Raw genomic sequence first — 104,058 nt, forward strand, 5'->3', positions numbered from 1 at the left:
GGCTGGAAATGAATCCATTGTTGCAAATCAGAAGACAAATTCAGTTGGAAGACAGTAAAAATCTTTAAAATAGCTATTTCATAGTTGTTGAGTTAAAATTCATTATCCCAGCTTCTTCCCAAATCGTCCAATAGAATTATTATCAATTTTAAAGGAGATTTTATCCCAAAAAATTAGGTATTCATGATTCTCATTATCAAAACTCAATTAACATCCTATTATGGCCCAATGCTTTCTCATTGCTCATACTGACAGAAATTAAACACATTTTCTGCTATACATTGTTCCAAAGCACTTTCCATGCTTGCAAAAGAACTACATAATAACTTTCCAAATTAGCCCAGAATGGATGATATTCAATTACCTATTTTCACTCCACCAGCGGATGGCTGATAAAATATTGGCTCAATTATATGTTTGCAAGTTTGATCTGTTAAAGACAATTTCCTCAAATAATAATCTTAATTTAGCCAAAGAAAACTTTGGTGATCCTAATCCCAAATAAATGTCCTCAATAATTTTAGGAAATATTCAGTATTAACATAGAATAATTCCATAAACAAAGGACAATGTTCATTTTAATAACATTAATTTTGCCTTAAATGTTGGTCTATCGCCTTCTGTTTCATCTGCCTATTTGTTTCCAGGCCCAAAAGAGAAGGCTTTTAGTCATTAGATTGAGGGCTAAATTCTGTATTGCAAACTGATAGGCAATTGCCAAATGCAAGACTAATTGGTTGTTTGAAGATCCAGAGACAATAAATACACCAATAAATCAAGCAATTTTAAGTTTTATTATTAATTTTATCGGACAGATTTAACAGGAACACAAAAGCATAACACACCAAACAAGACAATAACAAAACTCTGCTCAGATGTTAGGATTCCCAGTGGAACAATATTGGAGAGAGGTCAAAAGAGTTGAAGTTAAATAGCACTCAGCACTAAGTTTATGTAGAAGATCCCAAAACAAAGGGCAATATTATGGTTTTATCAAAACTTGCTACCAAAACCTCATGATCTTCTTTCTGAGAAAGACTGAGATATAAGACTTCTCAATAGTGACTCCAGTAGATAAAGTTTTCATCACTGCTGATTTATGTTCAAAATCCCCAAAGACATGTTCATTTATGTCTTTAAATGGTGCTTTTAAAATGCAATGCATTATGGATTGTGAGATACACAAATGTATGGTAAGTAAAAATTAGTTCATAAAGTGCCACAAGATAGCTGTTTTTTGCCATGACAGTAAAGAGCAATGACTTATAGATTTGGCTGATTGGGTTGGGTTTTTTAAAAAGAAACACAAGTGCCTCTTTGTAACATATCTTACACATAAATCTAACTTGGATGAGAGAAAGCTAGTAGTTAAAGTGATGAAGAATGCCTTTGGGGTTCATTGAGTGGCCAGCGAGCGGACTTCACAAAGCTGTGGGGATAAAATGAGAACTTTATTACTACTATGAATTGCAAGGGTACAAGTGAGACATGAATGTGATCGTCAAGTTTATTTGGGCACACAGGAATTTGGTGGGGAAATGGCATATAAATCTTAATTACAAGATAAGAGGAAAACTATTACACCAACAGAGGAAAGGATATGGATAATGCCATCTAGTATTAAAAAACTGCAGCTAAATCTCCAATAAAGGGTAAACAATCTAATGGAAGAAAGTCATTAACTGGTTGCTTTCAGAATGGGGACACTTTGAATTCCTGTATGACTTTCTTTTTATGATGTTCCCTGAGTATCTTTAAATATTAACTCGTCTTACAGTAAAGTGTTTGATTTGAGAATTCTGATCTGAAATTACTTCTTTGCCTATTTGTACAGTGATCCCCCGGTTATTGCGTCCCCGACCATTGCAAACAGGGTAATTTGCGATTTTTGAACCCGGAAGTCAAAACACCATCTGCGCATGCGTGCCCTTTTTTTCTATGGGCACGCATGCGTAGATGGCGCCGGGCAGATCAGCTGCTGGGCGGCTTCCCTGGGTCTTCCCCCTCTTGCTGGCGGGAGGGCGAAGCCCCCCCCAGCACCCGCTCGCCCGCCCTTCGCCCTTCGCCCGGGAGGTTCGCCAGGAGTCAGCGGAGAACGGCGTGCCTGTTTTAAAACGATCGGAGCCGGCTGGCTCCGATTGTTTTAAAACAGGCGCGCCGTTCTCCGCTGACTCCTGGCGAACTTCCCCGCTTTAGGAGTCAGCGGAGAACGGCGCGCCTGTTTTAAAACGATCGGAGCCGGCCTGGGGGATCGGAGCTGGCCTGGGGGGATCAGAGCCGGCCTGGGGGGGCTTTCCCTTTCAGGGCGGTTGAGCGGCGGGCGCGGCAGCAGCGAGAAGTTTGCGTGGGCGGCGGGGAAACCCCAATCTTCGGCTCCTCGCTGCTGGGAAGTAAAAACACCATCTGCGCATGCGCAGATGGTGTTTTTACTTCCGCAGCGCTACTTCGCGAAAACCCGCTCGTTGCGGGGGGTCCTGGAACGGAACCCTCGCAATGATCGGGGGATCACTGTATTAACCTTTTTCATTTCTTAGAGATTCTTGCATTCGTGCACAAACTTCTCCGTACTGAAGGAGTGGGTCCAGCAGTCACACGGGTTGCTCCTGTCCAATCCGTTGGAACTGAGCCTAGTATTAAAAAAGACTGCTGGATCCGCCCCTTCCCCAGAATTCGCTCAGTTCGCATATCCTGCGGTTGTATTGTGAATGCTCGTTCAACATTCTAACACCTTCCCTTCGATCTTTCCTTCAAAAAGTAGTAAGATTTATTGTCTTTATTTAATTACTTGCACTAATTGCGCCAGCCGTTTAAAAGAAAAAAGAAAAAAACGCGGCTTGGCTTTATTTCCTTGGGAGAAGTTGCGGTTTCGTTTTCCCCCGGCGGTTTTGCCGGTTACGATTCCTGCGGCCGCTTGTGGATTCTTCTAATCCCTTGGCCTGGAGGTCCTAGTGCAAGTATTTATCCATTTAAATATTGATTATTTATTGTATATAAATATTTAAGGGCTTATAAAATACCTCCTGCGGAGTGAGACGCCTTCTAGTCTCCTGGACTTAGTCGATCGCTTTTCCCTTAAGAAATTCTCAGCAGCGATCTTTTCGGCGCGAAGGCCTTCGCGCCCTTTTTTTAAAAATCTAGGCCTCTCGTGTTGGCCTTCTGCCAGCCGCGTAGGCCTCAGTCCACCGCGTGGATCCGGGAGCGGGCCTTGGGGGTCCCAGGCTAAATTCTCCACCGGCTAAGCCTCCAACCAGAGTGCCTTGGTTTACTTAATTACAAAGTTTAGGGAGGCTGGCCCCGCTGGATTTGGGGGCACGAACTCTGGGTTTGCCCAGATTGTCCTCACGTTTCAGCAGCTTCGAGGCCTCGAAGCAGGATCCATTCCTCTTGGGAAGTCCTTGAAATCTTCTCCTTATAATTCAGTTATTGGCTCAGCCTTGTCTTCTGTTAATTGTCAGACTATGGCTACTTTTCCCAAGAGAGGCACAACTAAAGGTCCCAAAGAGGTTAGGCCTACTGGTAATTCTACTGAAGTTCCCCAGGCCTCTTCCTCCTCTTCCTCAGGCTCCCATTCCTTAGCCAAGCCCACCAGGGCTGAGAAGAGAAGGGACCCAGCCCTACAAAAAATACATGATAAATCAGCCAAATTTTTTAAGGTGCAGGCCCAAGTGCATATCAATCCAACCCCCCCGGAGGCCTCTAACCTGCCTCTTTCTGGGGTTCCTGTGCTATCCCTGGATGAGCCAAACCTAAATCCACCCCAACCTAACCTATGGGGTTTAGGTCCAGAGGAGCCAGATATTACCGAGGATTCCTCCCAGCCAGAACCTGCTCAGGCCCTCAGGGATCCTCCGGCTTTTCCGGCTGATATTTCTTCCTTGCCTCCGGAGTTTCAGTCTATCTTGACTATTCTGACTAACACCATTGACGCTAAACTCTCATCTTTCAATGTGCCTTCTCTATCTCATCCCCGCTCCTCCCGTCCCGTGAGTTCTTCTCCTTCCTACAGAGCCCCAGCCATGGAGGTCTCTGACTCCTCTCAGGAAGAGGATGAGGATGGGGACGCAGAAGAGGATGATGACCCATTTCAGCGTCTGTCGGAAGATGAGGAATCTCAGATCAAGATTCCAGCCCCAGCTGCTATCTTTCCTTCGCAGCTTTTCAAATCTCTCCTGTTTAAAGCTAGAGTATCCACGGGGCTAGCCGGGCAAGAAAAACAGGCTACTTCTTCCTCAGACCCTCCGGAGGAAAATCTTCCTTTTTCATGGAAGAACAGGAAGACAATGAGGTAATACCTATGCCCAAGTTGTTTAAGGACGCTTTGCTTAAACAGTGGGACCACCCAACCGTTGGCCTTACTCCCACTCCCAAGGACAAGAAACTCTACAAGCTCTTCTCCTCCTATGAGGAACTCCTAACATGTCCCAAGCCAGATGAACCAGTGAAGACACTCCACTCGACTTCTGCCATACCGGGCGAAGCAAAGGAGGTCCTCCGGCCAGAGGACAAACGACTTGAGCAAATGCTCAAAAGGAGTCTCCTTGCAGACTCATGGGCCATTAAGAGTGCTGCAGCGGCATCCTTCTTTTCCAGAGCTGTGCTCTTGTGGCTTCGTCAGCTCCAACCACACCTGCCGCCAGATGACTTACGGGGTCAACAGGATTTCAACAATATCTTCGCAGCTCCCCGATATGTAGCAGATGCTTCCCTCCAATCTTCCAGATTTGCAGCCAGGTCAGTAGCAGCCTCCACAACGGCCAGAAGACTTCTATGGCTCCGCCCTTGGCAGGCGGGAGTAAGACAGAAGTGGCAGTTAGCCAGGGGTCCGCTGAAAAGTAACCTCCTCTTCGGAGACCTTCTGGACCCTCTCCTTACGGAGACCACAGACAAGAAAAAGGTCTTCGGACCTACCACCAAGAAGGCCCCTAAACCGCAGCCTTTTCGGCGCACAGGGCGTCAACAGGATCAGGGCTTCGCATTTCAAAGGACTCCAGGTCAGTATTTCCCTCGGTTTCGATCCCAATCTAGAACCACCAGGGGCGGAGGTTCCCATTATCAGAGAGGATCCTCTTCTACCAGGGCTTCCAAAAGAGCCAGATGGTAAGTTTTCCTCCTTTCCCTTAGGCGGTCGCCTAGCCTGGTTCTCTTCCGACTGGCACCGTTCTTGTAAGGACCCCTGGGTCATTGACACTGTGGAAAGGGGCCTAAGGTCAGAGTTCATTTCACCTCCTCCTAACCGTTTTTATTTCTTGTCCTTCTCCCAGTTCCACTCCATCTCGTATCCGAATGGAGGAGGCTATTTCTCATTGTTGACTATTAGAGCTTTCAACCGGTCCCCTCTCTCCAGAGAGGTTTAGGCTTCTATTCCATCCTCTTCATGGTCCCTAAGACCTCTGGAGGCTGGAGAGCCACCTTAGATCTAAAGAATTTGAACCGGTTCATAAAATATAGGAAATTCAAAATGCATTCCTTATCTTCCATTTTAGCAGCTCTACATCAGGGAGACTTTATGGGGTCTCTGGATCTCTCGGAGGCCTACCTCCATATTCCCATTGCCAAGGTCCATAGGAATTTTCTGCGCTTTGCCCTTCAAGGCAGGCTTTTTCAGTATAGGGCTATGCCATTTGGGCTCTCCTCAGCTCCCAGAGTCTTCACTAAACTCTTGGGATCCTTGGCAGCTCATATCCGGGCCTCTCCCATTCATATTTTATGTTATTTAGATGACATTTTAATTCATGGAAATTCCAGATCTGGTGGGGCTGCAGACCTCTGTTTTACCATGTCGGTTCTACAGAATCATGGTTCTCCATAAATCTTAAAAAGAGCCACCTTGATCCATCCACTTCCATTCTGCATCTGGGAACTATCATTAATTCCGAGATATCCCAGGTTTTCCTCTCCACTGAGAGAAAACGCAGCTTTTTGGATCTCATTACTCGCATCCTGCCCCAGCAATCTACCTCCATTGCCACCCTATCTTCCCTTTGGGTAAAATGGTGTCAGGTATTGGTATTGTTCCCTGGGTCCGTCTTCACGCCAGGGAACTACAGTGGCTCCCATTACCCTTCCAGAGATCGGGCCACAGCAACTCGAATCGTCGCATCACCATCCCACCGACGGTTCGCAGATCCCTCAAGTGGTGGACTTCTCCAGCCCTAGACAAGGGATCTCCCTCCCGGTGCCCCGACCAGTTTGTAGTCACCACAGATGCCAGCCTCTCGGGCTGGGGAGCCCACGCCCAGGGTCTTTTAGCTCAGGGCACATGGGCACCGGAGGAGGCTTCCAGGCCCATCAATTGGCTAGAATTAAGAGCCGTGTCTCTAGCTCTAAAACAATTCCACTCTCACATCTCCAACCAACATGTGCTGATTCTCACCGACAATATAGTCACCAAAGGCCATATTTGCAGACAGGGAGGCACAAGATCCAAGGCCCTCATGAGGGAGGCCCGAAGTTAGGCCTTTGGGCAGTGAAAACTCTCCAGTCGCTTCTAGCCGACCACATCTCGGGGAGCCTCAATGTCCAAGCGGACTGGCTCTCGCGAGTGACCTTAGATCCAGGCGAGTGGAATCTCCATCAGTCACTGTTCCACCAGATCTGCCTCAGGTTCGGCCATCCAGTGTTGGATCTATTTGCGACCAAAGCCAATGCCCAGCTCCCTCGCTTCAGCTCCAGGTTCCCGTCCCCGGGAGCAGAGGCTATCAATGCTCTCAGGAGCCCTTGGCCTCCAGGTCTATTGTATGCCTCCCCTCCAATTCCAATTCTGCCAGACGTGATCAACAAAATCCTCCTGGAGAAGGCCCGAGTAATTCTGATTGCCCCTCACTGGCCTCGCAGGCCCTGGTTCGCGGACCTCCAACAACTGTCCGTCCAGGACCCCTGGCGACTCACCGTTTCGGAGGATAAGTTGCGACAGGGGGCCTCCTTCCACCCGGACCCAGAGTGGTTCCACCTCACCGCCTGGCTATTATCCAGAGGGACTTAGACCTGCGAGGGTATGACCCGGACACAGTGGAAATCATCCTGAAGTCTAGAAGAGGGTCTACCAACCGGATCTACGACCATACTTGGTCCAAATTCCATCAGTGGTGCTCGCAGGGGGGTTTTTCAGCACCATCCGCCGACACCTGGCCGCCACTTCTTCCGTCTTGGCGGGGCCTCGCAGGCAGCCCTCCGCTCTTTTCCAGAAATCCAAGAATTTCTAAGAGGAGTGGCCATCCTCAGGCCTTCTAAAATCCACAGATATCCTACCTGGGGCTTGCCACGGGTTCTCCACTCTCTTACTCAGGCACCTTACGAACCCTGAATTCTGCGTTCCTCAGGTACCTATCCTTTAAGGTAGCATTCCTGGTGGCGATTACATCCGCCCGACGCATATCTGAGTTGGCAGCCCTTTCTATCACACAGGACCTTTGCCAGGTTTCACCAGGATAAAGTGGTTCTGCGACTGGACCACACCTTTCTACCAAAGGTTAGTTCCATGTTTCACAGATCTCAGGATATCATATTACCTTCCTTCTGTCTCCAACGAGAGCATCCCCTGGCAACTAGATGGCACACTCTGGATCTCACTAGAGCGCTAAAGGTTTATATCCAACGCACAAGATCCATCCGGAGATCTGAAGCACTCTTCATAGCCTACCATCCCAGATCCTTGGGATCCAGAGTGTCTCCTACAGTAATAGGTCGTTGGATCAGAGGGACCATCTCTAAGGCCTACGAGACAGCTCCCCTTTCCATTCCAAGGAATATTACAGCGCATTCCACCAGAAGTGCTGCCACATCTGCCACTTGGGCGACTCAGGCTCCGTTGGAAGAAGTCTGCAAAGCAGCCACTTGGGCCTCGCCAAATTTCTTCATAAGGCACTACAAAATCGATTCGTACGCATCAGCGGACGCTGCCTTCGGCAGAAGAGTACTCCAATCCGTTATCTCTCACGATAGCAATGTACTCCCACCCTAGGGACCTATCTCTTGGGTATGTCCCATGTGACTGCTGGACCCACTCCTTCAGTACGGAGAATAGGCGTTGATTGCTTACCTGAACGCCTCTTCTCGTACGGTGAGTGGGTACAGCAGTCACTTCCCTCCCTATGTGTGGTCTTCTTTACCTTCTATTCTATTTTCTTATAACACATGAGAGTTGAACATTAAAGAGCTTCACTACTGAGCCTAGTCTATGGATTCGCGAATTCTGGGGAAGGGGCGGATCCAGCAGTCTTTTTTAATACTAGGCTCAGTTCGAACGGATTGGACAGGAGCAACCCGTGTGACTGCTGTACCCACTCACCGTACGAGAAGAGGCGTTCAGGTAAGCAATCAACGCCTATTTTCAGGCTATGAGAATTAAAATGGGTCACACAAGCACTGATCAAAATGAGGTCTTACTAAAAAATAAATCAGTATGAAATATTGAATATTTCACAAAGTGAAAGTGAAAGTGAAATAATTTCACTAAATGAAATAATTTCAGAAAAAATTATTGGAAGCTACATCTTACAAACACACTTACAAAAAATTGAACCTTATTTCCAGTTAGGCTATGCATCTCAATGTAAAAGGCACAACAGTTTTTTAAAGAAACAAATTATATCCGTCAAGCCAGACAAGGCTACATTAGAAGTTTAATTGTTCTGTTACTATATAAAGCAGCTGCTCTGCATCAAAATGATGGCATATCTTTCCCAACTCTAGGAGATTTTACTTGCTGATTGAGACAGACCTGGATGTTTGATTGTTAACCTGACCTTTCAGGTGTAATGGGCTGTAAAAGTAACCTTGAGGAACAAGAGGAAGAGCTGAAACCAAAACAATAGTCAAAAATAGGAAATTTGTGTCCAAGACAGAAATGTACTTTGACAAAGTAACTCAGATAAGGCTGTCCCTAGTTTTTTTAAAGGGAGAGAGGGAGGAACCACATTAACACCTAAAAGATTTTGTTATTGTAACTTATAGTAAAATAATATTAGCATTCATAACTTTGCTTCCCTAATACGATCTATCTTAAAGGGCTGACAACCCATCACTGTCATAGGGACCATCTACCTTGCTCCTAGTCGTCATCTTCTCCATCTCTTCCAGCATTATAGATTTCTCAAGGGATCCTGGGGGGATTTATCATCATTAATGACAGATCTCATACAAAAGGCATATAGACATTCTGACATGGCGGTTTGTGTGTCATAATTGCACTTCATAATTAAAGTCATTTCATAAACACACCACACAATTTTTCAAAGTCTATTCACTTGATTTTCATAATAACAACTGCAAACATACTTTGCAGGACAGAGCATCTGAGCAACTTGAATCCCATCTCAACCATAGATCCAACTTCTTTATATCTACAAGTGAATCTATGGATCAATACCAATGCTGAATACATATGTGTATGGTTGACACCTGGTAACAAGAAAAGCATTAGTGGCAGAACATGAAGTGCTTTCCTGATATCCACTTTGTACAATAATCAGTTCTAAAAATAACAAACCCTAGCACTGGCAGTTTAACAGAGAGAAATGACAGCCGAAATATCAAAAGATCTCACTTTATTGTCACTTTCTAAGTACCATCAGCAATTTAAAACATTCTGCGCAAATGGTAAGAAAACAGGTTACTGGGTAATTTGAAATGACAGGGAAGTCCTATAGGTTACTTCCCATATATTTTCTTTTGATAACTAATCGTATTGATGCCTGAGGTGTCAACTGAAGTCCCCAGGCTATATCCAGCCCTCCTGGGTTTCTTTATGTGACCATTGTACCCTAGTTCATTCCTCACCTTTCTACTCTTACCATGGCCACAAAATTAATGCTCCAACAGAGCAAAAGATTGCTACAATGCTTTGTCCTTTCTTGTTAAATGTACACTGGGGCTTGAAGGTGGAAGCACAAGTATATTACAGTGTAGTGTGGGTATGTTTCATATTTCACCTAAAATGTCCATTCATACCAGACATGCTAACTTTATTTTGTTGTTATTTTTACTTTTGTTTATTCACTTTTTTAGTACATTCATCTGCTATTTTTTTGTATATTTGTTTTATTGGGTTCTCAGGGTGGTATACATGGGGTCAGGTTGCACAAGGCAGTCAGCTGATAGGAGAGAAGAGCACTCCATTTCTACTAATTGCCGTGTATTTATTTATATACAATACACAATATCTTAATCCAGTTTTCCACAAGCCTCTGTAAACAAAATTTTAATCCCAAAATTGGATTAAGATATTGTGTATTGTATATTTTACATGTTGTGAGCTGTCCCGAGTCCTCGGAGAGAGGTGGCATAGAAATCCAATTAATAAATAATAAATAAATAAATAAATAAAACATTAAGAACACTAGCTGATCAGATTATGAAGCCAAATACCCCATTTCACTGGCCATTATTTTGGGAGATTTAAACAAGGCAAACTTAAGGAAAGACCTACCTAAATACTTTCAGCATATCAATTGTTTCACTAGAGGCAAGAATACTTTAGACCAGCGGTCTCCAACTGGTGGTCTGTGGACCACTGATGGTCCACGAGAAAATTTTGGTGGTCCACAGAAAACTTATTTGCATTTTTTTGTACTGTGCTAAATCAGGGGTCCTCAAACTATGGCCCCCGGGTCAGATACATGTAATGAATGCTTGTGTTGCTGCAGAGAGTCTCCCTCTTTGGGGTCTTTTCATGTGGTTTGGAGAGGGGCAGAAATTCCGACTTGGGATCTGCTTCAGCTTCCTGGTACAGGGCTTTGGCCAAAGGCTGGAGGGAAGTACCACTGGTGGCAAAGAGCCAGAGAGTCTTGTTCTAGGACTGCAACATGGTCTGGAACTGGCTGACCATCTCAGCCCAGTGTGCCTGGCCTTACATTACCATAGGTCTTCCCTCTGCTTGGAAAGCCTATGCTCATAGTCCTCAGTGAGGTGCTTCTGCTGAGTCTCCTTCTCGTTCAAATCCAATTTGAACAGAGCCAGCTGTTTTGCCAACTCTTTCTCATGGTGGCTGCTTAGCTCAAACAACTGCTTGTTGTGGCCCTAAGGAGCCTGGGCGGAGAAGCGAGAAGTGGCTAAGAGAGGAGAGGTGAGTAGAAGCCAGCGAGGCACCCGATGTGAGTGACATCGAGTTGGCCAACAACAGACAAGCTTCCTACAACTGACCCCCGTATCATTGCATTCACAACCCCTAGTAATAACAGAAAAGGAAATGCAAGACCTATTTCACAGACAAAAGCCAGGAAAAGCTCCAGAGCCAGACAAATAACTCCTTGTTTAAAAGTATGTGCTGACCAATTGGCCCCCATCTTCACTCGAATCTTCAATAAATCACTACAGATGTGCTATGTTCCTTCTTGCTTCAAATGCTCTACTATCACGCCAGTGCTGAAGAAGCCCATCATCAAAGAACTGAATGACTACAGACCAGTTGCTCTAACATCTGTAGTTATGAAAACCTTTGAAAGGCTAGTACTGCCCCACTTGAAAACCATCGTGGATGCACTGTTAGAACCCCTGCAATTTGCATACCAAGCAAATAGACCAACAGATGATGCTGTTAATATGGCTCTGCACTACATCCTACAACATCTTGAATCTCCAATGACCTATGCAAGGGTCCTCCTTGTAGACTTTAGTTCCGCATTCAATACCATCATTCCAGACACTCTTCTAACTAAGCTGAACCAGTTAGCGGTACCTGGACATACTTGTAAGTGGATCATAAGCTTCCTAACAAACAAGAAGCAGCAGGTGAAGCTAAGCAGAATCATATCAGATGCCTGTACAATTAGCAGAGGGGGCCTTCAAGGCTGTGTGCTCTCTCCATTTCTCTTCTCTCTCTATGCCAATGACTGGGGGTTCTTGCCTTCCTAAATACTCTAGCCAGGAGAAGGTTGTGCAAGCCACCTCAATGACAAGAGATGAAGGGTAATACTCAGGACACAAGAGTGACACTTGAGAATATGAAGGGCAATGCCAGGATCCATCACAATGCCTTCCGGACAAATAAGATGTCCCCAAAACCCGATGGTCATCTGATAAAACTGATATTTTTCCAACTTGCCATAAAGGTGACTTTCTCTCAGATGTTGCAGGACTTGATGGAGATGCTGAATGTGACTCGTGCGCGATGGGGAGTAGATTGGGATGTCATAAAGGCAAACCAAAATAAATTGGTCCAATAGATCTCAGAAGATGTCATTCATGAAGTGTTGGAAGACAGCCGGAGCATTCATGAGTCCAAAGGGCATGAATATTTATTTATTTATTTATTAGATTTGTATGCCGCCCCTCTCCGCAGACTCGGGGTGGCTAACAGCAGTAAAAAAGACAAATATCACAAATCTAATATAAAAAGTAATTTTAAAAACCCCAATTTAAGAGACTAATCATACAAACAGACATACCATGCATAAATTTTATAAGCCTAGGGGGAAGGGAATATTTCAATTCCCCCATGCCTGACAACAGAGGTGGGTTTTAAGGAGCTTACGAAAGGCTAGGAGGGTGGGGGCAACTCTGATATCTTGGGGGAGTTGGTTCCAAAGGGTCGGGGCCACCACAGAGAAGGCTCTTCCCCTGGGTCCCGCCAAACGACATTGTTTAGTTGACGGGACCCGGAGAAGGCCAACTCTGTGGGACCTAACTGGTCACTGGGATTCGTGCGGCAGAAGACGGTCCCGGAGATATTCTGGTCCGATGCCCTGAAGGGCTTTATAGGTCATAACCAACACTTTGAATTGTGACCGGAAACCGATCGGAGTGTTGGTGTGATATGGGCATATTTATGAAAGCTCAAAATGGCTGTACTGTACTGTAATGTACTGTGCTGTACTGAGTCCCAAACGCTGTCTTCCACTCATCTCTCTCTCGCATGCGCACTAGGTTGAAGGCGCACCACAGATCCAGCTCCATGACCAGCTGAGCCAGACGTGGACCACCCACAACAGTTTTGTTTGTGAAACTAGCATTTTTTTCTAACAAAATGCATTAAGTTGCTGAAAGCTTCATTGCAAGATATCAAATCTTTGTAGACAAGAATACAAGTCCACCTTATATGGATGATTCAAGCAGGGCACAGGTGATGAAGGAAAGTTGGAATGAAGTAGCAAGTATGTCAAAAAATGGAACAAAATGTAGGAAGGGCTGGAGAGAAAAAACCAACACTGAAGGACAAATTGGCTGACTGGGAAAAAAGAGAGAAAATGGCTGAGAAACCTATCAGAAGAGATAGATAATTCACAGCCATTTCTCCAGGGAGTCTTGGTAAAGGTTAAGGCATGAAACTTTTTTTACCTTGAAAGAGATTTTGTTTTTAATCCTTTAGGCAAGAGAAATGTCCAGGAATCTTGTTTGGGGCAAGAGTCACTTCACATTGTATTAATGTGAAGAAAGTTATCTCCCAAAAAAGACTCCTCTGAGGACTTTCTCATTTATAGAAGTTCAGTGGTGGCAAAAATCTTCTCAGGGAAGCCCCCAACACTGCCTCTGATAGATTTATCTAGGCAGATTTTATTAAAAAAACCTGCATCCTTTAAATTCTTTGAAGTGCAATGTTTAACCTCTGCTGACATTTGCTCTGCTTGAATGCCTGGCTTTTGCCTGCACAATTGTGCAGCACATACTTTTCATGCAGAAATTTACAGCTATCCTTGGGAGAGAGGGCAAGATTCCTTTCCATGAATTCTGTAGAATTGCTGCTAACAATATTGGGTTAAATAAACCAGTGATCAGATTCAGTGGAAAGCAATTGTAAATGTTCCCAACTATTTTAACCTGCTCCCTTTTTAAAAATCATCTCTGAAAATTTATTTCTTAAGGGGCCCTTGGAAAATACAAGTACCAAGAATAAAATATAAAACATGCAATTGATTTGAAAGAGTAGGTGAAATATAATTCCAAACATTAAAGCTATAAATATAATTACTTATTTATTTTATTTATTTAATTTGTATGCCGCCCCTCTCCGGGGCGGCTCACAACAGTAATAGAAAAAACAATGTAGAATACAAATCTAATAATTAAAACTAAAAACCCATAATTAAAAAAAACATGCACACAACATACCATACATAAACAATATAGGCCTGGGGAAGTTATATCAGTTCACCCATGCCTGACAACAGAGGTGGGTTTTAAGGAGTTTCCGAAAGGCAAGGAGGGTGGGGGCAGTTCTAATCTCAGGGGGGAGCTGGTTCCAGAGGGCTGGGGCCGCCACAGAGAAGGCTCTTCCCCTGGGACCCGCCAAGTGACGGGACCCAGAGAAGGCCAACTCTGTGGGACCTAATCAGTCACTGGGATTCGTGCGGCAGAAGGCGGTTCCGGAGATATTCTGGTCTGATGCCATGAAGGGCTTTATAGGTCATAACCAACACTTTGAAATGTGACTGGAAATTGATCGACAACCAGTGCAGACTGCGGAGTGTTAGTGTAACATGGGCATACCTTGGGAAGCCCATGATTGCTCTCGCAGCTGCATTCTGCACGATCTGAAGTTTTTTTAGGCAAAAAGTCTGTCAGAATCCACTCACAGAACCTAAGGTATAACAATGATTTGTCTTATGGACACGTCTTAGTTTTCTCAATTTTGTGATTAAAGTAGACTGTGACCAGTAGAGTCAGAATAGTCAGCATAGTACAATTTCTGCTGGGTTCATGCTATATCTTTGGAAACTGAAAGCAGGAAATTCTGGGGAGGTATGGCAAATTAAAGATGTCTTCGCAAAAATGAACAACTACAGCAAAGACCTAGGAAGTAATGAGTAGACCATTTTTTTGGAACCTCTCTGGATAACAAAAGGATAAAAGATTGCCTACATATATTCCAGAGGGCTGCTTCTCACGAGGAGACAGTAAGATACATTGTAAATATTGTTATAAAAGCAAATCCAGGAATTAATTTTAATAGTGTCTGCCACAACAAAATGGAAGAGGAACAGGTTCCGCTTGATGAAATTGAGACTGAATTGAAAGTAGATTTTAAATGATTACAAAAATGATGTGAAAAAATACAGAAGATATACAGATATACAGAAGAAACTGGCTGATGTCTGCATAATTTAAAAAATCAAGATATAATTTCCCTATAATTGATTTATGAAAGAAGCTTGCTAAACCGTTGAAGAATTTTGTGAGAAGGGAAAAAGAAAAAAATGAAGGGGGAAAAAAGCCCCAAGTTCTATAACATTATTTCAAGTTTGTTAGATGTAAAAGGAAGGAATGTAAAGTTTATTTATTTGATCAAGGTTAAAATAGACATATTGTTATCTCTAGCAATGCTTAAAGGATTTTTGCTGACAACAGGATTGAAATTATAAGGTCATGGATTTGTTTTTAAATAAGAGAGAAATCATTTTTTGTATTTTAAGAGAAATTTATGGGTTATTAAAATAGTTTGTGACTAGAGTAGGAAGTCACTTCTATTTTTTATTATTTTTTTCCTTTCTACATTTTTTCTATCTTTCACTTTTCTTTCATTTCTGTACTTTTTTAATCAATATTTTCAATAATTATGTCTGATTCTATGGATAGACCATGTATATAGATAATGGTGTGGAATAAATTTTATCTGTCAGGACAAAGAAAGTGCTGAAAATTAAAGTACAAATGATAACCCAAGAAAATGATTTGGGAAAGGACATTTTAGGGCATACAAAAGAAACTGGCACCTAAATGTTAAAAAGGAAAATGCAAATGCAAATGATAAACCAAGACAATGACCTAAAATGATTTCTTCTTTCATCTGTAAAAGAGGCTTAAAACATAAAATATTAAAAATCTGTGCAATTGAATAAAAAAGAATTGAAGAGAAATCAAATCATATGAAGATATTTGATTGAATTAAAGGTTGTTAGAAGTACGAGAAAGGAGTATAAAGTTGGTTTATTTGATCAGTTAAAATAAGGATTCCCCTCACATAGTCGGAGGAATTCTTTGAGGACTTTTTGTTGACACCAAGACTGAAAAGTTGATGTCTTATAGATAAGATATAGGATATGGGATGAACAGATTGTTTATAATCTTACAAAATATGAAGAGTTGCTAAATTTATTCATACTTGTTGTAGTGAAGATTGTAAGTCACTTCTTTATGTATACAGTGTGTGTGTGTGTGTGTGTGTGTGTGTGTGTGTGTTCTTTTTTGTCTTCGCCTTCTTTAAAAAAGGAATTGGGGATTGAGTGGGAAATTTAAAACAAAAGACAACTAAGAAAAGGAAACCACACCTCTAAATACCGGTACTTTTTTCCCCCTCCTTCTGTGAAAAAATATATACTATTCTTGCTATTTTATTTTTGGGAGGTGAAGTTTTCCGTCAATGTCTGTCAGTTTTATAGTTGAGGGATACATGCTATTCAGGGTTCAGACATGAACTGTTCCTGCCTATATTTCTTCCACTATAGTCCTGAAACAATATGTACATCTACACTGATTATATAATAAAATAGGTTAAGTATTCACATCAGAAGCAGTATTCTCCCATTTCAAATCACAAAGAATTCCTGGTCCAAATTGCCTCAGGAAAATAACTTCTTTCTGACTTTGCTAAATCCCTTCCAAAATATATTCCCCAAAACGTGCATGTTCCTGCATTGTTTGGAACCTCTATATATTTTTAGAGTATTTGATTTAAGAAGAAAATGGCTTCAGTTGTGATTCTCAGTTCACATGTCATGTCCTTCAGAGAATATGCCAAGTAAAATAAGCGCTCAGCAAGTAAACAACAATTCTTTCCACCTAAATTGGCCCTGTCAAAATACATGATGCTATTATTTAGGACATCCTTCTATCTAGACTTTTTCAGCAACTGTGATCTCCAAAAGCTTTTTGAGATGATTACTGCCTGTAAAGAAACAGTGAACAGCATCCTAGACACTTCGGGGAAACAATAACTTAAATGAAAAGGAAATGTCAGGGCCAGCTAACCTAGAGAGAAATATTGTGTTCCACCAAGTGAGAAATACACTTCCATATTCCTTTTGTTTTGCGATCTGCAATATATTTGAAATACAACTGGAAAAAAATAGTTTACGTTATAGTTCTGGAAAAGTTGGATTCAGCAACGATACTCTTAAAACACATTTAAAGAAATCTGGATTAGTGCTCCTGCCCTTAAATATTGGGATATCCAATATTTGGGGCCAAATGAGGAAAAGTGTACTAAGGGGGATCCTTGTAATTCAGAAAGAATTCCAAGATAGGGAAGGATATCCTGGGGTTTATTTAAGGACAGAATACCCACTTGTTTCTTCAAGGAAATATTGGCAGGAAAGCGTTGTAGATGCAAACATTCCCATACTTAACTTGGGAATGAGGCTTTTGTTGGATCCTAAAGAAGGAGTTAAGTACAAAATATTTGCTGGACTTTAAGGGAAGGACAGGTAGTTGGGGTTTTTTTCCTTTTTGTTTTTTTAATTTTATAATACAAAAGTTTCATTTTCAATTTAAACAATGTATTGTCAGAGTGCTTATACATACATATATCAATGTTATACTTTCAAATTTAACTATATTTATTTAATAATATTTTTAATCTTCCATTTTAATAGAAACATAGAAGTCTGACGGCAGAAAAAGACCTCATGGTCCATCTAGTCTGCCCTTATACTATTTTCTGTATTTTATCTTAGGATGGATATATGTTTATCCCAGGCATGTTTAAATTCAGTTACTGTGGATTTATCTACCACGTCTGCTGGAAGTTTGTTCCAAGGATCTACTACTCTTTCAGTAAAATAATATTTTCTCATGTTGCTTTTCATCTTTCCCCCAACTAACTTCAGATTGTGTCCCCTTGTTCTTGTGTTCACTTTCCTATTAAAAACACTTCCCTCCTGGATCTTATTTAACCCTTTAACATATTTAAATGTTTCGATCATGTCCCCCCTTTTCCTTCTGTCCTCCAGACTATACAGATTGAGTTCATTAAGTCTTTCCTGATACGTTTTATGCTTAAGACCTTCCACCATTCTTGTAGCCCGTCTTTGGACCCGTTCAATTTTGTCAATATCTTTTTGTAGGTGAGGTCTCCAGAACTGAACACAGTATTCCAAATGTGGTCCCACCAGCGCTCTATATAGTGGGATCATAATCTCCCTCTTCCTACTTGTTATACCTCTAGCTATGCAGCCAAGCATCCTACTTGCTTTCCCTACCGCCTGACTGCACTGCTCACCCATTTTGAGACTGTCAGAAATCACTACCCCTAAATCCTTCTCTTCTGAAGTTTCTGCTAACACAGAACTGCCAATGCAATACTCAGATTGAGGATTCCTTTTCCCCAAGTGCATTATTTTACATTTGGAAACATTAAACTGCAGTTTCCATTGCTTTGACCATTTATCTAGTAAAGCTACATCATTTACCATATTACAGACGCCTCCAGGAATATCAACCCTATTGCACACTTTAGAGTCATCGGCAAATAGGCAAACCTTCCCTACCAAACCTTAATCATACAGCCATCAAATCAACCAAAAAAGAATTATTTTTTTAAATTTCTCATTTATCATATTTTTCCCAGGTTTACAATCAAAACTAATCTTCCTTTTTTCCTCTTTCCTCTCCTCCTCTCCCTTCCTACTTCCCTCTTCTCCTCTCCTTCTCCTTTCTCTCATTCACCATTTCCCTCTGTTCCCTTTCTTTCCCTCTCTTCTTTTCCCTCTCTACCTCCTTCTTCCTTCATCCCCTTTTCTTTTTCCGCCCTTTCTCCTCTCCCCTATTTCCTTCCAATTTCCTCCATTTTTCCCACTGTTACTTTCAGTTATTTACCATCTACAATTTATTTCTCAATATAACACCAAAAACAAACAGTTTTAATATAAATTGCATCGGTGGTATTAATCATAATAAATTCTTTCAGTTTTATTTAATTTTTACTTCTGTTTTCCAATGTTTATCTTCTTTCTCCTCTTCTTCAAGATGTTGCCCCGGTATCTTCTGTTAATTTCAACCACAATTTTTATTTTCCTTAATTTTCAACTTTACTCATCTTATTTTTATACAAACAATATCACTACTGTTCTGGTTTCTGGTAGAACTTTAGCAATTACAAACAACTCTTATTAAATGCATCATTTCATGAATAAAGAAACTCCATTTATTTCTCCGCTGTCCTTTAATTCAAACACATTCCATACATACACTCGGTCCCTTATCTCTCTTAGTTGCATTCCTCACATTCCTCCTGCTGCTCCACTTAACAAGATTTATTTTCCTAACAGCATAACTTTGAAAAACAGCAGAACTGACAGTTAACAACACAGAACTACTTTTGCTTACTTTAGCCGACAAAAACATATCCATTTTCCCTTCGGCAAGGTTGAAACTCCACCCTTCTTCTCCACTGACCCCCTGACGTGCCAAATACATCACTGCAGTATTTAACCCATTCCTCTCCTTAATATCTTCTTCCAGACTTCTGTTCTCTACGTTTTTGAACCCTTCTGAATTTAGGGTTAACCCAGCGAGCATCTGATTCTCCCTCGCTAGATCCTGAACTCATAGCCCCATCCTGTGGCTGGCCTCCCACCTGTTCTACTACCTGTAACCCCGGTCCCTCCACTAATTCATAAACGCTATCTGAATCCGAGTCCTCAATATCTTCATCATCCTCCAACTGATCAGGAGTACGTACAACAACTACAAGCCCTTAAATTCTCATCTCTTACTATGTTAAGCACGGATAGAAACCTTATACATTTGTATTTCTAATTTAACATAAACTATATAGTTTATATAAAAATCATTTAAAATAATTATTTAAACACAATAACATTAATACATTTAGTTTTTTCTAATATCTATGTTCTACATTACATCCTAAACATCATTAAAAAGTAAGCCATATTACTAGTTTTCATCTTTCACATTTATATCTTTTTCTTCTTAATATGAATATAATTCATTTTACTTCAAAGCATTATGACTTTATATGCCAATCTTATCTGAAAACGACTTAAAATAATCGAACACAGTTAATTGCATTAATACAGTTCAGTCAACCAAAATGTCTATTAAAACTTTGTCTTTGGTCTCTCAAGAATTCCATCTCTCATAACTCCCCCCCCCATTCTGTTGGTTTCTTTTTTCTTTTCTTTCTGTTATTGCTATATCTATATAGTGATCCCCCGAGTTTCGCGATCCCGATCATTGCGAATCGCTATATCGCGATTTTTCCACCCGATGACGTCACTCCCTTCCTTTCTCATCTTTCTTTCTCTCTCTCTTTCTCTATCTTGCTTCTTCCTCTCTCACACTCTCTTCCTCCCTCTCTCATCTCTTTCTTTCCTTCTCTCTCTTTCTCTATCTCTCCCCCTCTTGCTCTCGAGCGGCGGGCGGCACCCAGGGCGGGCGAACGGGCAAGCGGCAAGCGATCTTGGGGTTTCCCCTTTGCCTGGGCGGCGGGGAAACCCCATCTTCGGCTCCTCGCTGCTGCCGCGCTGCGGAGCAGATCAGCTGTTGGGCGGCCGAAGGGGTCTTCCCTTGGTCTTCCCCGCCGCCCACACGCAAACTCCACCATCTGCGCATGTGCGGCCATGGAAACAGGGGCGCGCATGCGCAGATGGTGTTTTTACTTCCGTGCCGCTACATCGCAAGTTATCGATTATTGCGAGGGGTCTTGGAACGGAACCCTTGTGATAATCGGGGGATCACTGTACTTTCTTTTCTTTTTTCCTCCAACCTCTTAAGATCTTTCCACTGTTACACCCTTTACTTCTTAGTTGATTTGTTTGCAATATGTTTTCCCTTGCCTATTTCTTCTATACCACTGTGAATCCCAGTGAAATCATTTATCTGGTTTTTGCTTTCTATTTTTTGTTCTTCTATGTTTTTTCTTGGTTCTCCAGCACTATATTTCCCACATATTTTGTATCATGCAATGTCACTTCTAGTTTCTCATCACCTTTTACCAATTTTAAGACTTAATGTATAGTTTTTGAGATCTCCGTCAATTCTTCATATATCCACAGTTCCATTTTATCCATCTTACTCTCTTTAGGATTTTACTATTATAAATGTCTTGATTCAAACTTAATGTCCATGTAGTCTCTTTAAATTTTCTTTTTCTAGTATCCAAATATCCAGTTTTATTCTGCTCCTTTCCAGGTTGAAGCTTTGTTATCTTCCAGCAAGGTTAAATCAAGACCAAATTCTATAGTTCAAAGCATTCACTCCTTGAAGATCTTCACAGTTTTCAAAATATTTTTCTGTAAGCAAGGTCAATCCACAGCTGCACATCATTTCCCTTTTTTTTCTTTCTCCTTGTCTCCCACCAAATTATTATAATGTTCTCTTTCCACCACTAGATGGCGCCCTCAAATTTCCCATATAAAAAGATCCGCTTTCTGTTAAAACTTCTCAAAATACTTTAAATCCAAATAAAAAATGTTTTCTTCTTACTTTTTGTTCTCTTTATTTTTACCAAATCCAATTGTATTTATTTATTTATTTATTTATTTGTTTGTTTGTTTTTACCAAATCTGATTTCTCCCCCCCCCCCATTCTTTGCCAATTGGCTTCTAATTTTTAATATGATTTATTGAATGGATGTTAATGGAAGTTTTTAAAGTTAGAATGTTTAAATATTATTTTTATATATATTAATTGGATGAGTTGTACTATTGTGTCTTTGTATATGCTGTGAGCTGCCCCGAGTCCTATAAAGTACTTCCACTCTCTTCTCTCTTATAGTCTATTTTAAAGTTTTCTTTTATCTGTAAATTGGCCAATCACTCACCTGGTGTCACCACCTTGTTCACTTGCCATTCCTGCACAGTACTTAGATCAAAGAAATCTTCATACCCTGACACACCACTTTTTCCTCTTCCTGCTTCTATCAGTGTGTGGCCGTCCTGGCTTTGTAGCAGCTTACAATGGCTACTTTCTGAAGCTTCAGTTGCCTCTCCAGGCAATTTACTTTTTCTCTATTCATGTTGGCTCATGTCTCTTTATCCACTGTTCTTCCAAAATAGTTTAGGTCAGTGATGGCAAATTTTTCCCCCCTCGGGTGCTGAAAAAGTGCATGCGTGAGTGCCCACACTCATAATTCAATGCCTTGGGAGAGCAAAAAGAGCTTCCCCTGTCCCCGGAAGCCCTCTGGAGGCCTGTTTCCCAACTTCTGTTGGGCCTAGTAGGCTCGTGTTTTGCCCTCCCCAGGAGCCAAAGTCTTTCCTGGATCTGGGAGAGGGTAAAAACTCCCTCCCCCATCCCCCTGGAGGCTCTCTGGAAGCCAAAAATGCCTTCCCAGAGTATCTATGTGAGCCAAAAATCAGCGGATCAGCACACATATGCATGTTGGAGCTAATCTAGGGCACCAGCTTGTGTCCCAGCAGATATGGCTTTGCGTGCCCCCTCTTGCACCCATGCCATATGTGCGCCATCATTGGTTTAGGTCAATAAAGACCCCTAGTCAGCTGGGATTCAATGTTTCTTTGGGAGCTCTGAAGAATCTGTTGTGTTGCCCCGGCATTGGCCACACCTCTCCTCAGACAGTACTTGTACTAGGAAATATGCACTCTCTCATGCAGAGGTGCAAAACCTACACCGTCACAGTGGCATCATATGACATATCATGACTTTTTCCCCCTCCACTAAACTGGGCAGAGGCAGCCAATGACACATCCAGCCCATGGGCTGCGGGTTTGACACCCCTGCTCTAGTGTGTATTCTTCAAATTCAATACTGCTCTACAGAATGGTCTAAAACCTGGCAACTTCAAATCTCCACCACTAAATGCTCTGTCTTACACATTGGTAAAAAGAATCAGAATACTAAATATAAACTTGGAGGAATTGAACTTATTGATAACCCTCAATCTGTCAAATACGTTGGAGTACTCATATTCAATGACCTAAGTCCTAGAGCCCACTGCAACAACATTTCCAAAAAGGATTTAAGAGTTGTTAACCTAATCCTTCGCAGCTTCTTCTCTGGTAATTTTGAACTGCTAACAAGAGCTTACAAAACATTTGTCAGACCAATCCTAGAATACAGCTCGCCTGTATGGAACCCACATTGCATATCTGACATCAACACAATTGAGAGAGTCCAGAAATATTTCACAATAAGAGTCCTTCACTCCTCTTCTCACAACAAAATACCTTACTCCGCTAGACTTGAAATTCATGGTTTAGACAACTTACAACTCCGTCGTCTCCATTTCGACTTAATTATCGTTCATAAAATCATATACCAAAATGTCCTACCTGTTAACGACTACTTCACCTTCAACCGCAACAACACATGAGCACAAAATCGATTTAAACTAAATGTCAACTGCTCCAAACTTGACTGCAAAAAATACGACTTCAGCAACAGAGTAATCAACACCTGGAATGCTCTACCTGATTCTGTGGTTTCTACTCCTAACCCCAAAACCTTTAACCTTAGACTATCTACAATTGATCTCTCCTCCTTTCTAAGAGTAAGGGGCGTGCATAAGCGCACCATTGTGCCTACCATCCCTGTCCTATTGTCTACTTTTTATCATTACTTATCTAATGTTTTATATGTACAAATTATCACCCTATAATTGTTTGACAAATAAATATTTTTTTAAAAAAAAAGATATTTTAAATCAGAGCAGGGATGGGTTCTAACTTACCAAACTATTGGTTCACTTCCTCCTGCACTGCGTGGTCTAGCAGTATCAAAAAATAAAAATAAAAAATTTCCCCCCAAAAGCCAAAGGCAGGATGGCGTTGTATGCGCATTGCTGAAAACTTGGCTTCTGCGCATGCCCAGAAGGGGGAAAAAATATTTTTTTAAAAAATGTTTTAAAAAAAATTTAAATAGAAAGACGGCGGTCTCCATGGATTGGCACCGACAGAATCGGTTCCATGACATCATCGTGACATCACCAATGGATTGCTGCCAGTTCAGATGAACTGGTCCAAAGTGGGAGGAACCCAGCTCCGAATCAGGGTTATATAATATTTTCCAGACTTAGAGATGTATAGAGTCCTTAAGCAGCATGACTAGAATGGGAACAATTGGCTGCCGATCAATTTCCGGTCACAATTCAAAGTGTTGGTTATGACCTATAAAGCCCTTCATGGCATCGGACCAGAATACCTCCGGGACCGCCTTCTGCCGCACGAATCCCAGCGACCAGTTAGGTCCCACAGAGTTGGCCTTCTCCGGGTCCCGTCGACTAAACAATGTTGTTTGGCGGGACCCAGGAGAAGAGCCTTCTCTGTGTTGGCCCCGACCCTCTGGAACCAGCTCCCCCCAGAGATTAGAACTGCCCCCACCCTCCTTGCCTTTCGTAAAGTTCTTAAGACCCTCTCTGCCGTCAGGCATGGGGGAACTGACACATCTCCCCCGGGCCTATACAGTTTATACATGGTATGTTTGTGTGCATGTTTGTTTTTAATAATGGGGTTTTTAGCGTTTTTTACATTATTAGATTTGTTCTTACATTGTTCTGGCTGCATCCTGGAGCCAAATATGCAAATAGTTCAGCTATGCTATGGGATATTTGAAATCTCTTTTCATCCTCTGATTCATATGAAGATGCAGGAGTAATGCTGGACTCCCCTGCAGTAGAGGAAGAAAATGGATTAGAAATATCCAAACAATGGATTAAGAATTGCCCTTAAATCAATTTAAATATTTAGAGGAATAGCAAATTCAGCTGACCGACTTAACATTTGCCTGACATAGTTAGGAAACGTTTACGTTTATTTCTTGATAAAATGCAAATCTCGCCTGCATATTTTCTCTTAGACTTTGAAATTTCAGTCCATAACCTTATTCCAGCCATAGTCTTTTTCCTGACCAAAGAATAAGGAAGAAGGAAGAGAACTGGAAAGAAGGAAATTAAATCAAGATAGATAGGTGATAGATAGATAGATAGATAGATAGATAGATAGATAGATAGATAGATAGATAGATAGATAGATAGATAGATAGATTCAAATCCTCAAAGATAAAACTCTGATAGATTAGAATAGATTTGAGAATTAATATATTTCTTTTCTGTGCTGAATCTTCTATGTTTCAGTAGTCAACAAAATGAGCCACTTTCTGAGCTTATCCAAGCAGAAGAAACCAAAAATATTACTGACAATATGAGGAATGGTAAAATGCTAGTCCAAGTGGTTTTCCTTTAGAATGATACAAAGTTCAAACAAATTTGTATGCCGCCCAAGTCTACGGAGAGGGGCGGCATACAAATCTAATCAATCAATCAATCAATCAATCTTTTGGCTTTTAATTGTTTACATAGTTATCTGAATGTGATATTTTGTTACTTTGGAATAAAATGTGTTATTTTGGAATAAAATAAAATAAGAAATTGGCTGGAAGAAATTACACAAAGAGCAAAGCCGCCCCGAGTCTATGGAGAGGGGTGGCATACAAATCTAATAAATAAATAAAATAAATAAATAAATAATAAAATAAATTGATTTGAATCCAGAATTGCTCTTGTTGGGAATTTTGGGAATGTTTTAAAAAGAGGACTGTTACATAATACTTCATATAACCACTGGTGCTAGGATTGTTTATGTGCAGAGTTGGAAAAATGGTACCAGCCTCACATCCTCAATGGTCATTAGAAAAATATTAGAAAGCTGCAAGATATGCAAACTAACAATGGAGATACATGAGAAGAAAGAGACAGAATTCTATAATGCTTGGAATAAACAGTATTAAATGGTTAAATCGCAACAAAAAACTTCAAATGTGGTCGTAAAAGGTGAACTATAAATAAACTGTAAATGTTCTCACATCTTTTATAAACAATTATAAAACTAAAATAGAAGAAACAGGTGTTGAATATAGAGTAGGAGATTCAATCCATTGAATATAGAACTAGATAAACAATAGCAATTGTTTAAATTAAAAAAGTAACACTAAAGTATAAATATATTTAGAAATGAAATAGCTTTAAAAGTGGTTAGTTTTTACTTTGTTTGTATTTTATGTATTTTTGTCTTGTTTATATGTTGTTTCTTTTTACTAAAAATTCAATAAAGATTTTTTTAAAAAAGTAATTATTTGGAGTGGAAAATATCATCTGAGATGTATATTTACACAAAACTGATTTTAAACGTAGTACTATCAGAATTAGTAACAGATTCGGATAATGAACCTCATTTAAAATGAACATTTGGGATAACATTAATACTTTACAAATGAAAGCTTTCCCAAAGTAATTTATACCATATGTTGTATTCCTTTATGTACTCCTAAACTGTATTTTCAAAAACTTGAATGTATTGTATTGTGTATGCATTATTTAGGATGTTTATTTAAGAAAAAGTCTCCCTTGCTTTTCACTTAGAAAAGTTCAGCCGTTAACTTGGACAGCAAAATGGATCTTCTCTTATTAATAAAGACATTTTTCCTTATTGAAAGCTGCCCTTATAGGCGAACATATAATAAGTATATTATACCCAGGGAGGAGGTTCTAAACTACCTTGGAAAGTATACATTTTCCCTCCTTCTGTATAAAGACAGTATGATATATAACATCACAGCTTCATATTCATTCTTATGATCATGCTAAATGAATATTATGAAGGATCCAACTATAAGTAAATATATTGAAAAACCTGACGAGAATCAAATCTCTTTTGATGCTCACATGTGGACTGCCTCTCTTAGCTGTTTTACAGCCTTTTTCACAATTAGAAGATTTAACTTGTCCTTGATAAAGTGGCCCCCTCATCAGTATGAACATAGGTAATCCATCTCAAACCACTTTTTCACTAGGGATCCTAAAAGCTGCAGATTGGTAGTCCTCAGCTTTCGGTGAAAAGTTGAAAGGCAGTAAGCTGTGCTGAAATCAGATTGGGGTTCAGATTCCACCAAGTGTTCTGTCAGGCTCTCTGGTAGACTCCTCCAAAAGATTCACAGGTACAAATTTCAGACACACACACGTTTGAAAATTCAAAACAATGTTCTTTATCATGAAAATTCACTTAACCCAAGCCCTCTTTTGGTATAGCAAAGAGCACTCGTCTCCAAACAAACTGGTAATTTGTACAAGTCCCTTATCAGTTTTGTGATACTTAGCTTGCAGCTGTGAGGCATTTCAAAGTCCTTCTTTCACAAAGTGAAACACACTTTGCCCTGGTTTAGTTTCAAAGCGGGGAAAAATCAGCACACAAAAGGTCAAAGTCAGTAAAGCAGTCACGAAACAAGGATCAGATAATCCTCCACAATGGCCAAACCCACAGGCTGCTATTTATAGCAGCCTCACTAATTACCACAGCCCCACCCAACCACAGGTGGCCTCATTTTCTTTGATAATAATCTCTCAGTTGTTGTTGCCTATGCATCGCTCTCCGCATGTGTGGCTGTATCATTAATGCTTGTTCTGAATCCAAGGAGGAGCTAGATAATTGATCTCATTCTGAGCTGTCTGACCCACTCTCCTCCTCCCTGTCACTCATGTCTTCTTGGTCAGAGGAGCCTTCATCATCAGATCCCACCAGGGGCAAAACAGGCCTGCAGCATGTGGATGTCTCCCCCACATCCACAGTCCTTGGGGCAGGAGCTGGGCCAGAGCTAACCACAACACCAAGCAATCCACATCCAGCATTGAGATTCAAAGGATCAGTCCAGAGGTTGTGTAGCCAGGAACAAGATATACACCTATAGGATTAAGCTATCACTTGGGATCTCCTTCTGCAAAGTTTAATGCTTGGCTGCCTGCCACTACTTTGCCCCCTAAGCACCCGGAGGCGTGGGGGGACGGGACTTGTTCTTGGTCAATAAGGTGGGAGTAATAGAGTCTATATCTGGTCAGTGGGACTTAGTTTCTCAGAATTTAAAGTACCAGACTGGTTGATTACGGTAATTTATATTCCTCAGTTTGGTCTGCTTTCTGAGGAAGATAACATATTTAGATGAGCACTAACAATGTTCCTTTGTTCCTTTTCCTTTTGTAAAACATTTTAAACAATTAGAAAGGGAGAAGGGAAAGAAAGCAAATATGAACAAAAAATGGCGCCAGAAGAAGAAAATGAGAAATAAAGAACAGGGGGAGAAGGAAAACAAGCGGAGATATCTTTTAAACCGTTGCGGAGTAAACAGAGGCTCTAGTATCAACATAAGATTACAGCAAGAAAAACAGTTCCCTTTTAATTTTCATCCTTTTTATTCTTCACTCTTTCATGTTGAAAAAGAACCGAGTTCCTTTGTGAATTGTATCTGCCCAGCTGCACAGAACTGAACTTCCTTCTGCACATTTTCCCTCTCCAAAAAAAAAAAAGGGGGGGGGGTCCAGCTGCACATTAGAATAAACTCCAATCTGCTTTCAGTGGAATGAATGCTTAGTAAATTCATCTCAAGGCCAGGGGGAAAAAAGAGTCAGACGGTATCAGAGTAAGGGAACGTCTTCTTGGCATCTTGCTCCCCAGAGTGGCCAATCAGATGTTAATGGAAAACCCCAAGCCGGACAGGAGAGTGAAACCATCCACAGCATGTTTTCTTTGGAAAGCAGCGCAGTTCACATTGATCACATCGATGCTCATCGTATGCGCTCCTGGATAGAGTTCTCATTTAGCCTGGCAATCTCCGATTCACCTAAATTAGCATGAAAGCTGCCTTCTGCTCTGGGTTGAATATGTTTACAGCTCTTTATAAAACAAAACAAAAATAACCACCCCGCAAAGCTTCTCATTAGAAAGAAAAATGGTAGGTCAGTGTATTCCTGTGATTGTTAATGTCATATTTCATAGCGTATTAAACTTATTTGTAGTGATGGGCGAACCGAACCCGCACAATTCGGGTCCATACTGAATTTTGCGGTGTTCGGTATGCCGAACACGAACCCGAAATTTTTTCAAACTTTGGGCAAAGTTCGGGGTCGTGTTCGGCATTCGGAGTTTTGATGTCACCGGCAGGTTGCTAAGGACGCCAAGGTGATCACTTCCTGGATTCCATGGAATCCAGGAAGTGATCACCTTGGCGTCCTTAGCAACCTGCCGGTGACGTCAAAGCTCTGCCCCCGGAATCTCTTTGTGGGAGGGATTACCCGTTCGGGTTCGAGTTTGTGTTTGGTTCAGGTTTGGCAGAATTTTGCGTAAAGTTCCTCCAAACTTGCCGAACCCGAACACCATTGGGTTCGCCCATCACTACTTATTTATACCTGTTTTCATGTGCTTTTACTGTAAATATATGTTTTATCAAAATTACTTTGGTTTCAGCCTTTGTTCTAGATCTTCCAAACCAGGGGTGTCAAATTCAAGCCTGGGCGCCAGGTCCTACCTATAGTGTGCTTAGATCTGGCTAATAGGGCCACCCTGAAAACAGCAAGGGACTGGCCGACAATGCCCTTCCCAGCAAAAACAGAAGTCAAGAGGCCATTTTCACTGGAAGAGTGCTCAGTCCACCACAGGTGCCCCCAAATGTGAGTGACATCGAGCTGACTATGCCCATCCTTCCCCCCCCCCCCAAGATCAAACACAACCCTGATGCGGCTCTCAATGAAATTGAGTTTGACACCCCTGTTCCAAACCCTCTGCTTACCAATTATATTACTTGCACTACATAATATGTGTGTATGTGCAAACACCACTACAGTTTGGCAAAGGTTTGCCCATAAATGTTTTCGTTTTATTTTCATGCATGTTAAGGTTGAGATCCTAAAACAAAAAATTTAGTGTATTTAGTATGTCATGCAGGTTTCTTTACTTATCTGTCATTATCCACTGATCATCTGCAAAGCATAGTCAATTTACTTCCTTCCTATTTTATTGATTTCATTCTCTATAAATATGTTAAATGATGCAGGGAACAGCAAGCACCCTTGACAGACCTTTCTCCTAATTTTGGCTCTTTGTTCAATATAATTTACTCTAATAATAGCTTCCTATTATTAGATTCTTCTGTCCCAGTAATCTGTTTCCATTTCTCCAACATGCTAAATATTTTGTTCCATCTAAGTTTACCAATGCATAACATCTGGGCATAAAATGTCAAAAATTATCAATAGGCCAGAGCTACTAATTAAGAGGTAATGTATCCTTACTTTTGGGGGAGTAAGTCCCATTGAACTCTGTAGGTCTTGTTTCTAATTAAGCAAGTTTTCAATCACGCTGCTCATTTAGGTATCTTTTCTGAGTAAATTTGCACAGCTTTGAAATTCTGTCATAATCATAATGCAAATGACTCCCATAACTATGTTAGGTCCAGGTAAAACACACATTCCATCAAGATCTTTTAGGACCAGAAACTAAAATTAGCCTGTTGTATTATTGTCTCAGTACATCAACTAGGACTTATAACTCATATCCAATGACCTAAGTCCTAGAGCCCACTGCAACAACATTGCCAAAAAGGCTTTAAGAGTTGTTAACCTAATCCTTCGCAGCTTCTTCTCTGGTAATTTTGAACTGCTAACAAGAGCTTACAAAACATTTGTCAGACCAATCCTAGAATACAGCTCGCCTGTATGGAACCCACATTGCATATCTGACATCAACACAATTGAGAGAGTCCAGAAATATTTCATAAGAAGAGTCCTTCATTCCTCTTCTCACAACAAAATACCTTACTCCGCCAGACTTGAAATTCTTGGTTTAGACAACTTACAACTCCATCATCTCCGTTCCAACTTAATTATAGTTCATAAAATCATTTACCAAAATGTCCTACCTGTTAACGACTACTTCGCCTTCAACCGCAACAACACACGAGCATGAAATCGATTTAAACTAAATGTCAACCGTTCCAAACTTGACTGCAAAAAATACGACTTCAGCAACAGAGTAATCAATGCCTGGAATGCACTACCTGATTCTGTGGTTTCTACTCCTAATCCCAAAATCTTTAGCCTTAGACTATCTACAATTGATCTCTCCTCCTTTCTAAGAGGTCTGTAAGGGGCGTGCATAAGCGCACCATCGTGCCTACCGTCCCTGTCCTATTGTCTACTTTTTATCATTATTTATCTAATGTTTTATATGTACAAATTATCACCCTATAATTGTTTGACAAATAAATAAATAAATATAAAAATAAAATAAATCAACTAAGACTTATAACTTACTGTGGGAAGGGGAGTTGCATAGTTACTACAGTATTCTGTATCTCCATTAATAGGCAGGCAGTCACATACATAATATAAGAGGAATGTACCGGTATATGTTTAACTGGTAGCAGCTAGCAGATTGATAGGGGTGTTAATATGCACCAAATTATTATTGGGTTCTTAGAGTTTCGCCATTTGAGGAACCAAAACATACATGGCACTATTATCATGCAGAGCAATAATATATGAGCTACACAAAACCCAGTTGTTTACTTTTGCTAAGATCATGGAGATTAATCTCATTTCTTTCTTTTTTAATCATTTTAAAATGAATTTAATATGCTTGCCCTTTTTTATTCACCCTTCAAAAAGAAAAAAGAAAGAAAATTGCAATTTAGCATAGCCATTGTAAACCATGTGCCTTTTAAACTATAAATACTGTCATCGTCCTTCCAGTATACCTGATTATGCTTTTACCAATTATGACAGAATTATAGAATTGAAAGAGGCTATTTCAGCCAATGAGTCCAACCTCTTGCTCAGTATAGGAATTCAAATTAAGACAGCAGATAGCTGTCTAGTCTCTGAACACATTGAATAAAAGAGAGTACACCACCTCTCTGAATAATTGATCTGGTAGTCAAACTGTTCTTCCTATTACAAAGTTTTTTCTAACATTCAGATGGAGTCTACTTTGCTGTAACTTAAAACCATGATTTGGTGTCCTAGACCAGTGTTTTTCAACCAGTGTGCCGTGGCAAACTAGTGTGCCGCGAGACATGGTCAGGTGTGCCGCGAGACATGGTCAGGTGTGCCGCGAGACATGGTCAGGTGTGCCGCAAAGAAGGAAGCTCAGGTTCCGGTCTTGCAACTTTTTGTTGAGAGAGTGAGAGTGAGAAAGAGAGAGAGAAAGAAAGAGAGAAAAAGAGAGAAAGAAAGCAGGAGAGAGGGAAATAGAGAGAGTGAGAGAGAGAGAGAAAGAAAAGAGAAAGAGAGAGAAAGAAGGCAAGAGAGAGAAAGAGAGAGAAAGAAAGCAAGAGAGAGAGAGGAAAGGAGAGGAAGGGAGAGAGAGAGAGGAAAAAAATGAGCAAAAAGGGGAGGAAAAAAGAGAAATGAGAAAATGATTGAGACAGAGAATGAGAGGAAAGAGAGAGAAACAAAAGAGAGAAGTGATAAAAAGCACCCTAAGAATAAGAGAAACCCCCCCCCCAGCCCTCACCTGTTTTTGGAAATGGTTCAAAGGTGTATATATACACACACACACACACACATGCACACACACAAGGGTGGCGAGGAGACAGGGATGGAAAAAGAGAGGAGAGTGTCTTAGGGTGTCATTTTGTGTCATTTGGTGGTGTGCCCCAGGATTTTGTAAATGTAAAAAATGTGCCACGGCTCAAAAAAGATTGAAAATCACTGTCCTAGACTATGGGATGAAAGAATCAGATTTGGATCTTCTGTGTGACGTCCTTTACTTATTTGAACACTGTTCTCAAATTCTATCACTGTTGTTGGGTTTTTCCCCAATGACTTTTTCAATCTTAAGGACTTTGTTTCTAGTCTTCTGATCATCCTTGTTGCCTTTCTCTGAAGTGGTTTTAATTTCTCAGAATTATTCTTGGAATGCAGTACTTTAAATTTAACACAGCACTCAAAATGGAGCCTGATCAAAACAGAATAAACTAGAGTGATTGCTTCCTGTGATTTGGAAAAAAAATTATCTGTTGATGCAGACCCATTTACTTAACTTGCATCTATTTCACACTAGGATAGAATAGAATAGAATTATTTATTGGCCAAGTGTGATTGGACACACAAGGAATTTGTCATTGGTGCATATGCTCTCAGTGTACATAAAAGAAAAGATACATTTGTCAAGAATCATGAGGTACAACACTTAATGGTTGTCATACACTACAAATAACCAATCAGGAGCTACAGGTTCGTATTCAGTTTACAGACAAATAAAATTTCCTGATTTTTCAATGTAATGAATAGGAATTTGGTTAGACTATCAGTTAATTCCTTGAATATCTTAGAATACAATGAATCCCAACTTACAGAATTAAAGAGGCATACCACTGCTTCTTTTCTATTAGTCTCAAGCTTCAATTCTATTTTCAACATGTTTCATCTGTATCTAATACTTCAAAGTAGGATTAATTTCAGATTAAATGCTGGTAGATCTGTAGGCTTTTTATACTAAATAAAACAAACTCCGTCTCCAGGTTTCATACCTGTGGGTAATGTATTTTCTAGGTGTATTCTATCTTTGACGACTGCACCGACAATTTTCTTGACAATTCTATTTCATATCTATAAAGTAGGCCATACTCCAAGAATAGGGTTGTTTTTTTTTTAAAAAAAAATGTGTCCCTCAATTTTCTTAGCAGGCAAACAGTTCAAAAATACCCAAACCTACATTTTTTTTCCTGAAACATAGAAACAAACAAATAAACCTATAGCTAGCTGTACTGGTCCGTGCAGAGCACATCAGAAGACAAATCACAGTTGGGAAACACTGTTATTAGAACCTATCAAAGTATCATTAAAGAATGTGTGAGTTTTCTGATACTCTGCCACTCTTAATTGGGCTAGGTACTGCAAAAGTCAAGGAAAGACAGAAGAAATCAGAAAGACCAAACTTTCAGGTCAGTGGCTCAGCGGTTAAGATGTCGGGCTTGTCAGCTGGAAAGCTAGCAGTCTAGGTTGGAGACCTGATCACCACACGAGCCCCTGTGGGTTTTACTCTGCTGTTTGCCAACTATAGGGAGGTGGTGCCCATCTCCATTTCAAGGTCATTGAGCCAGTGTTGTCCAAAGACATTTTCACAGTCATGTTGGCCACAATGATGTTCAGAGAGTTGCTACCTTTCCACTGAAGTGGTACCTATTTATCTACTTGCATTTGTATGCTTTCGAACTGTTAAGTGGGTAGGAGCAGGGAAAGGGACAGGAGCTAACCCTGCTGCATGGCGCTCGGGTCTCAAACATGGGTTGCCAGATTTCCAGCTGACAAGCCCAATATCTTAACTGCTGAGCCACTGACCTGAAAGTTTGGTCATTCTGATTTCTTCTGTTTTTCCTTGACTTTTGCATTACTTAGAACAGCGTTTCCCAACCAGTGTGCCGGGGCACACTAGTGTGCCGGGAGACATGGTCAGGTGTGCCGCGAAACTCCTAGGGAAGCTCCAGCTGGGTGGGGCGCTGCCGGTGCCTCCTACCTGGAGCTCCCACTCGCAGCTGCCCCCCGGCTACTGCCTTATGCTGCTGTTGCCGGCGCTCTCCTGCTGGGCCCCAAAGAAGGAAGGCGGGAAAAAAGGAGAGCTTCATTCTTCGCACCGGCAGCAAGAGGAGGAGGGCGCCATTAGTAGCGGCACCAGGTAGTAGACGGGGGTTGGCGGTGGCAAGAGCTCCAGGGCGGAGGCACCAGCAGCGCCCTGCCCAGCTGGAGCTTCCCTGGCGGGGGTGGCAACCAATGTCCTTTGGGGACCGGAGGGAGGGCACTGGCGGTGGGAGCAGGAGGGTGCCGGGCCGCGCACGCCTGCGCCAGCGCACCCCAAAACGCCCCCCGTGCACCCTTTTCCAAGGGCGCACCCGAAGCCGCGGCCGCCCCCCCGCGCTTCTAGCCCCCTCGCGCCCCTGGCTACTCGCCGCTGCCTTCGCCGAAAGCGCTTTTGTCCGGGGCTCTTAGTGAGGGGGCTGCAGGAGAGGCGGCGAAGGCGATCTCTCTCGTTCTCCGGAGGCCGACAAAAGTGATTTTCAATGTTGGGCGCGTGGGCTGGCGTGCGCTCTCCCCCCACCTGCCACATTCAAAGTAAGCCGGTGAAGGTTTTTCTTACTTTGAATGTTCCGGGCTGGCTGGCAGGGGGATGGGGAGAGAGCGCGCGCCCAACATTGAAAATCACTTTCGCCAGCCTCCGGAGAACGAGAGCGAGCAAGCGACAGAGCAAGATAGAAAGTGAGAAAGAGAGAGAGACAAAGAGGGGGTAGAGAAAGAGATAGCAAGAGAGAGAGAATGAGAGAGGGTGTGTGAGAGTGAAAATGAGAAAGTGAGAGAGAGAAAGGGGGAGAGAAAGAGATAGCAAGAGAGAGAATGAGAGAAAGAAAACAAGAGAGAAAGAGTGTGAGAGAAAGCAAGAGAGAGAGAAAGAAAACAAGAGAGGGAAAATGAGAAAAAGAGAGAGCGAGCAAGAGGGGGAGAGATAGAGAAAGAGGGGGAGAGATAAAGAGAGAGAAAGAAAGAAAGAAAGAAAGAGAGATGAGAGATGAGAGAGGAAGGAAGAGAGTGAGAGAGGAAGAAAGCAAGAGAGAGATAGCAAGAGAGACAGAGAGAGAGAGAGCAAGGGAGAGAGAAAGACAGAGGGAGGGAAGGAGGGAGAGAGAGAGCAAAAAAGAGAGGAAGAAAGAAAGAGGGATGGAGAGAGAGAGAAAGAAGGGAAGGAAGAGAATGAGGGAGGGAGAAATAGAGCGAAAGGGAGGAAGAGAGATTTTTTTTTTGTCCAAACTTTTCTTTAGCCGCCCCCCCTCTCCCCCCCAGTTCAATGTTCCCCAGGATTTTGAAAATATGAATAATGTGCCGCAGCTCAAAAAAGGTTGGGAAACACTGGCTTAGAATGTGTTATAAGCCTTCCATTGAAGACCTGTACAACTGCACGAGTCAAAAAGAGGGCTGTGAAAATATTTACTGACCCCTCGCATCCTGGACATAAATTGTTTCAACTTCTATCCTCAAAATGTCGATATAGAGCACCGCACTGGATGACATATTATTCTATTCAATTCAATTCAATTTATTAGATTTGTATGCTGCCCCTCTCCGAAGACTCAGATTAATTCATGGTTCCTCTAAAGAGGACACCTGTTCAGACCTCAATATTGCCATGTCTATCCTACAGGATCATGGTTTTTCCATTAATCTCAAGAAAAGTCAGCTCCATCCGTCGACTTCCATTCAACATCTGGGGGCTATCATAAATTCAGATCTCTCCCAGGGTTTTCTCTCTATTGAACCACCACACTTGAGCCTAAATCTACGGATTCACGAATTCTGGGGAAGGGGTGGATCCAGCAGGCTTTTTAAAGACTAGGCTCAGTCCTCAATGGATTGGACAGCGAGCAACCCACGTGTCTGCTGGACCCGCTCATCGTACGAGAAGAGGCGTTCAGGTAAGCAATCAATGCCTAATCTTTTGTATTCTACTCTATTCTATTATATTCCATCTCCCAATACCCATCAATATCACAGTGCCTTTCTGTGCCCGCACCCTACTTTCACCAAACAACCTCACTTCTTTGCCTTCCTCCTCCCACCAGACAAAGGAATCCTTCTTAACAGCCACTCACAGATAGAGAAACATAGACCTGTCAGATGATCTCCCCATCACCCAATCCACCCTTGCCTTCCTAAGTCACTCCCATCTCCAAGCACCTTGCTCTCATCCGGTGATTAGGGGAGGCTCACCTCTTGTGAGTTTTGAAGGTAACCCACCCACCCAAAAAAATGGCAGGAAGGCCCATCCTGTTTAGCTCATTCCTCCAAACATCCATCTATAAATTAGCCCTAACTATTGTACATGTTTTCTCACTGGGAACCAGTAACCCTAACGCTGTCCAATCTGACAGCCTTGGGATCTCCATTCCACCGCAAAGCCTAGCAGCCACAGTAAGGCTCAAAGACTGTTGTACAGCATAAACCTGACAGTGCAAGCCGCTCTTACCTTTTCTTTAACATACTTTTGATTTCCAAGGGATTCTCAGAGGAATGGTATTATATAGGATCTATGATGGTGGCTACAGCCATGCCTTCAATACTCTGCACACAATACTTTGAATTCACATCCAAAAAGGTGTTTCGCTCCTGCCCTCTTAAGCACATTTTTTCAGAATTGAATCTGATGTCAGGGTTCCAAGTAGCACCCTCAAAAAAATAAAACTCTGAGACTTGAAGTTCCTCAAAGTTCCAGCACTACATGGTCTCAGTGTACAGTACAAAGCACTGTATCTAAATAAAATCTAGAAATGGAAATGTTCAACTTGTTGTGGAAGGTAAGGAAATGCTATTGGGGCTCAAGAGAATGATCTGAAGGCCAATATCAGTCTCCAGAGTAGCAAGAGAGACAAAGCTTACTCTGGACACATGCTGAGGTCACTGGGTTTTTTTAGCAATTCCATTTCTATTTAAAACGATGTTTTAGGCAACAGGGCATTACTGTATCATCAAGAACAACAAAACCTTGCAGGTTATGTCACCAACACAATTTGTGCTTTCTTTTATACAGAAGTCACTGTTTCGGATAACGGTGAAATAAATTTACTGTGGGTTTTGTTTTGTTTTTTGAAGATTTACAAGACCAGGTCCCCAGGGTGACCAATATTATAGCCAGCTGGGAGACATAAGGCAAGAAGGAAAGGTGACCTTTTATTAGATGGTAGCTGCATAATAATATAAACTAGAGTTAGAATTCTATACTCATAGTGTTTTGACTTTTTCCCCCTTTACTATTTTTTATAAATAACTCATGTCAGCAAACATACCTGATGTTCCTTCCACCCGACTACCATTTTCCCCACAACAACCATTCTGTGAAGTTGGCTGGGCTGAGATAGAGTTACTGGCCCAGAGTCACCCAGCAGGCCTTTCTGCTTAAGGCAGGATTAGAACTCACAGTCTTCTGGCTTATAGCTTGGAACCTTAACCACTAGGGGAAAAAATGTCTCTCTACCATATCTGTATCTCTATCTCCCAATTCATAGTCTTTAAACAGATCTAGAATCCAGGTATAAGGCCAACAGTTGTACTAAACCAAACAAATAAATTTCACAGTGACGTATGCCATGTGAGAACTCAGTGAGTAAAGGATGCCCCTTTAGGACCCAGCAATTAGATTGTTCTCAAATCCCCAACAAAGCATAGACTTGGAGATCCAGGAGTGTAGGACAAGATATAAGATAGGGATTCTTGTCTTTCAACATCTGGAGAATATCAAAGATCCATATGTTCACTAAAGTGTGAAGGGACCAAGAGAAAAACAGGCTGAGAGTAGAGCAACTAAATTCTGATTGAATGCTAAGATGCTCCCATTCCAGTAATTTTCATTAACTGGTTGACTTCACCCATCACATTGAGCCATAATTTGAGTTGCCTGCATTTTGATTAGCATAGTACGTGAGTTAACAAAATAATCAAGTAGAATGAACACCAGTTCTCAATGATCAAGTTTATAGCTTAACATGTTGTGTGAATCTAACCAGTGTAGTTATTGTTTACCATCAGGTCTTATGGCCCAACAACTCTTTCTACTTTTAATTTTTAAAAAAAATACTATACTGTATTTAGTTATATACATTCTTAAAAGGACAAACAAGCACTATACAAAACAAGATAATACATTTACATTTTTACATATGTTACATCTTCTAGGGGTATCTTACAGTAAGTTCTCTCAACAATAAATTTTTGCTTATATATAGTTTATATTATATTTATTTATTTATTTATATTATATTATATTTTCATCACTATTAATATTTAAATATGCTTATTTATACTACGTAAAATTATTAAATTATTATTATCTTTTTTCTAATATATAAATTATTTATACATAGGTAGGTTGCCTGCATTTTGATTAGCATTGTACGCGAGTTAACAAAATAAGTAAGTAGAATGAACACCAGTTCTCAATTATCAGGTTTGTGTGAATTTTGCCAGTGTAGTATCTTCAATAAACTATTGTTTACCATCAGGTCTTATGGCCCAACAACTTTTTCTACTTTTAATATTTCAGCCATTTATTTCACTTTCTGAATAAATCCGTGCAATATTTTATCAAGCTTGTTAACCAATAGACTATTGCATTAGTACCTTACTGTTAATATTCATTAATTATAAAATATTTCATTTCTTACAGATACTTTTATTCTTGTTAGGACATGCTGTTCAACAAAGGAGGTAATAATATATTTGAAAAAAAGTGTAACATTCTACCCATCCAGAATTGATTCCCATTCAAAATACCAGAAAACCTTCAAAAATCTTTATTTTCTGAAAGATGTTGGATCAGCATCTCTTAGGACCCCTAGGCCAGAAGGGACTCTCACTCCTGATCCTTAAACTTCCCTGCCCTGTTTCTGGTGACTCCCTTAAAGTTGGTCTGGCACATTATTTTGCTACCAATTTCCGGAACTGGAAATTCTAGGCCCTACAAATGTAATTATCATACATACAATAAGCCACTAACAATGCGCTGCCCTTCCATCAGCATTCAAATTCAGATCCCCCACTTTTGCAAAAAGTTATTGGATCAGGTCAAGAACTACTGTATACAAAGTATCAGTATACAGTGTTCCCTCGATTTTCGCGGGGGATGCGTTCCGAGACTGCCTGCGAAAGTCGAATTTCCGCGAAGTAGAGATGCGGAAGTAAATACACTATTTTTGGCTATGGACAGTATCACAAGCCTTCCCTTAACACTTTAAACCCCTAAATTGCAATTTTCCATTCCCTTAGCAACCATTTAGATCATTACTCAGCATGTTTATTTATTAAGGTTTATTAAAAAAAATATTTATTAAAGGCAGACGAAAGTTTGGCGATGACATATGACGTCACCGGGCGGGAAAAACCGTAGTATAGGGGGGAAAGCCGCGAAGTATTTTTTCATTAACATTTTTGATAAACCGTGGTATAGACATTTCGCGAAGTTCGAAGCCACGAAAATCGAGGGAACACTGTACTTAGAAAGAATAATGGAAATGAAGTAAAAACATGAGATGAATGATTTCTCTCTTTCTTTTCTTTTTCTCTATTTTAATACCAGGCTTTATTTATGATATTTATATTTGAATGTACATAATTTAATAAAACATATAGAGAAATGAATGATATATTCAAAAGGCAATAGAAATGGATTAAGATCTGTAAAAACAAAACAAAACATGTAAGAAATACTTCCTTTTTAATTTTGAAAACAATAAATATTTTTTTTAAAAAAAGAACTACTGTATAAAGCAAGAGTTAGGCTATAAATCAATTAAAAAAAATCCTGTTGTGACACAGCGGATATGTTTGTGGGTCAGTAAACAAAGAAAATAATTGGTCTGAGAACTAATGGAAAGGTTAAGTAAAAGAAATGGATGCACTTAAAGCTTAGCTTTCCTCAAAACATTGAACTAAAACTAAAGATGCTTTAGTTGTTACTTAAAGGAAGTAATCAAAACAGCCTAGCACAAAATATCTAATACAATACAAATTATATCAAGTGTTGAAATAATCACAACAAAAGTGACAACAAAAGCTTTTTAAAATGCTTAAGAAGTGGGCAGGTAACTTTGAATTGTAATATGAAGCTATAAGTTCTCAGAGATGAGGTGAATCTGAGAAAAGAAATGAATACCAAACCAGAGCTGGAAAAGGAACCTCCTTCAAAAAGGCCAATTTGAATTTGATAACATCTGAAATGGGCTGGAGCTTTCTTATAGGTCTGCCAGAGCTCTTCCTAGATTGCCACAGCTGCGCTGCTTAAAATATAGCACTTTCTACAATAATGATGGAGACTAAAACTGGCTGGATGCTATCAGAGGTCAGCCTAGTGCACTTAAAGGAGCCAGCCACATGGTTTGGTAGCCTTACTCATTAGAGTGGCAGAGAGTCTTATGAAAGGAGGAGGGCAGTGGGCAGACAAGTCTACATCCGGATGGAGAATTCCAGGGAGTAACAGAAGAGGAAGGTTTTTCAAAGTATATAGGGACTCTTAAGGCAGTGATCATCCCCAAGAAACATTGTCTCTCACAGGCAGGTGTCTTGTTAGGAAATCTGGTGATTCAATGGGCTGTTTCGTCTATAAAAAAAACCACAGAAAGAATTAATGCACTGCGGGTGCCTTAATGCAAAATGTGAGTCAATAGTTTTTCTGTGCTGGCGATGGTGAAAAATACAGTCCCTTTACTCTCCATCTGTGACATTTCTTGGTGTTTCTCCTGGGATTCTCCTGGGTATGAAGATCAAGGGTCTTCATATGCAGAGTCTCGCCTCTATGTCACTTTTCAAACTCATACTGCTTGGGGAAACTGTGCAGATGTAATGGCACATAAGCATAAGAAAGCTCAAAAATCCAAGCCTGCTCACTTTGGAACAGATGTTGCCACATGAATTCCAGCCACCAGTTAGGTGCCACAGAGTTGTTGTTATTATTATTATTACTACTATTAATAATAATAATAATAATAATAATAATGAAATTTGTATGCCGCCCCTCTCCGTAGACTCGGGGTGGCTCACAACAATAGTAGCAAAACAATATGTAATACAAATCTAATAATTTAAACTAAAAACCCATAATTTAAAAACATGCACACAACACACCATACATAAACAATATAGGCCTGGGGAAGTTATCTCAGTTCCCCCATGCCTAATCTCAGGGGGGAGCTGGTTCCAGAGGGTCGGGGCCGCCACAGAGAAGGCTCTTCCCCTTGGACCTGCCAGACGACATTGTTTAGTCGACGGGACCCGGAGAAGGCCAACTCTGTGGGACCTAATCGGTCGCTGGGATTCGTGCCGCAGAAGGCAGTCCCGGAGATATTCTGGTCCAATGCTATCAAGGGCTTTATAGGTAAAAACCAACACTTGGCCTTCTCTAGGTCCCGTCAACTGGACAGTGTCGTTTGGCAGGACCTAGGGGAAGAGCCTTTTCTGTGGGGGGGCCAGCCCTCTGGGATCAGCTCCCCCCGGAGATTCATACTGCCCCCCCTCCTCACCATTTGTAAGAGGCTTAAGACTCATTTATGTTGTCAGGCTTGGGCTGATTAGAGCTTAGCCCCTGGCCAATGAATAATTGTATGATTGCTGTACGAATGGGTGTGATTGATTTTTAATACAATTAGGGATTTTAGATAGCTATATAACTTTAATTTAATGGGATTAATTTTATTGTAATTTACTGTTTTATATGTTGTAAGCCGCCCTGAGTTTTTGGAGAGGGGCAGAATAAAAATCCAATAAATAATAAATTTATTTATTCATTCATTCATTCATTCATTCAATTTTTATGCCGCCCTTCTCTTTAGACTCAGGGCGGCTTACAACATGTTAGCAATAGCACTTTTTAACAGAGCCAGTATATTGCCCCCACAATCCGGGTCCTCATTTTACCCACCTTGGAAGGATGGAAGGCTGAGTCAACCTTGAGCCGGTGATGAGATTTAAACCACTGACCTTCAGATCTACAGTCAGCTTCAGTGGCCTGCAGTACAGCACTCTACCTGCTGCGCCACCCTGGCTCCTTAAATAAAATATGGACAATCTTTTGGCATGCCTGGGCTACACTGAGTGAAGAAGAATTGTCTTGGGCCATTAGACTTGTATGCCGCCCCTCTCCGAAGACTCGGGATGGCTAATATTATCATTAATGTATATAAATCCTATAATAATGTTAAAAAATTGCAGTCTTGTGCATTATTAGCTGTCCAGGGTGACATGTGGCCCATGGGTTGGACACATCTGCTTTAGAGTGGAAAAAAATAACCTAGGTTGTCATCTCTCACAGTATTACCAGAAATGTGCCCTTAAAAATGAAAATGGTAATGCTTTCAGGTCATGAGTTCTCCACTCGTACAATGCTACTGGACTAGGAAACCTTCTTTCATTTCATGTGTGGGTGTTATTTTGTGGTAGTGCTTTTACATGGGAAAGATGCATGTGTGCAACCAAAGCTAGTAACTTTGTCTACATCTATATCTTGCTAAGACAATTAAGTGAATTAAACAAAACCTGCAGTGATGGTCAATATTTATGACCACACCCCATCTGGGGATGGTCACAGGGTATGCAAAATGGCAACAGGAAATGCAAGAGGAGCCAATCATGCAAAGCAGGCCACTAAATAAATTAAAGGGTGGAGTAATCTTGTGTTCCTGTAAAATTGATGGATACGATACATGCAACAAGTGAATGTCTCCTAGATTTTTGAAGGTGCTATTGAGAGTAGGTCTACTCTACATAGAATGATATGTGCATGCAGCTCATCCAAAATGCAGCCACGTGAGCAGTCTTGGGCCTTCCAAGACATGCCCACATCTCGTCATCACTCCACAGACTGCATTGGCTACCAATTTGTTTCCGGACACAATTCAAAGTGTTGGTTATGACCTATAAAGCCCTTCATGGCGTAGGACCAGATTATCTCCAAGACCGCCTTCTGCCGCACGAATCCCAGCGACCGGTGAGGTCCCACAGAGTTGGTCTCCTTAGGGTCCCATCGACCAAGCAATGTCGGCTGGTGGGACCTAGGGGAAGAGCCTTCTCTGTGGGGGGGGGCGACCCTCTGGAATCAGCTCCCCCCAGAGATTCGTACTGCCCCCACCCTCCTTGCCTTCCGAAAAAGTTTAAAAACTCATCTTTGCCGCCAAGCCTGGGGTTCCTTAGACCTTCCCCCCTGACCGATGAATGCTTAGTTTGACTGTTGAATGAATGATATTGATAGTTTTTAATTAGAATTTTAAGATTGTTTTTTAAGGTATAATTGGATTGTTATTATTGTTTCCTGCTTTTCTGTACATACTGTGAGCCGCCCCGAGTCCTCGGAGAGGGGCGGCATATAAATCCAATTAAATAAATAAATAAATAAATAAACAAACAAACAAACAAACAAATAAATGTTTGTTTGTTTGTTTGTTTGTTTATTTATTTAATTGGATTTATATGCCGCCCCTCTCCGAGGATTCGGGGAGGCTAACAACAATGATAAAAACAGCATGTAGCAATCCAATTAATAAAACAACTAAAAACCCTTATAATAAAACCAAACATACACACAAATATACCATGCATAACTTGTAATGGCCTAGGGGGGAGGAATATCTTAACTCCCCCATGTCTGGCGGCATAAATGTGTCTTGAGTAGTTTATGAAAGACAGGGAGGGTGGGGGCAGTTCTGATCTCCGGGGGGAGTTGGTTCCAGAAGGCCGGGGCCGCCACAGAGAAGGCTCTTCCCCTGCAGCCCACCAAACGACATTGTTTAGTCCACAGGATCTGGAGAAGGCCAACTCTGTGGGACCTTATCGGTCGCTGGGATTCGTGCGGTACCGGAGGTAAATAGATAGATAGATAGATAGATAGATAGATAGATAGATAGATAGATAGATAGATAGATAAATAAATGCCAATCAATAGTACAATGAAACAATCAGAGATAGTTGAAAGGTAGAGAATGTAATTGGGAGGAAAAAATCATTATGTCAGGCTGACTTGAAGACTTCTGTCTGAGATACACTTATGCTGTAGAATGTGTTCCTGTTGTGGGAATTTTGGAGGGGCTGTTGCATGAGGCATGTAGCCATAACAAATTCCTTCTATATTCTCTAGGGTTTTCCTTTGTTTAGTACATGCCCGGAAGCTGATGGGAGTAACGAACACATTGGCAGAAGAAGACTGATCAACGTGATGAATTTGTGGGTGTGGGAACAAGGGAATGAACTTTAAACTTGGTGGAGAAACCCTCTTAGCTTTAGATTCGGGTTTCTCCCAGATGTGCTGACATGACTCTGCTAATAAATTGGAACTTTGAGGAATACTTTGCCTCGGACTCTGATTTAATTTTAGATGCTATTTGAAACCCTGACACATTAGATGTCATGAATTCATGGCTAGGAATGAGACAAGACAGTACAGGAAAAGTAACTGAATTATTCAAGCACTCAAGAATGAATAAGGATATTGGCTGTTTCAGAGTAACTGCTTAGAAAATGATCTGTAATTTTCAAATATGTTATTTAACCCTCATATGTTACATAGAAACATAGAAACATAGAAGACTGACGGCAGAAAAAGACCTTATGGTCCATCTAGTCTGCCCTTATACTATTTCCTGTATTTTATCTTACAATGGATATATGTTTATCCCAGGCATGTTTAAATTCAGTTACTGTGGATTTACCAACCACATCTGCTGGAAGTTTGTTCCAAGGATCTACTACTCTTTCAGTGAAATATTATTTTCTCACGTTGCTTTTGATCTTTCCCCCAACTAACTTCAGATTGTGTCCCCTTGTTCTTGTGTTCACTTTCCTATTAAAAACACTTCCCTCCTGGACCTTATTTAACCCTTTAACATATTTAAATGTTTCTATCATGTCCCCCCTTTTCCTTCTGTCCTCCAGACTATACAGATTGAGTTCATTAAGTCTTTCCTGCTGTGTTTTATGCTTAAGACCTTACACCATTCTTGTAGTCTGTCTTTGGACCCATTCAATTTTGTCAATATCTTTTTGTAGGTGAAGTCTCCAGAACTGAACACAGTACTCCAAATGTGGTCTCACCAGCGCTCTATATAAGGGGATCACAATCTCCCTCTTTCTGCTTGTTATACCTCTAGCTATGTTCATTCATATCTACACATGGAAAAGAATGAATCAAAAGCATAATTAATGTGATAATTTATTATAAAATGCTGGGAGAATTAGTGAGGAATATAACGATGAGAAGTTCTGGAGAATAGAGCAGATCTTTATTTTGTAGTGTCAAAAATGGATCTTGGGCAAAAAATGGACATGGAGAAACAGAAGTGAAAGAAAACACATGAATGTACAACAAAGGCAGGGAGAAAAATTAAAGAGTCCTGTATGAAATAGTATTAGAAGATAGATTAATCTTCCCCTAAGAATGAATAGGAAATTATCTTAAAGAAAAAGGATACAGAAGCTGCTTGGAACTGAATGAAAAGAACTAAATTACAGTGTGTCAGAGAGGTAGGGGGAGTTCCATGAACAGGAAGTATGAGAAAGAATGCTTGGTGGGCTGATGAAGTAAAACACTGCAGATGAGGGGGAAACATAGATGAATAATGACTGCTGCAAAATTTAATTTGTATAGAAATAAAAAAGATAGCTTCAAAGAAAGCAGAGAACAGGGCAGTAGACTGAAAGTTGAGGATTTACTCTTTATCACTCTGCCTGGTTGACAAAAATAATTGCTTAATTTGATATCACTTTCTTCTGCCTTTTTAAAAAAATGAGTCATACATAAATAGAACATGTGTTCTTTGATTCTTCTAGTAAGAAGTAGCAACTACGGTTTGCTTTCCTTATCCTATTACTGTTCTGCTTTACAAAGGTGAAGTTGACAAGAGTGAATGAAAAAACTACAGGACGATTAATTTGTTATGTGTTCCTGAAAGGATGCTTGGCATAATTCTGACTGAAAGGATAGGAGAGGCATAATGAAGCAACATTTGAGAAGTGTGGTTCAGCTCTATGCCAGGAAGAGGGTGTACAGATCGGAATTCTGTTCTTCAGCAGCTCATCAAAACAAAACAAAAAGTCAGATCTTACCTATGTTGCTTTATTAAAACACACAATAATGGCTTGGATTTTGCAATGTGTTGAGCAAATATGAAGTTGAAGGTTGAGAGTTGACTAAGATAAGCATAGGGTGGATAATGGAAATTCATTACGGGTGAGAAGAAATGGAACAATCAGGAAATGGTTCAATGGTGAGAAGGCAGTTAAGACAAGAATGGTATCCCTTGGATGCTTAATATATTTATGGATAAATGTATAAAGCAGTGATGGCAAACCTTTTTCCCCTCAGGTGCCGAAAGAACATGGGCACGTGCTATTGTGCATGAGTGCCCACTCCCATAATTGAATGCCTGTGGAGGGCAAAAACAGCTTCCCCCATCCCCTGGAGGCCCCCTGGAGGTTGAAAATGGCCTGTTTCCCAACTACTGGTGGGCCCAATAGGCTCGTGTTTCACCCTCCCCAGGCTCCAAAAGCTTCCCTGGAGCCGGAGGAGGGTAAAAGCGCCCTCCCCCAGCACCCCAGAGGCTCTCTGGAAGCCAAAAATGCCCTCCCAGAGCCTCTGTGCAAGCCAAAAACCAGCTGGCTGGCACACATATGTACATTGGAGCTGAGCTAGGGCAACAGCTCGTGTGCCAGCAGATATGGCTCTGTGTGCCACCTGTGGCACCCATGCCATAGTTTCGCCATCACTGGTATAAAGAATGCTTGTTGTGACATTAGAGATGTGTAGCTTGGAAATATCAATCAATGTGTATTTTAAAATATGGATAATGCCATGTTGTTGATTAAAAATCTGAACGATTTGCAATATATGTTAGATATTGTTTTATAATACATCAAGAAGTATAAATAAAATGATGCTACAGGCTGTATTTTGCTTTGTACAATGGTAGTGTCCCTGTTTGAAAACATATCCCAAGTAAATTGTTTGCACAGGCTCATTATGAGCTGCTGATACAGTTCTACAGAGGAATTGAGTCTGTCATTTACACTTCTATAATTGTCTGGTTTGGTATAGCAACTAAACAGGACAGGTATAGACTTCAATTGAAAGTTAGGACTGCAGAAAAACAATTGTAAGCAGCTTCCCTTTACTGAGTACCTATATATTGCATCAGCCAGAAAGGGCACTGAGAAAATAATCTACAGACCCCCTCACATCCTGGACATACAGTGGTACCTCATCTTACAAGCCTCTCATCATACAAACTTTTTGAGATACAAACCCAAGGTTTAAGATTTTTTTGCCTCTTCTTCCAAACTATTTTCACCTTACAAACCCAAGCTGCCACCACTGGGATGTCCCCCCTCCAGACTTCTGTTGCCAGCGAAGCACCTGTTTTTGTGCTGCTGGGATTGTCCTGAGGCTCCGCTTCATGGGAAACACCACCTCCAGACTTCCGTGTTTTTGCGATGCTGCAGGGGTATCCCAGAAGCACAAAAACGGGTGCTTCACTGACAACGGAAGTCCAGAGGTGGGGTTTCCCAGCAAGGAGAGCCTCAGCGAAATTGCAGCATTACAAAAAGACGGAAGTCCGGTGGTGGGGTGTCAAGGACTTCCGTGTTTTTGCAATGCTGCAATTTCACTGAGGCTCCCCTCGCTGGGAAACCCCACCTCCGGACGTCTGTTGTCAGCAAAGCACCCGTTTTTGCGCTGCTGGAATACCCCTGCTGGGATTCCCCTGCAGCATCACAAAAGCATGGAAGTCTGCAGGTGGGGTTTCCCATTGAGGGGAGACTCAGGGGAATCCCAGCAGTGCAAAAATGGGCACCTTGGCTGGCAAAAGGGATAAGTTTTGGGCTTGCATGCATTAATCGCTTTTCCATTGATTTGTAGGGGAAACATTGTTTTGTCTTACAAACTTTTCACCTTACAAACCTCGTCCTGGAACTAATTATGTTCATAAGATGAGGTATCACTGTATACTGTTTCAGCTTCTCTACTCAGGATACGACAGCGAAGCAGTGGAAGTGATGTGCTGGTGCCTGTAGGCTGTTGGGGTCTGGATGGGTGTCAACAAGATCAAACTCAACCCTGACAAGACGGAGTGGCTGTGGGTTTTGCCTCCCAAGCACAATCCCATCTGTCCATCCATTACCCTGGGGGGGATTACTGACCCCCTCAGAGAGGGTCTGCAACTTGGGCATCCTCCTCGATCCACAGCTAACATTGGAACACCATCTTTCGGCTGTGGCGAGGAGGGCATTTGCACAGGTTCACCTGGTGCACCAGTTGTGGTCCTATTTGGACAGGGAGGCATTGCTCACAGTCGCTCGAGGTTCGACTACTGCAACGCTCTCTACATGGGGCTACCTTTGAAAAATGTTCAGAAACTCCAGATCATGCAGAATGCGGCCGCGAGAGCAATCATGGGCCTCCCTAGGTATGCCCATGTCTCATCAACACTCCACGGCCTGCACTGGCTGCTGATCAGTTTCCAGTCACAATTCAAAGTGTTGGTTATGACCTATAAAGCCCTACATGGCATCGGACCAGAATACCTCCGGGACTGCCTTCTGCCGCACAAATCCCAGCGGCTGATTAGGTCTCACAGAGCAGGCCTTCTCCAGGTCCCGGTGACTAAGCAATGTCGTCTGGCGGGGCCCAGGGGAAGAGCCTTCTCAGTGACGGCCCTGGCCCTCTGGAACCAACTCCTCCCAGAGATCAGAACTGCCCCCACCCTCCTTGTCTTTCGTAAGTTGTTGAAAACTCACTTTTGCCGCCAGGCATGGTGAAATTGAAACCTCCCCTAACTACTGCTTTATGTGTGGTTTGATTCAGTTGTGTGATTATTTTATTAATAAGGGTTTTTAAATTGTGTTTTTAAATATTGGATTTGTACATTGTTATTATTGTTGTGAGCCGCCCTGAGTTCTCGGAGAGGGGCGGCATACAAATCTAATAAATTATTATTATTATTATTATAAATTATACCACTATAGGGCATTGCATGCAAAAACAACTAGATATAGGGACATGCTAAACACCTAATTCCCACAGCACTGTCCTATGGCATATAACTATGTAGTAGGTAGGGCTTTATTATTATTATTATTATTGTTGTTGTTGTTGTTGTTTTGTTATTGTTGTTGTTGTTGTTGTTGTTGTTATTATTATTATTATTATTATTATTATTATTATTATTATTACTGTGTTTCCCTGAAAATAAGACCCACCCTGAAAATAATCCCTAGCCTGATTTTTTGAGGTGGGCCTAATATAAGCCATAGCCCCAAAATAAGCCCAGAGGTGGGCATGGCTTGTTGGCATCTTGGCGCACATATTTGTAAGTCCAAGCATGGAGGAAGAGGCAGGGAGAGAGAGGTGAACTGGATGTGCAGTATGGCTGTCTGGCTCATGGGAGGCTCACAGGACACTTGTGCAGCAGAACCCATGGCAAGTGAAGGCAGAGGCATTGGGGCAGGAGGGAGACAGGTGACCCTGACGACCCAGGTGGGTGCCTTCTTGGCATGGCCACAGGCAAGCTGAGAGACAGTGGGACAAATGGGCAGTGGGTTGGGATCACCTGTCCTTCCCCCACCCATCCTGCCTCTGCCAGGCTCCACTGCCCACTTCTCGCTCAGAGGGAGATGTAGCTTCGGTGCCATGCCAGTGCCAGAATTGGGCTAGCAGCCATGTGGACTCCTGCTGCACCTGGCTGCCAGTGCTGCCACTACCAGACAGTTGCCAGGATGTGGAGCCACAGGAGCCCTAAGGTAAGCCGGTGTGTGCGTTGGGCCGCTCCATCCCCTCACCTCATGGCAGTGGCGCTCAAAAAACAATTAAGACACTCCCCAAAATAAACCCCGGTGCTTATTTCAGGGCCCCAAAGAAAGTAAGTCCGGATCTTATTTTCAGCGGAATGTGGTATCCTTCTCATCTTTCCTAATACCCTTTCCTATTGGTATCTTATGATTTATTACTTCGCTGTTTGTATGCAAACTGAGAGCTTGTGCACCAGAGACAAATTTCACACTTGGCCAATAAAAAATTCTATTCTATTCTATTCTATTTTATACTTTATATTTTCCTATTCTATTTTCTTATTCTATATATCTATTCTATATATCTATTTTTATATTTGTTTTATATGTTTGTTTTATGTTTGTTTTATATTTTATATTTTTTCTACATTCCTATATACCTATATTCTATTTTAGTCTGTTCTATTCTATTCTATTCTAGTCTATTCTAGTCTAGTCTACAGTGCTGCCTACCCTACCCTAATCTTAAATAAAAACAGGTTTCAGGACCATGGACAGTGTTATAAGAAAAAAGTCTTGGACAGGTTCTCTCTCAGGCACAGGGTTTTGTACTTGACTTAAAATTGGGACTTTGGCTCAAAGGTTTCATATTCAAGTTATCACGAGAAAACATGATCCAAGATCTGAAGTGGCTTTGAGAACCAGGCTGCAGGCCAAAAACTTATTTGAACCTTGAGAAAATAGTAGATAGGATCAAGATCATTTTTTAAAAAAAATATGAGATTTAGAATTAATTTATATGAGCTTTTAAATTAAAGCAAATGCTACATGTCCTTCATATGCAGTTTTACAATTCCACAGACCTCTTCCTCCCTTTAAAAACTTTAGGGGTATCTTTAGCTGTGCTCTGAGAGCCTCACTGACTAAGATTTAGAGAGAGAGGTGAATGGATGGAGATGAACCTGTTTGAAAACTATATATAAGATCACCTTAAAAGGAGGCTCACAGAAAGGCAGAATACAGTTCACACTAGCATACAATAATTCAAACTAACACATATTCACATAATAACTTCCTCAACATATTGCCGCTTCCCATCTTGTTTTCTGCAGTTGGTGTAGGACAAGGTTGGTCTGGAAACTGGTGATTATATTTTCTTCCATTTACCTGCAAGATTTATGTTGTAATTGTTTATAAGCTTCCTTGTAGCTCTGAAATGATGTTTGCATGAGTATGTGTCTGTATATGCATCACACACACACACACATACAGAGAGAGAGAGAGAGAGAGAGAGAGAGAGAAGGGCCCCTCATTTCCTTGATGGTCTTGTGATCCAATCTGCAGAGTCTATTTAAAAGAAAATGTCTCTTCTCTCCACTTTGCGCTAGTAGCCATTTGGAGTTCTACTTCAGCTTCATTAATATTGATGGGCCTGGTTTCCTGACTTATTTGGCAGCAGATTTGTTGAAATTAATCTTCCGCAGTCAGCCGGGTGATTTGTTTCAGAGCTTTGCTTCAGCTTCTCTCATTCAACTTCGCTCTGCTTAATTTGGTTTTTCTGTTTGTATGGACTTATGATGACTGCTGTCTCTTGTTTGTATTCACAGGGAACGCTGCAGCCTTTAAAGGATCTCTGTTTTGTCTAGGCTTGTCACTGTCATTTTCCATCATTATGCACCTCTTGAATTTAAAAAAAATGTAGCCCTTGTTTCTGAAAAAATCCATGTTTCTTTTTCTTCTCTGCGATAATGACATATTTTATGAACAAATTGAGACACAGTAATAGCTTTATCAGTGAGGATAGATAGCTAGATAGATAGATAGATAGATAGATAGATGGATGGATGGATGGATGGATGGATGGATGGATGGATGGATGGATGGATGAAGGAGTGGGTGGGTAGGTAGGTAGGTAGGTAGGTGGATGGACGGATGGATGGATGGAGGGATGGAGGGAGGGAGGGAGGGATAGAGGGATAGAGGGAGGGGTGGGTGGGTGGGTTGGTGGATGGGTAGGTAGGTAGGTAGGTAGATAGAGAGAGAGAGAGAGACAGAGACAGAGAGAGAGAGAGACAGAGACACACACATACATACTGTAGCCTAGAGGTTAATTCTCTGCCTTACAAGGCAAAGGCTGCAAGTTGAAGTCCCAGTGAGGGATGAGGGTATGGCTAGCTGATGAGGCCAGAACAAGGCCGAAATAGATCTAGTCTCCCTTAATTTTCAAATTCAGCGAAAACATGTGACATACACACACATACACACACACACACACACACATATTTGTGTATGTGTCTATGAAAGAGAGAGGGGTGTGTGTACGTATACACACCCCAATACCTTAGAATTTATAGCACTATAATATTCTGCTCTGTGTATCCCAGGGCAATCCGAAGTAATGCCCTTCAAACAATATCAACAATGATAAATAAAGTACTTGTAACAGCAATGTGCTTTCCTCTCCTCTTGCTAAGACTATTGACAAGTGTTTTTCTTTAGAGAGCTTCTCTTTTCATAGCCTGTGTAAGCTATCCAGTATGAAGGAGAACATGTGCGAGACAGACCAACATCTGCTTGCATCTGGAAGAGGAACAAAGAAGTTGCATTTGTGATAGTTTAATGCACAAAGGTAGTGTAGATCTCTTGAGGGATCTGATAAAGAATGTCAGATCTGTTGTCCTGCCAAACTATTTTCCATCATGCGTGTTCTCTTTCCATGGAGTTAAATATCGCAAAATGTCATAAGTCTTCAGCACTGTTTTCTCTTTGGTCTTCTTATGGTTGAGAAAAATTGGGGAGCAAGTAAGGGAGGATCTAATCCAACTTATTTCAACAGCTTGAATTTTGTTTGCTCTCACACAACATTGTTGTCTCCTTATTAAACGGTGAGTAAAGCCACAATCCTAATCCATACACAGAGATATCCATCTGAAATTAATAGCGCTTACTTTCAAATCAGTGTTTTTTCATATGTGAAAATTGTTTTTTAAAACCCCGTCAATACAGAGCTAAAACTATCTCTGATATTCTCAAAAGTCCTTAGACGCCATGACCTTTTCACTTTCTTTTTCAGCATGGCAGTGAGGAATATATATCGTTTTGGCTTCTTGATCATCATGGGATACAATAGTCAATTTAATTTATTTAATTTATTCGACTTCTGTGCCGCCCAATCCTGTAGGACTCAGGGAGGAATATGAAATTCCTCAACCCAGAAGATTCTTGACTTCCGCTAAAGACTGGCTTCTGTTGAAAGATTGGGTCTGGTTGCTTTGATGTGCAGTGCTCCATGGCATCATTTTGAGGGTAGGAGTTGAAACAATTTATGTCCGGGATGTGAGAGGTCTGTAGATATTTTCACAGCCCTCTTTTTGATTCCTGCAGTATACAGGTCCTCAATGGAAGGCGGGTTGGTAGCAATTGGGGGGGGGGGGTGTTCCTGCAAAGGAATTCAGCTTCTAACATGATACTGTATTTTGGAACACATTATTTGGTTTTGCATCTCACCAAATTAGAATGTCAAGCCTATGGCAAGCCCATTCTATTAGCAACTTAATTATGAACTAACCATCTGGCGTGTGCCTATGTTCTTAATTCTAAAAAAAAATCCATAAAGCTTGGACCATTATCAGAATGGGGGGGGGAGGGTGTCTTATATCTTGCTATATCTACAGAAAGTTAATTTTACATACTGGCTTTGCTTGCTCACCCTACAGATAGTCCTGCTCTAGTGGTCATGGTTGCATTGGCAACATGGTCGTTAAGTGAAACTGACAATATGCTTATGATTCTATTTCAGCTTTCCTTTGCTTTACTGACCTGTTATGGTCATAAATGAGGTGACTGGTCACAAAATTACTGTTTCATTGTCACCATCATAACTACAAATGAATGCAGCTGCTAAAGGAGGGCTCACTGTACGATTATGAAGTTTAAATTATTATTATTATTATTATTATTATTATTATTATTATTATTATTATTATCATCATCATTATCATCACTATTATTATTATTATCATCATCATCATTATTATCATCATTATTATTATCATCATTATCATTATAATTATCATCATCACCATTATTATTATTATTATCATCATCATCATCATTATCATCATCATTATTATCATATCATCATTATCATCATCATCATCATCACCATTATTATTATTATTATTATTATTATTATCATTATTATCATTATTATCATCATCATTATTATTATCATCATCATTATTATCATTATTATTATTATCATCATCATCATTATTATCATTATTATCACCATTATTATCATCATCATCATCATTATTATTATCATCATTATCATCATCACCATTATTATTATCATCATTATTATTATCATCATTATCATTATTATTATCATCATTATTATTATCATCATTATCATTATCATCATCATCATCACCATTATTATTATTATTATTATTATTATTATTATTATTATTATCATTATTATCATTATTATCATCATCATTATTATCATTATTATTATCATCATCATCATTATTATCATTATTATCACCATTATTATCATCATCATCATTATTATTATCATCATTATCATCATCACCATTATCATTATTATTATCATCATTATTATTATCATCATCATCATTATTATTATCATCATTATTATTATCATCATTATCATTATAATTATCATCATCACCATTATTATTATTATCATCATCATCATCATTATCATCATCATTATTATCATATCATCATTATCATTATCATCATCATCACCATTATTATTATTATTATTATTATCATTATTATCATTATTATCATCATCATTATTATTATCATCATCATTATTATCATTATTATTATCATCATCATCATTATTATCATTATTATCACCATTATTATCATCATCATCATCATTATTATTATCATCATTATCATCATCACCATTATCATTATTATTATTATCATTATTATCATTATTATTATCATCATCATTATTATTATCATCATCATTATTATCATTATTATTATCATCATCATTATCATTATTATTATCATCATCATTATTATCATTATTATCACCATTATTATCATCATCATCATCATTATTATTATCATCATTATCATCATCACCATTATTATTATTATTATTATCATTATTATCATTATTATCATCATCATTATTATTATCATCATCATTATTATCATTATTATTATCATCATCATCATTATTATTATTATCATTATTATCATCATCATCATTGTTATCATCATCATTATTATTATCATCATTATCATCATCACCATTATCATTATTATCATCACCATTATTATTATTATTATTATTATCATTATCATTATTATCATCATCACCATTATTATTATTATTATTATTATCATTATTATCATCATCATCATTATTATTATCATTATCATCATCATTATTATTATTATCATTATTATCATCATCATCATTGTTATCATCATCATTATTATTATCATCATTATCATCATCACCATTATCATTATTATCATCACCATTATTATTATTATTATTATTATCATTATCATTATTATCATCATCACCATTATTATTATTATTATTATTATCATTATCATTATTATCATCATCACCATTATTATTATTATTATTATTATCATTATTATCATCATCATCATTATTATTATCATCATCATCATCATTATTATTATTATCATTATTATCATCATCATCATTGTTATCATCATCATTATTATTATCATCATTATCATCATCACCATTATCATTATTATCATCACCATTATTATTATTATTATTATTATTATTATCATTATCATTATTATCATCATCACCATTATTATTATTATTATTATTATTATCATTATTATCATCATCATCATTATTATTATCATTATTATCATCACCATTATTATCATCATCATCATTATTATTATCATCATTATCATCATCACCATTATCATTATTATCATCATCACCCTTATTATTATCATTATTATTATCATTATCATTATTATCATCATCATCATCATCATTATTATCATCATCATTATCATTATTATTATTATCATCACCATTATTATTATTATTATTATTATTATTATTATTATTATTATTATTATTTAGGTTTCTATGCCACCCTTCTCTGGCTCACAGAATAAATATAGAAACAAAGCATACAAAACAAAGCTAATACATTAAAAAAACTACAGGTAAAAAACCCTATATATTACTCAGACAATCCAGTCACACTATGCATCATATTTATAAGATTATGCATTGTTTATAATGAATGACCTTCCAGAGACTAGATCATTCATCCTAACTTTGACATATAAAGTGACCTCTCTTTATTTTAGGCATATAAACAAGATTCTCCTAAGTATAGATTCAATAATACTTTTAACATGAAAGTGTACTAAGGTTTCTTTGCAGTCAGTATTACTTCCATTAAAAAAATATATACTGTATCTTTCAATCTAACCCTCAAGCTTCTGTCCCAGCCAGAGATAATGAACCTCCAGTCAATTTTCTGTTTTAAAGCAAACTTTGGGCTCTACTCTTTTTTTTTTTTTTTTGAGGTAACATAATGGTTCTTTGGTTAGGACTGCTGCAGATCAAAACTTTTAAAATAATGGACGATATACTGTGGACCTTGCAATATTTCATTCAATACAAGATTTCCATTCAGATAAATTCTATGGAGCTGAACTACCTGACATCTGTTAACAATGCTGATTACAGAACATCTGGCAAATGTTCCCACCTGGGGGATGATGAAGAAATGAAAGGGAGCTGAATGAGAACTGCCTCCCCCATTCATTGCGAGTAGTCACTAGCCCTGGATCCTAGACAGTGTGGCAGGCATGGAGGGGGGAGATGGGGAGGGAGGACTGCTGGACCAAATTGTCTAATAACTATGAGGACCTGGATTATGGGGGCCATATGCTGGCTCTGTTAAAAAGTGCTATTGCTAACATGTTGTAAGCCTGTTGGGATTAGCCTATGTTAAAAACAATGGGCTAAAAGGTCAAGTGAACCGAGCATAGTTGCACGTACACGAAACTCAGGTAAACATTATCCCACGGGATACAAGGGGATTTTCCGGCCTTAATTACTTTGGACTTTCTGCATGACCTTTTCCTGCTGACCATGCAGATAGTTGAGGTGTAATAGTATTATTGGTTTAAATTTACCACAGTCTTGACTTGTGTATATGCTATTGGTTCTTGTATAACTATGTCATGTAGTCCAACTTTCTATTTTTTGTACTCAATAAAAGAGATTCCCCCGACTTTGGTCGGGGTCGTCTCGTCCTGAGGAAGCGCTTATCTGAGGTCTTTCTTGCATGCGGCCCAAATTCATGAGCGGCCCGCCATCGGGGGCGGCGAAAACGCCTCATAAGCCGCCTTGAGTCTAAGGAGAAGGGCGACATAAAAATTTGAATAAACAAACAAACAAACAAACAAACAAACAAACAAACTAAGCCAATGCACTGTCCAAATAAGAATGAACATTGTAAGAACTGTTGGCAAAGGAGCATTGTTTGACTTTTATTAATAATGGAAGGCTACTTGGTCCAGTTTGCAAAGCATAGAATGTGGCGTGGACTGAATACATGGAACGGGGCATAGAATGAATACAGGTAGCCTTCGAGTTACAACCCCAACTGAGCCCAAAATTTATGTTGCTAAGTGAAACATTGGTTAACTACGGTAAGTTTTGCCCCATTTTATGACTTTTCTTGCCAAGGTGGTTAAGTGAATCATTGCCATTACTGAGTTAGTGATTGCTAAGTGAATCTGGATTCCCCATTGACTTTGCTTGTTGGAAGCAGGTATAGAAACAGTACCACTGAACCCACAATAAATAGGGTCCACAGCAGAACCTGAGACTGATAGCAAACTATGGGCAGCAGTGGTGGTATTCAGCCGGTTCCATCCAGTTCAGGTGAATTGGTAGCAGCGACCGCCCACCTGCCCAGACATAATGCAGTCCTATTTAGCCATGTTTTCATGGCTGGGCACACAACCGGAAAGTGCACACACAAGTAAAGCGCATGAACTGAGATTGATGTATGAGAGCAAAGTTATCGTGCATGCACGCTTATATTTGCAAACCGGTAGGGAAAGTAAGTCAATGCCACCTGATGGGCAGCTTGAGGGATTGGGAAATAAAAAGAGATCATGTAGAAGCCCATAATTCCCTATTGCCAGACATCTTGTGAAAGTACAGTGATACCTCGTTTTATGAACTTAATTGGTTCTGGGATGAGGTTTGTAAGGTGAAAAGTTTGTAAGACGAAACAATTTTCCCCCTTAGGAATCAATGAAAAAGCGATTAATGCGTGCAAGCCCAAAACTCCCCCCTTTTGCCAGCCGAAGCACCCGTTTTTGAACTGCTGGGATTCCCCTGAGGCTCCCCTCCATGGGAAACCCCACCTCTGAACTTCCGTGTTTTTGTGATGCTGCAGGGGAATCCCAGCAGCACAAAAATGAGCGCTTTGCTCGCAACGGAAGTTTGGAGGTGTGATTTCCCAGCGAGGGGAGCCTCAGCGAAATTGCAGCATCGCAAAAACACTGAAGTCCTTGAAGCCCCACCTCCAGACTTCCTTGTTTTGTGATGCTGCGATTTCGCTGTGGCTCCTCTCGCTGGAAAACCCCACCTCCGAACTTCCGTTGGCTTCCAGAGAGCCTCCGGGAAGGATGACGGAGGACGTTTTTACCCTCCTTTGCTCTAGGGAAGCTTTTGGAGCCTGGGGAGAGTGAAACATAAGTCTACTGGCCCATCAGAATTTGGGAAACAGGCCATTTCCGGCCTCCAGAAGGCTTCCAGAGGCAGAGGAAGCTGTTTTCACCCTCCCCAGGCATTGAATTATGGGTGTGGGCACTGGCACATACACGATAGCACACGCAAATGCTCTTTCTGCACCCAAGTTAAAAAAGGTTCGCCATCACTGCCATAAGTTGTTTACTTGAGACAGGACAGTAGCAGTTGTCAAGCACTGGGGAATTTAAGAGATTCAGACAGTTCAAATGAGAATCAAGATTTATTGAAAGCTTAAGCTCTTTACAAGAATCTGACCAACTGGCCATTAAGGGAAATGAGTGGGAGATAAGAAGGCATTCAAAGTGGCTGGACTTAGATCTCTTGACTTTTGACGCGTTTGACTCCTCCCTCGGTCTCAGTCTGGTCATCTCCTACAGCAGTTCCTGTTTGAAAAAGAGCAGCTGACTTCCTTTTCTAGGATTCGGTTTTTCAGATCTAGATGCATGTTATTAATCTTAGAAATTCCATCGTTTTCATCCCTAAACTGTTGCATCCTCTTACAGAAACAGTTGCCAGCACTCAGAGGAAGAAGTAGTTTTTTTGCAAAAAAAAAAAAAAAGGCATAAAAACCTACCAGCCTATTTCCATGCTGCACGCCTCTCTAAACCATACACATCTGTGTGACCTTATAATTATTTTCAGTCCGTATGCCAACTTCCCATTGATATCAATGAAGATTGCCTGCCTGAATGGCTCAAACGCCGCATTTCATCCTTTGTGTTGGAATCATTATGCTATAGCTGGTCAATGGGAGTGCTGCATTTGCACATTTTCAATGACAACATATTGTGCCTTCACAAAGGCCATTTTTGTCAAGTGTAATAGCTAGTCAGATTTTGTTTCCATAATAGAAAAAGCAGTTTGGTTTGGAGCGAAAAAAATAAACAGAAGAATCTTATTTTTACCAAAAAGAAAAAAGAAAAAAAGCACAGGTGCAATTTTGCCTTTTAAAAAAGTTTGAAGCTACAGTGTTTGTTGAATACGGATATTAAATCACTATTAATTGATTTTCAGCTAAAATATTTGAATAAACCGTATTAGCATGAGTGCAGCATAAGAGGTTTAGGCCAATACTTAGGCAGTTGAAATTGCAATCTCTAACAAGCTACGATTTCACTACATCGGAACCAGTAGTGCTGGTTTGGATCGGTTCTCATATATTGGTGGCAGAAATTTTCATCTGCTCACCAAACTGGCAGCAATGGCCGGCTTTCCATGTCCCTGAACTGGTTCTCTGGTCTCTGCAGCTGGCAAAGAACCCTTTGTACATGAACAGAGGCATCTGCACATGTACAGAGGGTCATTTGCGCAAAGTGACATCACAATGCGAACCAGTAGGGAAGGGAAGTGGAATCCATCCTTGATATGAATCAGGGCGTTTTATTTGTTTGTTTATTTTATTTATTTATTTATTTGGATTTGTATGCCGCCCCTCTCCGAGGACTTGGGGCAGCTTACAGCATATATAAAAACAGAACATTAATGTAAATCCAATTAATACTACAATTTAAAAAAAAATTAAAAGAAAAACTTATCAACCAAACATTCAGCAATCATACTTAAGGCATTCATTGGACAGGGGGAAGATCTAAAAGTCCCAAGCCTGGCGGCAAAGATGAGTTTTTAAGCTCTTTCGGAAGGCCAGGGGGGTGGGGCAGTGCGAATCTCTGGGGGAAGTTGATTCCAGAGGGCCGGGGCTCCCACAGAGAAGGCTCTTCCCCTAGGCCCCGCCAGCCGACATTGTTTGGTCGATGGGACTCTAAGGAGGCCAACTCTGTGGAACCTCACCGGTCGCTGGGATTCGTGCGGCAGAAGGTGGTCTTGGAGATAATCTGGTCTTGTGCCATGTAGGGCTTTATAGGTCAATGTTTATTTATTCAATTTTTTATGTCGCCCTTCTCCTTAGACTCAGGGCAGCTTACTGCATGTTAGCAATAGCACTTTTTAACAGAGCCAGCATATTGCCCCCACAATCCGGGTCCTCATTTTACCCACCTCGGAGGGATGGAAGGCTGAGTCAACCTTGAGCCAGTGATGAGATTTGAACCACTGACCTGCAGATCTACAATCAGCTTCAGTTTTAGCAGGGGAGAATTGCTTAGGTCCTCCCTGGCTGGGGAGGGGCGGCCTGAGTGAATAGGAGCTGAGAGAGGCTGTCTAGGCGCAGGACACTCATCTGAGCAACTTGCAACCTTCCCTGCCAGCTTCCCCATTGACTTTTCTTATGGGAAGACAGCAAGGAAAGTTGCAAATCATGATTCATGAGTTGTTGCAACTAAATCTAATCACGGAACCACCAAGAACACCCCCACCAACATTGACAGGAAATAAAATGACAGCAAACCCCACTCCCTTCTAGCACTGATGATATTACCTAGTTTGGTAATGAAATGTCTCTAAGAAAGTAACCAACTCAGAGATCACCAAAGACCTTACTGTAATGCCTGCAACTTAATGGTGTCTGCAATGTATATTCTACTCTTTAAATAAATTAACATGGTGGGTTGCTGTACAGTGAGTTGTTGTATCCAATCTCCTGGTAGACGGCTGTTTTGACCCTGGACTTAATGAAGCACAGTGGACCAACACCAGCAGATGACATGGCTCCCCAAATCAACACAGACTGTGGAAACTTCACAATGGACTTCAAGCGTCTTTCTGTGTGTGCCTCTCCATTCTTCTTCCATACTCTGGGTCCTTGGTTTCCAAATGAGATGCAAAAGTTTCCACAGTCTGTGTTGATTTGGGGAGCCATGTCATCTGCTGGTGTTGGTCCACTGTGCTTCATTAAGTCCAGGGTCAATGCAGCCATCTATGATGAGATTTTTGAACACTTTATGCTTCCTTCCACAGATGAGCTTTATAGGGATGCTGACTTCAATTTTCCAGCAGGATTTGGCACCTGCCCACACTGCCAAAAGCACCAAAATCTGGTTCAATGACTGTGGGGTTACTGTGCTTGATTGGCCAGCAAACTTGCCTAACCTGAACCCCATAGAGAGTCTATGGGGCATTGCAAACAGAAAGATGAGAGACATGAGACCGAACAATGCAGAAGAGCTGAAGACTGCTATTGAAGTATCCTGGTCTTCCATAACATCTCAGCAGTGCCACAAGGTGATAGCTTCCATGCCATGCCGCATTGAGGCAATAATTGCTGCAAAAAGGGCCCAAACCAAGTACTGAGTACATATGCATGCTTATACTTTTCAGAGGTTCGATATTATTCTATGTACAATCCTTATTTTATTGAGTGCTTATAATATTCTAATTTTCTGAGATTGTGGATTTGGAGTTTTCATGAGCTGTACCGCATAATCATCACAATTATGGCAAATTACAGCTTGAACTATCTTGCCCTGCATGTTATGAGTCTCCCTCATATATTACGTTTCACTGTTTAAATTTATTGAAGTCATTAAATAAATGAACTTTTGCACAATATTCTAATTTTTTGAGTTTCACCTGTGTTGTGATTGGCTCTGGCCCATCTCCTGCCCCAGGGAATGGGGAGGTGGATGCAGGGGAAACTTCAACATGTCACAGGCCTGTGTTATTGCCGACAGAATCAGTTCAGAGTTTAGTTTCCTCGGACGAAGAAGAAGGTGGGAGTGACTCGGCAGAGGGGGGCTTGGCACACAGCCCAGGCAGTCAATCTCCCTTATCTTCCGTTGATTCAGATGATGACATTTTGGACCCACACAAGAGCAGAATTATGCGTAGAAGAGACCAAATAAGAACATATTACAGGAAATAAGGGAGGCCACCTGTGTTTGGGTGGGGCTCCAGTAATTAGGGCTGCTGATATAAATAGCAGCATGTGGGTTTGGACGTTGTGGAAGAATATCTGATCAGAGTTCATCAGGAATCCTGTGTTGTTTGGACTTTGTTGCTTTTTTACGCCTTGGAAAACAAAGCAGAGCAACGTGTGTGTGTGTGTGTGTCTCACTTTGTTGGAAGAAGAAGGGGTGTGAAGTTTCTTCACAGCTGCTAGCTAAGTACTTAATGACTGCTTAAATTGTACAGACTACCTGGTTGTTTTGGGAAGAGTGCTCTTCGCAATACAAAAAGAGTGCTTTGTTTATTTTGACTTTTGTGATAAAGAACATTGTTTTGAAATTTCAAACGTGTGTGTGAGTGTCTGAAATTTGTACCCTTGAATTTTCGGGAAGCTCCTATCAGAGAGCCCGGCAGAACAACCTGTATATTATATTGTTTAGATAAATTAACAAGGTGAGTTGCTATATATAAAAAACACAAAATGAACATACGATAAAACCAAAAGTCTATAACAGCAGCACAAAAATAGTACAAATAAAAGGGGAATACACATGCTTAAATGTCTGGGAAAAGTAAAATACTTAACAAGATGAAGCATTATAATACAGACGAAATGAGATTGTTCTTTATTTTAAAAACACTTAAATGGAATTAATACAAAAATAGATTTTTAAAAAAAATTATCTTAAGAATTTGTCCCTGGAAATAGTTTTGCTCCTTGGTATTACTGCAGAACAAGCGTAAGGTCTTCTCTGAAGCTACGTTGGTGTGGATCTGTTCTAAAACTAGATGGGAGACAACATATAAACCCCATGTATGCCATTGTGAGTTTGATCATTAAAACGGTTGTGTAAAATAAATAATAATAAAAATCAGTAACCTTGGAAGGGTTTCGTCTTGTATGGGAATTATATATTTAGGTCACAATTCTCTAACAGAACTAGATAAAGGAAGATCAAAAGTGTTTACAATTTACTTGGAATAATTGTATCCAGTTTTTAGTTCTGAGACCTTCGGGTTGCATCAAATTATTGAATATCCCGAACAGCTCCTTTTGTTGGAAGAGTGTCTCAATGTTGTTGTAATTAAATCCATGTGTTTATATTTGCTTATGCTAATTTGTTTTAAAAGAAATCTTCATAGGATATTCTTTTAAAAAACATAATTATGTAATAAAGGAGTTTCTCCCTAACTCTCTGCCTAATTACACTCAACCGTTCTAAACTGCAGTTGTGTATGATGCATTGTGCTTTACACAGCTTGGCCCTTACAAACGCTCCTTTCACAGAAACTAGGAGAGAATCTTTCTCAAAAATCGTTAACATTCTTCCAGTAGGTTTCCAGTACACCAATTTTATATAAAATAATGATATTAATCCCAATGGCCTTAAATAGATAGCAGTAACTAACTGACCTCAGCATACTATAGATCAGAGGTCTCCAATCTTAGCAGCATTAAGACTTGTGGGCTTCAACTCCCAGAAAGCTTTGCTGGCTGAGGAACTCTGGGAGTTGAAGTCCACAAGTCTTAAAATTGCCAAGGTTGGAGACTCTTGCTATAGATCAGTGTTTCCCAACCATGGCCACTTGAAGATATTTGGACTTCAACTCCCAGAATTCCCCAGCCAGCGAATGCTGGCTGGAGAAATCTGGGAATTGAAGTCCAGATACCTTCAAGTGGCCAAGGTTGGGAAACACTGCTATAGATGATTGAATTTGGTAAGTATTTGGGTGATGAGATTACCTGGGAATCCCAGGGCTGCAGACTTGACTGGGAAATTAACAGTCCAAAAATTAACACTCCTCAACACAGATAGTCCTCAAGTGGTGTGGTGGCCTAGAGGGGGAGCTCTCACCTCGTAATCAAGAGGCTGTGAGTTTGATCCTAGGTAGAGGCAGATATTTATCTGGGCGCAATGAGAACAAACAAAACTCTGCATTGGTGACAAGAAGGGCATCCGGCCAGTAAACACTCAGTTTCCTTCAGTTGCTCAGACTTCCAAGGGACTATTAACTGATGATGATGTTAAATGATGAAGAAGGAGGAGGAAGAGAAGGAGAAGGGGAAGGAGGAAGGAGGAGGAGAGGAAGAGGATGGGAAAGAGGAAGAAGAGGAAGGGGAAGGGAAAAGAAAGAGAAGAAGAAGGAGAAGGAGAAGAAGGCGGGTAATAATAATAATAATATTATTATTATTATTATTATTATTATTATTATTATTATTATCATTATTATTATTATTATTATTTATTGGATTTGTATACCGCCCCTCCCCGTAGACTCAGAGCGGCTAACAACAATGATAAAAACAACATGTAACAATACAATAATAAAAACAACTAAAAACCTTTATTATAAAAACCAAACATACACACAGACATACCATGCGTAACTTGTAATGGCCTAGGGGGAAGGAATATCTCAACTTCCCTATGCCTGGCGGTATAAGTGAGTCTTGAGTAGTTTACGAAAGACAGGGAGGGTGGGGGCAGTTCTAATCTCCGGTGGGAGTTGGTTCCAGAGGGCTGGGGCCGCCACAGAGAAGGCTCCTCCCCTGGGGCCCGTCAAACGATATTGTTTAGTCGACGGGACCCGGAGAAGGCCAACTCTGTGGGATCTTATCGGTCACTGGGATTCGTGCGGTAGCAGGCAGTTCCGGAGGTAATCTGGTCCAATTCCTTAGTGTAGTCCTTGGCTTATGACTACAATTGAGCCAAAGTATCAGTTGTTAAGTGAGATAACTGTTGAATGAGTTTTGCACAATTTTACAACCGGCCTAGCTATAGTGATTGAGTGAATCTTTGCAGCTGATAAGATAATAACACAGCTGTTAAGCGAAACTGGCTTCCCCATTGACTTTGCTTGCCAGAAGGTCGCAAAAGAGGATGCAATGATCTCAGGACACAGCAATGGTCATAAGCATGTCTATGTTTGGTGGTAAATACAGTGGGGCTCTGTTTTAGGGATGAAGTAACCCTATGTTCTAGGTCAAGCAACAATCAAGGATAACATGATAAAGTGAGTTAGTCAGTTCCTAAGAACTATGATGAAATATGGTGGAATAACAGAAAAACAACTCCATATGTGTTCTGTCGAGCTTTCTGGTAGAATCCTCCCCAAAATTCACAGGTACAAATTTCAGACACACACACGTTTGAAAATTCAAAACAATGTTCTTTATAATGAAAATTCACTTAAACCAAGCCCTCTTTTGGGATAGCAAAGAGCACTGGTCTCCAAACAAACTGGTAATTTGTACAAGTCCCTTATCAGTTCTGTGATACTTATCTTGCAGCTGTGAGGCAATTCACAGTCCTTCTTCTTTCACAAAGTGAAACACACTTTGCTCTGGTTTCGTTTCAAAGCGGGGAAAAATCAGCACACAAAAGGTCAAAGTCAGTAAAACAGTCACGAAACACAACGATCAGATAATCCTCCACAATGGCCAAACCCACAGGCTGCTATTTATAGCAGCCTCACTAATCACCTCAGCCCCACCCAACCACAGGTGGCCTCATTTTCTTTGATAATAATCTCTCAGTTGTTGTTGCCTATGCATCGCTCTCTGCATGCGTGGCTGTATCATTAACTCTTGTTCTGAATCCAAGGAGGAGAGAGATAATTGATCTCCTTCTGAGCTGTCTGCCACACTCTCCTCCTCCCTGTCACTCATGTCTTCTTGGTCAGAGGAGCCTTCATCAGCAGATTCCACCGGGGGGGGGGGCAAAACAGGCCTGCAGCGTGTGGATGTCTCCCCCACATCCAAGTCCTTGGGGCAGGAGCTGGGCCAGAGCTAACCACAACAATATGTGGACGGACAATGGAGAAAGAAGGGGTGTAAACAAGACATTAAAAACCTATATAAGATGATCCTTGTAGTTGGGTACTTTACCTTCAGAGGCACACGGGTACCCTTCCCGTGACCTCTCCAGGTCCCTGTATGATCATGCCGGTCAAATGTGTTCTATGTTTTCTATATCTTTCTATGTTTTATATTATAGGTGGAGAAACGGTATATGTAACCCATTATGAGCATATACCAAGATAATGGCTTATTCAGTGGCCTATATTTCCAAGTGTTGTTTTGATTAAAGCCCAGAGAAGTTGCCGAGCTTATGAATTTTGATCAGGTGACCATAGGGATACTGCAATGGTGATAACTGTGGGGAAATGGTCCAAAGTCAAGTTTTTCAATTCCACTGTAACTTTGGGTCATCACTAAATGAACTGTCGTAAGTTGAGGACTACCTGTACAGACTGGCAACCCCTGTCTGTATCATAGGCAAGACAGCAGCACAAATATGTCCCTGTAAGATCCCCCAGTTATTGAACTTGACTTGAAGGACACTTTATTTTCTTACCAGGAAAAAGGGTCAAAATATTCTGTTCTGAGGTGTGAATTTTGTCACTGCCACTAGACCCAGGTGAAGTAACTACGGTAAATAAAAAATATCTATTCCTGGCTGTGAAATGATTTCCTACTCCTGTTTTAAATGGATTTATTCTCAAAGAACCTAGCCTATACTGAGAAAACAAAAATGGCCAGAATGACCTAATGAATTCTCCAGGTTCTTTGACTTTCATAAACAGAAAACGAGAGAAATGACTGCTGCCTTTGGGGAAGCAGGGATTAAAGGCACCAAAGCATGCTGTCAAAGGTGTATTTCAATTTATACTTTCATTCAAATTATTTGCTTTGAGTGGCACCTTTGCTGATCTTGAAAAAGCTAAGTGGGAATGTCCGGTACTTGAATGGAAAATCTTATTGGAATTCTTTTCTTTTTTTTAGGAAACTCCCAGCTTCATTTCTTGCTATTTTGGTCAAAATATATTGGTTTTTATCCAGCTTCAGTTTGGCATTCTTTTGTATTCCTGCAGTGTGTTATGATATAATGTGGCTTGCTTGGTTCGGGTTTAGCACTTTATATGAATGCAATCAACCATGGTTAACCTTGGTTAACCAAATAAGTGCAATGCTTAAATTGCAGCTAGGCAATTTGGTACACTCTAGAAATTTGGACTGCATGTCACACATTCATATTATCATATAGCTGGAGGGGTGTTGTTCTTTAGAGAGCCTCTGGTCCAACCCCTTCCTTAGTGTAGATCTATCATGATCATCCATCTGTTTTGAAGACCACTAATGAAGGAGAACTCAGCATGTCCTAAGGCAGCTCATTCTACTGACTTAGTAGAGTCAGGAAGTTCCTTGGTGTGGTGAATCCTTGGTGCTCTCTGAGCTTGCTTGTTTTCTTGCAGATGCTCCATTACCTTAACCAGGTAACATAATCAGTGCTAGTAAGTGTTGTGGCCTGTCCACATCCCGCTCAGCTGATCACGGATTCTGAGGATCGAGAGACGGGTGTGTTTTGGTATCCTAGGCCAGTATACTTGGCACCCAAGTCAAGGATGTGGAGTCAGAGGCTGAAAGCCAACCAGGGTTTGTTACAACTCCAGAGGTGACCATGAATGACTTGGGAGAAGAGGAAGAGCCTCTTGTCAATGCAAGAGTGCGCAGAAGTATTAGCAGGCAGGAATGGCTAAACAGAAAAAGGTCTATGCATGAATAGCTCTATAGAACAATTGGTCATGCCTTCTAGCTATATAATGGTTAGTCTTGGAATGAATAAGTGCGGAAGTCAACTGTATAATGTGAGATGATGGGTGATCGGAGTTGTATGCGGAACTAATGAGTTTATTAGAAGTTTCAAGTTTCTAGTTTTATTGGATTTATATGCCGCCCCTCTCCGAAAACTCGGGGCGGCTAACAGCAATCATAAACAATATACAATAAAATCCAATACTAAAAGCAAATTAAAACCCCTTAATATATAAAAACCAAACATACATACAAACATACCATGTATACAGTTGTAACGGTCTAGGGGGAGAAAAAAGTCTTAATTCCCCCATGCCTGACAGCAGAGGTGGGTTTTTAAGTAGCTTACGAAAGGCAAGGAGGGTGGGGGCAATTCTAATCTCTGGGGGGAGTTGGTTCCAGAGGGCCCTGGGTCCCGCCAAGTGGCATTGTTTAGTTAACGGGACCCGGAGAAGACCCACTCTGTGGGACCTAACTGGCTGCTGGGATTCGTGCAGCAGAAGGCAGTCCCTGAGGTATGATGATGATAATTAGCTGGCACAGAAAAAACATTCCTTGCTTGTTGCTGTATTTTGACAACTTTTCTGCTTTATAAAATATTATAAAACTTGCAAACTTTGGGTGTGTGGACTTAATTATTGAAGGGCTCATTGTGGGGTGATAACAGTAAAGAATGCTGTTTGCTGTCAGTTTATATTCTGGGAATTTGCCCGTATGGCTGGAGGAGGCAGTTTTAGAGATTCTTTGGTTGGACTGTTTACTGATGGCTCCTTGGCAGTTTTTTTATTTGGGTATTGCTTACTTGATTGTTGGTCTGAAGTTAACCTTGGAGTGTAATCTATGCTGACCTGAATGCTGATTGGTGGCTGGAGAGGTGCTTGGGTCTTTTCCTCTTTTGGGTTGGTTGACAAAAGAGACAATTAACCAACCTAAAAGAGACAAAGACCCCAGCAGTATAATGTTCGCCCATCATGTTTGAAGAGGACCTTGACATCTAAGAGGTTGTGGGCTGTCCATATGTCTACATGAGGTACAAGTATAAAATGTTCTGCCACATGTTGGACACACATGTGTGAGCATCATTGTAGCAGCATTTGCAGCTCTGGCTTTGGCTTTGGCTTTGGCTTTGTATTTATTAGATTTGTATGCCGCCCCTCTCCGAAGACTCTACTGATTACTACTGATCCCAGCAGTACTCAGCATCCAGATCAGTATAGATCAGTGATGGTGAACCTTTTTTCCCTCGGGTGCTGAAAGAGTGTGTGGACACGCTATTGCGTATGCGCGAGTGCCCACACTCATAATTCAATGCCTGGGTAGGGCAAAAACAGTTCCCCCCACCCCCCTGGAGGCCCCCTGGAGACCGGAAATGGACTGTTTTCCAACTTCTGGTGGGCCCAGTGGGCTCATGTTTGGCCCTCACCGGGCTACAAAGGCTTCCCTGGAGCCGGGGGGAGGATAAAAACACCCTCCCACATCCCCCTGGAGGCTCTCTGGAAGCCAAAACATCCTCCCAGAACCTTTGTGTGAGCCAAAAACCAGCTGGACAGCACACACGTGCACATTGGAGCTGAGCTACGGCAACAGCTCGCATGCCACCCGTGCCATAGATTCACCGTCACTGGCATAGATTAACTCCAAGGTTAACATCAGACCAACAATCAAGTACGCAATATCCCAAACAAGAAAGTGCCAAAAGAGCCATCATTAAACAGCCCATTCAAAGAATCTCTGATCCCACCCACCCATGCAGACAGACAAGACACCAGAATATCAACTGACAGCAAACAGGACTCCTTACTAGCACTTACTAGTTTGGGTAATGAAATGTCTGCAAGAAAACAAGTTCAGAGAGTACCAACCACGGATCCTTCATTTCAATCCTCAGCTACAAATATTCTCTTTTATTGGTAGTTCCCTTGATGTTTAGCCTTACTCTCCCTCTAACTTATTGGCTGTGGCTTAGTAGAAAGAAAGCACACTCCTTCTGTAAGACAACCATTCGTATATTTTTAAGGATGCCATCAGACTTTTCCACAGACTTTTAAACATTTGCATATGGTGTAGAGATCACTATGCAGAGACAGTGGCGGTTAGATAAACAAAAGCATAGTTAAGCCTGAGAAACGGTGAAAGGATGAAAAAGCAGCTGATGTGTAGAGTTTCTTAATTCACTGAAGTATGAGAGAGAGGAGAAAATTCAGGTTTCAAGATTTTGCTACCGGAGCCTATGTCAATATAGGACAATTCCAGGCAAGTTTATGGCATTTACTTCCTGATCTGGACTAGGGACTGATGGAAATTGAAGTTCCAAATATTCAAGAATATCAGTCAAACCTTGGTGTGAATCCAGTCATACTGATACTTGTTACTTGTTTGTTTTTGTTTATTTGTTTACTTACTTACTTACTTACTTACTTACTTACTTACTTACTTACTTACTTACTTACTTACTTACTTACTTACTTATTGTTAGAGTTGAAAGGGACCATGAAGGCCATCGAGTTCAATCCCCTGCCCAAGCAGGAACCCTATAGTACACCAGTCAAGTGGCAGTTCAATCTTCTCTTAAAAATGTCCAGAGAGTTGGGGTTCACAACATCCGCTGGTAGGTTGTTCCACTGGTTGATCGCTCTGACCGTCAGGAAGTTCCTCCTTATCTCCATGTTGAATCTCTCCTTGGTCAGCTTCCAGCCGTTGTTCCTCGTCCGGCCCTCTGGTGCCCTGGAGAATAAAGTGATCCCCTCCTCTCTGTGACATCCCCTCGTATATTTGTAGACTGCTATCATGTCCGCTCTGGCCCTCCTTTTCTCTAGGCTATCCATGCCCAGTTCCCTCAGTCTCTCTTCGTAAGTCTTGGTTTCCAATCCCTTAATCATCTTGGTTGCTCTTTTCTGCACCTTCTCCAGAGTTTCAATGTCTCTTTTGAAGTGTGGTGACCAGAACACAGTACTCCAGGTGTGGTCGGACCAGGGCATAGTAGAGTGGTATTAAGACTTTCCTGGTCTTGCCTTCTTTCCAGTTTCTTTGATCTGTGAGCAATTGATTTGTCTTTCTTATCCGCAGGCAATAGCCCGATTGATCCTAAGAAGAATTTTAAAACTATTTAAGCCAGATTTTCCCAATGAAAAATGTATGAGTGGGAAACTGGACAGTAGCAATGTGAGATGAACCTCTTCATATCCTAATGACGACCATACAGGTTTATAATGACTAGTAATCCTACAAAGATAATCAATGTACTTATAGTATTTTACCCTTTTCTCCCAGAATTGACTGCTATCTAAACCAGTAAATACATCACTCATTTAAGAGCACGTACTTGACTGAGTCATTATGTAGCAGCCTCCATCTGCAGCATCATCACAGCTGCTTATCCAGAGAATATATTTACTTGTTTCTTGGATTTCTATCCCACCTTTCCTTCAGAAGCACAGGATGGCTTAGGAAAGGATCTCTGCTCATTTGATCCTCCCATTCCTTCCCTGGGAGAGGAGTAGGACCAAGGTGTGGGTGTGTGACTCAAGGTCACTCAGCAAATTTGCGTGGACTTGAACCTGGGCCTTCTCAGCTCTATGATCTGATACCTTAACCACAAGAAAACATTGGCAAATTGAAAAATAAAATGTAACCTGAGAATTAAGTCAACTTTTCTTGTAGATCAAAGCAAAGGTGACCAGGCTGATATCAGCATTCTGGCAATAGGATCCCACCAAAGCCTGCCTTTCATCTTTAGGCTTTGCTTTACTCCAAGTGGTAGAGAGAGAGAGTTTTACATTCCCTTTCCCATTTGCATTCTCTGCATACAAACACGGCAATTCCACAGTTGAAAAAAATGTCAAATATAGTTTACTCATTGATATGAAAATTTCATGAACTCTGCTTTCCCCAGTACTACATATTCAACGAACCTAATTACTGAAGCTATTTACATTCATGAGAGTTTCTCTGCATCCCAAAAGGACAGAAATGTTTTCCCCCCAAATGAAAATGTTGATTCTTTTTTTAAAAAGCCAGTGTGTGTTTGATCTCCTAAAAATGGGCTTCTCTCAGATATTGTCCTCTCAAATAGGCAGGCTCTTTCCTTGCAAAACAATGCTGGTTGTTCACTCAGTGTGGTAAGTGGAGCTTACTTTTCTGCTGTGGAGTAAGTTCAATAAACCTGATTTTTGATATGAAAACAAGGTTCTGTACCAAGATATCCTCCTTTCCCTGCTTTGGATGGGGAAAAGAGTAAAAAATAAAATGGTAAGTAGATGCAGATGAATTACTTCTTTCAGCATCACGTATGGTATTTAGTGCCATCTGGGTACCACCAAATAGATTAACTCTATTAGAAGTGAAAGCTCAAAATTATTATCCACTTTGGGAGATTTATCTACGGTATTTATTTTTCCTGTACGGGCAACTAAAAGTATTGCAGCTGCCAATTTATTTGTGCCAATGAACAGGCTTCTAAAAACTTCTAAGATTATATATTGGTTTTAGAGCCTGGATTAATATCATCTGGTCCCATCTCCAATATTTAGGCATGTATATTTTCTACGTGAAATATATCTTCTCCTCTTTGATGCAATTTTATGCAGAACTGATATTTCAGGGGCCTTGGTTTTGTAATACCAGGGAAAAACAGGATGCAGTTAAAATGGGAAGGTGAACAAATATTCTGGAATAATAATAATAATAATAATAATAATAATAATAATAATAATTTATTAGATTTGTATGCCGCCTCTCTCCGAAGACTCGGGGCGGCTCACAACAATAATCAAGACAATATAACATTGCAACAAATCTAATATTAAAAGAGAACAATATATAAAACCCCAACAATTAAAAACCATGCAACACATACATATCAAAAACATAAAATATAAAAGCCTAGGGGAGGTGTCTCAGTTCCCCCATGCAATATTAAGTCACTCCCTTAATTATTGCCAAGGGTCATGAGAATTGAACTTAACTCAGAGGAGACTTTAGCCTTACAATTCATATTGGCTCACTTTAGCTTTATTTGACCACAGAGATGTGCCGGGACGTATCCAGAGCATTCTACAAAGTGTGCATTAGTCAAGATGGTCCTGTACATCTGATAAAGAAGGACCACTTGCACTGTGAGATAGTTTTAGATCAGGCAGGGGTCACACACACACACCACACCATGTTGACAAAATATGAAATACTTGTATGGTCATTCTTTATGCCCGAAGCATGAATTATTCAATTTTCATAATCATTCAACAATAAGAATCTTTGAAATAGATGCTTCCAAGGTTTGATAAGTGAGAAATCACTTTTATGCAGTGTTTCAGACTGTCACAGCTCTTTTTTCTCCCAAGGATTCCCAGTATAATAGACTGCACATTCTGAAACATCCTAGTCTGCCTAGGTGAGGAATTCTTAGCCCTTCTACAAGGGCATCTCTGCCTTTAGCACAACTCTAGGAAAAAGGAAATGAAGGGACTTCGACATCCAATCTTGAACCCAATGGGCAGCTGTAGAACAGCACAACCCTACACACGGGGAAGGTTGAATAAGAAATTCCTTATTAACCCCTTAGAGTCAAATCACTAGATGTACAGGAGGAACACAAGGCAAACAAAATAAGGCAATAACCACAATCATAATAAAATAAATATTGTCATACAGGCTACATTAGCAGCTACCACCTTGAATATATACTGCTCGAAAAAATAAAGGGAACACTTAAACGACAGAATATAACTCCAAGTAAATCAAACTTCTGTGAAATCAAACCGTCCACTTAGGAAGCAACACTCATAATCAATTTCATTTTGTTGTCAGCACATTCAACTTTGTACAAAACAAAGTATTCGATGAGAATATTCCATTCATTCAGATCTAGGATATTTCAGTGCTCCCTTTATTTTTTTGAGCCATTTATATTGGGATTCAGGATATAGTCAAAAATTATGATAGACGGTTGGAGAACAACTTTCTGGTTCTCCAGTTTGTATGTGGCTAGATAGGTCACTCTAACTTTTGTTTGTTTGTTTCTTTCTTTCTTTCTTTCTTTCTCTTCCTCCCTCCCTTTTCTAAGGATAATATCCTCAGTTTTGCTGAATGTGGAAGATAACTGAAATATTATGTGTTTGGGAAGATTGCCTGATGCTTTGCCAGGTCAGGCAAAATGTTCCAGTTTTAATGTCCTGGGTCTTGATGGCACATCAGAAAATTAAAAAGAAGGCGAATCTATTTCACAACCACCTTTGGTTGAATGCTAGTAGTGCTGACACCTTTCCACCAATTGTGCCATTGTATGAAAAGTATTGAAGCGGAGAGGCTGTTTTAGAAAACAGAAGATGAATTCTGCCTATTCAGTCTTCTCAGCATGGAAACAACCTATCATATGCTTTAGGTATATTGTTGTAGCATTCAAAAGCTTGGGATTTATCACATGTCGCTAATTTTGTTTTCTCCCTTGCTGTGACTGAAGGAAAACTTCATAATATTAATTTTTCCATCATTTCAAAAAATGACTAAAACAAACCCAGGACAATAGACTAAAAGCTTTCAGGAACATTGATCTGCAGATGAATAACAGCAGGCCAAGAATTACAGTCTACTGGAGTTTCCCCTTGCAGTTCAGCACTGCTGCTGTGAGAAGCTTGATCTAATATTTTCTTCACTTATGTAACTTAGAAATAAAAAAGGAAGATGGTGCTTGAGATGGCTGTGATTTGGAAAGATTGATAATATTAAGAACATTTATTTTTCCCCCTGCTATCCACTAGCTTTTATTTGCTGTTTCGTTGTAACAAAGCTCAAGATTTTGCCTTACTGAAAATCCATCCACAGAAATGGCCAAGCAATTACTTTGTTTCACCATGGGCTTTATGCAGGAAAACATACCGATGGTGGGTATCAGGATGAATTGAAAGGCTGATGCATGTTTGCCCTCATTCTTCCTGCTTCCTCTTGCAATGAGAATGTTGAGTCGGAAGACAAAGGAGAATAGCAGCTCTTATATCTGTTATATAGGTATTTTGTGAGATGCAATATTTTTTATTTTAAAAAAAAATACTTGCAGTTTTAATTGGTTCTAAACATATGATATTAACTATAATTTGGGTTAATGGAAGAAGGGACTCAAGAGCCAATCAAAAGGTTGCAAGGACAGACCTCTAGACAAAACAAATTCATAATGAAGTGCTGATAATAATAGTAATAGTAATGGTAATGGTAATAGTAATAGTAATAGTAATACTAGTACTAGTACTAGTACTAATACTAATACTAATACTAATACTACTACTACTACTACTAATAATAATAATAATAATAATTTATTAGATTTGTATGCCACCCCCCTCCGAGAACTCGGGGCGGCTCACAACAATAAAACAATGTACAAATCCAATATCTAAAAACACAATTTGGAAATTCATAATGAAGCGCTGATAATAGTAATAGTAATAGTAATAGTAATAGTAATAGTAATAGTAATAATAATTTATTAGATTTGTATGCCACCCCACTCCGAGAACTCAGGGCGGCTCACAACAATAAAGCAATGTACAAATCCAATAGTATCTAAAAACACAATTTAAAAACCCTTAATAAAATAATCACACAACCCAATCAAACCATGCATAAAACAGTAGTTAGGGGAGGTGTCAATTTCCCCATGCCTGATGACAAAGATGAGTTTTCAACAACTTACGAAAGGCAAGGAGGGTGGGGGGCGCCACAGAGAAGGCTCTTCCCCTGGGCCCCGCCAGATGACATTGCTTAGTCAACGGGACCTGGAGAAGGCCCAGACCCTCTAAGTTCTTTGTCGCATTTAAAGGTGCAAGATGAGAGGATAGTAGAAGATGGTGACCATGCAATTCCTCTTTTCTGTGATAGTACAATTCAGGAGATATTTGTTACATAAAGAGGGCCACTTCCTTTTCAATTATCTTTTATATTGCATGGGAGGACAGAGGCAGTCACACCTGTTTAAATATCCTGCAAACTTTGACACAAAGGTTATTTGGGAGTTATTTTAAACAAATCCATTGTGCCATCATTGTGGAAAGGAAGATAGATGTTTGTGACCGCAGGAAAAACCATGAACTACAAATATTCTCCAAGTTGTCAATCTGTTCCAATAATATTTTAAAAAGTAAAATTGAAATGCAAACAAAAATGTTGTGGCCCCTTAAAAACCTAGCAAATAACCTGGACACATATAGCATAATTTGTGTCCTGGTGGAGAGAAGCCTTATTACTTGCTATCTCTTATAAAAACCAAAGGGTATCTTTCAACACAAAGTGTTTTTCTTATGTCTAACTACTGAAGCTAAGCAAATCCTGCTTCGCAAAATATATTTGGGTAGCTGTCAAACCACCCACTTTCCCTCCTCCCACCCTCTAGATCAGAAAGGGCCCAAATCATTTCCTGGTCTATTTTTCCCTCAAAGCCCCATTTTGCTTTAATCTGTCTTTTCCAAATGCTATGTTTAATGAGAACTTCAGGCACTTCTCCTGCAAAAATATGTTATTGGCTCTCTTCCTCCCCCCCAACACACTTCTATTTCCTTTTCCCCTTTTCTGTGTTTTCCCCCCTTCCCTCCCTTCAAGCCTTGTATCTATGTATTCAATTCAAATGTATTTCAAATAAGCAGCAAGCTTGGACACTATCGAAACACTGCTGGAGAACTGCTGAAATAATAGGTGTATTCGCCAAGGAAACCTGCTTTCCTTTTCAAGTTGACTGTATGCATTATTGCAGCTTCTCCTGATAATGGCTCATTTAATGGCAGGGCCAAGATGCAATCAATCTTTTCTGTCTCTCTCCCTCCCTCCCTCACTTTTTATCACCACCCTTACTGGGGAGTACACTGCTTGGCTGCAAGTACTCACCTAGCAAGATTGGAGCTGCTAAAGTTCACCTGGGGTGGAGTAGCTGCTACTTCTTAACCTTGGTGTCCTTGGGGAGGGGGCAAGAAGGCTGGGGGGATGGGAGCTTCTCCTAATGCAGTTGAGAGAGATCCTGGGTGAGTCTGAAGAGAGCAGCTTCGCCTTCCTCTGTAATTAGACCCTTGCTGAACTCTTTACAGTTGACTTAAGTTACTTGGAGGAGCCTCTCTGCTGGGGCTCCCTGATTGGCTCCCCACCCTCATTGATGAACCACAGCATCCATTTCCTCTGTACAATAAGGAAGGAGGGGTGGAGGGGGGGGCAAGATTAGTAAAAGTTCACTTGATCACAATGAAAAGGCTGATCATTAAAGGGCAATGCAAGCCAGATGTAAAAGCAATGTCTGGAGAGAGACAGGCAGGCAATCTGTAGCACTGGCCCAGTGGGGAACGCCCCCTTCTTTCCAGCCAAGTAGAAAGATGGCTCATTGTTTTCTGGGGGGGGGGGAAGATTGAAGAGGAAAGATGGCAAAGAGGAAGAGGCCTTAATGTTAGGGAAAGAGAAGTAGCTGCCTCTTGTGTTGGGTGCTAATGAATAGAGGGCGGCAGTGAGTTGCTGGAGGACAAAAGGCTGCTCCCTTCCTAGCCTGCCGGCCAAGGTTTTAACAAAGTCAACTCTCTCATCTAACCATAGAGCTTCTCCATCAGCTCTTCAGTGGGCTTGTTCTCGCTTCAGGTGAGAAGCCTCTTTCAAAATTCTACAGATTTCAAGCTGCAAACTTGCTATCCAAACCGTTCCACCAATAAGCTAGTTGCCCAAGAAAGCAGAAACATTCTACCAAGGCAACTGATCCATTCTATTGCCCAGTCTGCTAACAATGGGTTTAACAACTGTGCTAAATTTCTGCTTGTAACAAGTGCCCCAGACACCTGATCATGGGGTCCAGGAGCTAGTATGTTTGAAAGATTCTCACTCAGCTGCTCCACTGACCAACCTCTGACCCCTTTCAACTACTGCTGAAGATTAGGCTTGTCTTAACCCTGGTTGTCTTCTGGAAGAGGTTAAAACAAGGTTGGTTTAATTGATTAGGATAGTGCCATAGGAATTGTTTATACCAGAGATCCCTAAATTCTCTGGCTCATTGACCTCCTGATTAAATTCCAGATTGTTCATTAATCCCCAAACATTTATGATATGAAAGTAATATGATACTATTGTTATAGTGTTATGAATAACAATGACCGTTTGGCTAATCCCACTGACCTTTGGGAGTTCGATATACAGTGTTCCCTCGATTTTCGCGGGTTTGAACTTCGCGAATAGCCTATACCATGGTTTTTTAAAAAATATTAATTAAAAAATACTTTGCGGTTTTTTCCCTATACCACGGTTTTTCCCACCCAATGACGTCATATGTCATCGCCAAACTAATAATTTTTGCAAATAAATAACAAAAAAAAAAACTGTCCTTAGTCAAAAATGGTGTATTTACTTCCGCATCTCTACTTCACGGAAATTCGACTTTCGCGGGTGGTCTTGGAACGCATCCCCCGTGGAAATTGAGGGAACACTGTACAGTGTTCCCTCGATTTCCGTGGGGGATGCATTCTGAGACCACCCGTGAACGTCGAATTTCCACGAAGTAGAGAAGTAAATACACCATTTTTGGCTATGAACAGTATCACAAGCCTTCCCTTAACACTTTAAACCCCTAAATTACCATTTCCCATTCCCTTAACAACCATTTACTCACCATTATTACTGGTACTCACCATTGAATAAGACACTTAGTGATCCTGATATTTATAAACATAATTATTTATTAACAATAATTTTTTTTTTGTTATTTATTTGCAAAAATTATTAGTTTGGCGATGACATATGATGTCATTGGGTGGGAAAAACCGTGGTATAGGAAAAAAACCACGAAGTATTTTTTAATTAATATTTTTTGAAAAACCGAGGTACAGTATAGGCTATTCGCGAAGTTCGAACCCACAAAAATCGAGGGAACACTGTAGACTACTTTGGAGAATCCCGGTTTATATTCTGCACATTGAACAAAAATATGAACATTCGTTTTTATTGCATAATTATTATAGTGTACTATGGATGTCTATTCTTATAAACAGCCAAGAGTCTCTAGTCTGCAACAATCTAAAAAGAAACTGACAGCACATCTGACAAGGCATCATAACCACCACGTAAAGCAATCTCAGAAATTTGGGAGTTGAAGTCAAAATAAAACTGGAGGATGTAAGATTGGGAAATGCTACCTTAAGACAAAGCCATGAGGCATGCAGAGGCAAACCCATATCTGCCATGAAATGACCACCTTGCCCAGTCAATAGGCAACACCCTAAACTCACCTGCAAACAAAGTTATCATATCATAATTTGGCATTTTTAGGTGATCACCTTTTGCAACTTTCTGGCCAGATTCACTTAACAATCGTGTTACTAATTTAACAACTGTAGTGATTCACTTAGCAACCGTGGCAAGAAAAGTCGTAAAATGGGGCAAAGCTCACTTAACAACTTTCTCAGTTTTGGGATCAATTATGGTCATTACTCGAGGGCTACCTGTAATTAGGTGTGAAATGGAAGGTATTTCTTGTTTCCCTTCTTCAAAGCAACTCTGGAAATTTGGCAGCCAATTGGCAGGACTCTCTTGAAATTTTTTCCACTGCTCTTCCTTTGAACAGACCAATCTATGCCAATGTACTCAAAAGTAAACTGTCACTTCTCATGTGGTATGACAGGTACTTAATGTTTTTTGCTAGCAGTTGGAAGTTGAAGACCACAGAGTATTGGACTTATGAGCAGGGAGAACTATTGAACTTACTACCCTTATTTACAATAGAATATAATAGATTTTTTATTGGCCAAATGTGATTGGACACCCAAGGAGCATTTGCAGTCTTGGTGCAAATGCTCTCAGTGTACATGAAAGAAAATATATGCTCTCGCCCTTTCTTCTCTTACTTAGCTGTTTTATTTCTCTCCCTTCTTCATTTCTGGCTTTTTGCTCTTCTCTCTTCTCTTTTTCTTTCTACTCCTCTTTTTTCTTTTTCCCTGCTCTTACTTTTTATTTCCCTTTTTCTCCCCTAGGTAAATATGTATACTATTTTAGAATTTCATACTTTAAAACTGCATGAATTTATACCAATGTCTAAATAGACCTTTTGTTTTTTTTATTCCCGTCCCCCATTTATTTGTAATAAAGATTATATATTTTTAAAAGAAAATACTGTATATGTTTGTCAAGAGTCATAAGGTACAACACTTAGTGATAATTTGGGTACAAATAAGCAATCAAATCATGTTAGGAACCAGTCAATATAATTTGTAAGGATACAAGCAACAAAGTTACAGTCATACAGTTATTTGTGGGAGGAGATGGGTGATAAGAATGATGAGAGTGCAGACTTAGTAAATAGTTTGGCAGTGTTGAGGGAATTATTTGTTTAGCATAGTGATGGCGTTCGGGGGGAAAAACTGTTCAAGTGGGCACTTAAGTGGATTGTACTATCAGGTTCAGTCTAAAGCTGCCCATGCTGCCAAGGAATTATAGGAGCCAAAGTCAGCCCATCTGGAGAAAACAAGTTGGATAAAGCTGGTTTAAACTACCCTACCATGTTGATTTGAAGCTTAGGTCCTAAGATATGTCCTTTGAATGTAACCATGTATAGTTCAGAAATAAGACCCACTGACATTGCTCATCAATGTGACTTTCCTTGATCAGGTACCCTTCAAATGTTTTGAACTACAGATAATCCTTGACATATGAAGAGCCCTGGTGGCACAGTGGTTAAAGTGCAACATTGCAGGCAAACTCTACCCAAAGCAAGAGTTAGATCCTATGGGGTTCAAGGTTGAATCAACCTTCTATTTTTCCGAGGTTGGTAAAATAAGGATCCAGACTGTTTGGGACGATATGCAAAAAATGCTTATACTGTACTATAAACTGCCTAAAGAGTGCTTTAAAGTGCTATGGAGCAGTATATAACTCATGACTGGTCTCTTAGCCACTGTTCAAAGGCATGACAGGCCTGCCTGGGGGTAGGTTCATTCCTTTAATGGAGGATGAGACAACCTGAAGCCTCTCACAAATTTTGGAGTTCAACACTCATTACCACCATGGCCAACAGCAAGGATCTTGGGGAGCTGCAATTAAAAGGCCTAGTAAGTGTTCACTATGTTTGCTCTACATCTTCTGCCAATGCCCTTCCTATTCATTTGTACTCATAGAGTGATGTTGGATTTAGGAATGGTGTTAGCAATATGGGGAAAAATGCTTAAATGGCTTGCAGAGATTACTTAAATGCTATGTTTATTATTCAGAACTTCCATGCTACTTGAATAGAAATTGAATCTTATCCAAACAAGTGTTGGAGGAAGTTTATAAATGGAGTTGAGAGATGAGGGCAGAGTTGCAAACAGCCAGGAATCTCTCCCTAAATCAAGCATGCTAGAAGACATGACTAAGAAGTGCTTCCCAAAACTTGGATAAATGATCCAAAAGTGGGTAAAAGTGTTTTTTTATTTGGGCAATGACACATGAACCCATGACTCAGCATCCATCACAACAGGAACATTTAAATTGCCCTAAAGATTACTGTGTATATATTAAGATGCATTTGACAATCTTCCAAATTATTAAAATGAACATCAATTAAATGATCAATAATTTGCAGAATTGACATAAAGATAATTCGGTGATATTGTTTTTATAGTACAGGTGGTCCTCAAGTTACGACCATTCTTTCAGCAAATTACAATAGTTCTCAAAAGAAGTGGATTACTGTGGATCCTCAAAATTTGGTAAGGCAGTTTAGGATAATGAAGAAAAAACTTTGGGAAGTACTGAAGATAGACTTCAGTGACTTAGGGCAATGTTTCCCAACCTTGGCAACTTGAAGATATCATTTGCTGGCTGGGGAATTCTGGGAGTTGAAGTCCAAATATCTTCATGTTGCCAAGGTTGGGAAACACTGACTTGGGGAATAGAGCAGTCTATCTTTTTGTCTCAGTCTGATGCATTTAAAAAATTTGACAACCACTTTAAATAAAGCTAGGCTCCTAATATCTTTCTTACACATATATAAAAAGGGGGGGGGGCTACTGAATAAAGGAAAAAGTTTGGAAAGTACAGTGGAACCCCGACATAAGAGCTGCTCTACTTAAGAGCAACTCGAGATAAGAGCTGGGAGGGGAGAGATATTTTTGTTCTACTTACAAGCCCAAATTCGAGATACAAGCGCCAAGGAGCTGTCTCCTGAAGCCAAACGCTAACTTCCGCGTTCGGCTTCAGGAGACAGCTGCGAAGCGGCGCGCGTGTTTTAAAAGGTTGCAGCCGGCCTGGGGGGCTCGGGGGGGGGGTGCTTGCAGCTTTCTTTCTTGCTCTTTTTCTTTCTCTCTTTTACCTTCCCTTCCTCTATTTCTTCTTTTCTTTCTCCTTCCCACCTTCTTCCCTCCCTCCCTCCCTTCACTCATTCCTCTCTTACTCTCCCCTTTCATAAGTTTCCTTGCTTCCTTCCTCTGTTCCTGTCCCTTCCCTCTTTCCTTCCTTCCTTCCCACCCTCCGTCCATTCATTCACCCATTCCTCTCTTGATCGCTTAAAGCCGGTCCCTGGTGCAAAAAGGGTTGGGGACCTCTGTCCTACAGGATTGGGTGGCAGAGAAGTTGAACATATGTAAATTTAAAAGTTTAAGAAAGTTTACAAGTTAAGTGAAAGAAACTTCATTATTCATTTATATGTACATGTACATTTCTTCATTAAAAACATGTCTTTCTGCATAATTTAGACTAACTTTGTGAGTTTTTTGAGGGCTGGAACCAATTAAAATTATTTACATTAATTCCTATGGGGAAAAGTCGTTCGAGATAAGAGCTGCTCGACTTAAGAGCCCAGGTCCGGAACGAATTAAACTCGTATTGCTGTAAGGGCTTCAGTGACTAAATTTTTGCCTCAGCCCAATGCATTTTCTTACTTGACAGCCACTTCAGATAAAATCAGACTCATAACATCCCTGTTAATAAAAACCCCACTGAATTCAGGGGAATTTTCTCCCAAATGACCGATGGTGGCAGGGATAAGAAATCCAGCCTTTCTAGATCAGGAGATACTATTGGCCATGCTGACTGGGAGTGGCGTTGATCAACCTGTGAAGGCCAGGGCAGGGAAGTTTCCATTTCTGGAAGATAGGTTGGCGATCCAACCGCCAACAGGTACACACACACACATACACAAACACACATTCAGGGGCTTCTTTGGAAAACCAGGCGCCCTGAGGCCTTTTTCTTTCCTTTTCTCTTCCCGCCTGACGCCCCTTTTTAAAGCAGAAAGCAACCCCGACACAAAAGGCGCAGACAGGATCGGGCGACGGGACTGGACTCACTCGAATTCTGTGCAAAAGAAGGGAGACGCGCTGCCCTCCAGCCTGCCGGTGCCGGATCCTTCCCGGCAAGTTTTCCGAACAGCTTTTCCCCCGCAGCCGAAGGCTTGACGGATGGGCCCCTCCCGCGCTAGGTTGCTTCGAAACATTACAAAAGAGCGCGAGGTAAAGGTTGGCGGTGCGGGGCTCGCGGGCGAGGCTCTCGGCGGTATAAATCATTCACGTTGTTTAAGGTACATTGATCCGTCTAATGGCTCGTAATAGACGCCTAATTACCGCGAGGAGGGAACCGCTGCAGAGGAGGAGGGCTGCGGAGCCGAGGGGAGACTTCACCTGAAGCGTCCAAATGACATCGCCACATAAGGGGAGAGGAAAGGTCGCCCCGCGGGGCCCAAACCATATAACCCGGCCGCGGCGTCGGCCTGAGTGATGCTGCGGGAAAGCATAACGCAACAGTCGAAGCCCAGCCCGCCGAAGCTGCCCGGATAGCAAGGCTTGACCTTCCCCGTTGAAATTTTGCCTACTCTTTTCCCCAAATTAAAGGGTTCCCCGACTCGCCTTCCTCCCCCTCCCCAACTCTCTTGAGTCTTAAGTTTAGAGGAAGTCAAAAAAAAAGTGATAAAGGATAATGTGCAGTTCACGGTTGAAATGAAATGCGGGATCCGCTATGCAGTGAGATCAGATAGTATGACATAGTGATAGTGGGTAGAGTATCTTGCTTGGCACTGAATAATCCGGAGGGATCCTTGGTGCTCTTGGATTTGGTTGCTTTCTTGCAGAAGTTTCATTACCCAAAACGGGTAATAGGATCAGAGTTGATGATGTCATGTAGTTTGGGTGATAAAACATCTGCAGCAAAACAGCCAAGCTCAGCAAGCAGCAAGGATCCATCCTGATTCAGTGCCAAGCCAGATACTCAACCCACTATGCCATACTATCTGATCTCACTGCATGGTGGCGCCAACACTCCTCCATTTGTCCACAGAGGAAAGGAAGAGCCAGAGGCCTCAGTGGAACAGGCAGCGGCTTCCTTGGAGCCCCAAACCTTTCAGGTTCCCTGTTTGATTGAAACCCAAAGGACCGGATTCAATTCAAATTGGAGTTCAACCATTCACATCCAGCTGTTTGTTAAAATCATGTTTTCTTAGGGAAGGCCATTTTGAGATGGTTTTTCTTCTTTCTTCCTCCTCCTTCTCTTTAATTACAATTCTCTGAGAGATGGTGTGTTTTTCTTTTCCCTTCTTTCTTCTCTCCCCCACCCCAAACCATTGTAGGAAAGGCTTTTAATCATGAGTTCCTTTTGGGAAAAGCCCACCAGAAAACCTAGGCCAAGAAAGCAGAGTCCACCCACTTCTCAGCTGCAGGTTCTTATTTGTAAAAAAAATCTCACTGTCCTGTGAAGTAGGCATAGGAGTTGAGTACTAGTAATTCTATTCTAAAGAATTCTTATCTTATTCTAATGGTGAGCAACAGCTTTCAGCCGATATAATTAAAAGTAGAAATGGAAAATCCTCCTATTTCCAACCTTGGACATAATCTTCCTCAGCTTGGTGCCCTTCATATGTATTAAAACTCCATTCTCTGCAGCCAGAGTGATCAATGGCCTGGCGTTGGGCTTGGCTATAATGGGCAGCGGCTGAAAAGACTCCTTACTACATGGGAAAAAAGGGGCCATATTAGGGAAGTCACAAACTAGGCATCGTTAGCAAAGGGCCTCCAGAATTTGCTGACTTACGTTTCCCCGCCTTCCTCCTTCGAGGCCCGGATGAAGGGGCTGCTGGGAGTTGGAGGGAAGGCCGCAAGTTGCTTGTTGAGGGGGCCATCTTGATGTCCAGCCTACGGGCGGCTTTGGCAGGAGCGGTGGAGTTAATAGGCTCCAACGGCGGCTGCCTGCGGGGAAAGTAACCGGGACCCTCAGCCAAGAAGGATTGTGTCCTCGGGAAGCCCCGGCCTGCCCTGCCCTGCTCCGCTCTCCGCGCTTTCTATGCCGGGCAAAGAAAGAGCGCCTCCAACTTGTGGCCTGCTGGAAGTTTCCGGAAACTCTGTTCCAACCTATACAGCGACGAGGTGTTTCTCCCCGCGCAGTAAACAAGCTTCTTAAAGACGTTTTGTTGAATAATCTCTCGTAATTGTAGTAATTAAAATCATCATCCAGTCACCTTCGTTTGACACAACAGAGCCTTCCCTTGTTAATTGTTCACGTGTCTTCGGCAGACGAGGGGGAGGAGGAGGTGGCGCAGCCAGGCCCCTTTCCAAGCCCAGGCGGGGGATCCATTAGTGAAAAGAGGGCCCTGGGAAGCCCGAGGCGTTTCCAAACATGGCCCGCCATTTGGCCCAAGCGGCACCCCACAGCTCGTCCACACCCAGCCGGCGTAGTGGACGATCTGCCGGCTATTTGCAGTGAAGGTGGCGGTGGAAGCGGGCCAGGTTTCCCAAAAAAGAAAGGAAAGGAACGTGTGGGCGCAGGGAAATCTGGAGGGCCAGACCCTTTAATTTTCAGAGTTTGACACCTGGGCGGCGGGGAATCCTCTCCTTGTGTCTCTCTCTGGGCCGACCATCCCCTTCTTTTTCTTAACCCTGGCTTCTAAACCCCAAACCGTCTCTTCTTCCTCCTCCAGGGGAGATCCGCCTTTCCAGCAGAAAGAGAGAAAAACCTTTCCTTGGGGCTTCCCTAAACCCCAGGGCGCCTCGCTAGTTTTCCCTCTTCGCTCCTTTTTATTATCTCGACCTTTTGAGGGAATCTAGAGGAAGTGTTTTAATAGGAAAGTGAACACAAGGACAGGGGGGCACAATCTGAGGTTAGTTGGGGGAAAGATCAGAAGCAACGTGAGAAAATATTATTTTAACGAAAGAGTAGTAGATGTTTGGAACAAACTTCCAGCAGTCGTGGTTGGTAAATCCAGAGTAACTGAATTTAAACATGCCTGGGAGAAACATATACCCATCCTAAGATAAAATACAGGAAATAGTATAAGGGCAGACCAGATGGACCAGGAGGTCTTTTTCTGCCGTCAATCTTCTATGTTTCTAAGTCTCCCTTCAAACTACACTTCCTGACATCGTCCTGTTAACGCGGGAGGGGTTGTCTCCTGGCATCGCTGGCCAGTTTTATCTCGAAGAAACGCGCGGAGTAGCCGAGACTGATGATTGGGGGGGGGGGGGGGAGCTGACTGCTTAAGGAGAAAAGGGGTACAATTATTGGTGCAAACGATCGAGGGGGGGCCTCCTTCTTCCCTCCCCCCTTCTCCACCATCTGTTTGGTTGAAGGTGCGCTCGTTCCTGTCAGAAAGGTTGGCACGGGCGCGCCTTCGCCCATCCCCATGTCTGTAGGAACTCTTTCATCCTCGGGTTCTCGGGCATGTTAATAACTGCTCTTCAATCGATTGATTTGCAATAGCTCCCCCCACCCCAACCCAGCCCCGTTTGTGCGAAAAGAGCCGTTTCATCGGAAGGCTCTTGAATACGAACCCCACCGTTGTTCCCCCTCCTCCTCCCAGCTCAATCATCCCTAATGAACCAATTGTTTCGCATTTCTACCTCCTCCGAAGATTGTAACTTTCAGAGTCGCTGCAGATCGGAAGGCGCGGGGAAAAGGGGGAATTTGGAAAAACCAAGTTCGCTGAAAAGGGAGCAGGGCCGGTGTCTTTAATTAGTCCATTCTTCTTTATTAGTATTCATATTGAGATTTGTGGGAAGGGAAGGGGGGGGGAAGAGTTGCATGTTGATTTAGCCACCGGGTTATTTACCATGTAAATATATTCCGAGACAAAAAAAAATCCCGCCACGGATCAATTGTAAAGGACCCGGATACACATTTTTTTTAAAAAAAAATCAGTTCAGTTTATATGAGGTTCTCACCCCACTTTCGCTTCTTAGTCAGATTTGTTTATGCAGAATCGACATTTAATAGTGCTAATTGCACTCCAGTTAAATTGCCCTGATTGCAGAAAGGGAAGCAATTTTCCTGCTCTCTGTCTGGGTTTGGAAGAAATTGTTTTATATTCACCTCTTTATAAAGAAGTAGAGATAAGGCACCGAGCCTCTACACAAATTGCACTTATGGGCTGACTGGCAGCATTCAGGCGCTATAATAGAGCATTATTTGGCCGTTTTGAATAATGTAAAGCGGCGGCTGAAAGCCATTCTCCTGAAAATTGCTTTAACTTTTAAAAGGGTGATGATTCACTCCAAACCAGGCCCTTTGTTACATTGTCAAACATTGTCCCCCCCTTCGCCAATGTTTTAACAGTCAGCTCAACACTTCAGCATAACACGCTGATCTTTGTTTAAAAACTAGATTTTTTGGAGTAAGAAGAAATCTGACAGAAAACGCTTGAAACCCGCCAACCCCCCCCCCCCCAAAAAAAAAAAAAGATTTAGGAAGTGGCTTTTTCTTGTTCCTCCAACGCTGGATGGCTTCCCTTCTTTTCAGAGACAGGCGCCGCTGCTCCGGTTCTAGTTCATTTCACTCACTTTTAAAGAGAAGAATTGCTCGGCCGCTAATTTGCGGAGCCGTCCGGCGCCCTGCGCATTTGGAAATAAAGCGGATGAAAAATGTGTAAATGAACTTACGGGACGCGGCGCGTGTTTTTGTTGAGGCAAAACCGGCGGTGCCCCCAAAGCTTCGTCTAAAGTCAGCGACTGAAAGGTGTGTGACTGCACCGAACAAATATCTCACCTGCCTTTCTCAGCTAGTTGGACAGAAGAGAGTCTTAGTGTATCTCGTTATCTGCCCATCTCCTTCTCTCCAGCTGCCCTCGGTTGGAAAAGACGCCTTCATGCCATTAGCGCTCCCTTCTTTTAGCAAATGCGGAGGCGAATTCTAGTACCAGTCAGGAGAGCTGGCCTTCCTCTTCACTAAAAGAGGGGGAGGAAGAAGAAGATTATCACTTGTTGGGTGAAGGCTTCTGGACCGAGGTCCCATGGGATTCCCTTCCCCACCCTTTCACACCCCTTCAACGCGTTGTTGAATATCAGTGGCTACCCTACAACACAGACACGCGCGCGCGCGCACGGCAGCCTTGAGAGAGATTTCACTGCTCAATTTTCTTTAAATTATGTTTTGCTTTTCGCTACTCAGCCCTCTTCCTCCTCCTCTTCCGCCTCCTCCTCCTCTTCTCCCCCCACGTGCCCCACTGTCACTGCTAAGTGTAAAAATGATGGCGCACAGGTCTGGGGACAGCCAGAAGGGCACGGATTCCCCTCCCCTCTATTCACATTTGAGCCTTTTGTTTGTCTACTTCTCCAGCCACCAACAAAACGGAGCAAGCTAGGGCTAAAACGTTACAAAGGAGGTTGCAACAGCCGCGTTGCCGCTGAGCTATTGAGTTTACCGGGAGCGGCAAAATTAACTGTTTCTTTGAATATCTCCGCGCAGGTCGCCCCCTCCTCCTTCACCCACCCCCGTCTTCTTTAAACACAGACGAAGGGATTTCAAGTGGTAGGGTGGGGTGGAGATAAATTGTGATTCTTTGAATCACGTGTATTTTGCATCTGCGAGCTGATGAGGTTTGGACGCAACAGATGTGGCAGTAGAGAAGAATTAGCAGGAGGGAAAAATTAAGGCACTTTACCTCCCTACGTTCCCTATCTCCGAGCCTCCTAACAGCAGGGAAGATTGGGCAGTTCTATAAACAAAAGCGAACAACCACAGCATTGCAGATGAGAGTTCTTTCGTTTGTTTTATAGTTAATCTTTCAGTCAGCCATCAAACTGGTGAGTTGGTCGCAATTTTCTGGAATAGTCTGCCACTCGCCTCCGTCAAAATTCAGAGCACTGGTATGGTGTTAATTGGACTTGTTGCTTGTACCCTTTACAATTTATATTAATATTGATCGTTTCCTGATTGCTTATTTCTACCCTATGACAATCATTAAGTGTTGCACCTCATGACTCTTAACAAATGTATCTTTTTCTTTTCTGTGCACTGAGAACATTGGCACTAAAGACAAATCCATTTGTGTCACACTTGGCCAATAAAGAATTCTATTCTATTCTATTCTATTCTATTCTATTCTCACTTGTAAGAAAATGATGAGACATATTTTGTTAAACACTTTGAGGATAGGTTAGCCTGTGTGGTTTCTCCACCCGGTTAATAGTGGCCAGTGAGAAATGTAATGCAGCCAGCAAATTTGACATTGGCTCTGTCTTTTCACAATTTACGCATCTACTCTTCGCAGGTAGAGGAATCTTACAGACACCGGTGGCTAAGATGCGAGCAGTTTCATCCCATGTCCTTCCATTTCCAACCGAAACAAGCAAAAACACTGCACAAGTACTGCCAACACGTTGCAGGTAGTTCAGATAAAGTTGTGCGTAACAATTGCATCACTTTATGTTCTGCCCCACATGCCTTATAGGCGACTATACTGTTATAGGCGGCAAGACTAAGGTGAAGGAAAAGGGCTTTATAGGGTGAATAATTCTTTTATTTTACTTTAATGAATGGAGAATTAATGAGCTGTGTACTATTCGGGATGTAAGGGGGAGAAACGAAAGTGAGGAGGGGGGGAAATCTGAATAACCACCATTCCGGCTGGGCTGCGTTTTGCCATTTATACCCTGCCCTTTGTGCTCCCATCGTAGAAATCAACACCGAAAGCAGAAGTAGCATCTCTATTGTTCGGTCCTGTTATGACCTTAGAGGTATTTCAACCTAGGCATTATCTATTTGTTTTTTTAAAAAAGAGTTAATTGCAGTATAATGCTTTTAAAAGACTAAGGAACACTAGTCAAAATCTACCTCCCCGCCACCACCACCACTCCCGGCATGGCTTTGACTGGCACGCGCTCAGAGCCCTGGTTCTTGCATATCAAGTTTCTGATTGGCTGCAGGGCAACTCCTGCTTGTCCTTTCTCCTCCCTCATTGGGTAAGAGTCCCAGCCAGCGGTACTTCAAAGCAGGCGCTCTCTGCACTTAGGCTGAGTTTAGCGGTCCAGAGACAGGAGTGTACTTAGTGCACTGGAGTATAGCGGGAAGCTGGGAGGACGTCGCGCACACTCGCCAGCCTCCCTCCAAGGCAGAGCCCTCCTTCCGACCCGCACACCCAGCCAGGCGACTTGGCTATGGCTACGTCTATCCTCGGGGTAAGTCAGGGGCCGCTTCTTATATATACTCACCGGGGTCGGTTTTCGTTGCGGGTCTCCACCTCCTCCCCCATTTCTTTTGACCCCACAGTGTTGATCCAGCAGGAATCAGTTTGTGGTTGCAATCAGGAAGAGGAGGTTATATAAACTAAGCCAAGCATCTCCTTTGAGGGCTGCTTTGAATTCCCGTTTCAGCTTACGGCCCTCTTTACTCGCTGCTTTTATTTGTTTTGGCACTCACTGCTCCCCCCCCCCCCCCAATTTTCATTATCTTAAATTGACCCCTAGCAAAGTCTCACAACCTCAGATTTACTGGTGGCCTAGTAGGGAAGTCCTGCGACCGTGTGTACTGGGTTCGTTGCGATTTTTTTTAAAGCAAAATGTGGTGCCATCGCTCGCTCCAAAGTATCTAGGATTTTGATTTTAAGATCGGTTTGGCCAGCCGTTATTATTATTATTACGAGAGAGAAGGGTCAAGTCTCAGCCTTCTCTTTTAAGAAAAAAATCAGTGATGCGGTTGGTTTGTGTCTTTCTTCATCCCACTTCCGTCTGCCCTAGGGTGTTCTGGAGTTTCCTTCTTAAAATTCCTTCTCCTTCTGCTCAGTACCATCCCGGGGGAGCAAGTGGCCGTCTGGATCGAGCTAGGGCAGGACCAGACCGAACCTGGAGTTTTCCCTTTGTTTGATTTTTTTTCTTTAAGAGAATCCATTGCGCCCCAACTTTTGGCAAAGACGCCTCCGATTCGGGTGCCTCCTAAGCCTTTTCCTACGACAATCCGCGGCGGGTGAAGGAAGCCGGGCCGAGTCCGAGGCGCGCTTAGGGTTATGAGGGCGAGATTGACGGGGCTCGTTTTGTGTCTCTCCCCCCCACAGGAAGAGCCACGCTTTGGAACCACGCCCTTGGCCATGCTGGCCGCCACCTGCAACAAGATCGGCAACACCAGCCCGCTCACTACCTTGCCCGAGTCCAGCGCCTTCGCCAAGGGCAGCTTCCACCCTTGGAAACGCTCCACCTCCAGCTGCAACCTGGGCTCCAGCCTGTCCGGCTTCACTGTGGCGACCGGCCGGGGTTCCAGCGGGCTGGCCAGCGGCAGCGGCACGGCCAACAGCGCCTTTTGCCTGGCTTCCACCTCGCCCACTTCATCGGCCTTCAGCAGCGACTACAGCGGCCTTTTTTCCAACACGGCGGCGACGGGCGTGTCCCCCCAAGAACCCGGCGGACAGTCGGCCTTCATCTCCAAAGTGCACAGCTCGGCGGCGGACAGCCTGTACCCGCGGGTGGGCATGGCGCACCCCTACGAATCGTGGTACAAGTCCGGCTTCCACTCCACGCTGGCGGCCGGCGAAGTGGCCAACGGGGCGGCCTCGTCGTGGTGGGACGTGCACACCAACCCGAGCTCATGGCTGGAGGTGCAGAACCCCGCCGGAGGTTTGCAGAGCTCGCTGCACTCGGGCGCCCCCCAGGCTTCCCTCCACTCCCAGCTGGGCACCTACAACCCGGCCGACTTTAGCTCCCTCACCCACTCGGCCTTCAGCTCCACTGGCCTGGGCTCCACGGCCGCCTCGCACCTGCTCTCCACCAGCCAGCACCTGCTAACCCAGGAGGGCTTCAAGCCCGTGCTCCCTTCCTACACGGACTCCAGCGCCGCCGTGGCCGCGGCCAGCGCCATGATCTCGGGCGCTGCGGTCGCAGCGGTAGCCGGAGGGAGCTCGGCGCGCTCCGCCCGGCGTTATTCGGGCCGGGCCACTTGCGATTGCCCCAACTGTCAGGAAGCTGAGCGCTTGGGCCCGGCGGGCGCGAGTCTGAGGCGCAAAGGCCTGCACAGTTGCCACATCCCGGGCTGCGGGAAGGTCTACGGCAAGACGTCGCACCTCAAGGCGCACCTGCGCTGGCACACGGGCGAGCGGCCCTTCGTCTGCAACTGGCTCTTCTGCGGCAAGCGCTTCACGCGCTCCGACGAGCTCCAGCGGCACCTGCGGACTCACACCGGCGAGAAGCGCTTCGCCTGCCCGGTCTGCAACAAGCGCTTCATGCGCAGCGACCACCTGAGCAAACACATCAAAACGCACAACGGGGGAGGCGGGGGCAAAAAGGGCAGCGACAGCGACACGGACGCCAGCAACTTGGAGACGCCCAGATCCGAGTCGCCGGACCTTATCCTGCACGAGGCGCGAGGCAAGGACTCCACAACGGGGCCCAATGACTCTTAAAAATAACATTAAAAGAGAGCAGCAGGCGGCGGCGACTGAAGAAATTTTGGCGGGACGGGAGCCCGCCAACTAGAGCGCGACAGAAAGACGCACGGGGGGGGGGGGCGGAGAAGCCAAAGGGTGGCGGCCGCGGCAGGCGTCACCACTCGGGCTCGGCTGCTCCGGAAGTTTTTTCTTTTTGTTTTTAAACTGGGTTGGATGGGCGTAAAGGTGTGACGCGGAGGGCGAGCTGTTAAAAAAGACTTCCAGACTGTTGGAAAGACCTTGAACCCGGCCCCTCCAGGCAGAGACAATACAACCAATTCCCTCCAAACAATAAAACAACGAGCTTCAGAATCTTCCTGGCGAAGAGCAATACAAGTGGCCGGAGATTTAGTAGTATTTCCCCCCTCTATCCCAACCCCTCCTTGTCACGCGCATTCACCTTTCTCTCCCCCCCCCCAAAAAAATAAAAAATAAAACAAGACGCCACAAAACAGCCGCACAAAAACGGAACTCGCCACCCGGGATTACGGTGCTTCTCCCCCCCTCCCTTTGGAGTGATTATAGTATAGTTATAAATCTGAAATTTGCTGCAGACAAACGGCCAAGTCTTATGTGATGAAATATTCTACCATGATGCTTTTTTATTTTGAAATCTGAGAAATCCGTGGAGCGCCTGTGCGCCGTACATACACTCCCAGATACATATACAAAGGCTGAAGGTGAGAAACCAAACTGGAAAATACCCGGAGACGGTTTATCTTTTGTGATTCATCAAAGCTATGTATAAGTAGGATCTCAAAACCCTCCCCTCCCCTTGTGTTCTTTCCCCCCCCCTCTTGTAAATGTCAGTTCTGATTTGGGGAGGAGGGGTGAATTCCTGAAACTCAGAGGAATTCTTTTTTCTAATTATTATTTCTGATGCACTTTGTGGAGGTCAGTATATATGTAAAATATATTTAAAATGTTGAGTTTAACATTTCACCCGCACCAGTAATTTAAGGTTGTTTAAAGAGATTTAATGCGTTTATCTGTATTGGAAAAAAAATCTTGACATATTTTCATTTTGGTATTATTAAAGGATTCTGAACAATGCGCTCTGGGGTTTCATTTTCCCCCAGGCAATCACGCCGTTTATTCCTTTTTATTGAAATCTGACCATCCACTCACCCACTATAGAAATCGCATTGACGAGATTAAAGCAATAGTTGCAATGCTAAACAAATTAGGAAATAAATCTCATTGAAATCAACGCAACTTATTCTGAATAAACATGCTTATGATTGTGATTAAATATATTAAAAGGTGAATTAAAATACTGCCCGCCGTTCGTATTAAAGATCAAACTTCAATTAGTAACTCTCCCAAATGATGGATGCCAGAATTGTAATTAAGTCAATTTTCCACCTTTTAATTCAGTTCCCAAAATCCCTACCGATCTGAGCCATTTAGCGCAACTTGCTAAAGCGATTGGAATCCGTTGCAATGAGAAAACCTCTAAAACTCACCCTGGATATCAAAGCCCATTTCCATAAGACCGAGAGCCGGTAGAAAAGATGTTGAAATGATAAACGTGGGCCGAGCAAACATTTTATGAAAACGAGCGTGTGAAATCTATAGCGAGGCGGTTCAGGTTACAGAAGGCAATCCCACGGGGAATAAATCGCAAGAGACATTTCATGCCTAAATGAAAATCTTGTTAAATGTTATTAATTTTGACTTGGAGCACATAGCAGCCCCCTGTGCCTTGTATTCCCTTATTAGAGATTCATGTCTTATCAAATATCTAATTAATCTCCTAGACATCGTTTGTTCTGGCCAACTTTATCTCAGCTGGTCCGCGGGGAAAACCCCTCAGAATGTTCTCAGTGACAAAGCGTCCCTCCAAGATCCTTTTAATTGTTGAAATGAACTGCGCCGAATTTGCATGTCAAACGGTAAAGGGCAAGGCGAGATAAAACGCAATCGTTTTAAAAGCCTTCCAAATTCAGCACTTGATTTGATAACTGAGCCCCCCCCCTTTTTTTTTAATGTTATGGAGGACAACTGCTCTTTTTCTTTTCAAAAGATAGCTTATCTATGCAAATCGTGGTTTGGAAATGCTGTCCCCTCGCAGTCAAATGCCCCTTGCATGTTATTTGAATATCAGTGGCTCTGCGTTGAAAAGGTTCGAGGATGCTCCCTGACTTCTTTGTGATTACGCAGTGCAGCGTCTTATTCTGAAGGAAAGGGTGGGGGGGAGACCTCAGGAATAATTAAAGCCTGGGATAAGGCCTGGGAACACATTTGGGACAGGAATCTCATTTAGACAGCCTCTTTCAAAATAAGGCACAGTTAAATTGACCAGAAGGCAATTATTGAAATGAAAATTATTTTCACTCCCTTTGTCTTCTGACCACCAACTTAAAAGCCACCGTGTATTTCTAAAAGAGGAAAATCGTTCCAATCGTCTCCTCCTTAATTGCGCTACTTTAAAGAGGGAGAGAGAAACGGGTGGGGAAAAAATGAAAGAAAATTTAAATTGAACATTTCAGAATGAAAGGCTAAAGTGTACTCTCGGCTTTTCTGTCCATTTGGTTATGGAAATTTACACACATACACGGGGGGGGGGGAGGGAGAGCGGACACTTCTGTGTAGGCAGATGTATATTTCTTTCTTCTGGAAACGGATTGGCAATCAAGAAGAACCAGGAGGCTCTGAATAAAAAACATCTGTTACATCTCCCGGGCAGAACTCGCATCGAGTTTTCCGTCATTGTTGTGCTAAAAATACAATAGGAAGGGGACTAAAATATTTCCCAAATCTGGGTAAAAACGGTGTAACCCGAATTTGGGGAGGGTTATTTGTGGGGGGAATCGAAGGGCAGTTTTGGTGGATATTCTTTCTCTCTTTTTCTTTCATTATTTCCTTTTTAATCTGGTGAAGGCGAGAGTCTCGAGCAATCTTTCTCTCCTCCCCGCCTGGCCCGTTTGATCCGCTGGTCCGCGATTCGGTCGTAAATCTAAACTTGCAGCAGACGACCTAAAGGTGTGAAGTTTGCGAACGTCCATTTCTTCCCCTAGCCTAGCCCTTCCCCACCACTGTTTCCTTTGGAGGCCTTTTTTTGCGCTGGACCAGGAGGGGGAGGGAGACGGGGACACCGGGCGTGGGGAGGTGGTGGGAGGGGAAGCAGAGGTCGAAGGGAGCAGAGCTGGGCCAGACACACAGGACGCGGCTCCTCTCTCCCCGCCCGGCCGGGGCGGCCATTGTGAGCTTTCTGAGGAACCGTTCCTTCTCACTGGGCCTTGGGCAGGAGTCAGCTTTGTTTCCCAGTCCCTCAAAAACCAGATCAAAGGCCCTTTTTTCCGTCGAGTGTCCAGTTTCTGTCAAGGTTACAAGTTTTCAGCTCGATGAACAAGGACCCCTCGCCATTGCCCTCGGGGGTCAGAAAACGTCCATCATCCACAGACTCCCCAGAAAGGGAGAGGGAAATTTGAACGTTTTGCGCCTCGGCTATGGACGCTTCGCGCCTCGGCTATAGGGGCCAGCCGAGCCACGGAGGGTAAAGGGGTGGGGGGGAAAGCGCCAAACAATCCTCCACGGCAGCTTTTGAATGCATAATGAAGAAGAAGCGGGGCCGCCTAGAAGGAGCGTTGCCTGTGTGGTGCTCCCCCCCCTCCCTCAACCTACCCGCGCTTAAATTAAGAAAGCCATGAAAATGCGCGGGAAAGTGCAGGTTACACCATTTAAGCTGAAGGAGAAAGACTTTGTCAACCCTTGGCCCGCCTTTCTTCTCAGGCGGACAATAATGCATTGCGTCCCATATGGGGATAGCAAAGTAAACAATTCCTGGCCATTTTGTGGATATTGGGTATTTTTTCCTTCCGGTGAGGGGAAGTTAAGAGGCGACGAAGGGAGGCTCCCGGCAGTATCTAACGAGCGACAAAAGGAACCGAAGCGGGGAATGCCTCCTTCCTTTAAAATCGCTATTTCTCTACTTTAGAGTGTGTTTTTTCCCCCCTTCCCTGTTCCCGCCTTAGGAAGTTGTAACTAATACAGTTGGATAACCGCGACAACCGAGCGAATTTTCGCTCCTTTTTTTAAAAAAAAGAAACCTACACACGTGGAGGCTTCTATTTTATTTGCAGCCGCTCTCCGTATTTACCCCAGCTCCTTCCATAAATGCTTATGTTCCATAAATGCAGATGAAGAGAAAGCAACAGAAAATCCGGCCTATTTGGAGTAATTGGTAGACTAAGTGTTTATTTTAAGTGAGAATAATTTAGCTACAAATTTTCTTAAGGAATAACATTCTTAACATATTAAATCGCTTCTCCCCCGCAAACTCTGATTTGCTTTTATGTTTGACAGTCACTTCTGAGTCATTGGGTAGGAAAGGGAAAGGGGGGGGGGTTTAATTCCTGACTCTTTGGCGCCATCTAGAGCAAATTTCGTCCCGAAAGCAGCTCTTCCCTATTCATATAAGAATTAAGATATAAACCCTTTAAAAAAAAAAAAAAATTAAAGCAAGTCAGACCAGTGCCTTGAAATCTGAAGTGAAGCAGCGAAGATAGATAAGCTTATTCCAGACAATTGGTTTATAGAATTGGCTAGGAACTGCTAAACCTTGGAGAGCTTTTTCATCCTTTATTCTCTCCACCCCCTCCACCCACCCGCTGAATTATTAAAATATGTTGCTCAAAAAAAATAATAAAGGAACACTTAAACAACACAATATAACTCCAAGTAAATCAAACTTCTGTGAAATCAAACTGTCCACTTAGGAAGCAACACTGACTGACAATCAATTTCACATTCTGTTGTCAGCACATTCAACTTTGTACAGAACAAAGTATTCAATGAGGATATTCCATTCATTCAGACCTAGGATGTGTTCTTTGAGTGTTCCCTTTATTTTTTTTTGAGCAGTGTTTATGTATGTTAAGATATTACAATTCCTTTACCTCCCTGAACTGGGAACCTATACATCGCGATATTTGATTCCAACGAAACCAGTGTTTTTCCTAAGCAACGGGTGGATCTTCTTGACACGGTACATGTACGATACTACTATAGAAGTTAAACAGGTAGATTGCACGCCTCTCTTACCAAAAAAGCAAGTCAAGTTAAAGAAGGGGGTGGGGGAGAAAAAATAACAAATGAGGTCGTTTTGTAATCCGAACCACGTTTGTTTTCCTTGCTTAAAACACAAACACACACACAAAACCCTGCCCATTTCAAGTCCATCTACTAAAGAAGCGCGCCTCCAGTTTTCACTGACAGCTCGCGCCCTTGAAATAAACTCCAGAGTTTGCAAACCGGAGCCTGAGAAAAGTCTCCACGTTTAAGCTTTTCGACAAACGGGGCGGCGTTTGATTCATCCAGGAGCACATGATGTGGTGCCCCAGCAAGAAGTCCCGGGGAAGCCGGAAGAGAAGATGTAATGGAGATTGGTGGGGTGGGGCGGGAAACCCGGCCAATCGCTTGACAGGAGATCGGGTCATCTGTAAGTTAAGACAACACTCGGGCCGACTCCTACCCCCGCGGATCCTGCCCTCCGCCTACAAGCACCGCGGATCGTTTCATAGGAGGAGACAACGCGACGCTTACCTCCTTTTTAAAAAAACTCCCTCCCTCCGCCTCCCTGAAAGCTCACTTTCCAAACCTCTCCAGCCAGGGAGCGCCCACCCACAGCCAACCCCGCGAGGGGAAGGTCGGCGGGAGCCTTGCTTGGCGGGGCGGTCATCTGTAAAAACAACCCGGACGGGTTCCACCCAACGGAGACTCCGCCTCCTCCGGCGCACCCCGAGCCAATTCGGGCTCTGCTCGCCGGCGGTTTTAAAAGCCCATCATCCCGGAGCTGCCTTGTTTCCGAGATGTGTTAATTACATACTTGGAGAGCAGGGCGCAAAGTCCTTGTCCGTCCCCTGCTACAAAATAGGGGTTTGTTGCGGGGAGGGGACGGACGGACACGAAAGATATATATATATATATATATTTGAAAAAAAATTGCCTTTCAGCCTAAAGCTGCCTTACCTGAATGTCATAATTACAGTAATTATGTACATCCAAATTACATGCTAATTAAATTAGAATCAAATCGTTCTAAATCGAAATCAAATGAGGTAGCGAGCATTAATCAATGACAACATAAATAGAGAGTTTCCTTCGGGGATATTTATTGCAACGATCCAAGAGGGAGCCTGAGCTGAAAAGTCACCTGTTTATTCACCTTTCAATTAGTAATAATTTATTCTCCTTTACCATCTAAATTTTCTGGCGCTGTCGGCTGAATCCCTCCTCCACTGCCAGGCTCTATGGAGAATTAAACGGTACTAGGCACCCTTTTCTGCCTTTCAGCACCGCTTTAAAATCGGTTAATATCTAGCCTGCAAAAAGGGCCCCCTCCTCTCGAAGTACCTGAGAACAAAGAGGTGTTCTTTAGATTCCGGTTTGGCTGACTTTGGAATCTGTTTTGGAAAGATATAGAAGGAAGGGGGGGGGTCAACCTCGCACCTCTCATCCTTCAGCAAACAACACAAGAGTACAGAAGAGCCAGGAATTATTTCCCCGTTTCCATTAAGTCTGAGGATTGCTGGTTGAAGCACAGTGATCACAGTAAAGGAGAGGTGTCACGCTCCCAAGAGAGTGATAATTAATTTGAATGTTTTAAAGGAAAAAGAAAAATAGCGGGTGTCTAAATGTGACCTCCCTGATTTGCCCTGCAAATGTACTGCTCAAAAAAATAAATAAAGGGAACACTTAAACAACAGAATATAACTAACTTCAAGTAAATCAAACTTCTGTGAAATCGAACTGTCCACTTAGGAACTATTTCATTTTGTTGTCAGCACATTCAACTTTGTACAGAACAAAGTATTCAATGAGAATATTTCATTCATTCAGATCTAGGATGTGTTATTTGAGTGTTCCCTTTATTTACTTTTTTCAGCAGTGTAATTTTGAAGTTCCTAGCATAGCCAGGAAGACATAATCCTGAATCCTAAAATGCAATGACCAGCAGCCATGGCTGCCCATGACAAAATGGACAGCATGTAAGTTTAATAAATAAATGGCATGAAACTGTTTTAAGCAATGTGCAGGATTCCAAGAGTTAATATGCTCTGATTTGGGGGCTAAATTTTTAAATGTCTCTGCCCCCTCCCCTCACAAAAGTATATTCTAATTTCTGGTTCCTAATAAGGTAGTGCCTCAAGATCCTTGTTCCAGAGTAACCAAATGGCATTGATCTTAGTTTAATTAGAAGCCCAATATGCTTTCTAAAAGTAGACATAGTATGTTCAGCCAGTCAGATTTGATAAATATCTCCTGGGGAAATTTTCCAACCTTGTGCCTTTCAGTAGCATTTCTGTTCTGAGTACCTCCAGGTTAGGGGAGTTCCCAAACATCTTCAACTAGGCCTGAAGTTGGCTACTGGGGGAAGTTGCTTTAGAAGACTTCAATGTTAGCCTTGTGATTCTAAGCTGTATGTACAGAGTGCAAAGTTTCTCCTAATTCAGAAAATTGGGTCAGTGAAGACAATCACGCTTAAAATAAAGACGACAAAACATGCCAAGGAATTATATATTTGGGGGTAGGTGGGTTGAACATATCTGGATCTCAACACATAATACAAAGCCTTAGACTGAGGCAAGAACCATCTAGCAATTTTTTTCTGCAGATAAAAAGTAAGTTATGTAACATCCTTTTGTCTTAGATCTGTATATTTAGCAGATGCTATCATGGACTCTTTTAAAAAAAAAGTTAGGCACAGAAAGTTATTGCTGCAGGTTGTTCTGTTTTCCCATGAACAAGCATTCAGAGTGTAGTTATCTGCTGAAAGAATGTACCATGCACCACTTTCATCTTGTGGCTAGGTGCGAGAGGGCTGTTTGTATGGTTTAAACAAATTCTAATTGGAGATGCTTGTGCACATTTGTAAACCAACAGCACCTCCTACAGGGTTTAATTTGATATTGCCAAGTTAACATGGCTGGAGGCAATTTACCATTTTGTATCCATCTTTTTTCTTTTTTCAACAATTGTATACAGCTGATTTTTAACAAAATACTTGCAATTACAATGTTAGATTTGCAAACATCAGAAATTCAAATGCAGACTCTGGAACTTCAGTGACTTGTATCATTCATCACTACCAGCTCACCTTTTTCACAAGGTAAGTTCTGTTACCCTACTACTCTAACTCACCCTTTTCTAGTGCTGCAATCTTTTATCTTTAAAATAAAGTCTCTGCACACTTGAATCTCTTTTGATGTACTCTTCCAAACGTTTCCCAAAGTTTCTCAATATTAAGAGTGACCTTGTAAAGTGTGCTTAAAATAGTTATCTTTCAGGGTGTCTACTTTGTCACACACACACAAAAATCTCCGGGGATGTGAATGTTTGCTGCTTAGCACTGGAGGGAATCTTGGAAAGTAATCCAGCAAATACAAGAATGTGAACAATTCCTTGCTTAAGGTAAGAAGGGAAGGGAATGGGACAACTTGCCACAGCCAACTCGCTGTGGGAAAACTCACCGAAGGACAATTTTAACAATTCTATTTAAATATTTAAAATACATTTTAAAAAATTAATTTTTACCATTCACATTTCATTCTCTCCTTTTGTATTCTTTCTTTAACAACCCTATTCCACCAGTTCTTTATTAGTGAAACTCTTGTCCCTCAGCAAGTTGTCCTGCAGTGTTGGCTGTAGCAAATTAGCTATGGTGTGTGGGCTGTGGTGAGTTGGCTGTGGTGAATTGTCATAGACCCATCCTAGGAGGCAAAAATTATTAAACTTTGTTGCAATAATCAAAGCCAGAAGCACACACAGATGACAGATTCAGATCTTTATAAACATAATAACAGATGGATTTACAATACCATTAGCAGATTATTTCTTGAAGTAAACATGAGCAGCAGTTTGCTTCATTTTAGCAGAGCAGTAACAGAGACAAGAGTGCAGAAGACTAAGTCAGGCCCAGCTTTAAGCTTACCGTAAGTTTTAGTTTCAATTCTCTGCACAGACTCAGAAGTGATTAGCTCCCATTGGCTGATTTAGTTGCTATACCTATTCATCGGCTGACTTTGTTACCACTGGCTTTCCCATTCATGAATATTCTAACAAAAGTTAACTGTACACAGGACATTATTTTTGGTCTAGTTTCTGTTTGAGAGAAGTACCTGGTTCAGTGTGCAAAAGAGAGGACTGAATGGCAAAGTGAAGGCTTTTCAATCATCAGGAGCACCTTATTTTAGGTACATGCTCACCCACACCTCTAAACTGACCTAATAGTAACCAAGAACAGGACACAAGAGAAATGCTTGCTAAGAATAGAGGGACTGGTATACTTAATCCTCTTGTGTGAGAGAAATGTAACAGCAGCAGCTGGGTGGCATTTTGCCAGTGCAGACAAGGCTGAAGCAAATATCTCTTTTCTACCTATCACAAATATATATATACAGTATATGCAAAAACATGTGACATATACAGTGCATATATATACATACATATACATATTTGTGGTAGTTATGTATGTATATACAGTACATACATACAGATACATCCATCCATACACAAGCACACACACACACACACACACACAGATGCTGTAGGGATGGGAGACAAAAAAAGAGGTTGCTCTTTGCAAAGAAAAAGAAATAAGATGTCTGGCACTATTTATCTAGTATTCCTGTGTTCTCAAATACACAAACCAGGGGAAAAAAGTCATGGATGTTTCCTGCTAAATTCTTACCTTTGTGTCAGCTTAGAAACAAACAAATACTGCAGTATTGTGGAAAAGAAGTATTCAGATATATAAGAGCTGACTGTCTGGAATCTTGAAAAATCTTTTTTTATTGTCTATGTCAGTAAAGAGATGCAGGAACTAGCCACAAATGCTGGAGCTGCTCCATCCCCTATAAACTTAAAACCCCCACATTGTAAACAATATGACTAATGGTACAGTCCAGGCAATGTTCTTGATGAGTATTTTATGAGGAGTCCCCGCACGGCCCATTTTGGATGTAGGTAAGTGAGGGTACATGCAGAGTTCGGGAGGGCGAAAAACGGGTCTACTGGAAGTTCGGGAAAGGCCTCCGGATCCTGGGGAAGCCGTGTTTGCTCTCTCCGAGGCTCAAGAAAAGCCTCTGGAGCATGGGGAGAGTAAAGATGTCCCCCACATAATGCAAGAAGCTGACTAGGCCACACCCACCCAGCAACCAAGCAGAGAACCCTTTGTTAAAATTTCTGAAGCCCACCCCTGGGTGAAAGCTTTTCCAAATACAGCTGCCTTTTGCCATTGCCTGGTGGTGATTTTGTCAATGCTGATGGTTTATCAAGTGATGCTCCAGATGTTTTGGGATTGCGTGCAAGGCACCTAGTATTTTTATTGGTGCTACCTTTGCTTTCTTTTGCTACTGGCATTCTACTTTTCTTTGAAGGTTTCTGCATTTTGTGATTTTCTCATGTTTTTTCCTCTTCTCTTCATCTGTCTCCAGGTACTCCCGGAGATTAGAACTGCCCCCACCCTCCCCGCCTTTTGCAAGTCTCTGAAAACCCACCTATGTCGCCAGGCATGGGGTAAATGATGTATCCCCTTGCTAATAGGATTTATGTATGGTATGATTGGGTTGTGTGATTATTTTAATGATAAGGGTTTTAGACAAAGTTTTTAATTATTTGTTACATTAAGGATTTGTTACATTAAGAAAGATTTAAAAATAGTCTGGGTAGTGGACATTGCAGTAATAATAATAATAACAATATTATTATTATTATTATTATTATTATTATTATTATTATTATTATTATTATTATTATTATTATTGTTGCAATGTCCACAACCCAGACTATTTTTTAATCTTTCTTATTGCTTTATGCTTAATAAATGTTTTTCTTATTGACAACAGTTTAAGTATGAAGTGTTAAATGGTAGGTGCCAGTCTGTTTGAGTTCTAAAGTCCCAGAGCACTATAGTTTCTTCATTCATTATTTTGTGTTTTGTAGCCCATCAGGTCTTGCCTGTAGGCAAGTGGCATTTCTTGCAGATATTCCAAATTGTTGATCCTTTGTCATGTTGTTTGTTGTCAGTCTGTGCAATCTTCTTGCACCAGCTAAGTGGTCCACTGTTTCTTAAGCTTCTTTGCCGAGGCAACATTTGCTGCTGTTGATTTCACAATTCTGGCTTTATATGCATTTGCTCATAAGGTTTGGTCTTGTGCAGCCAGAGTTAGCTCCTCTTTCTTTTTCTTCAACTTTCCAGCTCTTAGCCATGAATTTGTTTTTTTTTTGTTTTGCCTGCTAGGGTGTTTTTTGGGGGTGGGGGCTACTAGTCATCT

At 41.6% G+C, this 104,058-nt stretch overlaps 1 protein-coding gene and 1 long non-coding RNA gene across 2 annotated transcripts; one reads left to right on the forward strand and one right to left on the reverse strand.

Moving 5' to 3' along the window:
- Positions 1-775: 775 nt before the first annotated feature.
- On the reverse strand, positions 776-85,631 carry LOC139159906 (uncharacterized). The gene is made up of 3 exons (XR_011557863.1): positions 85,192-85,631; positions 9,043-9,101; positions 776-1,429 (listed from the first exon to the last, which is right to left on the reverse strand). It is a non-coding gene; the product is annotated as an uncharacterized lncRNA (long non-coding RNA).
- Positions 85,632-90,524: 4,893 nt separating this feature from the next.
- Positions 90,525-92,755, forward strand: SP9 (Sp9 transcription factor). The gene is made up of 2 exons (XM_070737368.1): positions 90,525-90,545; positions 91,418-92,755. Exons 1-2 carry the CDS (start codon positions 90,525-90,527, stop codon positions 92,753-92,755), a joined length of 1,359 nt encoding a protein of 452 aa, XP_070593469.1.
- Positions 92,756-104,058: the final 11,303 nt, after the last annotated feature.

Source organism: Erythrolamprus reginae, chromosome 1 (assembly GCF_031021105.1).
Source record: "Erythrolamprus reginae isolate rEryReg1 chromosome 1, rEryReg1.hap1, whole genome shotgun sequence".
Taxonomy (NCBI): Eukaryota; Metazoa; Chordata; class Lepidosauria; order Squamata; family Dipsadidae; genus Erythrolamprus; species Erythrolamprus reginae.

Excerpts from the sequence above, each read along its gene's own strand:
- SP9 (XM_070737368.1), top strand. The coding sequence starts at position 90,525 with ATGGCTACGTCTATCCTCGGG. Across the intron at positions 90,546-91,417 it reads TGGCTACGTCTATCCTCGGG|GAAGAGCCACGCTTTGGAAC; the intron begins GTAAGTCAGGGG and ends TCCCCCCCACAG.